This window comes from Aquarana catesbeiana, linkage group LG04, assembly GCF_042186555.1.
Source record: "Aquarana catesbeiana isolate 2022-GZ linkage group LG04, ASM4218655v1, whole genome shotgun sequence".
Classification (NCBI taxonomy): Eukaryota; Metazoa; Chordata; class Amphibia; order Anura; family Ranidae; genus Aquarana; species Aquarana catesbeiana.
In genome coordinates, this window is record NC_133327.1 from 378865526 (window position 1) to 379009704 (window position 144179).

Consider the following 144179-nt stretch of genomic DNA (forward strand, 5'->3'; position numbering starts at 1 on the left):
CACTACACAACAAAGGTATATCACTATATTATAACCTGCTTCAGAATAAAAGGATATTTAAAAAATCAGCCGCACATATGAAGTGGGACACAGATATGGGTACAACGACCACAGAGGAGCAGTGGAAGTTTGCGTTTCAAACCATTCAAAACACATCACATTGTATTAGCCATTGGCAATCAACAATCAAGATAATCAATCATTGGCAATATACCCCCTGTAGGATTGCGAAAATGTTTCCCAACACCTCACATTTTTGTTGGAGAGGGTGCGGACACAAAGGTCATCTCCTACACATGTTCTGGGAATGCCCCAGCTTAACTAGCTTCTCATGACCATGAGACATGTAGTATCACACATCCTATTAGTCGCTAGGTCCTTGATACTCCATAATTGGAAAGACAATCCTACAGTTAACGTTACTGATGTAACCAGAAAAGTTCAACAAAACTATACATCTGAATGACTCTTAGCAATTAACTCACTTAAATGCGACAAATTTGACAAACTGTGGGAAATCTGGACTAACAACTATAACACTGCATAAATGTCTGTAGGTACCAACCTAACAATTCTGGATGCATGAGTAAACTCACACTGGTTATGTACTTCTTAATACGTGTTTCTTATTGTTATTTTATATATTTCTTGGGGGTTTTTTTGTTCTTATTTTCTGGCTTCCTTATTTCTTTGTATACTGTTGAAAATATCAATTAATATCTTTTCAATGGAAAAAAAAAGAAATAGGGATGAGCCGAATACCCCCCGATTTGGTTCGTGGCAGAACATGCAAACAGGCAAACAATTTGTCCGAACACGCAAACATCGTTAAAGTCTATGGGACACGAACGTGAAAAATCAAAAGTGCTAGTTTTAAATGCAAGTTATTGTCATAAAAAGTGTTTGGGGACCCGGGTCCTGCCCCAGAGGACATGTATCAATGCAAAAAAAGTTTTAAAAACGGCCGTTTTTTCGGGAGCAGTGATTTTAATAATGCTTAAAGTGAAACAATAAAAGTGAAATATTCCTTTAAATATCGTGCCAGGGAGAGACTATAGTATGCCTGTAAAGTGGCGCATTTTTCCCGTGTTTAGAGCAGTCCCAGCACAAAATGACGTTTCTAAAGGATTAAAAGTCAATTAAAACTGATTGCGGCTGTAATATAATGTCGGGTCCCGCCAATATAGATGAAAATCATTCAGAAAAACGGCATGGCCCCCCCCCCAGCTCATTATCAGGCCCTTTGGGTCTGGTATGGATATTAAGGGGAACCCCGCACCCAAATTTTAAAAAAAGGCATGGGGACCCCAGTCCCTATATACTCTGAACAGCAGCAGTATACAGGCTCCCCAGGTTGCAAACAAGATGGGGACTGTAGGTTTGTTCTTAAGTTGAATCTGTTTGTAATTTGGAACAGGTACATTTTTTAAGTGTAGCTCCAGTTTTTGGATAACATAGGGAAGGGTTATCACCCCTATAACATTTGTTTTTCTGTCTGTTCCCCTGTTCAGAAGATTTCACCTCACATTCTGTCCCAATGACAATTGGATTTTGAAAATTTTGGGCTATTAGGCAAACAAGAATTGGTGATAAAGCATTAGTGGAGACACCTTTTCCCATATTAACTCTTACAGGAGAGAATTTCCCTTCCTAGGGGTAGATTTCCTCTCACTTTCTCCCTCCGTTTGTAAGTAGGAATCATTTACAAGACGGGTGTTTGAAAATAGGGGACCGCCTGTATATACTATACGACCGGCCCTATATACTCTATGGAAAATTGGGCCTTAGGTGTTGATGGTACCAGAACACTGTAAGCCCTCACAGTTACTCTTGGTGGGCGCTGGAATGGGCCCTGCTGTAAAATATTATATCAAGAATTGTAATTACATGCCCCTGTCAAACAGGGGCAGAAAAATTGGGCCTTAGGCGGTGGTGGTGGTGGCACAACACTGTAAAGCCTCACAGATACTCTTGTTGAGTGCAGGAACAGGCCCTGCTGTGAAATATTAGATCAAAAATTGTAATTACGCACCCCTGTTAAACAGGGGCAGAAAAATTGGGCCGTAGGCGGTGGTGATGGTGCCACAACACTACAGCCCCTCACAGATACTCTTGCTGAGGGCAGGAACAAGCCCTGCTGTTAAATATTTGATCAAAAATTGTAATTACGTGTCCCTGTTGAACAGGGGCAGAAAAATTGGGCCTTAGGCAGTGGTGGTGGTTCCACAACACTGCAACCCCTCACAGATACTTTTGTTAAGCGCAGGAATGAGCCCTGCTGGAAAATATTTAATCAAAAATTGTAATTACGTGCCCATGTTAAACGGGGCAGAAAAATTGGGCCTTAGGCAGTGGTGGTGGTGCCACAACACTGCAACCCCTCACAGATACTTTTGTTAAGCACAGGAATGAGCCCTGCTGGAAAATATTTAATCAAAAATTGTAATTACGTGCTCATGTTAAACGGGGCAGAAAAATTGGGCCTTAGGCGGTGATAGTGGTGCCCTGAACTAAAAATATTCTTAGAAGCTATCATCATGAAGATTGAGGAGGAATAGGATAGTGACTCAGCATATTAGGATAGTCACTCAGCATATGCAGTCTTCAAGGGATTCCACATCCATAAAAAAATCATTCGGCTACATCAGCATCAGGTGCTTGGTAGCTGGTGATCCAAGACTGATTCATTTTTATGAATGTGAGCCAATTAACAAAGTCTGTGGACAGGCGCACTCTGTGATCGGTTACAAAGCCTCCAGCAGCACTGAATGTGCGTTCAGAAAGAACGCTGGATGCAGGACAGGCCAGTAGCTCAATTACATATTGAGCAAGCTCTGGGCAGTGATCCATCCTCAAGGCCCAGTAACCCAGTGGATGTTCTGGTGGAAAGGTCTCCAAGTCTGATCTTGCCCCTAAATATTCCTGCACCTTGTAATTCAGTTACTGGAACCGATCAGACCTGGGCACTGAAGAATTGTCTAAAAGCATTGATCAGCTGGCTAGCTTCACCGCTCTTTCTATGACTGAACGAAGCCTCAGCAACACGTTGTCCAGCACCAGGAAGTTGTAACCTCCCAGGCTCTGTAAACGCATTGCACAAACCTTAATGCAAGGCCTCCAGAAGATGTTTCATCCTCTGCTCCCACTGCGAAAGCTGGATAAGTTCTGCAACCTTACCCTTGTAACGTGGATCAAGAAGGGTTGTCAGCCAGTAATGATCCCTCTCCTTGATACCACGAATCCTAGGGTCCTTTCGCAGGCTTTGCAGGATCAGGGAGGCCATGCAGCGTAAGTTTGCAGAGGCATTCGATCCTGAGTCATCTGGGTCACTAAGGATCACATGATCCTCAACCACCTCCTCCCAGCCACGTACAACTCCATGGGTTTCTGGGGACTGAAAACGATCCCTTGAAGACTGCTGCTGATGCTGAGTGTTATCCTCCACCTCTATGCTGACACAATCCTCCTCTTCTTCTTCCTCTGTGATCAGTGGGCCCACAGGAATACTATCTGGATAAAGGGGGCCTTGAGAGGTAAGGAAGTCCTCCTCTTCCTCCTGCTGTTCTGCCTCAAGTGCCCTGTCCATTATTCCACGAAGCATGTGCTCCAACAGGAAGACAAGAGGGACAATATCACTGATGCATGCATTGTCATTGCTCACCATCCTCGTGGCCTCCTCAAATGGTGACAGGACAGTGCATGCATCCTTGATCAGTAGCCACTGGCGTGGCGAAAAAAAGCCAAGCTCCCCTGATCCTGTCCTGGTGCTATACTCACATAGGTGCTCATTGATGGCCCTCTGCTGCATGTGCAGCCGCTGCAGTATTGCCAAGGTTGAGTTCCACCTGGTGGGCATGTCACAAATGAGGTGGTTATATAATGCCGAGCACCGGCAATATATGACCGGCATAAATTACCACAGACTTTCCTGGCCTGCCTCAGGAGATCCTGTAAGCCCGGGTACCGGCTCAAGAACCCCTGCACCCAAATTCAAGATGTGAGCCAAACAGGCACATGGGTCAAGTGTCCCTGTCGGAGGGCGGAGAGGAGGTTGGTGCCATTGTTGCATACAACCATTCTGAAGCTGGCGTGGCCTCAACCACCTCTGAGCTTGCCCCTGCAGAGCTGCCAGAATCTCTGCCCCAGAGTGTGGCTAATGTCCCCTAAGCAGGCCAATTCAAGCACCGCATGGCATCTTTTTGCCTGAGTGCTTGCGTAGCCCCTTGAACGCCTATGGAGCACCGCTGGTTCAGAGGAGAAATCTGGAGGGGAAGAGGCCATAGAGGAAGAAGAAGAGGAGGGGGTGGAGGAGAGAGCTGTAGCAGAATCACCACTAGCGTTTTGGAGGCATGGTGGTGGAACAAGCTCCAACAATACTGAACCCTGTCTTGCATCTTTCCCAGCTGCCAGCAGAGTTACCCAGTGCACCATGAAAGAAAGGTGATGTAATGTCCATGCCTGCTAGACCACGAGTCAGTGGTAATATGCACCTTACTGCTGACCGCCCTGTCCAACAAGGCCAAGACATTGCCTTCCACATGCTGGCAGAGAGCCAGAATGGCCTTCCGTGAAAAGAAATGGCGTTTGGGAACCTGCCACCGAGGTACCGCACATTCCACAAATTCACAAAAGGGGGCAGAGTCTACTAGCTGAAAAGGCAGCGGTTGCAGTGCCAGCAATTTGGCCAAGCTAGCATTCAGACGCAGAGCATGTGGATGGCTGGAATCAAATTTCTTTTGATGGTTTAGCAACTGGGTTAGGGAAATTTTCCTGCTAAAATCAGATGTTGGTGTACCACTAGCAGATTGGCCGCAAGTACTTGAGACACCTATTTCTTTACCTTCATTCCTCTCAGTGCAGGTTTCTGAGAGGACTGGAGTATAGTGGGGTTGGAGATCTCAGCTGATGAGGAGCAAGGAGAGGTCCGCCTTGTTCTTTGATGTGGGTCTTTTAAGAGCTGTTGCCAATGGACTGCATGGGAGGTTGTCATATGTCTGGTCAAGCATGTGGTGCCCAAGCAGCTGCTGTTTTGCCCACGCTTGACACGCTACAGACATATGTTGCAAACAGCAACAGTGCGATCTGATGCACATGTTTCAAAAAAGCCCACACCAAAGAACTTGTCAAAACATGCGGGGAGTCAGCAGCGCCCTGCACCTGCTTAGCTCTGCAGTGTGATGTAATAGGGTGGCTGCCCTTAAGCTGCCCCCTAGAGGGCATCCTGACTTGTTGGAGATGTGCTGCCTCCTCCTCCTATCTTCTATCAGGCACCCAAGTAGAGTCAGTGACCTCATCATCCCCTCCCTCCTCGTCACTGGAGCAAACTTGGCAGTATGCTGCAGCTGGCGGAACATGACTGCCATTTTCTTGTTCTTCTTGGGCACCCCCTCTCTCTAGGCTCACGGTACTCCCTTCCTCAACCTGGGTATCATCATCGGAGCCTTCAAATCGCTGCACATCCTCTTGCAGCATGTACCCAACACTGTGGTCGAATAGTTCGGGGGATTCCTCAGGACATGATGGTGGGGCTAGGGAATGAGTGACTGTTGACATGGAGCCGATGGAATAGGCCACTTTGGCAGCTGCATTGGCAGGCAAACTACTCTGAGCCTGGGTGACAGAGGATGAGGAGGCTGAGGATAGCTTTGTTATCCATTCCACAAACTCTTCTGCATGTTGTGGCTCAATAACACGGCCAGCTGCAGAAAAAAAGGACAAGTGTGCCCCATGGCCACGTGCTGAGGATGCACCGTGTCCACGACCAGCACTGTTGACTGTAGACATAGAGCCTGCTTGCCCTCTTTTAGTGGCCTGTGAGTGTCTGCCTCTCCTTGGTGGCCTTCAGGACTTGCTGTAAATTTTGTTTAGCAAAACCACACTACACTGTATTGTATACTGTGTACACCACCAGAAAAGTAGTAGCAACTGCACTAGGGGTGCTCGGTATTATGTACACCAACAGAAGTGTAATAACATCTATGTGTGCACTGTATTTATTGTGTACACCACCAGAAAAGTAGCAGCAACTGCACTAGGGGTTCATGGTATTTTGTACAACAACAGAAGTGTAATAACAACTATGGGTGCACTGTATGTATTGTGTACACTACCAGGAAAGTAGTAGCTACTGCACTATGGGTGCACGGTACTGTGTACACCAACAGAAGGGTAATAACAACTATGGGTGCACTGTATGTATTGTGTACACCACCAGAAAAGTAGTAGCAACTGCACTAGGGGTGCATGGTACTGTGTACACCAACAGAAGTCTAATAGCAAACTACCATATTATGCTTTATTTTTATTATTCTTCAAGTATCAAAAAGAGAACATACAATGGCATAAAATATGATATAACAATTTCAAAATACAGAAGACAAAACTGTTATTATTTTATCTACCCTATCCTTCCCAACCTATTCCCACCCACCCTCCCACACACACACCACTCACTTATTAGTTATGCATATATTTCTATTAGTCACATGGCCAAAAAAGGTAAAGGGGAAACCGTCTCCCTGGGCAGAAGAAATATAAAAGAGAAAAACAACCAAGACCACGTAGGGGTGGGAAGCAGGAACAGGGGAGTGGCGAGGAATTAGAGAAGTCCCCCACCATCCCCTTATAGGGGGCACCCCATCTCGTCCAGCCAAGGCCTCCACATTCTTTCAAACTTATTATAATTGCCCTGTCTAATACATCTCACCCTCTCACTTCAAACCATTGAGTTAAGGGTCTCAACCCAGCTCTCCATTAACGGGGGGAGTCTGTGCCTGCCATTTCTGTGCTATTAATTTTCTCGCCTGAAACAGGCATCTCAACACTACTTCAATGGCAAGGTGTACAAAAAAACACTGTGCTAACTGGAGAAAGGGGAGCGGCTACATACGGCGTGACAAAAACAATGTAAAGATAATAAGAAAATGTAGCGAATAGTGAACAAACCAAAATTACAAAATAGTGGTGCTGAAATGTATTCCAGTACAAACAAGAAAAAATATATTGTTAAGTCCTTCAACACAGTGTGATAAACTGAACGTATGATGAACCCAAAGTCGATGAACCAAAGAGCAGATGGGTAGGGGGTATAATGTCCCACTGTGTATAAACATGGATGCAATCCCCGAGGAGGATGGTGTTCAAAAAGTTGGCAAAAAGCTGTATTGATCCATAGTGGCAAACCACATCAACCGGAAAATGGCATCAAGGAAAAAGACGATAAGTATAAACTCTTACCAGATCGAATGGACTCCCCTGTCAGCGACAGGGAGTCTTGAAGGCAGTGTGCCACCCTGGGTGTATGGAAGGGTATCCGGACAGTCAGAACCTCAAGATGGGACTCTGCATAGACTCCAGGGATCACCAGGTAGGTCTTCGCGGTAGGTAAACACAATATGGATCCAGAAGATGGAATGTCCCTCATATGGCGGAAGCTAGGCATTCACTCCCATCCGGATAGTATGTGAAAAGAAAAAATGTGCTGTCAGCTGACCTTTAAACTTCTAGAAAATTCTTCAGTTGATCAGGTGATCCAACAAACCTGAGGCCATTCCTTATGGTGCCAGTCGGGACTCTACCTTCTTCCCAACTCCCTAATAGGCAGGTCTTGACCTCCAGTTATAGTGTGGTACTAAAAGTTTTATTTATCCTAGCTATTATTTCCGCCCAGTATCTGAATAGCCTAGGACACTTCCATACCATATGGATCCAATCTCCTGACGCCTTACATCTGGGGCACTCATCATTTTGTCTACCAAATTTAAACATTTTTTAATAGCAAACTATGGGTGCACTGTATGTATTGTGTACTGTGTGCACCACTAGAAAAGTAGCAGCAACTGCACTATGGGTGCACGGTACTGTGTACACCAACAGAAGTGTAATAGCAAACTATGGGTGCACTGCATGTATTATGTACTGTGTACACCACCAGAAAAGTAGTAGCAACTGCACCAGGGGTGCACGGTATTGTGTACACCACCAGAAGTCTAATAGCATCTATGGGTGCACTGTATGTATTGTGTACTGTGTACACCACCAGAAAAGTAGTAGCAACTGCACTATGGCTGCACAGTACTGTGTACTGTGTACACTGCATTAGGTATATTAGAAAAAGTACACCAGGAATGGCCTGCAGTCATATATATAGATAGATAGATAGATACAAGACTGACTGTATATATATATATATATATATATATATATAATAAATACCCTGCAGCTAACTGAATATCCTGCCTGCCTGAAGTATATTATAAAAAGTACACCAGGAATGGCCTGCAGTCAGATATAGCTAAACTGGATGCAGTATATATATATATATATCTATATATATATATATATATATATATATATATATATAGATATATATATATATAGATATACAGTAGATAGATATAGATATACATGAGACTGGCTGTATATCTATATATATATTAAATACACTGCAGCTAACTGAATAACCTGCCTGCCTGCTCAATCTAAATGACACTCTCTCTCCATCCACGCCGACAACACACTACACGGGGCTGACATGCAGGCAGCCTTATATAGTGTGGACTTAGTCCCCCTGAGCCATGATTGGCCAAAGCACCCTGCCTTTGGCCAATTATGGCTCCCTTAGCTGAGGGCACTGGGACTGGCCAAAGCATGCAGGTCATGGTTCATGCTTTGGCCAATCATCATACAGCAGTGCATTATGGGACATTACACAGCGCTCAAATTTGGCGCAAACGCACCATAATGTTCATTTTTCGACGAATGGGCGAACACCCAATGTTCGAGTCGAACTCATGTTCGACCAGAACATAAAGCTCATCCCTATTCAAAAATAACCCCCAGTGTGTCAACATGTGCTAGCTCCCATCATGAGGGATCAATGGACGTGTTTCGGGGGTGCAACCCCTTCCTCTCACCTACTTTAGTTTTGAGGAAGGGGTTGCACCCCCAAAACGTGTACATTGATATCCCATGATGGGAGATAGCACATATTGACACACTGTGTGTTTTGGGGCTTTAGGAAATAACCTGTTTGTACCTACACACATTTTAGGCAGGGGATCATAAGGGACATTTAATGGTTATGCCTCTACGTGTACGTGACTTAAAATTTTGGCTTTTAGAGGGGTGAGATCACCCCATCTGAGGAAGGCAACATCAACACAGTTTTGGGATACTAATGTCTCATATGGCCTTCACTTTAGCAAAGTCGAACTTTGTAAGTTCCCGAGTTGCGGATGTGTATCTTATGTTTTTAAACACGCCTGTTTAGCCCCAAAAAAGGCAAAATAATGGCAAACATACATATTATACACCAAGATGTTGGTTTGTTCAAAAACCTTTTAAATTGCACATGTGAATGTGCTTGTAGTAAAATGTTTTATACTAAACAATGTGTGGCTTCTTATTTCAATACTCAATACCAGTGTATTTGTTAAGTTGGTCTAGTTACAGTGACAATGTGCTCTAAAATGTTGGAAACTCAGGCAATTTTTGGGCCTCAAAAAATTAATCAAAGGAGATGAAAAGGATGAATATTTTTAACATTAATGCATTACATACATTAACAACAATAACATTGTGTGTGTGTACCAGACCCACAGCACAACATAATAGTTAGCTGAAGAAGAGATTGTCACCTCATGGAGCAAATAAGTTACGTTTGCACTATTGCAGAAAATGGACAAAATTAAGGCCATTTGAGAACCTAGGAGACAGACAAACACAAACAGTAATTCAAATGAAATAGGAGTTTAGTATCAAATCAAAAATGTATTCATGATCAGCAACATTTTGCTGCAAAGCCACTGCCCCTCTACCCACAAAGTAGTCCATATATTGTTACCGGACATCTCGGGCAGTTTGGGAGGGAAATCCAGCACGGCCACTTTCCAGAGCCATCATGACACCAGGATCAACTGGGCCTGACACTGAAAAGTCAACCTCACTTTTAAGTGAGGCAAGGTAGCTGCTTGCATTCCTACTTAAGTAATTGTTCAGTATGCAGCAGCACAATACAACATGGTTTAGCCTGTATTCGGCCAGGTTAATCGATGTTAGAAACAGCCTGAACTGATTGGATAGTATTCCAAATGCATTTTCCACAACCCTTTGGGCACGAGAGAGCCTGTATTTGTAGATCCTCTGCTCTGGGGTGAGGTTCCTCATAGGAAAAGGCATCATAAGATGTTCCCCCAGAGCAAAGGCCTCATCTGCAACAAATACAAAATTGAGGCCCTCGACATTCTCCTCAGGAGGTGGCAAATGTAAGCTGACAATTTTAAAAAATCATTGAATCCTCACCACTCAATGACCGATTCATCATACAGATGGGATACCTCCTCCGATACCAGTTAGCTATATAAACTTGAAGGGGTGGGACAAAGAGATGTCACCAGAGGGCAAATAAGAGGAGGGGCAACCACGGTATAATTGAGAAAAAATATATAAGGCTTTATTAATGAAACACATAATATCAAAAATAAGTTCAGCGAGAGTGGCACAATGACCACTCTGGTGAACCACGTTCCTCCAATGTACCATTTAATAGATAAAAAGTCACTGTAGTAAATTGACAATATTGTCGTTAAAAGACACTAAGACCCCCCGCAACTCCATTCCTATGGGTCTTGTCTCTAGGGAGGGATTGAAAATTGGTGCTACTATTTGAAATTGTCCTGCATGAAACCACAGTTTCCTCTTATGTTGCACCCAATAATTTGATGATATCTAATGTCCGTTAGGACGGATTATACATGTATATTAACAAAAGGTCTTGTTGTAAGAATGAAAATGTGAACAGTCATGTAATCATTTTATTCCGGTTTCCTGCTTCTGTTGATAGAGTGATTCTACCATTCAAACAAACTGTAAGAGAAGCCCGGCTAACAGACGCACATCTGCGCACAAGCACAGGCACACCAGTGTGTATAATAAGAGGGACTTGTATCGGCGCATGCGTGGACACACACAGGCACGCGCCAATGCACGCGCGCGTGCACGTGCACTTATGGGCACCAAGTAAGCCTATTTAAACTGAACACTGACAGTGCTTACCTGATCTGTTCCAGTTATCTGTGTCTTGACTAGGGATGAGCCGAACACCCCCCTGTTCGGTTCGCACCAGAACATGCGAACAGGAAAAAAGTTTGTTCGAACACGCGAACACCGTTAAAGTCTATGGGACACGAACATGAATAATCAAAAGTGCTCATTTTAAAGGCTTATATGCAAGTTATTGTCATAAAAAGTGTTTGGGGACCTGGGTCCTGCCCCAGGGGACATGGAGCAATGCAAAAAAAAGTTTTAAAAACGGCCGTTTTTTCAGGAGCAGTGATTTTAATAATGCTTAAAGTCAAACAATAAAAGTGTAATATCCCTTTAAATTTCGTAGCTGGGGGGTGTCTATAGTATGCCTGTAAAGGGGCGCATGTTTCCCGTGTTTAGAACAGTCTGACAGCAAAATGACATTTCGAAGGAAAAAACCCATTTAAAACTACTCGCGGCTATTGCATTGCCGACAATACACATAGAAGTTCATTGATAAAAACGGCATGGGAATTCCCCACAGGGGAACCCCGAACCAAAATTTAAAAAAAAAATGACGTGGGAGTCCCCCTAAATTCCATACCAGGCCCTTCAGGTCTGGTATGGATATTAAGGGGAACCCCGGCCAAAATTTAAAAAAAAAATGACGTGGGGTTCCCCCTAATTTCCATACCAGACCCTTCAGGTCTGGTATGGTTTTTAAGGGGAACCCCGTGCCAAAAAAAAAAAAAAACGACGTGGGGTCCCCCCAAAAATCCATACCAGACCCTTATCCGAGCACGCAACCTGGCAGGCTGCAGGAAAAGAGGGGGGACGAGAGTGCGGCCCCCCCTCCTGAACCGTACCAGGCCACATGCCCTCAACATTGGGAGGGTGCTTTGGGGTAGCCCCCAAAACACCTTGTCCCCATGTTGATGAGGACAAGGGCCTCATCCCCACAACCCTGGCCGGTGGTTGTGGGGGTCTGTGGGTGGGGGGCTTAACAAGGGGACCCCCAGATCCCGGCCCCCCCCTGTGTGAAATGGTAAGGGGGTACTTACCCCTACCATTTCACTAAAAAACTGTCAAAAATGTTAAAAATGACAAGAGACAGTTTTTGACAATTCCTTTATTTAAATGCTTCTTCTTTCTTCTATCTTCCTTCATCTTCTTCTTCTTCTGGTTCTTCTGGCTCTTCTGGTTCTTCCTCTGGCATTCTCATCCAGCATCTCCTCCGCGGCGTCTTCTATCTTCTTCTCCTCGGGCCGCTCCGCACCCATGGCATGGGGGGAGGCTCCCGCTCTTCTCTTCATCTTCTTCTTCATCTTCTTCTCTTCTTCCTTCTTCTCTTCTTCTCTTCTTCATTTTCTTCTCCGGGCCGCTCCGCATCCATACTGGCATGGAGGGAGGCTCCCGCTGTGTGACGGCATCTCCTCGTCTGACGGTTCTTAAATAACGGGGGCGGGGCCACCCGGTGACCCCACCCCCCTCTGACGCACGGGGAAATGACGGGACTTCCCTGTGACATCACGGGGAATGCCACAAGGAAGTCCCGTCATGTCCCGTGCATCAGAGGGGGGCGGGGTCACGGGGTGGCCCCGCCCCCCGTTATTTAAGAACCGTCAGACGAGAAGACGCCGTCACAAAGCGGGAGCCTCCCTCCATGCCAGCATGGATGCGGAGCGGCCCGGAGAAGAAAATGAAGAAGAGAAGAAGAGAAGAAGGAAGAAGAGAAGAAGATGAAGAAGAAGATGAAGAGAAGAGCGGGAGCCTCCCCCCATGCCATGGGTGCGGAGTGGCCCAAGGAGCAGAAGATAGAAGACGCCGCGGAGGAGATGCTGGATGAGAACGCCGGAGGGAGAACCAGAAGAACCAGAAGAAAAGGAAGATGAAGGAAGATAGAAGAAAGAAGAAGCATTTAAATAAAGGAATTGTCAAAAACTGTCTCTTGTCATTTTTAACATTTTTGACAGTTTTTTAGTGAAATGGTAGGGGTAAGTACCCCCTTACCATTTCACACAGGGGGGGCCGGGATCTGGGGGTCCCCTTGTTAAAGGGGGCTTCCAGATTCCGATAAGCCTCCCGCCCGCAGACCCCCACAACCACCAGCCAGGGTTGTGGGGATGAGGCCCTTGTCCTCATCAACATGGGGACAAGGTGTTTTGGGGGGCTACCCCAAAGCACCCTCCCAATGTTGAGGGCATGTGGCCTGGTACTGTTCAGGAGGGGGGGGCCGCACTCTCGTCCCCCCTCTTTTCCTGCGGCCTGCCAGGTTGCGTGCTCGGATAAGGGTCTGGTATGGATTTTTGGGGGGACCCCACGCCATTTTTTTTTTTTTTTGGCGCGGGGTTCCCCTTAAAATCCATACCTTCAGGTCTGGTATGGAATTTAGGGGGAACCCCACGTCATTTTTTTTTTAAATTTTGGCCGGTGTTCCCCTTAATATCCATACCAGACCTGAAGGGCCTGGTATGGAATTTAGGGGGACTCCCATGTCATTTTTTTTTTAATTTTGGTTCGGGGTTCCCCTGTGGGGAATTCCCATGCCGTTTTTATCAATGAACTTCTATGTGTATTGTCGGCAATGCAATAGCCGCGAGTAGTTTTAAATGGGTTTTTTCCTTCGAAATGTCATTTTGCTGTCAGACTGTTCTAAACACGGGAAATATGCGCCCCTTTACAGGCATACTATAGACACCCCCAGCTATGAAATTTAAAGGGATATTACACTTTTATTGTTTGACTTTAAGCATTATTAAAATCACTGCTCCTGAAAAAACATCCGTTTTTTAAACTTTTTTTTGCATTGATCCATGTCCCCTGGGGCAGGACCCAGTACCCCAAACACTTTTTATGACAATAACTTGCATATAAGCCTTTAAAATTAGCACTTTTGATTTCTCCCATAGACTTTTAAAGGGTGTTCCGCGGCAATCGAATTTGCCGCGAACACCCCAAATTGTTCGCTGTTCGGCGAACTTGCGAACAGCCAATGTTCGAGTCGAACATGAGTTCGACTCGAACTCGAAGCTCATCCCTAGTCTTGACCCGGCTATACCTGAACCTCCTCCTTGACCTCTGCCTGCCTAACTGATCCTGGCTTGGTTTTGACTCCGCTTCTGCCTGATGTTCCTGTACCTTGCTGCCCGTCTGTGTACCGAACCCAGCTTTTGTCCCGTCTCTGCCTTTGCCTCCTGTCTCGGTACCTGCTGTGCCCGGCTGTTGATGACCTCTTGGCTTTCATCCCGGGTACGTCTCCATCTGCTGACCCAGCGATTCGGAGCTCCAGTTCTCAGAACCTGCCCTGCGCTCCCCAGCCACCTGGTTCCTGCCAAGGCCCAGCCAGCGCCAACAGCTACATCGGCCCTCGTGCCACTCTATGTCCTTCACTCCCTGTCATCACTACCAGGGGTGTCAGACAGGAGGTGCAAGAGAAGCCTTCTCTCTAGCTCGATCTCCACCAGGTATGTGACACAAACAATCAAATAGCAACTATTTGTTGTATACGGTAGGAAGTAGGTGCAAATCTCTCAATCGGCAAACAGTATTCACCTTACACAGCTGTTTCCATTAGTGTAGTGGACTGAAAAAAACTCATATGGGTAGCGTGAAAGATAAGGCATTCAACACAGTTCTCAATATGTCCGTGAATTATCGCTGTAATATTTCATTATTAGGAATAAATATACGGATAGTGTTCACTCTAAACGGGCGCTTACATTTCCTTTTGCCATGTAATCCTGGCCGCGATGTTATTTCACTCTGTATGTCCTCGGACCGTGGAATCACGGGAGGTATCTGTGGTGCCGCTTGCTTAGGTCTATCCGTTTGCATTATGCTATTTCAAATGACTGTTTGTTTATCCGGAGGGATTTCACTCTAAATGGGCGCTTACATTTCCTTTTGCCATGTAATCCTGGGCGCGATGTTATTTCACTCTGTATGTCCTCGGACCGTGGAATCACGGGAGATATCTGTGGTGCCGCTTGCTTAGGTCTATCCGTTTGCATTATGCTATTTCAAATGACTGTTTGTTTATCCGGAGGGATTTCGGGATTTCTTCAAGGCTTCACTTTTCGGCGCCAGGAGTACAAAGTTATAGTGGCCTGGATGGCTCACAAGTGATTGCAAAGAGGTTTCCACAAGACTTCAGGATCAAAGACTGGAATGCAGAGCTATGGTGGCCAGTATGGCTCAGTGGTGATTGCGGAAGTATATCACCGCTGAATCCCTGGATGTCAAATAGTAAGGGTACACCTTACATTGCCGGGTTGGGGGCCATCGTGGAGTGCGGGGGTGGGCTAGCGTCACCTACGTCGACACGTTTTGCGCACCTAGCCGTGCAATTCATCTGGACGTTGTATGTAAGTAACCATCATCATTATATAGGGGACAATGTCCAATCACTTCTTACCTACATCATTTTTACCAATTACTGCCATCTTGTGGTGGCACAAAATACTACAGTTAATTAAAATAGACAGGTAAGTTAACAAAAGGGGGGGCAGTGTAAGTTATCCAATGTAAGAGGTTGCTAAAACAGCCAGTCAATCTCAATAATCATAACTACTCCCATGATTAAATCCTATAGAAATCTTAGCATGGGAATGGCTTCCTGCGGATGGAAAAAAGACGGGCTCAATGGTTCTGAAACAGTTTGGCAATGTTAAAAAGAGGCCAACATATTTAGAGATATAGGAAATAAGGAGTTAATTAATAATAATAGAAAAGCCTAGAGAAAACTAGAAAAAAATGAAAAAAACATAATAGAATAATAGATTAATGCAGTGTAAAAATTTCTCGGCAGTCCAAGAGACGCCTCTGTCTGGTACCTAATAAGAAGGTCTCACTATGTGCATGAGTATAGTCATAAACCTCCCAGGGTTAACAGGGGTGAATACGACTACTTAAGGCTCAAGGAAGATCTTCAAGCTCAATTCATTATTCAAGCCGGCCGGCCGAAGAGTATTGAGCCTGAAGATCCAGGATTTTTCCTTATGAAGGAGTACTGTGTCGAAGTCTCCCCTTTGATCACTGAGGTCAAGGGAGAAGAAGCCTTTTACCTTCAGCCCCAGCGTTTTCCCCTGATGGTATTGTAAGAAGTGTTGGGCCACAGGGGTATCTTCCTTCTGTATAATACTTTTCAGATGCTCACTAAATCTGACACGGAGCTGGCGTTTCATTTTTCTGATGTATAGTTTTTTGCATGGACATTCCAAGGCATATAGGACCCTGGTCGTAGCACAGTTGATAACTGTCTTTATTTCATATTCATGTTTTGATCCTGAATCTCTATATACCTTGGAACGATCTACATACTTGCAGTTGCCACAATGGCCACACGGGAACATGCCCTTGATTTTGGGCATGTCTGTGAGCCAATTCCTGTTCTGCGGGCATTTGAATTCAAATGACGAGTGTGTCATCCAAATTCCTAGCTCTTTTTGCTACCATCAAAGGTCTATTGCTAACAATCTCCTTCAGATCATCAGAACGGGTCAAAATATGCCAATGGTTTGAAAGGGTAGAGTTGACCTGATGCCAATATGTGCCGTATGGGGTGATCAGTCTCACCAGTGCGTCAGTTTGCTTTTGGGTACTATCACAGGGCTGAACTAGGTCGACTCTCGACCTCTGACCTGTGATTTTTTTTAGCCCTTTTGAGTGCCGGTGAGAGTATCCCCTCTCTCTAAATCTACGGTATAGTTGTTCGGACTCGCATCTATAATCGTCCTCGGTGGAATAGTTCCTCCAAATTCTGAGGAACTGTCCCACCGGGATTCCTCATATTAAAGATCTGGGGTGATGGCTATCTGCCTGAAGCAGAGTGTTAGCAGCTGTTTCCTTTCTGAAAGTCTTAGTAGTCAGGCATCCATTTACGAGCTTAATGGACAGGTCGTGGCATGATATTTCATGGGGGTCGGCCACAAAAGTCAAGCATATGTTACGAGTATTGTTACCTAGTCGGTGTACCTTAGCCAGGTCCTAGCATGGCCAAGGTACATCAACGAAGCATAGACAGCTTCCTCCTCCCACCAACCTAAATGAAGGCAGGCATAAGCGGGTGCCCATGGTGCTCCCATGGATGTACTGTGGAGTTGTTGGAAGTTACATCCTGAAAATTGAAAAAAGTTATGCTTTACCCCCATTTCTAGAAGCGCAATGGTGAACTTGTTCTGAGCATCCATTCTTGGGATTTCTTGTTCAAGAAAATGGTATACTGCAGAGATTCCCCATTCGTGTGGAATGGACGTGCATAACTCCTCCGCGTCAATTCCTACTAAAAGAGATTCATCAGGAAAGGTCAAATTGGCGATCTTGTTGAGTATATCACCCATGTCACGCACAAATGAGGGTGATGACTTTACTAGATCTTTAATAAGAGAGTCCATGTACTTGCCGACCCTTTCAAGAGGGCCCCTTATTGCTGACATTATTGGCCTTCCCGGAGGACTGTCCTTATTTTTATGAATTTTGGGGATTATATAAAATGTTGGTAAATTAAAATCAATGACCCTTAAATAATCCCATTCTTTCTTGGTTAGAAGGTCTACTTCAAATGCCCATCGCAATTTGTCATTGATGAGCTCAACCAGAGGCTTAAAGGGGTTGTAGTCAAGTTTACTATAGGTTAGTTCATCTGAAAGAAGACGATGTACCTCTCTTTCATACATGTCCACTGAAAGAAGTACTACATTACCCCCCTTATCACTCTGCTTGATGACAATTTCATCAGCATTCCAAAGTTCTCTTAGGGCCCTGTGTTCATCACATGACAAATTGTCCCCAGTATAGTTTTTCCAATCAAGTTTTTCGAGGTCTTCCTGGACTAAGTCCAGGAAGACCCCCAGCCACATGTTCTTTCTGAATTGTGGCATACTAGCTGAACGGATTTTCACAATTGTGGCATACTAGTTGAACGCATTTCTCCTCCAGTTTAATGTTTCATTTGTCTCCTCATCATCAGTGGAGAGGGAACCCTCCTCCAGTAATAATACCAACTGATCAAGAGCTTCAGTATCATTAAAATTGATTCCTGAAGCAAGTTCACTGTTTTGAGATGATTTGTCGGAATAGAGCAATTTTAAATAGACTCTCCTTAGAAATAAGCACGGAACCTTATATACTTCAAAGTGATCCATGCCCGTGGAGGGAGATAAAGACAAACCTCTGCTCAGCAAATAAATGTGTCTTTTTTCAAGTTTAAAATTGGAGAGGTTTATAACTTTCAAATCCTCGTTCATTGTACATTCAGACACAGTGTCCGCTAGTGAGGATGTCACTGACTCCTGGTGGTTGTGCGTTCTGACCTCTGAGTCTCCCCTGACACTTTCTGCTTTCCTTTTCCGTGATTCCTTCCTCTTCCTGTTGTTCCTGGTTTGCCTCCCTTTAGTATACTCCTGGGTCTTTGCAATCACTTGTCAGCCATCCAGGCCAGCATAGCTCTGTACTATGGACGCCGAAAAGTGAAGCCTTGAGGAAATCCCTCCAGATAAACAAACAGTCATTTGAAATAGCATAACGCAAACGGATGGACCTAAGCAAGTGGCACCACAGACACCTCCCATGATTCCACGATCCGAGGACATACTGAGTGAAATAACATCGTGACCAGGATTACATGGCAAAAGGAAGGGTAAGCGCCCGTTTAGGGCGAACACTATCCGTATATTTCTTCCTAATAATGAAATACTACAGTGATAATTCATGGACATATTGAAAACTGTGTTGAATGCCTTATCTCTCACGCTACCCATATGGATTTTTTTCAGTTCACTACACTAATGGAAACAGCTGTGTAAGGTGAATACTGTTTGCCGATTGAGAGACTTTGCACTTACTTCCTACCGTATACAGCAATAAATAGTTGCTATTTGATTGTTTGTTTGAATGGTAGAATCACTCTATCAGCAGAAGTAGGAAACCGGAATTAAATGATTAAATGACTGTTCACATTTTCACTCTTACAACATGACCTCTTGTTGATATACACGTATAAGCCATACTAATGGACATTAGATATCATCAAATTATTGGGTGCAACATAAAAGGAAACTGTGGTTTCATGCAGGACAATTTCAAAAAGTAGCACCATTTTTCAATTCCTCCTTGGAGACAGGACCCAAAGTAATGGAGTTGCAGGGGGTTCTTTGAGTTTAGTGTCTTTTAACGACAATATTGTCAATTTACTACAGTGACTTTTTATCTATTAAATGGTACATTGGAGGAAAGTGGTTCACCAGAGTGGTCATTGTGCCACTCTGACTGAACTTATTTTTGATATTATGTTTTTCATTAATAAAGCCTTATATATTTTTGCTCAATTATACCGTGGTTGACCTTCCTCTTATTTGCCCTCTGGTTTGTCCCACCCCTTCAAGTTTATATGGCAAATGTAAGTTGCCATTCTGTAGCTGACGGTAGAATTCAGTCTGTGCAATCACTCCTCTGTCCGAGTTGCGGCCATTCTTCCCAACATCCATGTACAGGAACTCGTAATTTGCAGACACTACCGCTAGCATCACTATGCTGCAAAAAGCCCTTATAATTATAATAATAAGAGCCCGAGTTGGGTGGTGGGACAATACGGACATGCTTCCCATCAATCGTCCGACCACAGTTGGGAAAATCCCACTGATGGTGGAATTGGGCTGCAACAGCCTGCCATTCCTGTGGGTTCGAAGGAAACTGTGGAGTCAAACAAGAAAAGAAAAATTACTACTTTTCTTTTGCACATACCATTGCAAACAGATTTGACACAAACATTCTTGGCCAACATAAGTATATAATTTATTTAAATGAGTATTTAAAGACAAAAGTATTAGGTCAACTTATTAGATTCCTCACCCCCTCTGGTGGGCCATTCTAAAAATGTTATCGTGGGGGGAGGGGGGAATGGGTAGATGTTTTGGACAGGTAACCCTCTCCACTTCCAAGCTGAGTGCCTAAATAATGTGTGATACTTTGGCCAGCTCCTCCTTATTTACACTATTGGTAGCCCACTGGACAGGTAAGAAGTGTCATAATCCAAAAATATTGATACACACGGTCCAAATTGAAGCACATTTTTACATTCATAAATTACCTAACAAGATAATAGGAGACAAAAACTTTCAACAGTACCATTTGAAGGGATTCAGGCAGGCCCTTGCACTACATGCTTTGGTGAATTCATTCAGAAATATGACCACAAAAGAGTTATAGTGTGTATGGGTTTTGCAAAGTCAGCAGATAGAGTATTGGTATTGGTTGACTTAGCATTGGGGGGGGGGAGGGTTCCAAATGAGTTTGTGCCCCAAAAAAATGGCTTCTTGCACTCTGCCTGAATTTGAGGACAACAATAACATTTGTACACATTTTAGGGGGTGTTTAGGGTAAGCCCCGTATGGACGGGCCGCCATTGAAAATAAGGTGTGATTAGTGCTAGGACCTTATATAGTACTATGTAAAGTAAGGTTAACGAAAGTAAGCTAATGTGAAGTGAACTAATATGAATGCTAAGCCCGATATACTAATGTTTAAAGTTGGATAAGTGAAGCGAAGTAACAATATATTGTAGTACATTTTACTCAAGCTGAAGCATTTATGCCAGATTTTTTTTAATTTTTATGTTAGGTCTGTGTTAAGGCCTTAAATATATTCCAATGGGACTCTGTAATATTTTATTGGGTATCACTAAATTACACTAATGACTATACCCATGCATGGGAACTTCTTGTGTAACCATTTAAGATTTTTGCAAACATAACTGAAAAATCAATTTCTCACAGCCAGCTGTTAAGTATCCATGTCATGTTCCATGATTAACACAAACCTTTCAGGCATTCATACAATATAGCTGCCACAATAAAACTTTATTGCTTTCAGTACCTGACGAGAACATTTGCCAATGCATTCTATTATTGCCATGAAATACACAGTGTACAAGACCATGCAGCACAATGCAGACTAGTGGAAAATGCAATTTCTCCCCTGCTGTAGCTCCATGCTAGTTTATAACTCATGTGTCCCTCTGAGCATTGGTAACTATATGATAAATGATCCCCTAACCCCATTTCACACCACATTGCAATTAAAAATGTCTATATTTCCTGGAATTCCTTCTCAGCCTCAGGCACAAAATCTGCTATCTCATAAAAGCAAATTGTGGTTCTCTAATAGCAAAACAGGTGACATCCATGATATACGTATGTGTGGCTCTATTAAAAACTGTTTTTTGACTTGCTTTCTTGCAAAGGCCCACCTCAAATGTCAATATAATTTCCATGTTTTTTTTCTTTTACTGACATATATCAGATATTATAAAGTCAAGGAAAAAAATCCTTAGTATAAACAACTGACTTATTTTCGGTATAGCTGTGTGAAAACCACAAAGGTGTGCTTTTATCCATTTAAAACAATACAGACTGAAATATATAGGCTAACATTGCAGGGTCTTGCTAAAAGTTCCAGATGCATGACTGAAAGCAGAGAGGATTCAGAAATCTATATTTTTTCTACTACTTTATTTACAAAATGCTTACTGCTCAACTCCTGCTCCTCTCCTTCCAGCCCTGCATCCCCTTTGGAGTACCCCACACCCCCTTTTTTAATTTGAATATAACTTTTTTTCTAGGTATCTTTGGTCTGGGCCAATAACAACATGAGTCTTTTTCCTTCCGTTTATCCTCAAAGCAATAGAGGGTCCGAAATACTTTACAGAGCGGCATAATGTAATGATACTGTATGATGCTCTCTGCATCATTCTCTAGTGAGCCAAAGGACAGCTCCAGAGGGGAAGTGTGTATTGCGGCACTTTTTTTTTTTGTAATTAAAGTAAGCTGCCATTAGGCTTAAAGTGATTGTAAAGTCTTGTTTTTTTTTCTATAAAAATAACAAACATGTTACACTTACCTGCTCTGTTGCAGTGGTTTTGCACAGAGCAGCCTGGATCCTCCTCTTCTCGGATCCCTCTTTTGTGCTCCTGGCACCTCCCTCCTGTTGAGTGTTCCCACAGCAAGCAGCTTGCTATGGGGGCACCCAAGCTGAGCTGCAGCTACCTGTGTCCATTCAGACACAGAGCTGCTGTTTGTCCCCATGCCCTCTCTCCTAATTGGCTAGCTGACTTTGATTGACAGCAGCTGGAGCCAATGGCGCTGCTGCTCTGTCTCTGCCAATCAAGAGGGAGAGTCCTGGAAGGCTGAGACACTCATGGAGATCACTGGACAGAGATGGGACTCTGGTAAGTATTCGGGGGGGGCAGAGGGGGGCTTATGCACACAGAAGGCTTTTTATCTTAATGTATAGAATGCATTAAGATAAAAAAAAAACCTTCTAACTTTACAACTCCTTTAAAGCCAAAGAATCAGAATAACAGCCAGACACCTAGCATATATCAAGAGGGATCAGCAGCATATGCATTTTTTATTAGTACATGATGTGTTTTAACCCCTTCCAACCAAGCCCCAGCATCCCTTTAACATGGTCTTTACACCTGGGGGGTGAGACAGACTAGCCAATCACATGACCATAGTGACTGCCACAGTAGTCGCATGATCAGGAGCTGATCCTACCAACTACCAATCATTAATAAAGATTGAAATCTACCTTTGACAGCTCGGTCAGTGCACTGGGAATGTCCAGTGAGTATTTTATCAACACAGAAAGCTCTGCTGCTCATGTACGCATACCTGCAACATTTGGGATTAAAGCTTACCCTGTATGCCATCACATATATACGTTAGCCAGTGTTTCCTAAGTCTATATATGTACAACTTAATATTCTCAGTCAAAGTGGCTTTAGAGACTTATAATTAGCTTCTAAATCATGTTGTCAGACAAGGGATGGCAATAAATGCATTATGGTTGATTTACTAAAGTAATGAGGACTGTTCACCTAGCAAAGTGAAGTGGAAAGTATATGCTAAATTAATGAATAGTAAATGTGTTTCACTTTGAATACCCAAACATGTGCAAGGAAAATTGGAAACCAGGATTTGTTATTATGTATTTGGGTATTCAGAGTCAACAGAGCTTCACTCTATTGAATTAACATACATACACTTCTGAGGAGCAAGGAAGAAATGTCCTTAACCACTTTAACCCCTGGAAAATTTGGCTGCTGAATGACTGGGCCATTTTTTGCGATTCGACACTGCAATTCGACACTGCGTCGCTTTAACTGACAATTGTGCGGCCGTTCGGCGCTGCACCCGAAACAAAATTGATGTCCTTTTTTTTCACAAATAGAGTTTTCTTTTGGTGGTATTTGATCATCTCTGCTGTTTTTATTTTTTGCGCTATAAACAAAAAAAAGAACATCAATTTTGAAAAAAAACACAATGTTTTGTACTTTTTGCTATAATAAATATCCCCATTTTTTTTAAAAAAAAGCTATTTTTTTCTCAATTTAGGCCGATATGTATTCTTCTACATATTTTTGGTAATGAAAATCACAATAAGCGTATATTGATTGGTTTGCGCAAAAGTTATAGCGTCTACAAAATAAGAGGTAGATTTATAGCATTTTTATTATTTAATTTTTTTTACTAGTAATGGCGGCGATCTGCGATTTTTATTGGGACTGCGACATTATGGCTGACACATCGGACACTTTTGACACATTTTTGGGATGATTGACAATTATACAGCGATCAGTGCTATAAAAATGCACTAGGGGTGATCAAGGGGTTAACTGTTAACTGTGTATTCTAATAGGGCGTACACACGGTCGGACTTTGTTCGGACATTCCGTCAACAAAATCGTAGGATTTTTTCCGACGGATGTTGGCTCAAACTTGTTTTGCCTACACACGGTCGCACAAAGTTGTCGGAATTTCCGATCGACAACCACGCGGTCACGTACACCACGTACGACGAGACTAGAAAAGGCCGGTTCAGAACCAAGCGTGGCACCCTTTGGGCTCCTTTTGCTAATCTCATGTTAGTAAAAGTTTGGTGAGAGACGATTCGCGCTTTTTCAGACTCGTGGCTTTCAGATCGTTTTCTGCCGTTCAGTTTGTGCTTGTGGGTTTGTATCTGCTCTTCAGTGCGTGCAGCAAGTTCCGCGTGACTTCAGGTAGTCATTGTATTCTTGTTCGTTCGTTACTGGTTTTCAGGTCGCTATTCACAGGCCTTGCTGTTCTTCAGTGCGTTCTGTTACCTCGTTCTGAGCAGCCGACCGTTTTCTAGCCATGTTTCGTATGCGTACTCCTCGTAGATTTCGTGCTGTGCGGGGGCTTGGTGTTGGGGTCCTGACCTTGACACAAGTCCAGTCCATGAACAGGGTGGGGAGGAGTTCATGGACCAAGAATTGGTTGCTTCAGCGTGACCAGTTCTGTCATATGCCTTTTCTCCGTGAGATCCGTGAGAATAATCCTGATGATTTCAGGAACTTTCTCAGGATGACGGACCCCGTGTTTCACCGTTTGTTGGCTTCGCTGACCCCCTATATCAGCAGGCAGGATACCTGCATGAGGCAAGCCATCACTGCGGAGCAGAGGTTGGTCGCTACCCTGTGGTATTTGGCCACAGGGAGAAGCCTGCAGGACCTCAAGTTCTCGACAGGCATCTCCCCCCAGGCTCTTCTTTGTGGACATTTACTGCTTGTGTTTGTTTTAGCTGACCCTGACAGAAATGTGTGGAGTCCAGAAAATGTCGTGATTGTGTAACCTTATACAAAGCACTGTTGGCTGTTATTTACTAAATGCAAAGACACTTTTCACTACAAGTGCACTTGCAACTGCACTGAAACTGCACTTGTAGTGCAAAGAGGATTTGCCCTTAGGAAATTACCCCCATTTTCTCCTAAAACAACAATTACATCACCCCAAAAGTGTTGTAGCGTTGAGACAATAATCCACACATTCTTGATGAACAATCTTTTTAATACCTGCACAATCACATGTGCATTTACCAAAGGTTTTTCTGACAAACCAACATGTTTGTTGTATAACAATTTTTGTGGTGTCATTATCCAAAATCAAAATGTGCATTTTATAGAAAACAGGCCTGTGTAAAACCCACAAGAAAGACACAAATCTTGATCTTCAAAGTTCACATTAGGTAGAACTTGAAGGCAATATCAGACATAAGTATTTAGGAACTGTGTTTGATATTGCGTTCAGATGGGGGGAAATCACCCCTGGAAAAGCCAAATTTGGAAGATGCACACAAATTTCACAATGTCAACATGTGCTATCTGCCATCACGGAGGATGAAGGGACATGTTTTGGGGGAGAAAGCCCTTCCTCACCGCTACTTTATTATTGAGGAAGGTGTTGTTCCCCCAAAACGCGTCCATTGATCTCCCGTGAAGGCAGATAGCACATGTTGACACACTGTGTGCATCCTCCAAATTTGGCTTTGGGAAAAATCACAAAAACATTTCGCACATTGTAGCACACAAAAGGAGAAAGTTATTTGGAGGGGTTTTAAACTCGCCTCAAAACATCAATGATGTTTTTATATTTTGGAATAACATCATTGATGTTTTGCTTGATGTTTTCCAGTTGTAAATTACACCCCATGATCTCCCCGATCAGGATCTGGGCACTTTCGGATGTGAAAGGATCTTCATCCACAACCTAACGATCACCTAAAAAGAGAGGAAACCCAAAATAAATTAGGTTTGCAAAAAAATGCCGCCATCCATCTCTTATCTGAGCCTGTGGTTGCAGACACTCACCTGTTGTGGTGACTAGTTCCACCACATCTTCATCCTCCTGCTCAGCTTGTGTTGGGTGGATTTCCCCTTCTTCCAGAGGGGGGGGGCTCTGGTCTCCTCGGATGAGGGGTGTCCTCCGAGTCTTTTCTCCCCTATGTAAAACAAAAATGGTATAATTAGCACACAGATATTTGATGGCAGAACTATAAAGATGAAACATTGCTTGGAAGTGGGGTACAATGATCTATTTTAGCAGAGTTCCAAGATGTAGCTTTTTAGTGTCCTTTGTCAAGCTGCAATACTTTACCTGTTTTGTACAAGCTTCACAGATGGAGACCCCCCTATAGTATACACTGGAGCACCTGTGTGGCCCCCCTAATAAAAATGGTGTTCTGGGGTCCCACACTAGTGCTCCAGTGTCCAGATGTGAAAACAGCTGCTGAGTGTCCTCTCCTTACACAGAATCTAGTTTGCATTTCATTCTAGTAACAAACCCATCTACACAACCCAATTCTTTGAAGACAAGTATAGGGCGTCAAAATGGTGGCCAAATGCATATGGCCTAAACAATGGTATTTTATCGTCCGAAATAAAAATGTGTGATCCGAATGAATAATGTGCCCATGAACATGAAAGTTGCCATTTTAAACTGTACAACAGTTCCTAAAAGCACATGGAGCGGCACGAACGTAATAAACACAAAAAGAATAGGAACACAGCACAAATACTAACTTTTTTGCAGCACTCTCCGGATCTTTCTGTACTGCTCATGTTCTCGTAACTTCAGGTCCGACCACCGCTTCCTGAGCTGATCTTTCGATCGACGTACCCCGAATTTCCGGTGCAGACTCCTGACCACTTTCGCCATGATCTTGGCCTTTCGGACATTGTGGTTGGGGTAAGGCCCATACTTTCCATCATAGTCGGCCTTCTTCAGGATGTCCACCATCTCCAACATCTCCCCAAAGGACATATTTGAGTCCTTTAATCTCCTTCTGGATCGGGACGTTTCAGGCTCCGGCCTTTCCTCCCCCTCCTCCTCCTCGTTGCTACAATTAGCACGATCCTGCTGTCTATCCGCCATGTGCTCTTCCCCCACTGCGCCAAAGGAAAAGGGGTGGGGAATAGACTAGAAAGAACGTCAGGGGCGGGCGGAGTTATACGCATGCGCAATGTGTATAAATCGTAACGCGCGCGTCTTACGTACGATCTGTGAGCGGAGGAAGGAGCATCGGAGACGCCGATCGTGCTAACGAAGGTAGGATCTAAACTTGCGCCTATACTGCTTCGAAATGGAAGCCTATATTGTAACAAGATTAGGGGAGTTTGGCCTGACATTAGGGTTTGTCTTGTGTTGTGTCTTGCAGAGAAAATGGATGGGTTCAACGACCACAATTTCCTGCCCCTGTTCATTGACAAGTACAGGGAGCTGCCCTGTCTGTGGCAAGTGAGACACCCCCACTATAATCACAAACAGAAGAGGCAGGCAGCGCTGGAGAAACTGCTGGAGTTGGTGAAGCCGGTGGTCCCCACAGCAACCATCCCTTATTTAAAAGCAAAAATTGGTGGCCTGAGGAGCACATATCTTAGGGAGCGCAAGAAGGTCACAGATTCCCAGAGATCTGCTGCAGCAGATGACGTTTATGTCCCCAGGCTGTGGTACTATGAGAGACTGCGATTTCTGTCAGACCACACTGAAGTCAGGGAATCCCTCTCCACTCTTCCTTCCACTCTTCCTTCCATCCCAGCTGAGGCTTCTGATGTCCAACCTGGGCCTTCCAGCCAGGAAGAAGTGGAGGAGCCCAGCTGGAGTCAGGTATAGCATTCTTCTACAGATTTCTGGGCAATAAAGAAATGATGTTTACTAGATGTGATCACTAATTGCTGATTAAAAAAAGTGTTTTACATATCAATAGACAGTAGTGGGCACCCAAAATTGGGACAAGAATGCAAAATGCTGGGCTCAGAATGATAGTCTGTTATATTTGTTAACATTCAATTTGCAGCAGTCAGGAGGTGAAAATTGTGTGTGATTGATGTAAAAAATACTAAAACTATGTCCCTTTTTCATACACAGGAAGACCTCAGCCAGGAGGAGGCTGTGGAATGTGGCAGCCAGGAGGAGGCAGGGATTAGTGTCAGCCAGGAGGAGGCGGGGATTAGTGGCAGCCAGGAGGAGGCGGGGCTAAGTGTCAGCCAAGAGAAGCCTGGGACCAGTCGCAGCCTGACTGAGTCTCAGGTTCCTCCCCTCCGCCTGCCACATAAACGAGCCAGGAAGATGACTCCCAGTCCTGTGCAGGATTCAGCATACAGGCTGATCCAGGAGGCTTCGGCGTCCCTCAGTGCCTTCCCCAGTCCTGAAGAGGCCTTTGCCTGCATGGCTGCCACCAAATTGCTGGGCATGCAGGAGGGCCAACGCAAGATCTCTGAGGACCTGATTTATAAAGTCCTACGTAAGGGGGAGAGTGGGGAACTGACACACAAGACGGATGTCATTGAGATCGACGATCCTCCTCCTCCTCCTCCTGCTGCCACAACTCCACCACCACAGCCAAAGCCTGGAAGGAAGCGTGGAAGGAAGACCAAAGAGTGATTGCCCTGGGTTCAGTCTGGTCTGACAAAAGCTGCAGTCTCTCGTATGACCACAGCCTGGGGACATAGATGTCATCTGCTGCTTTCCGGATCTCTGGGACTTCTGGACCAGACTGCCCTCCCTTAGATATGGACTCCTCAGGCCACCAATTTTGCTTTTAAATAATTGATGTCTGCCCTGGGGATCCAAGGCTTAACCCACTTCTGCAGTTTCTCCAGCGTTGCCTCCCTCTTTGTTTTTTTATAGTTGTGAGCCCTTAATAAAATTTTTTCTGTAAATTCTACTCTCCTGTGTGTGTTTTCATCCAAAAAGGACAGTTTGTTGGTGACGATTCAGGTACATTTCTAAAAACATAAAATGTGAAATTAACAAGGGACAACAACACCAAACAATCTCCTACAGATTAAATAGAACAACATATCAATGGTGTTGTGGGAACTTGTCACAAAAAACACACAAACATTTTTGGGAGTACAAATCAAAATCACCAAAAAAAAAATTAAAAAAGAGAAACACAAAAAAAGAATCTACATTAAAGTCAAAAAAAAAAAAAAATGTTGTCAGATGTGAGAAATCAAAATATATTGAGGGAATCCCGATAAATAGTAACGAAATAAGTTTGTGAGAAGTGTGTGTGAATATGAGCATCAAAACCACTTAATTCTTGTCACATTATAAAGAAGAAGAGAGTGCGCTGTATTAAACCATTTTGAACATTGCAGCATGACAAAAGTGCTGTATCCATTGCGAACGCTAAGTTTACCAGAACGAGCTGTCCCCTGTCGGAATTTCTTCTGAGCATGCGTGGCACTTTGTGCGTCGGAACAGGCCACACACGGTTGGAATTGACGCAATCGGATTTTGTTGTCGGAAAATTTTATCTCCTGCTGTCCAACTTTGTGTGTCGGAAAATCCGATGGAAAATGTCCGATGGCGCCCACACACGGTTGGAATTTCCGACAACACGCTCCGATCGGACATTGTCCATCGGAAAATCCGATCGTGTGTACGGGGCATAACTGTAGGGGGAGGAGACTGACTAGAGGGGATGACAGATCGTGGTTCCTAGCTATTAGGAACTCACGATCTGTCTCTCCTCAAGAAACAGAACAGGGATTTGTGTGTTTTTACACACACACGTCCCTGTTCTGCCTCTCATGCCCGCGATCGCAATGACCGCTGGCCACGAGCATCAGCCTGCTATCCCGTTTAAAGGAGCCAACGCATAGCTATGACGGCTAGCGGGATAATGCCGACCTGCCGCAGTATAATAAAGTGAGTACACCCCTCACATTTTTGTAAATATTTTATTATATCTTTTCATGTGACAACACTGAAGAAATTACACTTTGCTACAATATAAAGTATTGAGTGTACAGCATTTATAACAGTGTAAATTTGCTGTCCCCTCAAAATAACTCAACACACAACCATTAATGTCTAAACCGCTGGCAACAAAAGTGAGTACATTCGTAAATGAAAATGTCCAAATTGGGCCCAAAGTGTCAATATTTTGTGTGGTCACTATTATTTTCCAGCACTGCCTTAACCCTCTTGGGCATGGAATTCACCATAGCTTCACAGGTTGCCACTGGAGTCCCTTCAACTACTCCATGACGACATAACGGAGCTGGTGGATGTTAGAGACTTTGCGCTCCTCCACCTTCCGTTTGAGGATGCCCTACAGATGCTCAATAGGGTTTAGGTATGGAGACATGCTTGGTTAGTCCATCACCTTTACCCTCAGCTTCTTTAGCAAGGCAGTGGTCGTCTTGGAGGTGTGTTTGGGGTCGTTATCATGTTGGAATACTGCCCTGCAGCCCAGTCTATAAAAGGGAGGGGAACATGCTCTGCTTCCGTATGTCACAGTACATGTTGGCATTCATGGTTCCCTCAATGAACTGTAGCTCCCCAGTGACAGCAGCACTCATGCATCCCCAGACCATGACACTCCTACCACCTTGCTTGACTGTAGGCAAGACACACTTGTCTTTGTACTCCTCACCTGGTTGCCGCCAAACACACGCTTGACACCATCTGAACCAAATAAGTTTATCTTGGTCTCATCAGACCACAGGACATGGTTCCAGTAATCCATGTTCTTAGTCTGCTTGTCTTCAGCAAACTGTTTGTGGGCTTTCTTGTGCATCTTTAGAAGAGGCTTCCTTCTAGGACGACAGCCATGCAGACCAATGTGATGCAGTTTGCGGCGTATGATATGAGCACTGACAGGCTGACCCTCCACCCCTTCAACCTCTGCAGCAATGCTAGCAGCACTCATACGTCTGTTTCCCAAAGACAACCTCTGGATATGATGCTGAGCACGTGCACTCAACTTCTTTGGTCGACCATGGCGAGGCTTGTTCTGAGTGGAACCTGTTCTGGTAAACCGCTGTATGATCTTGGGCACCGTGCTGCAGCTCAGTTTCAGGGTTTTGGCAATCTTCTTATAGCCTAGGCCATCATTATGTAGGGCAACAATTCTTTTTTTCAGATCCTCAGAGAGTTCTTTGCCATGAGGTGCCATGTTGAACTTCCAGTGACCAGCATGAGAAAGTGTGAGTATGAGAGAGTGAGAGCGATAACACCAAATTTAACACACCTGCTCCCCATTAACACCTGAGGCCTTGTAACACTAATGAGTCACATGACATGGGAGAGGGAAAATGGCTAATTGTGCCCAATTTGAACATTTTCACTTAGGGATGTACTCACTTTTGTTGCCAGCAGTTTAGACATTAATGGTGTGTTGAGTTATTTTGAGGGGACAGCAAATTTACACTGTTATACAAGCTGTACACTCACTACTGTTGTCACATAAAAAGGTATAATTAAATATTTACAAACAAGTGAGAGGTGTACTCACTTTTGTGAGATACTGTATATATATATATATATATATATATATATATATATATATATATTTCATACCAGACTCTTATCCGAGCATGCAGCCTGGAAGGTCAAGAAAAGGGGGGGTGGGTGAGCGAGTACCCCCCCGAACCATACCAGGCCACATGCCCTCAACATGGGGGGGTGGGCGCTCTGGTACCCCCCCACCCCAAAGCACTTTGGCCCTATATATATTTCATACCAGACTCTTATCCGAGCATGCAGCCTGGCAGGTCAAGAAAAGGGGGGGTGGATGAGTGAGTACCCCACCGAACCATACCAGGCCACATGCCCTCAACATGGGGGGGTGGGCGCTCTGGGACCCCCCCACCCCAAAGCACTTTGGCCCTATGTTGATGGAGATAATGGCCTCTTCCCAACAACCCTGGCCTGTGGTTGTCGGGGTCTATGGGGTCTGTGGGTGAGTGGCTTATCAGAATCTGGAAGCCCCCTTTAACAAGGGGGAGCCCAGATCCCACCCCACATGTGAATGGGTAAGAGTACATCGTAACCCTGCCCATTCACCAAAAAAGTGTCAAAAAGTAAGAAAAACAGGAGACAGTTTTTGACAAAAAGTGTCCCTCAATACAAATCCACCATTAATCACGACGCCCGACAGAACCAAAAAATAGAAAAAAAATACTTCTAATCTGCCTTCTGGGAGGCCTCCCACCGACTGCTCGCCCTGCACTTTGACAGCTCTTATATAGGCAGGGGGTGGAGCCACCTGTGTATGTCACCTGGTGGCACCTCCCCGCCCCCTTCTGAAGTCATGTAGGGATGGGCCGAACCTTGTCAAAGCCTTGCAGAATGTACTGTTAAAGGCCTGGACCCTTTCTGTGGCAGAGAGAATCCACATGGAAGCCAGACACTGGAATGTTCATAAAATGTACACCTTGTTCAACAGACAATCATGGATGTGACTTTATTCTAGTTTATTGAACAAGTCAGTTGACACTCTTTGGTCTGTCCAGTGTAAAATGGTGCTGAGGCCTGAACCCCACCTCTGACAGGATGCACATCTACCATACTGGAAATAATGACCATCAGCATTCTTACACTCAACAAGCATTTCTGAGAGAGAAACAGAAAGCACCAACCTGAGTGTAGTAATTAGATGCACAGTTTATTGTATAGGATTAAAAATACTCACAAAAAAAGATTAAAATAAGGCTCATCTGGAGCTTAGTTAGGCTCCTCAGGTCATCTCACGGACATCACACTATAGCAGCAGGTGTTGTTAGTGCTGTGTGCAGGCTGTGGGGCGTCCTTGGATCCAGGAAGAACCAATGTGAACCACAGGAGCAGATATGGCATCACCGGAGATGGAGAGGCTGCCAGGAAGCACTGGAGAGGATGGGCTAACAGAATAAGCTAGGCTACGCACTCGGAGCAGCCGCTCCTTCTCATAGCCTCTTGATTTCTTTCTTCTTTTCCATATGGCTGTCCACAGATGCATTCACACCAGTGACCCTGTTTCAAAAATGTAGTTTCTTCAAGAATGGTGCCACTCTCCATGAATTAAGAAGCTGCATACTATCCTGCAACACCCACACTGCAATGGGAATGTGAGAAGTTCAATAGCAACCTGAAATAACTGCTGAGATGCTTAGTTTGTGAGAAACAAAAGAAGTGGGTCCATTAGAATCGTTCCTCAACAGGCTGTACGCCCTACAATGTTATGTTTGCCCATACTCTTGGGGGCCCACAGATCTATGGACCAAAATGCCCACAGAGGAACTTGAATGCATTCTCTGGATTTGGAGGTGGAAATGCTGTAAAGGCCAGTCATGGGTGCAGCAAGCAGAATCTAAAGTTTCAACATTATTAAATCTATAAAACGCTCCACAGCCCCCGCACCAGATGGTTTCACCATGGCCTATTATAAACTCTATGCCCCTATCCTGACTCCTAAATGAATTACTTTGTTTAACTTTGTTTTACAGGACCACCACTTCCCGATGCAATGTTCCCTGCTAACATGTCTTTACTTCCAAGGTCTAACAAAGACCACCTGACTCCACAAAATTAGAGACCCATATTTGTAAAAACAACAATCAGAAACATTTTTGTAGAGTCTTAGCAGACAGGCTAGCCTCTGGAATCTCCTCCCTTACCTCCTCCAACCAATTGGGGATAATCCACATTTATTTGATTACAGACAACATACGCTTACTTACCAATAGGGATGAGCCTGATGTTCAAGTCGAACGCAAGTTCGAGTCGAACATCAGGTGTTCGCTGAACAGCGATCAATATGCGGTGTTTGCGGCAAATTCGAAAGCTGCTGAAACACTGTTAAAGTCTATGAGACACTAACATGAAAAATCAAAAGTGCTAATTTTAAAGGCATATATGCAAGTTATTGTCATAAAAAGTGTTTGGGGACCTGGGTCCTGTCCCAGGGGACATGTAAATGCAATTTTTTTTAAAAAAACGGCAGCAGGAACAGTGATTTTTTTAATGCTTAAAGTGAAACTATAAAAATGAAATATTCCTTTAAATATTGTGCCTGGGGGGTGTCTATAGTATGTCTAAAGTGGCACATTTTCCCCGTGTTTAGAACACTACGGCAGCAAAATTACATTTCTAAAGGAAAAATTGTCATTCAAAACTGATCGCAGCTGTAATGAATTGTTGGGTCTCGGCAATATAGATACAGATAATTGAAAAAAAGAGCATGGGATCCCCCTCCGTCCATTACCAGGTCTGGTATGAATATTAAGGGGAACCCTGAATCAAAATTTCAAAAAAATGCGTGGGGTCCCCCTAAAATCCATACCAGGCCCTTCGGGTCTGATATGGAAATTAAGGGGAACCCTGCACCAAATAAAAAAAATGGCGTAGGAGCCCCCCAAAATCCATACCAGACCCTTATCCGAGCACGCAACCTGACAGGCCGCAAGAAAAGAGGGAGGACGAGAGAGCGCCCCCCCTCCTGAACACTACCAGGCCACATGCCCTCAACATGGGGAGGGTGCTTTGGGGTAGCCCCCCAAAGCACCTTGTCCCCATGTTGATGGGGACAATGGCCTCATCCCCACAACCCTTGCCAGGTGGTTGTGGGGTTCTGCGGGCGTGGGGCTTATCGAAATCTGGAAGCCCCCTTTAACAAGGGGACCCCCAGATCCCAGCCTCCCCGTGTGATTTGGTAACAGGGTACAAATGTACCCCTACCATTTCACAAAAAAGTGTCAAAATGGTAAAAAAGACAAGAGACAGCTTGGGGCAATTCCTTTATTAAAAACTAAAAAACTAAAAATGTCTCACAGTGTAAGTTCACGCCGCCCGATGGACCGAAAAAACAAAGCCGCAACCGTCCTGCCTTTATGAGAGGCTTCCCCATGGCTTCCCCGTGGTGTCAGAGGGGGCGGGGCCACCCGCTGACGTAAATGGGTGACCCCACCCCCCTCTTTTCCTGCGGCCTGCCAGGTTGCGTGCTCAGATAAGGGACTGGTATGGATTCTAGGGGGACCCCCACACAATTTTTTTTTAATTTTGATTCGGGTTTCCCCTTAATATTCATACCAGACCCAAAGGGCCTGGTAATGGACGGGGGGAATCCCATGCTCTTTTTATCAATTATCTGTTTCTATAATGCTGAGATCCGACAATTCATTACAGCCGCGATCAGTTTTAAATGACAAATTTTCCTTTAGAAATATCATTTTGCTGTGGTACTATTCTAAACACGGGAAAACTCCACCACTTTGCAGGCATTTTATAGACACCCCCCAGGCACAATATTTGAAGGAATATTTCATTTTTATTGTTTCACTTTAAGCATTAAAAAAATCACTGCTCCTGAAAAAACGGACGTTTAAAAAAAAAAAATTGCATTGATACATGTCCCCTGGGGCAGGACCCAGGTCCGCAAACACTTTTTATGACAACAACTTGCATATAAGCCTTTAAAATTAGCACTTTTAATTATTCATGTTCATGTCCTATAGACTTTAACGCCAAATTTTTTGCCTGTTCGTATGTTCTGCTGCGAACCGAACAGGAGGGTGTTCGGCTCATCCCTGCTTACCAACATTATACAGGATGCCCATCTCCATTTGAAAGAGGTCCTTTTGCTCAGATTGGATATCACAATGCTTTGAAAAGTGTAACATGACCATACATACAATACATATGCTTCTACAACATTATGGTTTCAATGTGTCAGGGCTGGGTTCAGCCCTTCCTTCTCTGAGCTGCCTGCTCAGCTGTCAGCTAATTGCCAACTCCCAGCTCTCCACAGTTACCCAGCTGTTGTTGATTCTGCTCGTCAGTCCTGCCTACTTAAAGTCGTCCAGCTCACTTGATCTCTGCCTTCGCCTTTGTCAACATCACAGAGACTTTCTTCTGCTTTCCTGTTGAAGACTTGCTCGGCTGACGTTCCTTCTGGCTCCTGATCCTGCTTGCTGTACTACTACGTTTATCTCTAGCTCCCTGACATTTGCTTGGCTGACTACCCAATCCAGTTACTGAACTCTGGCTTGTTTTGACTATGCTTACTCTGTTTACCTTATTATTATTATTATTATTATTATTATTATTATTATTATTATTATTATTATTATTAAACAAGTGTGATTTAACTATACTTCTGTCTCGGTCTGATTCATGGTTCCTGACAGTAGGCGAAGGCCATGAATTCAGAAGATACAGTTAATCCACTTGTTGGTAATATTTTTTCCGGATTGTATGAGCAAGATCACCGCATGGATCAGTTTGCCATAGCGTTACAAACGCTCCTGAGTTGCACGGCTCACCTGGAAACTCCCAATGTGGCTGCTCCGGTACAACCTGAGTTGCAGGCCATCCCTGCTGCTGCGCCAGTCTCTGTGCAGGCACCTGCCTCGAGTATTACCTCTATAAGATGTATGTCTGGTTCTGCTCCGCGTCCCCAGCGATTTGGGGTCAATCCAGTTCAATGCAGAGGGTTTCATAACCAGGTTGAGATTTACTTTGAGATGCTGCCCCAGGCATTTCCCATGGACAGAAGCAAAGTAGGTTTTGTGATATCTTTGCTTTCTGAGAGAGCCTTGGCCTGGGCAAACCCTCTGTGGGAGACGCAAAAACCTGTTGTCTTGAGTTACCCTGAGTTTCTGGCCTCCTTTAAAAGGGTATTTGACGTTCCCGCACGCTCTGCTTCTGCTGTCAAGTGCCTCATGTTCATCAAACAGAGTACGAGAACTGTTTGATCTCTCAGATTCCATCAAGGATGAGATAGCAGCCCAAGATATACCCACTGAGCTGGAGAGGTTGATCACATTTGCCATCCTCATTGACTCCAGATTCAGAGAAAGACTCTCTTTTAAGGAGTGCTTGTGGAAGCCTCCTGTACGTTTGCCTCCGAGCTTTGTAGTCCCACCCATGCCTCCCTCACCTCCCATGCCTCCTGGTACCGAGTCGGTACCAGGAGGCATGAACCCATGCACTTGGGCTTCACGCATCTCTCTGCGGATGAGAGAGCCTTTAGGAGGAGGGAGAGATTGTGCCTTTATTGTGGCCAGGCAGGTCACTTTTTGAAGTCTTGTCCTACCTGTCCAGCGAATGCCCGAACCTTGAGGTCCTGTCATGGACAAACCTTAGGTGGCATTGTTTTGTCCCCAGTTATGCAGAAGGATAAGCCCCTGGTTTCGGTCACCCTTTCTTGGGCTGAGTCGTCCAGGCTCTAATCGACTCTGGGGCTGCAGGCCTGTTCATTGATGCTGCCTTTGTATCGCAGCGTTCAATTCTGCTGCAGCTGCATGACACTCCACTTGCCATTGAGGCTCTTGACAGGAGACCTCTACAGCCTGCCCATGTGACTCATGAGACGGTTCCATTGTCCATGGCTGTAGGGGCTCTTCAACATAAGATAATTCAATTCCAAGTTATTTTCTCACCTAGGTTTCCACTGGTTATTGGTTATCCTTGGTTACAGAGGCACAACCCCTCTTTTGATTGGCTCCTTGCTGAGGTTCTCTCCTGGTCACCACAATGCAGTAAGACATGCTTCCAAAAGGTAGCCAAGGTCCCGTGCACGTCTTCACTCTCCTCCCTGCCGGAGGAGTACAGCGATTTTAGCGATGTCTTTTACAAAGGTCAAGCTCAGTATGTGTGAACTGAGACTTGTATTGATTATAGGGGTCTCAACCGTTTCACGATTAAGAATGCCTACCCGATTCCATTGATTACAGAGTTATTTGACCGCCTCAAGGGAGCAACGGTTTTCATGAAGCTTGATTTGAGAGGGGCATAAAATCTCGTGTGGATTAAGGAGGGCGACGAGTGGAAAACTGCAACAGGCCATTATGAGTACCTCGTAATGCCTTTTGGCCTTTGTAACACCCCAGCAGTTTTCCAGGAATTTATTAACAATGTCCTCCGAGATTTGTTGCCGTTATGTGTGGTGGTTTATCTCGATATCCTCATATTTTCCAAGTCCCTGGAGAGCCACCACACAGATGTTTGTTGTGTGCTTCAGAAACTAAGAGAAAACAATCTCTATTGTAAACTTGAAAAGTGCGAGTTCCATTGTGAACAGGTTAAATTCCTGGGCTATGTCATTTCCAGTGCTGGTTTTTTGATGGACCCAGAGAAACTTTCGTCAGTCCTACAGTGGCCCCGACCCGTGGGTTTACATCCTCTGCAGCATTTCCTGGGCTTTGCCAACTATTATCAGAAGTTTATTCGTAAACTTCTTGTCTCTGGTCAAGCCCCTGACTGATATGACCAGAAAGGACGGTAACCCACAGAGTTGGTCTCCGGAGTCCATTAAGGCCTTTGAGAGTCTCAAGGCTGCCTTTGTTTCTGCTCCTGTGTTGGCACATCCTGATCCTACATTGCCTTTTATCCTAGAAGTTGATGCTTCTGAGACTGGAGTTGGCTCCCTTCTGTCTCAACATCCAAACTCTGAGAGCGCTATGCATCCGTGTGGCTACATTTCCAAGAAATTGTCACCTGCAGAGTGCAATTATGAGATTGGTGACAGAGAGCTGTTGGTGATCATTTTAGCCCTGAAAGAATGGATACATCTCCTTGAAGGTACCACTGTGCCGGTTCTCATTCTTACTAACCATAAGAATCTCACATTCTTGTCTGAGGCTAAGCGCCTCTCTCCCAGAAGGGCACGATGGGCTCTTTTCTTGTCGAGTTTTAATTACATTGTCTCATTCTTACCCGGTACTAAGAATGTAAGGACTGATGCCTTGTCATGACAATTTTCCTCCATTTCCAAGTTGGAGTCGGTTCCAGTTCCTGTGATTCCTCCTGATCGCATTCTGGCTACGGTTCACACCAGTCTCCTTTGGGTGACAAAATTCTAGCTGCTCAGGTCCATGCTCCTCCTGAGAAACCTTGTGACCGCTGTTTTGTCCCAGAGAGTCTCCATACTGCCGTGCTCTCCCTAGGCAGCTGGCCACCCCGGAAAGAATCAACTCATTTGGGCCATTCCCCAACAATTCTGGTGGCCTAGTCTATGGGCTGATGTAACTGCCTTCATAGCTGCCTGTTCCGTGTGTGCTCAGAGTAAGGCTCCACGACACCTTCCAGTGGGCCTTCTACAACCCATACCCAATGGAGAGAGGCCCTGGACCCATCTGTCTATGGAATTCATTGTGGAGTTACCCAACTCCCAGGGCAACACTCTTATCCTTATGGTGGTTGACCGGTTCTCTAAGATGTGTCTTTGTATTCCACTTAAGAAGTTGCCCACTTCTAAGGAACTGGCTTCCATTTTTGCTCAGGAGATCTTTCTCTTACATGGGCTACCCAAGGTGATTGTCTCAAACAGGAGTAGTCAGTTTGTCTCCCAGTTCTGGCGAGCCTTTTGTGCATAGTTGGGAATTCAGCTTGCTTTCTCCTCTGCGTATCACCCGCAGTCTAATGGGGCCGCAGAACGAGCCAATCAGTCCTTGGAGCAATTCTTACGTTGCTATATTTCTTACCATCATAACAACTGGTCATACATATTACCGTGGGCAGAGTTTGCTCACAACAGTGCCTTGCATTCTGCTTCCCGATTGTCCCCATTTATAGCGAATTATGGTTTCCAACCTTCCATGTTGCCTGACTCGTTTGTTACACAGAGTATTCCTGCATTAGAGGAGCATCTCCGTGGTCGTCGTTCCACTTGGGCACAAGTTCAGGAGGCTTTGCAACATGCTAACGATAGGTACAGACTCCATGCTGACCTCAGAAGCCTGCCTGCACCTTCCTACCAGGTTGGGGACAGAGTCTGGCTGTTGTCTCGCAACCTCCGACTTCGTGTTCCTTCTTTGAAGTTCGCACCTCGGTTTATTGGGCCTTTCCGTTTCCTTTGCAGGATTAACCCAGTGGCTTATGCCTTGGACCTTCCTCCTAGTATGCCCATCTCAAATGTGTTTCATGTCTCCTTATTGAAACCTTTGGTTAGCAATCGCTTTACCACCTCGGTGCCACGTCCTCACCCTATACAGGTTGAGAACCATGAGGAGTATGAAGTACAATCCATTGTTGACTCCCGTAGGTTCCATGGGCGCATACAGTACATGGTGCATTGGAAGGGGTACGGTCCAGAGGAACGCTCTTGGGTCTCATCCTCTGACGTACATGCCCCTGTCCTCCTCCGTAATTTCCATAGACGTTTTCCCCTCAAGCCCAGTGGTCCTCTGAGGGGGAGTGGTCGTTGAGGAGGGAGTACTGTCAGGGCTGGGCTCAGCCCTTCCTTCTCTGAGCTGGCTGCTCAGCTGTCGGCTAATTGCCATCTCCCATCTCTCTCCACAGTTACCCAGCTGTTGTTGATTCTGCTCATCAGTCCTGCCTACTTAAAGTCGTCCAGCTCACTTGATCTCTGCCTTCGCCTTTGTCAACATCACAGAGACTTTCTCCTGCGTTCCTGTTGAAGACTTGCTCGGCTGATGTTCCTTCTGGCTCCTGATCCTGCTTGCTGTACTACTACGTTTATCTTTGGCTCTCTGACATTTGCTTGGCTGACTACCCGATCCGGTTACTGAACTCTGGCTTGTTTTGACTATGCTTACTCTGTTTACCTTATTATTATTATTATTATTATTAAACGAGTGTGATTTAACTATACTTCTGTCTCAGTCTGATTTATGGTTCCTGATACAATGAAGAATTCCTTTATGGCTTCCAGGCCCTCTACCACACCCCCAAAACCAGGACTAAAATCCTAAGTTGTAATTCCGGGTTCTTCCTGCTGGGCCAAGGCACTTGATAGGGATGTTCCCTCTTACCTCTACTTTTTGGCTTTGCCATGGAGCTATTGGCCACAACTATTAAGATGCACCTGGATATCGTGGGATATTTCACCTGTCTCTACAAATTAAAGTTATGTCTGTATGCAGATGGTGTCATGCTATTCCTTTCACAACTATTAATTTCACCTCCAAACCTCTTCTCAGTCCTGCATACTTTTGCCTCCCTTACTTGTCTAACCATAAATCTCTCCCTTTTTGTGGTCAGATAAATCCTTTCCATACTTAGGGATAAATATGATGCCTTCTATACATACCTTGTTTCAACATACTGTAACTTCACACCTATTTTATCTAAAGTCCAAAACATACTTAAACTATCCTACCCAATTTCACTTTTGGGCAGAATAATGGCTATAAAAATGACCATACTTCCAAAATGAATACTGTATATCTATTTAGAGCTCTACTAATTACAATTCCAAAATACTTTCTAGATATCCTCCAAAGATACATAAATAGATTCATTTGGTTAGATAAGCACCCTAGAATGTACTTTTTATAGTCCTGAAACATAAGGAGGCCTTAGCCTTCCCCAGTTTTGGTATACTATTTAGCAGGCAGATTTACGCAGTTAGCCCAATGGACTATTTTATAGTCCATTGGATTAAATTTTAATCTAAGTCCATTAACTCATACCATCTCCCAAGTTTGTTGTAGTCATCCTTAATCTCTCATACCTCCCTTGCCCATCTTAATACGTTGATAGCACAGTCTCTCCGTATCTGGAATCTTTACAAGTGCAAATACATCCGGTCTTCTCAGTTTCCCCCTGACTTAATTTCTGGGTGACCCTAGATTTACTTTGGCCTTTCCACCCTCTGGTTCCTGAGGGCAAACAATTTAACTACATTTCTGCCCTTCAAGAATGTTCTTCTTTTGTTAGTTATACTCGCCTTCAGGCACTTAGGAACTTCTGTCACCAGGAGAAATTCTGCTATCTCCAAATTGGACATTCTTTGCATCTCACTATTCTCTATACCTTCCTGGGAACCCTATATCTAATGAAAGAAGATGTAAGTCCTCTCTTAGAGGTAAAGGACTCATCTTGTCTGCTCTTTTAGCAAATAGTCCCACACCAACCAAAATACTGCATCTGTTAAAATAGGATTGTGAGAGACAATTCTCAATAGAGGAATAAGACACCTTTTGAAACCTTTGTAAATGTACTTGTTCCCTATCTGTCAGGAAAACAGCCCTTAATGTCTTAACCAGGTGGTATTACACACCAACCAAACTCTATTCAACATTTCCAGGAGCTTCAGGAATCTGTTGTCATCGCTGCCCTTCTCCTGGTTCCTTTTCCCATATATTGTGGGAATGTGAGAGATTGCAACCTTTATGATGTATGATTGTGGATATATCTTCTCAGCTGTTGAGACATCCTATAAACCTCACAATATCTATGTGTGCAATATTTGCCCCAATACCTAGCACACCCTACTACTTGGAAAAGCTGATCCACAGCATCTCTGTAGCTACACTCTGGGCAATTGCCTTAAACTGGAATTCCCCCACCAGTCTTTTTTCACAAATTTTGGAAAGAATAAATATTATAATGTTAATAGAAAAAAATTCCCACACCCTCTCTGATACAAAGCCATGCTTTTCTGACAAATGGGACATATGGTCTTCCATTAGTCCCAAATTCTTAGACTGACTTCATACACAATGTGTGGCATGCTCAGCTGCTTTATTATTCATTTGAATCTATTTTTGTATTCCATTTAATTTTTTTTTTTTTTTTTAACTTCTTTGATATCAGTATCTATGGTATATCAAATACAGTTGAATGCTGTCTATATTTTATATCTTCTGATGATGTCTAAGTTTGTAGACATGTTTTGCGATTGCTGGAAATTTTATATCTGAGATCTGATTTTATAACTCCCCTCTCAACGTGTTTTGGCTGTACATATTTTGTATGCTGTTACTGAAATAAATAGTTTGTAAATAAAAAAAGTTTCAGACTTTGTCCTTCAACCTACAGAAAGAGTGCTAGTCAGATGTAAAGGTTTACACAAGCAAGGACAATTTAAACAACATAGGAAGAAGTCCCTAGTGATGCCCTACAACAGCCTATTCCAATATATGCCAGTCTATGATGACCTCACTTATTGTTTTAAGACATATTTGGTACCTGTATTATTAATTATTTATGGGTGCTTACAGTGCCTTTCTCCTATTTTTGGTTGCTTATTGTTAGTCATGGAATGTAGCGGAGATGATCTGTCCTTTTTTTTGTTTTTTTCTTTTTTATGATTTAGTCACCTCATCCTTTATACCGTATAGTGCTGAGTGGCTGTACAGCTTATGACTTTTGTTTTGTTGTTTTGTACTACCTTGAGTCAGGAAATGCCCCTAGGCTATGTTTTGTACTTTAAACATTTCTTTAAATTAATAAAAATAATAATAAAAAAAAAAAAACACACATGCATCATAAAATATGCATCATCTCTTATTTTAACACAGTGGCCAATTACAAATGCTTGCATAATGTGCCTTGAGTCTGCAACTTTTATGGCTCCTGACTTTGAATTATCATATTCTAATTGTTATCTCTTGAAAAAAATAAAAGTTCATCTTATATTGCTACCCAGCTTCCCAATCAGACTGCTTACAGACTCCACAGCCACTGTACCATGGCATGTTGTTGGCTGTTGTGTCTCAAACATTGCACTGTAAGTTATTGTTATTTTGGGATAGCAACTGTCTAATTTCTGGAATGTGAGTTTGTGGTTTAACGTGTTTTGGTGCATTCTAGGTTGACATTTTGTAAAACTTTGCACACAATACATTTTGGTACTGAAAAGAAAGATCACAATCTGTGCTATGTGTTTTGTTTTGACACTGTTTGGCAATTTGTATGAAGTTGAACTTTTATCTTTAGAAACACTTTAATAAATCAGTTGTTTTTGCAAAAACTACTATTAACTAATATATATATATATATATATATATATATATATATATATATATATATATATATATATATATATATATATATATATATATGGATATATAGATATATATATTGTAAATTGTAAATTGTAACACATGCAATTTATGTGATGCAACAATACAGTGTCGCTGATCCTTGGGATCCCTGGGAATTGCAATTAATTGTATTGCTCTTGAAAACCCTTTTTTTTGCCCTTTAAGCTGCCCCTAGGGACCTGTCAAGATTCATGTGTCCTTTTTTTACAATCCCTTGCTTATTAGCCTAGAAAATTGAGTTTACTGATTTTTATTATTATTATTATTATACAGGATTTATATAGCGCTGACAGTTTACGCAGCGCTTTACAACATTAGGTCAGACAGTACAATTACAATGCAATTCAATACAGGGGAATCAACGGGCCCTGTTTGTTAGGGCTTACCATCTAGGAGGGAGGGTCAAGTTATACGAAAGGGTAATAGCTGTGGGGGATGAGGTAATGGAGAAAATAGTGCAGCTGTTAGATGGAGGCAGGATACGCTCTCTTGCCAGCGGAGGTCCGGACTTCTGGGCTTCTGGGCTTCTTGGCTTCTTGTCTTCTTCCCTCTTCTCTTCTCCAGATGTTGACACGACGCTCTCTCCAGCTGGACTGCTCTCTGAGGGCTCCGTTGTGACTTATATAGGCGGAGACCCCGCCCCCTTATGACGTCACAGTCCCTGGGCATGCTGGGACTGTACCGTTTTAGGGGGCGTGGTCAACATCATCCAGTGACCATGCCCCCTAAAGCGGCCTGAAGACAGCGGAGGAGCCGGCCTAAGAACTGGAACACCGGGAGAAGAGGAACCCGAGGGACCCCCGAAGCCGGAGGAAGACCCCCCGGAGCTGTTTAATAATTTATTTTAAAAACCTGTGTAGTGTGTTTTATTATTGACACTTTTTCCCTAGGTGAATGGGTAGGGGTACCATGTACCCCATACTCATTCACATAGGGTGGAGGCCAGGATCTGGGGGTCCTCTCTGAGGGCTCCGTTGTGACTTATATAGGCGGAGACCCCGCCCCCTTATGACGTCACAGTCCCTGGGCATGCTGGGACTGTACCGTTTTAGGGGGCGTGGTCAACATCACCCAGTGACCATGCCCCCTAAAGCGGCCTGAAGACAGCGGAGGAGCCGGCCTAAGAACTGGAACACCGGGAGAAGAGGAACCCGAGGGACCCCCGAAGCCGGAGGAAGACCCCCCGGAGCTGTTTAATAATTTATTTTAAAAACCTGTGTAGTGTGTTTTATTATTGACACTTTTTCCCTAGGTGAATGGGTAGGGGTACCATGTACCCCATACTCATTCACATAGGGTGGAGGCCAGGATCTGGGGGTCCTCTTATTATAGGGGGCTCCCGGATTCCGATAAGCCCCCCGCCCGAAGACCCTGACAACCAACGGCCAGGGTTGTCGGGAAGAGGCCCTTGTCCTCATCAACATGGGGACAAGGTGCTTTGGGGTGGGGGGGCCCCGCAGGGCCCCCCCTCCCCCAAAGCACCCACCCCCCCATGTTGAGGGCATGCGGCCTGGTGTGGTTCAGGAGGGGAGGCGCTCGCTCGTCCCCACCCCCTTTCCTGACCGGCCGGGCTGCGTGCTCGGATCGGGGTCTGGTATGGATTTTAGGGGGGACCCCACGCCGTTTTTTCGGCATAGGGGGGCTTCCCTTTAAAATCCATACTAGACCTAAGGGCCTGGTATGACCCGCGGCGGGGCTTGCAAGGTGTCAATCTCGCCGATAAAAGCGGCAAGATTGACTTCCTTTTCTAGTCCCGTCCCGTCGTAACTCCGGCGAAAGTCCGTCGGAAAGACGGGCGGACTTAGCCCGCCGGAAAGTCTGGTCGTGTGTGGGCGAGTCCGTCCGTTTTAAAGTCCGGCGCACCTGGCGGACAAAGTCACCAAGAAGGATTGTGGGATTTTCAGAAGAGAGAAAGTAGGGTAGCCAGGCAGAAAACTCATCAAGGAAAGTCGATAATGGTCCAGGGGGCCGGTAGATCACAGCAATTCTTAGGGAAGTTGGAGAGAATAGACGTATACAGTGAGCTTCAAATGATGAGAGGGAAAGAGAGGGAGGGGAGAGGATAACCTGGAAGGTGCATTGGAGGAATAGAAAGGGAATCCCACTCCACCACCCTTGCGTCCATTAGACCTAGGGGAGTGAGTGCAGTGAAGGCCACCCTGGGAGAGGGAAGCAGGAATAGGGGTGTCCGATTCGTGGAGCCAGGTTTTGGTGAGAGAAAGTAGATTAAAGGAATTAGTGACAAAGAGGTCATGAACAACGGTCAGTTTGTTGAGGACAGAACGAGCGTTCCAGAGGGCACGGGAGAGAGGGAGGCTGGCAATGGGAAGAAGAGGAATGGAGACTAAATTGCGTAGAATGGGACTACTGGGTGTAGTTTGATGGTAATGGGTGTGTTGGGTACAGTTAAATAAGGGAGGCCCAGGGTTTTGGGAAATATCACCAGCAGTTAGGAGAAGCAGAAAAGTAAGGGAGGTAATATGAGAATACGATTTGTATGAGGGGACATGCTTCAGTATCCTGGGGGGTTTGTTAGCAAGTGGGCTTAGAGTTAGATGAGTGCAGTAATAGGGAGAGGGGAGAAGTGAGGGTGATATGTACAGATTATGGGATGGAGAAGAGGGGTGAAGAAAAGAGAGTTTGAGGAGAGAGGCTGCAATTGTGAAAAGGAGAGGTAAAGAGTGCATCTTTCAGAGAGGAAGGTGAGATCATTTGGAAATGAGGTCACCTGCAGCCTGTTGTGGTTTGCTTGGTGCAAATCGCTGAAGTGCAAGAGCGGAAATGCCAATTATTTAAAGAACCCCACTTCTTTGGAAGAACCCCCTGTATGTGTAGCCCCCTGTATGTGTTCCCCCGTAAAGAAGGCCTTGTTTTTATACTGTGTTGGGTGTGGGTTGAATCTGGCAATTAATCAATCAGGAGGTAAAATTAGGCACACAGCGAGCAGAACAAAACTTTTCACATCACAATCAAACTGCAAGAGGACTAAAAGGCCAAAATTGTAAAGATAAGGGAACCCATAATTTAGGTAAGACTTAATAGCTAAATAAACATTGAAATAATGCAAGCATGGCTACAGATGGAGTTGAAACAGCGGTGACAAACAGATTTACCAAATATGCATTTGAGCAGTCAGTCAATGTTCATTTTAAAGGAGATGAGAGTATAAACGCAGATTTACCAAATATGCATTTGAGCAGTCAATCAATGTTCAGTTTAAAGGAGATGGGAGTATAAATTTTTTAAGCAGTATTGAACTCAAAAGCAAACATTTATTATATTGCAATTTGCCAATTCTTAGATATGATAGCAGCATTAGTTTTCTTTTTTAGGCTCTATTTCTTCTATTTTCATCTGGTCAATCTGTCTGCTATTTTTCAAAAGAACAAGCTCTCTTAGATATCCATCTGTTACAAGGAAGAGACAAACCATTTAACACTGACAGGGATGCTTACAATGATCAACTTTTATTTATTTATTTAAAACCTTTATCCCAAAGGACGGAAAATGTGCGATTGGAGCGTGTTGTCGGAAATTCCGACCGTGTGTGGGCTCCATCGGACATTTTCCATCAGGTTTTCTGACACACAAAGTTTGAGAGCAGGCTATAAAATTTTCCGACAACAAAATCCGATCGCGTCAATTCCGACCGTGTGTGGACAATTCCGACGCATAAAGTGCCACGCATGCGCAAAAGAAATTCCGAGTCAGAACAGCTCGGTCTGGTAAAATTAGCGTTCGGAATGGATATAGCACTTTCGTCATGCTGCAATGTTTAAAATTGTTTAATACAGCGCACTCTCTTCTTCTTTATAATGCTAGAAGAATAAAGTAGTTTTGCTGCTGATATTCACACAGACTTCTCACAAACTTCTTTCTTTATTATTTATTGTGATTTCATCAATATATTTTGATTGGTCACATCTGACAAAAAAGATATATGTTTTTTTTTTTTTGGTTTGTATTGTTTTCAAGCCTGATCGTGTTTTTAATTTTTTTAAATTTTTGATTTTACATCCTGAATATTTTTGGGTGTGTTTTGTGTGTCAAGTTACCACAACACCATTATTATCTTGTATCATATAATCTCAAGGAGGTTGCTTGGTGTTGGTGTCTCTTGTTAATTTCACTTTGTATTTTTGAAATGTACCTGCCTCCTCACAAACAAACTGTCCTTTTGATGGAAAACACACATAGGCAATTATAATTGAAACACAAAATCCTTTATTAAGGGATCAGTACCAAACAAAGAGGGAGGCAACGCTGGAGAAACAGCAGAAATTGGTGAAGCCTTTGACCCCCAGGGCAGACATCAATTATTTTACTGCAAAATTGGTGGCCTGAGGAGTCCATATATAAGGGAGTGCAGTCTGGTCCAGAAGTCCAAAAGATCCTGAACAGCAGCAGATGACATATATGTTCCCAGGCTGTGTTCATACAAGAGCCTGCATCTTTTGTCAGACCAGACTGAACCCAGGGCCATCACTCTCTGGTCTTCCTTCCACGCTTCCTTCCAAGCTGTGGCTGTGGTGGTGGAGTTGTGGCAGGAGGAGGAGGAGGATGGTCCAACTCACACAGGTGGGTTTTGTGTGTGATTTCGCCCCTCACCCCCTTAGTTAGTGTTTTGTAAAGAAGGCCCTAACACAGGAGGCGTTGACCCTCCTGTATGCCTTGCAGTTTTGTGGCAGCCATGCAGGCAAAGGCCTCTTCAGGAGTGGGGAAGGCTCTAAGGGATGCAGAAGCCTCCTGAATCAGCCTGAGTGCTGAATCCTGCACGTTACTCCCCTTCCTGGGTCTTTTGGTTGGAAGGCGGAGGGGAGGAACCTGCGATTCTGTCAGGCTCCTACTGGGCCTGGCCTTCTCCTGGCTGCCACTTAGCCCTGCCTCAACCTGGCTGCCACTAACGCCCGCCTCCTCCTGACTGCCACATTCCACAGCCTCCTCCTGTGTGCCACATTCCACATTCCATCAGCAATTAGTGATCAATAATAACATCTAGTAAACATCATTTATTTATTGACCAGAAATCTGTAGAACAATGCTATACCTGGCTCCAGCTGGGCTCCTCCACTTCTTCCTGGCTGGAAGTCCCAGGTTGGACATCGGAAGCCTCAGCTGGGGTGGAAGATAGGGTGGAAGGAAGAGTGGAAGGAAGAGTGGAGAGGGATTCCCTGACTCCAGTCTGGTCTGACAGAAATCGCAGTCTCTCATAGTACCACAGCCTGGGGACATAAACATCATCTGCTGCAGCTCCGGATCTCTGGGAATCCGTGACCTTCTTGCACTCCCTAAGATAAGTGCTCCTCAGGCCACCAATTTTGGCTTTTAAATAGGGGATGGTTGCCATGGGGACCACCGGCTTCACCAACTCCAGCAGTTTCTCCAGCGCTGCCTGCCTCTTTTGTTTATGATTATAATGCGGGTGTTTGACCTGCCACAGACAGGGCAGTTCCCTGTATTTGTCTATGAACAGGGGGAGGAAGTTGTGGTCATTGAAGCCATCCATTTTATCTGCAAGACACAACACAAGACAAACCCTAATGTCAGGCGAAACTCTCCTAATCTTGTTACAATATAGGCCTCAATCTAGAAGCAGTATAGGTCCAAGTTTAAATCTTGCCTTCGTTATCACGATCGGCGCCTCCGATACTCCTTCCTCCACTCACAGATCGTAAGTACTACGCACGCGTGTTATGCTTTATATACACTGCACATGCGTCAAACTCCACCCACCCCTGACGTTTTTTCTAGTCTATTCCCCGCCCCTTCTCGTTTGGCTTAGTGGGGGAAGAGCACATGGCGGAGACACAGCAGGTGCGTGCTAATTACAGCAACGAGGAGGAGGAGGAGGAAAGCCCGGAGCCAGAAACGTCCTGATCCCGGAAGAGACAATTTAAGGCCTCAAATATGTCCTTTGGGAAGATGTTGGAGATGGTCGACATCTTGAAGAGGGCTGAAGTATGGACCTTACCCCAAACTCAATGTCAGAAAGGCCAAGATCATGGCAAAAGTAGTCAAAAGTCTGCAGAGGTACGATGATCCAAGGATCAGCTCAGGAAGCGGTGGTCGGACCTCAAAATCAGGGAGCACGAGCAGTACAGAAGGATCAGGAGAGTGCTCCAAAAAAGTAAGTAGTTGTCCTGTGTTCCTATTCTTTATTTTTCTAACGTCCGTGCTGCTCCATGTGCTTTTCTTTACTGTTGTACAGTTTAAAATGGCAGCTTTCATGTTCATGGGCACATTGTTCGTTCGTATGAAACATTGTTCGTTCAACATAGAAAACACCATTGTTTTGGCTATATGCATTTGAATACATTTTTTCTAGCCTACTTCTCTTAAAATAATTTTGGAGTCTAGATGGGTTTGTAACTAGAATGTAATGCAAACTAGATTCTGTGTAAGGAGAGGACACTCAGCAGCTGTTTACACATCTGGACGCTGGAGCACTAGTAGGGGAAACCAGAACACCCTTTTTATTAGGGGGCCCATACAGGTGCTCCAGTGTATACTATAGGGGTGTCTCCATCTGTGAAGCTTGTACAAAACAGGTAAGTATTCAAGCTTGAAATAGGGACTTGGAAAAATACATTTCTTCATCTTGGTACTCTGCCAAAGCAGACAATTGTACCCCACTTCCAAGCAATGTTTCATATTCCTCTTTCTGTCATCAAATATCTGTGTGCTAAGTATACCTATTTTTTTTACATAGGGGAGAAAAGACTCAGAGGACACCACTCAGCAGAAGAGACAACAGACACCCCACTTCATGAAGAAGGTGAAATCCCCCGAAGCCAAGCAGAGGAGGAGGAGGAAGGAGACATGGTGGAAATAGTCACAACAACAGGTGAGTGTCTGCGACCACAGGCTCAGGTAAGAGATGGATGCCGGCATATTTATTATACGTGGTGTATTTTTGTTTCTCTATTTTTAGGTGATCGTGTTGTGGATCCAGGTCATTTCACCAGTGAAAGTGCACAGATCCTGATCCGGGAGATCATGGGGTGTAATAGGGACTTGGAAAACATCCAGAAAAACATCAATGATGTTAAAAACAAAATGAAGAACATCATTGATGTTTTAGGGAGAGTTTAAAACACCTCCAAATCCCTTCCTTTTTTGTGGTATTTGTAAAGTAAACATTTTTAAAATTTTTTGCCATTTTATAGAAAAGCCAAATTTTGAAGATGCACACAGTGTGTAAATATGTGCTATCTGCCATCACGGGAGATCAATGTAGGTGTTTTTGGGGGTGCAACCCCTTCCTCAATAATAAAGTAGCTGAGAGGAAGGGGTTGCACCCTCAAAACACGTCCCTTGATCCCCCGTGATGGCAGCTAGCACATGTTGACATTCGGCAATTTGTGTGCATCTTCAAAATTTGGCTTTTCCAGGGGTGACTTCACGCCATCTGAACGCAATATCAAACACAGTTTCTAAATAATCATGTCTGATATTGCCTTCAATTTCTACAAAAGTTGAACTTTGTAAGTTCCATATTTGTGTATTTCTTGTTTGTTTGAAACATGCCTGTTTTACCTTAAATGGACATTTCAATATTTATTAATGTTACCGAAAAAATTGTTTTACAACAAACATGGTGGTTTGTTTTAAAAACCTTTTAGAAATGCACATGTGATTGTGCTGGTATTAAAAAGATTGATAATAAAGAATGTGTGGATTATTGTTTCAATGCTCCTAAAATTTTGTTATGGTAAAATTGGTGCTTTCAGTGACAATGGGAGTTATTTCCTAAGGGCAAATCCACTTTGCACTACAAGTGCAGTTTCAGTGCAGGCTCATGTTCACTAGTAGTGCAAAGTGTGTTTTCCTTTAGTAAATGACACCCAACAGTGCTTTTTAAGGTTACACAGTCACAACATTTTCAGGACTCCCCACATTTCTGTCAGGGTCAGCTAAAAGAAACACAAGCAGTAAATGTCACCGAAGATTTTAGTAGTTAAAATTATTTTTTATTTTAAAAATGTATCAGACATTGTCTGGCATATTGATGGCCCCCCTACCAACAAAGTAATCAAGGTATCTAAGACGGACCTCACGGGCACTCGGGGGGGCAAGCCAGGACGGCCACTTTCAAGCACCGTGAGGGTTGGTTCATTTACTTGAATTCTGGCCTCAGGCCCAACTGAGGCAGCATAGTTGGCAGAATTTCGCCTTAAAAAGTTGTGGAGAACACAGCACGCCAGGATGATATGATTCAGTTTATACTCCGCCATGTGTATGGGTGTAAGAAATAGGCGGAACCGGCTGGCCATGATTCCAAATGTGTTCTCCACCACTCTTCTGGCTCTGGCCAGCCGGTAATTAAAAACCCTCTGGTCCGGGGTGAGGGTCCTCATCAGGAATGGCCTCATAAGATGGTCCCCCAGGGCAAACGCTTCATCAGCAACGAAGACGAATGGGAGTCCTTCCACATTGTCTTCTGGAGGTGGCAAGTCCAAGCTGCCATTCTGGAGACGCCTGTAGAACTCTGTCTGGGCGATGACTCCACCATCAGACATCCGGCCATTCTTCCCCACATACAGGAACTCATAAGTAGCCGACACCACTGCCAATATCACAATACTATTGAACTCCTTATAATTATAATAGTATGACCCCGAGTTGGGTGGTGGGACGATGTGGACGTGTTTCCCATCAATTGCCCCTCCACAGTTAGGAAAGTCCCACCGCTGGGCAAAGTGGGAGGCCACAGTCTGCCATTCCTGTGGGTTGGAAGGAAACTGTGGAGTCAAACAAGAAAAATAAATTTTGCACATAAACAGGGAAAACAGGCACAAACATTCTTGGCCAACATCAGTATAACATTTATTTTATGGAGTATTTAAAGACAAAGGTATAAGGTCCACCTATCAGATCCCCGCCCCATGGGCCATTTGTAAAATTTTATAGGGGGGAGATGTTTTGGATAGGTAACCATCTCCACTTCATTGAGAGATGAATGCCTAAATAATGTGTATTACTTTGGCCAGCCCTTCTTACTTTACACTATTGGCATCCCACTGGACAGGTAAGAAGTGTCATAATACAAAGAGATAAATACACACTGTACACATTTTAGCACATTTTTACATTCTGCTATTACCTATCAAGATAATAATAGGATACAAAAACTTTAAACAGTACCATTTAAAAGTATTCAGGCAGGCCCTTGCACTACATGCTTTGGGGAATTCATCCATAAATCTGACCACAAAAGAGGTGGGTATAGTGTGTAGGGGTTTGGCAAAGTCAGCAGATAGAGGATTGTTATCAGCTGAGTTAGCAGTTGGGGGGGAGGGAGGGTCCCTAATGATTTTGGGACACAAAAAAAAGCCTCTGCCACTCTGCCTGAATTTAAAGCACAAATCCAATTTTTGTACATTTTAGAGGGGTGTTTGGGGTAAAGCACTACTATGGAGCTGACAAAATACATTGTTAAGTGACTACACGAGGTGAATATAGGGCCAGGAGAGCATGCTTGGGAGGTAAGTGAAGGCAAATATGTATGAAGGACAAAAAAATTTTTTGAAAAAAAAAACAGCATGCATGAGGACAAAGGGGACATTCACAGCATATTACAATCATGGTAATTAGGGAATGAGGAAAGAAATACAATATATTAACAAACATTAAATACAATAAAATGTGATGTTAAAGGATAAATCTTACCTTAATATACTCCTTCTGCAGGACCTGGATGATCTCAGAACAGGTCTCTGGGATAATGATCCCCAGAGCCTGGGGGGAGATGCCTGTCGAGAACTTCAAGTCCTGCAGGCTTCTCCCCGTTGCCAGGTACCGTAGGGTGGTGACTAGCCTCTGCTCCAGAGTGATGGCTTGCCTCATGCAGGTATCCTGCCTACTAATATAAGGGGTCAGCAAAGCCAACAAACGGTGAAATACAGGGTCCATTATCCGGAGAAAGTTCCTGAAATCATCGGGATTATTCTCACGGATTTCACGGAGCAAAGGCATACGACAGAGCTGGTCACGCTGGAGCAACCAATTCTTTGTCCATGAACTCCTCCCCACCCTGTTCATGGACTGGACTTGTGTCAAGGTAAGGACCCCAACACCAAGCCCCCGCACAGCACGAACTCTACGAGGAGTACGTATATGCAACATGGCTAGGAAATGGTCGGCTGCTCAGAATGAAGTAACAGAACGCACTGAAGAACAGCAAGGCCTGTGAAGAGCGACCTGAAAATCAGTAACAAATGAACACAAACACAACGACAAGTCAATTGTACTCGCTGCACGCACTGAAGACCAGATACAAACCCACAAGCACAAACTGAACAGCAGAAAACGATCTGAAAACCACGAGTCTGAAATGCACAAATCGTTCTCACCAAACTTTTACCAACATGAGATTAGCAAAAGGAACCCAAAGGGTGCCGCGCTTAGTACTGAACTGCCCTTTTCTAGTCTCATTGTACGTGGTGTACGTCACCGCATTCTTGGCGATTGGAAATTCCAACAACTTTGTGAGACCATGTGTATGCAAAACCAGTTTGAGCCAACATCCGTCGGAAAAAATCCATTGATAATATCTCCGATCTATGTGGCTTCAATCATCACATGCATTCTTCAAGGTAATCTTCCGGGTGCTTTTTTCAATCACCTTGGTGATATCCGCAGCTTATATCATCTCGATTTTTGTTACTTGTATCATCATAGATACATTTTATATATTTCCTACATTATAGAAGTCCCCTCCACTGCGGGGTGTTGGTGTGTGTGGTCCGGTGTGCCTCGTTGAGGTCCCGCTCTCAGCTCCCGGGCCAGGCTCCATGGCTTACCTTTTTGGCATGGCCCATTATGCCCAAATTTCCCCCTTTTCTGCGGATTTTGTTAGACCCATGAAACTATATTGCTTTTCATACATTTTTTATAGAATTTAGATGCATCTGGCTCCTGAAGAGTGGACTGAAGTCCATGAAACGCAGCGTCGGGCCTACCTTTGATGCATCAAACACACATTGACCAATTTTAAGATGTTTTTTACTTCACATGACTTTTATCTTGCTTGGGGGATTAAGATGCATAATTGTACCTGCCCATGTTCCATGGTTGTATATTTATAGATTTATTGTCTATATGCGATTATTTTATGTCTAATGTATGTAATGCGTTTTTATGCCATGTTGATCATTGGTCCTTAATAAACATACATATGTTTGCACCACTGTGAGTGTGATTGGGCTGCATCATGCGCACCTCGTTTAAAGTCCCAACCCCCCTCCCCTCTTTTTCATGATATTAAGGATGGGGGCGCAAACCTTCCCTTGCGTCCCATTTAAAGTCCTAAGTTCGCTTTTCCCCCTATTGCTTGCATTGATTAGGGATGGAGGTGCTCATGATTGTAGCCCATCGATCTCTTATGGCGGATTCCTACCGGGTCCGGCCGTAATTCAGCATGCTTTATATGGAACATTTATTGCACTGACAGTTCACATACTTTGATCTTTTACTACTTTATACATTTTTTACTCCCTGTGGCCAGACTGGGTTTGTGTGACTCATTGTCGGTGGGTGGGCAGATGTCCTGTTTCCCGGGAGCTGCGATGCATGCTGGTGTCCGCCCTCCTACCTCCCCTCCACAGGGTTGGGGGTGGGTGGTTGGGCGGATCTTTCCACCATGCATCGGCGCCACGCCCCCGGCACTGTGCATGTGACTTTCTTGGTTGGGCGTCGCACACACAGACGTCCAGTATATCAGCTGGGCTGACATACGGTGAGCTTCTCTGGCGTTCGCCGAGATTTTGCTCCACTGTGTCGTGCCTGCGTGACGCTGAGGGGGAGCTGGCGTTCCATGCTGGGGCTGCATCTCACTCCCTGCTTCATGGTACTCAGAGATGGTGTTGATACAACCTATGCACACCCTGATCCTCTCCTATCTATGTGGCTTCAAACATCACATGCATTCTTCAAGGTAATCTTTCTATATGCGATTATTTTATGTCTAATGTATGCAATGCATTTTTATGCCATGTTGATCATTGGTCCTTAATAAACATACATATGTTTGCACCTCTGTGAGTGTGATTGGGCTGCATCATATACCTCATTTAAAGTCCCAACCTCCCCCCCCTCTTTTTCATGATATTAAGGATGGAGGCGCAAACCTTCTGTTGCGTCCCATTTAAAGTCCTAAGTTCGCTTTTCCCCCTATTGCTTGCACTCTAATACAGGAGGTGGGTTACTGGTTAGATCACCAGGTGAAAACAGATGGAGAAAAATCTAAAAAAAAGAAAACTAACGCAGCCACCACATTTAGCAATTGGTAAGTTGCAATATATTTTTTTTTTGTTATGGGTTTAACACTGCTCTAAAATTTGCATCCCATTGTTTTTACTGGTGTTCAGACTCAGCATCCAAACTTCCTGATCCAAATCTGGATATGTCTGGCTTACTTGTTCTAACCCATCCACGTTGTAGGAAACATTAAAAAAAAACACTTTGGATACTCTTTAGGACAGAATTGTAGCCAGAAGTTGTGCCAATGCCCTTTTGTTCTGAGGACATGGATATTTTTTTTTTATACTTGATGCAGGTGCCCACTAAGGGTTTTCAGACACCTTAAAGTGGTTGTAAAGCCAGAAGGTTTTTTATCTTAATGCATTCTATACATTAAGATAAAAAACCTTCTGTGTGCAGTAGCCCCCTCAGCCCCCGTTATACATAAATGAGCCCCAGCTTGACTCTCCCTCCTTATTGGTTGAGACAGCAGTGCTGTGCCATTGGCTCCTGCTGCTGTCAATTTAAGTCAGTTAACCAATGAGGAGAGAGAAGGGGCCAAGCCATGGCTCCATGTCTGAATGGACACACAGGGCAGTGTCTCAGCTTGGTTGCCCCCATAGCAAGCTACTTGCTATGGCGGGGGGCACTCGGCAGGAGGGAAAGGCCAGGAGCACCAGCAAGGGACCCGAGAAAAATAGGATCGGGGCTGCTCTGTGCAAAACCACTCCACAGAGTAGGTGAGTATAAAGTGTTTGTTATTTTTGAGCAAAAAAATCCCAAAACTTTAATATCACTTTAAGAGACTCAACTGTGTGTTCATGCATACTGATATCCGCTTATTGAGAAAGGAGCCTACTCCAAGTGCACTGTTGCCAATTTATTAATTGCTGTATATTTGTCTAAGTTTGAGTGTTAATATAGATTAAAGCAGACCACACTTTTTAGAAGTGTTTCAATGAGGCATCACATATCAGTTGGACAACTAACTAGGAATCAACCGTCAGATAGCTGAACCCACCAAACAATCCATGAATGTCTTTATTGCATGCAGAAAGCTGTGACAATACAATACAATGCATTATGCCGCGTACACACGACCGGACTTTACGGCATACTTGGTTCGGCTGACTTTTCAACGGACATTACAACAGACTTTCCGAATGAACGGATTTGCCTACACACGATCAACCAAAGTCCAATGGATTTGTATGTGATGACGTACGACCGGACTAAAGCAAGGAAGTTCATAGCCAGTAGTCAATAGTTGCCCTAGCATCGGTTTTTGTCCGTCGGACTAGCATACAGACAAGCGGACTTTTCAACCGGACTCGAGTCCGTCGAAAAGACTTGAAACATGTTCCATTTCTAGGTCCGTTGAACTTTTGGGGGAAAAAAGTCCGCTGGAGCCCACACACAATCGAATTGTCCGACGGACTCCGGTCCGCCGAACAAAGTATGCTGTAAAGTCCGCTCGTGTGTACGCGGCATTAGACTTGATAGAAGTGTTTAAGGCGGTCAAACAAGGGTATCAGTTTTTCCTAGATCCAGTGTGTCTTCTAAGAGGATGGATAAAACTCACACACCAGAGGAAGGGGAAAGGAAATACAGAAAATAACATGTAATACCCAGTGGTGGCTGGTGCTCAAAATTTTTGGGGGATGCAAACAAACTGAAAAATTTTGAAAAATACTGAAAAAAATCCATCAATTGCAGCCTCACTGTGCGATCAATTCCAGCCACTGTGCCCATAAAATTCAGCCACTGTGCCCATCATATGCAGCCACTGTGCCCGTAATATGCAGCCTCTGTGCCAATCATATGCAGCATGTGCCCATCATATGCAGCTTCTGTGCTCCATCATATGCAGCCTCTGTGCCCATCATATGCAGCCTGTACGCATCATATGCAGCTTCTGTGCCTATCATATGCAGCCTCTGTGCCCATCATATGCAGCCTGTGCGCATCATATGCAGCTTTTGTGCCCATCATATGTTGCCTCTGTGCCCATCTTATGCAGCTTATGTGTCCATCATATTCAGCTTCTGTGCCCATCATATTCAGTTTCTGTGCCCATCATATGCAGCTTATGTGCCCATCTTATGCAGCTTCTGTGCCCATCATATGTAGCCTGTGCCCATCATATTCAGCTTCTGTGCACATCTTATGCAGCTTCTATGCCCATCATATGCAGCTTCTGTGAACATCATACACAGCCTGTGCCCATAATATGCAACCTGTGCCCATAATATGCAGCTTCTGTGCCCATCTTATGCAGCTTCTGTGCCCATCATATGTAGCTTCTGTGAACATCATAAACAGCCTGTGCCCATAATATGCAGCCTGTGCCCATCATATGCAGCTTCTGTGCCCATCATATACAGCTTCTGTGCCCATCATATACAGCTTCTGTGCCCATCATATGCAGCTTCTGTGAACATCATATACAGCCTGTGCCCATAATATGCAGCCTGTGCCCATAATATGCAGCTTCTGTGAACATCATATACAGCTTCTGTGCCCATCATATGCAGCTTCTTGGACCTCTCCTTTTCTCAATCTACACCACCTCCTTGGGTCAGTTGATTGCCTCCCACGGCTTTAAATATCATCTCTACGCTGAAGACACCCAAATCTATCTCTCCACCCCCCAGCTCTCTCCATCTGTCTCCTCACGCATTACCAACTTACTAGCAGACATATCAGCCTGGATGTCACATCACTTTCTCAAACTCAACCTATCCAAAACTGAGCTCATGATATTTCCTCCCTCAGGTGCCACTTCCCCTGATTTCCCTGTCAAGATCAACAGCTCAACTATCAACCCATCTCCCCGCGCCAAGGTCCTAGGTGTAATCCTGGACTCTGAACTAACCTTTCGACCCCACATTCTATCACTATCCAAAGCTTGCCGCCTCAGTCTTCGCAACATCTCCAAGATACGCCCCTTCCTAACCAATGACACCACAAAGCTTCTAATCCACTCCCTGGTCATCTCCTGCCTCGATTACTGCAACTCCCTCCTCATTGGTTTACCTCTAAATAGGCTATCCCCACTTCAGTCCATAATGAACGCTGCTGCCAGGCTCATCCACCACACAAACCGCTCAGCGTCTGCCACACCCCTCTGCCAATCTCTCCATTGGCTGCCACTCAGTCACCGAATTAAATTCAAGATATTAACTATAACTTACAAAGCCATCCACAACCTGGCCCCCAGCTACATCTCTAACCTAGTCACAAAATACCAACCTAATCGTTCTCTTCGCTCCTCCCAAGACCTCCTGCTCTCAAACTCCCTTGTCACCTCATCCCATGCTCGCCTTCAGGACTTCTCCAGAGCCTCCCCCATCCTCTGGAATGCTCTACCCCAATCCGTCCGATTTTTTCCTACTTTATCCACTTTCAGACGATCCCTGAAAACTCATCTCTTCAGAGAAGCCTATCTGACCCCCACCTAACAACTGTACATTTATCTTCTCAATCAGCACATCACCCATAGTTATTACCTCTTGTATCTCTTGACCTTCCCTCTTAGATTGTAAGCTCTAAGGAGCAGGGCCCTCTGATTCCTACTGTATCAAATTGTATTGTATTTGTACTGTTTACTCTCAAGTTGTAAAGCGCTACGTAAACTGTTGGCGCTATATAAATACTGTATAATAATAATAATAATAATCATATACAGCCTGTGCCAATGATATGCAGCCTGTGCCCATGATATTCAGCTTCTGTGAACATCATATACAGCTTCTGTGCCCATCATATGCAGCTTCTGTGGACATCATATACAGCCTGTGCCCATAATATACAGCCTGTACCCATAATATGAAGCATGTGCCCATCATATGCAGCTTCTGCGAACATCATATGTAGCCCCTGTGACATCCACCCTGACCCCCCCGCTCACCGTCTGACCAGCACACATTTACCCCATCCTGGTGGCGGGTCAGGAGATGGTTCCTGCATCCTCCATCGTTCTCTGTCCTGCCATGTGTGCGTCTCTTCTTCCTTATGCTAGGCGTCCAATTGGAGCTCCTCTGCATTCAGCCAATCAGCTGATGGGTATTAGACTCACACCTTGATTGGCTGAGAGGTGCGAGTGTTAGAAAAGTGAATATTCATTTCTTTTGCTAACACACCTGAGTGGACTGCGAGCACAATGCTTTGCGCTCACAGTTCATCTTTTTTAAAGCCTATTAGAGCCTATGGCACTAATCGGGTGCTTCAAAAACACCCCCCCGCTGCTGTAATTCAGGCGCCCGGCGTCCGAAAAGGGGCTGAACGCCTGAATCGGAGGTGGCTACAGTGGCCATGGATAGATTCATGCAATGCATGAATCTATTCATAGTACACAGAGGGGGTGGCTGGAGAGAGGGGGTGGCACACGTGTGCCCTTAATGGATGCACCGCCACTGGTAATACCAACAACAGTCACAAAGTGGCAGCAAAAAAAACACAATTAAGCATAAAATAACACAGGCTGTATGCACAAATTCAACTTAATTTTTCATATACCGCGGAGGCAGCACAAAAACTCTGCTCTTTCAAGCTTACATACTTTACATACATACCTGTTTGTGGCCAATAATACAGTTCTTCACTGATGTGCTTTACATTTTTTTGTTTGTTTGTTTGTTTGTTTCATAAATTTACATTGCCCTTTTCAGGCACAATATTTAAATGAATCTAGAGTATATGAAATATATAATTTAATTTATTTATTCTATTTCTATCAGACATACAAGGTATTCAACTTGTGAGACTTAGCTGAATAGGTAAATGTATCTGCATTTTTGCTTCAGAGGATTCATTGTTGACAGATCCAAAAGTGATGAGTTGGCAAATAAACAACAGTTTTGATGCTAAGAACAATGCTTTGACTTTTAAATCTTTAATAGTGACGATGTAAGATTAAATGATAAACCAAATGGGGGCGTGGCCGCGGCATGGAACGGAGCAGACATGTGTGAGCTGAGCTCCGTCTAACCTGTTCCACACAGTGCTTTCTGCAGCAGCATCCAACACCCAGGCACCGGTCTAAAGAGATGCCAGCGCGGAGGAAGCAATCCCCGCTACCCCGGAGAACCCCACGACTCCATTCCAGCTCTCTGGAGGCTTTTTTTACCAGGGGAAGCAGGCGGCCCGAAACAGAATCCAAGATGGCGCCGGGTGAGTCCTCACGGGCCGCACACGAGGCATCCCAGATCCCGTCACCGCGCCATCCACTTGCATCCCCTCTTCTCCCCTCCTCTCCAGATTCCAGAGGGAGCCCCTTCAGCAGTCCGAGCCGGCAGGGTGCAGGGAGGAACCACAGTCATACCCCATGCGGATCGCCGCACGTTTATCTGGCGTACCCTGCTGTCTCCCCCTCCTCTAGCCCCCGGATCCCTCACCACATGGTCCCTGGACGCAGAGGCTCGCAGATGGATCTGGAAGACGGAGACCTATGGTCACACATTCTTGCCCCCCCCACATGGGCAGACCTGGAGGGTTTTATGGCCCGCATGGAGAAAGTCTTCAGAAAAGATATTGAAGATCTACAGGCAGACACAGACACAGCTCACATAGGGGGCAGAGTGGAGGCTCTAGAGGCGACAGTGGAGGACATTAACCCTTCCCTGCAGGCTCTACAGACACGCTGCAGAATGCAAGACCAACGGATTGACTCTTTACTTGATGTCGCGGAGAACAGGAGCTGAAGGGTCAATATCCGTATACGCGGCCTACCTGAGGCCACGGGCCCCAGGGACATCATTCCTTCCCTTCAAGAATTATTCACACAGATTCTGGGTAAGGAGGCTCCTGATCACATAGAGATTGATCATGCGCATCGGGCCCTCAGACCCCCCTCTGAGGATCCTGATAAACTCTGGGACATTATTTGCAAATTGCATAAATATGCCATGAAAGAACGTATCATGTACCATGTCAGAGGAATCTGCCACGTGGACTTTGATGGAGCCCAACTGTCCCTATTCCCTGACTTATCCAGACGCAAGTTGATGCAACGCAGGGCCCTTAAGCCACTGTTGACAGTCCTGCAGGACGCTCTCCTAGTATACCGCTGGGGATTCCCCTTCAGCCCGTCCAGAACCCTGGCGGCAGGCTCGTTACAGACACCGCAACAAACCCCGTGATGGTAATGCTGTTGCCATTGACCAAGTCCCCCTTCTTCCCCGGTCACACGTTGACGGCCGGACACAACACCGGCAGACTTATTTTTCTATTCGTAGGACTGGTGTTTTGTCCTTGTTTCTGTTTTGTTTTTTTTATTTTTCATACTTTTTGCTGCTGCAGATAATTTGCACGCACTTCTGTTTTTCAGGTGTGCTCATGGGGCTTCTGCCTATGTCTCCCCACTCACCCCCCATAGGCTCCTCTGGCCGCTCTACACATTCGTTCGCTTTTCTTAAATGCTTCCATAAAACCCTACATGCTAATCATCTGGTCGACTGCTGGAGAGTGACTCATCCCACTGTAAAAGACTTTAGCTTCTACTCTGCCACACATAAAGTATATACGCGGATAGACCTCCTATTGGTGGACCAATGCTTTTTGGAGTCGCTCTCCGACTCGTCGATCGGATCATTGACAATCTCTGACCATGCACCTATCTCCCTCTCCCTAGCTCTTCTATCCTCAGAGGTCCGTCATTGGACATGGCGGTTGAATGAAACCCTACTGGATGATGCTGTGGCTCCCAAGCAGATGTCAGATACTATCTCTCTGTATTTTAAAGAGAATATGACGGGAGAGACAGGGGTGGCATATGTATGGGAAGAACATAAGGCTGTGATACAGGGCGAATTTGTTTCTCAGGGATCTAGACTCAAAAAGGCACGCTGTGGGGAACTTCAATCCCTGCTGACCCAACTGTGTACGGCAGAGCTCAAACACAAACGCCAAATAACGCCACTCCTCTATGAGGAGCTGATAGTCCTCAGAGAAAAGCTTTCTGACATGTTAGAAATGCAAACTCGGGATAGACTGCGATATGTTTCTCATAAATTATACGAGTTTGGAAATAAATGTGGTAGATTGCTAGCTAGGGCCCTCAAATGACAACGCGCATCCGGCCATGTTCATAGGCTCCAAACAACCTCAGCTCCCAAACTGTACTATCCTCTAAAATCGTGGACACTTTTCGGTAATACTATGCCCAACTTTATCAACTCCCAGCCACACTCGCTGGTAATACGCCTTTGCGGAAGGTGGCGTGTATTACACAATATCTAGAAGAAGCGCTAACTCCACAGCTATCGAAACAAATTAGTAAGCAGCTTGACAGGCCTATAGCTGTAACAGAGATTTAAGCTATTATTAAGGACCTTCTGCAAGGAAAAAGTCCTGGTCCAGATGGGCTTACCAATGCCTACTATCGCAAATTTTCTCACCTTTTGTCAGCTTGCATGTGCACATATTTTAATGCCCTGGCGTTGGGCACCACCCTCCTAAGGGAGGCGTTGATGGCGCACATTACTGTCCTTCCAAACGAGGGTAAAGATCCCTCCACCCCTAGCAGCTATAGGCCGATCTCGCTGTTGAACATTGACATTAAGATTTTCGCGCAGGTGTTGGCCAATCGCCTTAAACCTGTCCTACCGATGGTAATTCACACCGACCAAACGGGCTTTATAATGGGAAGGGAGGCCAGGGATAATTCCAATCAAGCTATACAACTGATCCACTGGGCGAACCTGCAGCGGCCCAGTGTACCCTGTCTCCTTTTATCTACAGACGCTGAAAAAGCTTTCGACAGGGTGGACTGGGCCTACCTCCAGGCGGTGCTATCTAGATTGGGCCTGGGAAATAATATGCTCCGATGGATAGGCTCCTTATACAGCTCCCCGGAAGCACGGGTTAAAGTCAACGGGATGCTCTCTAATCCTTTCCCTATACAAAATGGTACAAGGCAAGGGTGCCCTTTGTCCCCCCTGATATTTTCCCTCACCCTGGAACCGCTACTCAACATAATACGGTCTAACCCTAACATTAAGGGGCTCATGGTAGGGACAGGACATAAATTATCGGCTTATGCCGATGACGTTTTATGACCCCTCCCTAACATTATGTCGGAGTTACGGAGATTTCACTCTCTCTCCAATTTCAAAATTAATTACAGTAAATTGGAGATTCTCCCTCTCAATATCCCTCCTGTGATGCATTCACAACTACAAGCCTCTTTTGCCTTCATGTGGTGTTGCTCCTCCTTAAAATATTTGGGCATTCACCTTCCAGCTACCATTGCACAATTATACACGTGTAACTTTGCCCCCTTACTCACAACTATTAAGGCTGATCTAACAAGATGGGACCTACTACCTTCTCGTGGATGGGATGAGTGAGTATCCTGAAAATGAATATACTGCCTAGAATTCTTTTCTACCTCCAGATGATACCTATTGCTTTACCCAGATCTCTCTTCTTGGCCTTCAACAGCCTGTTTGTAAAATTTATATGGCAGGGTCATGTACCCCGTTTGGCCCTCCATACGCTGCAACTTCCTAAGAGTCTAGGGGGGTTGGGAGTTCCTTCAATACGCAGGTATTATGAGGTGGTTGCCCTACAGAGGATTCTCGATTGGCAACACCATACCACCACTAAATCTTGGGTTCCTCTTGAGAAATTTTTGGCTGGGTGTAATTTGTCTCATGCTCCGTGGCTCCCTCGGGAAAGCCGAGGCCTTTCGAGCTTCGTGCTGCCGGTCTCTGTCCACGTGCTGAAATTATGGGATGCACTAAATATACGGGAGCGGTTATCACAGCCGATATCCCCGCTTGCACCTCTTCGGGGCTTTCCCTGGTTCACTCCAGGGGAACACCTCTCCTATCTTCGCACGTGGACGGGAGACGGGGAAGTTCGCTGTGGAAGGTTTGTCCATGAACAGGGCTTAGTTTCCCTGGATTGGCTTCGCTCCCAGTTTGGTAGCTTCCCGATGGATGGATGGCGCTATAGACAATTACAACACTTTATTAACAGTTTGCCTCATCCTGTCCGACCTCCCTCCCCCCTAACCCCATTTGAAAAACTATGCAAATCTGAGGGCCCCATCCCTCTCTCTATTTCTTTGCTCTATGGGATGTTGTCACCATCTTCTGCTACTCCTGGACAGGTACCTTGAAAATGTTGGTACATACTCAATTTCTGGAGGTTGAGACCAGGGCAGCCATCAGAAATTTTTGGGCTCCTTACACAGCTTTAGGCCTGGGCCCCCCTCCCCCCAAGCCTGACCACCAACTTTCCCCAGAGCTTGCCCACAGGACCTACTGAATCTGCACACTGGCCACCTCACCTGTACACACTCACCCCCCTCACACCTATATATATATATATATATATATATATATATATATATATATATATATATATATATATATATATATATGTCACCCCACACACACACACACACCTGTATATATGTCAGCCTCCCACACACACACAGTGCTGTGTTTTAGCCTAGGCCAAACAAGGGACCTCACACAACCACCAGGTACCCGGGACCCTGTACAACCACCAGGTACCCAGGACCCCGCACAGCCACCAGGGACGCAGGACCCCGCACAGCCACCAGGGACCCCGCACAGCCACCAAGGACCCCGCACAACCACCAGGGACCCCGCACAGCCACCAAGGACCCCGCACAGCCACCCGGGACCCCGCACAGGGACCCCACACAACCACCAGGGACCCCACACAGGGACCCCACACAACCACAAGGGACCCCGCACAGCCACCAGGGACCCCGCACAGCCACCAGGGACCCAGGACCCCGCTCAGCCACCAGGGACCCCGCACAGCCACCAAGGACCCCGCAACCACCAGGGACCCCACAAGCCACCAAGGACCCCGCACAACCACCAGGGACCCCACAAGCCACCAGGGACCCCGCACAGCCACCAGGGAGCCCGCACAGCCACCAGGGACCCAGGACCCCGCACAGCCACCAGGGGCCCAGGACCCCGCACAGCCATCAGGGACCCCGCACAGCCACCAGGGACCCTGCACAGCTACCAGGGGCCTGGACCCCGCACAGGGACACTGCACAGCCACCAGGGGCCCAGAATAGCCACTTGAGAAGGAAGGGGTGGGACAATTTTAGATGGAGGGGGCGCCTGATTTTAGTCTTTTCTGGGGCAGCACAACACCAAAATACACCACTGCATACACAAATCTGTACACACATAAGGCTCTGGCCCCTCTCTGTACACAAACAGCCCCCCTCCCTTTTCCTCACAGCCCCTACTTGTAAAGAAGATCCTCCTACTTAGTCCCAGGTCGTTTTCACATAGCTGACATGTTGCTGAGAAGCATAGTACAGACCACACGAACAGTGAACATGCACATAGTAGCCAGAGGTGGCAGTAAAGAGCTCGATGTCGGAGCTCAGTCAGTGTCAGTGACACAAGAACAGCAGAAGCTGGGAGAGTGTTTGTGTAATTCACAGCAGGGCTCCCCTCCACCCACCCGTCCTGCCTTCTTCTGGCCCGGGCGGGCCCCTCGGGCCCCAGGGCCCCTTACACTTGTGACGGCTGTACCCCCCTGATGGCGGCCCTGGTTGAGACCCACACACTACACATCCCCAGGTTTTCTATATCAGCATATGATTTACACCTAAAGCTGTCGTGCTGTATGACCGCCAAACTTGTTCTTGGTTTTTGAGTATACCCATTCCCCTTCATCCCTTTCCCTATTTTCTCACTTTGGGTTCAGTTAAGTACAGTCACTAGGGTGATACACTCTAGGCTTGAAAATGCAATCCTGTTTTGATGCAATGGTTATAAAACTCACAAAATCCCCACCCCCGTTGTTGTGGGACATCAGTTGATGAAGTCATATGAGGCCTGTGTATGTATGCCCCAATCCCCCTCCCTCTCCCCATTTGTGCCTTTTAAGCACTTATTGTCTTGACTTCCTTTTGCCTTATACAGTGTGTCCCTTTTGTTTTTTCTTTTTTGTATCCTTTTTTATTGTCTGTTATTTTTTAAAATACAAAATAAAATAAAGATTATATAAAAAATGATAAACCAAATGTAAATATTCCAGGAAGTGATAGTTCATGACATTTATCCGACAATAAGAATTTAAAAATGATTGGCTAGCAGTAATTTATGTGTATGTGAGATTACTCTGAACTTATGTCATCTATATGCTGACCTGTGCATGGCCTAGGGCTGATCAGTAGCCTACTGTTCATATTCACCATACTGTACAGTACATCTTGAAACCTGAATTCATTTTGTAGATTATGTTACTATATCTCAATCTGCTTTGGATAATACCATTTTTGTGCCTTCTGGCTTGCTGCTATATTGCAGTGGTTGGCTGCCCTTTGCAGCTAGGGAAGTTGATTATGGTCATACATCAACTTCCTACTAAAGGATGTCAACCAAATTTAGCTTTTAATATGTATCTGTCATCACACAAATGTACTTTTGCAGTAGGATTTGTTGAATGTGGATAACTCTTCCTGATTACAAATACTGTTTAAAAATACTCTACTCCCTGTAAATAATAACGAAAAAAAAAAAAACTATAATCTTACATTTCTGAATGCCATATTAAACTCCAAAGAAGGAAAAAATAAGTGTGCAGTTTTTAGAAGCTCAAGAAAAATTACTTCAATGCTTTTAGATGTTTAAGCTGTGTATTGGCATAGCAAAGTAATGCAGAAAACTTAAAGAAGTTGTAAAGGCAGAAGGTTTTGTATCTTAATGCATTCTATACATTAAGATAAAAAACCTTCTGTGAGTAGCAGCCTCCCCAGCACCCACCAATTACCTACCTGAGCTCCTTCTCTCTCCAGAAATGTCCACAATCCCCTCAGCCATCCAGTACACTCCTCCTGATTGGCTGAGACAGAGCAACAGCGCTACTGGCTCCCGCGGTTGTCAATCAAAGTTAGTCAGCCAATCACGGGAGAGAGGAGGCAGGGCAAGGTCGGGGTTCCGTGTCTGAATGGATACACGGAGCTATGACTCAGCTTGGGTGACAACCTGTAACTAGCTGCTGGCTGAGGGGCACTCAAATGAGGGAAGGTCTAGGACCAGCAAAGAGGGACCCTAGAAGAGAAGGTTCTGGGCTGCTCTGTGCAAAACCAACTGCACAGAGGAGGTAAGTGTAACATGTTTGTTATTTTTTTTTTTTTTTTTTTTAAAGCGAGCCTTTACAATCACTTTAAAGTGGTAATAATCCCAACAGCAGACATTTATTATATTTCAGACTACCAATTCTTGAATGAAACAGCTGCATTACTTTTATTCTATAATATATTACTTTTTTAGTTTTGTTTTTAATAAAGCTTTAACAGTTTTGAATTGTTAAATATTTGGTAGCTCCATGCATTTTTATAACAGAAGTATGCAGCACAGAAAATGCAGTGGTCAGGTGTAAGTAATGCATAGAGTGTGGTGGTCAAAACCTAAAAAACAAAGAAAGTGCAAGAGTCAGGGGTTTGTCACTCAAATAAAGGATTTAAATATGTAAGATTCAGGAGAGTACATAATTCTTCCTGCAATGCAATACTCTCCCACACTTTCCCCTCTCAGCTATTCCCAACCCTCCCATTCCCCAGCACTTCTACTGTGAACAGCAGAGCACTGACCATTGTTTATAACATCTCCTGCAGATTAATTTGTTTAGGAATATTTTTTAGCCCATTTCATATTCTACCTTCTCAATCAGTCCTGATGAAGGGGAATTTTGAGCCCCCCGAAATTCATTGGCTTTGCACTGCTTGGTGTAGCAAGTTGAACAATAAAGACTTTAGATGCGTAAGAATTTTTAATTTGGCACTCTCTTTGACCACTTCAGTGGTTGTCACTTACTTGGTTGATTTTTTTTTTGTTTGTTTGTTTGGACATACCTTGCTGTCATATTTTCCTTTACCTGCAGTCAACCATTGAGTATCCTAAGTTTCAGCCTTTACCCCAGTTTACATTTTTTGTTGACCACCTTAACTGTTGGTCTAAAATATTTTCTCCTATTCAGGTAATTGTGATTCCACCAGTTTTCTTATAGTGCATGACTGCCTGTGCTCCTTTGTTGACCTAAGCACCTTTCACACGGGTGGACCGTTCAGGTCTGCCTGTCAGTTTTTTAGACGGACCTGAACGGACGCTCCATACAGGTCTATGGAGCGACAGATGTCAGCGGTGATATGTCCGCTGACATCTGACCCGCTCCGATCTGCTAAAGTGTGATGGAGGAAAACCCTATTTTTCCATCTGTCTGCGGATCGGATGAAAACGGACTCTATGGTCCATCTTCATCCGATCCCCCACAGAGGAGAGCGGCGCTCTGACAGGTCGGTCCCTGCACAGTGTGACGGAGCGATACTCCACTGAGCAAAGCGGAGCCTGTACACGAACATGTCCGTGTGAAAGGGCCCTTATTCTTTAAGGTAGCAGTGATTGCCTGTGTTGGTCTGGAACAACAAGCTGAGGCCTGGATTCACACTAGTCCTGTGCGAATTGCAGCTCCAGTTTCCCTGCAAAGATAAAAATTATTCATTTTGTGGTACCTCTCCATTGTAGCTGTGGATCAGCTGACCAGGGAGAGGGGAGAGATGTAGGAGAAGGGGGAGAGAATTCCTGTTCAGAACGGAACACATCTGCAAATCAGATGCGCTCCCATTAAAGATTATGCGCCTGCAATTTGCACCAACTGGCTAGAATACGCACGCAAGAGTGTGGATGCAACGCACATATGTGAGCCATACCTATTGAAAACAACATGTTTTCAAATGTTCTGCGAATTGGATGTGGTGTAAGCCTTTACCTGCAAAAAAGATGTGCATACATTATTTTTTTAAAAAGGAGAACTTATCCTTTAAAAGGTATGTCAGGATAAAACAATTATTCAGTACATCTCTAAAATACATGCATGTTTCCCCATGCTGTATTCATCTAAACATGCTGCAAGTACAGCAAAATACTTGTTGATCTGACAGCCATTCACTGTGTTCCTAAATTCCTCTTTGAATTGACAACACAGTTCCCTCTGTTGCACTAAAATCTTAACCAGGGTTGTCAGCACTGCCTTAAAGACTACATAATAATTCCTATCCCCCCATCCATCTCTGTCTTTCTCCATGTGCCTTCATTGATTTCTTTCCCAACAAAAAAATGCTGCTGCCTCTATATCCAAGTATGTAGGCAAAAGGTTCTCACTCAATGTATGTAGGCAAAGGGTTCTTGAGAGATGTAGTTCTATGGTCAATAGGAAATGAACCCACAGTGGCCACTGCTGTGAGACATTTACAAACCTGGTGATGACATTAAAGTCATAAAAAAAGCAATAAAGATGTAATTAAAGCTGTTGCTTACTGTCAGGAAAAGGAAAATAAGAAAAAAATAATTCTGTGTATGTTTTAGTGGGAACAAGGTGAAACTTAGGGAATGTGTTTACATGCACTTTGAAGCTCACCTGCCATATAAAATATCCTCTGTCATGTAGAGGGCATCATCTTATTGCCACTTCTGTCCACTGTCCTGATTCCAACTGTAGCCCCTGCTAAGATCCTGTGAAAATATACACTTTCCCTGCCCTCATCCCATGGGACAGTGCTTGTGTTGGTTGATGTTACATTTAGGCACTCAGCATTGTATTATCAGGGGGCACAAAGATTTTTTTCTTAAACAATACATGTTAACATGTATACTCCTTTTAGTAAATTTTCAGCATGGCTATGAGATAATGGCTTAACCAAAAGTCAAATGTATTGTGTATTATCTGAAGGATAATATATTAGCTTATGTTTTCATGGCACTGCCTCTGAGCAGCACTCAGCAGATGTTTAATTTACAAACCAGGCAATTACTACAGCTCTCGTAAACAGATAAGATCAGATTAGTCACACATGCACATCAATTTTTATGATTATCATTAGTTTTATGATGTGTCATGAATATTCACATGAATATTTTGAAGAACCACACATTTGCTACCTTGGTGAGTGCTATTTCACAACCCAGTAATGTAACATGCACTTGTAATTGAATCTGCCATCTCCCAATAATCATAGTGCTGGTGCATCGTGTCAGAAAGGAGCTGAATGGTAAATAGGGCTGTAAGTAGTGCAAAGATAGGGTTTTCTTAACATAGTTACAATGTCCCGACTCTGCTGGCCTCAAATAGTTTTGAAGATGGAGCACTTTACTAAGTGCCTACAAAGTACCAGCATCCTGCTCTATGCAACCCACAGAAAAATATGCAATGCAATGCATATTAGACACCAGTCTTTTATCACTGAAGGTCCTTGTAACAGATAATAGCCCATTGTCTAAATTCACTTTGTATAACATGTCTTTATTGACAGATTTCAAATAAATAAAGTAAAACAACATGTACTGTGCATGCAAACATACATATAGGGATGGGCCGAACAGACCCCTGTTCGGTTTGCACCAGAACTTCCAAACACCACAAAGGTTCGGACCCGATTAACGAACCCCATCAAAAGTCAATGGGATGAACGTCAAAAATCAAAAGTGCCTATTTTGAAGACTTATATGCAAGTAATTGGGCATACAATGATTATGGGGTCTGGGTCCTGCCCTGGGGGACATGTAACAATAAAAAAATTTTTAAATGAGCAGTGATTTTTTGATTTTTAAAGTGAAAGCCTAAAAATGAAAAATTCCTTCCAATATAGTGCGTGGGGGTCCCCTTATGCCGCATACACACGATCGGACTTTACGGCATACTTGGTCCGGCGATCTTTTCGACGGACTTTGTAGCGTAGGTGCGCCGAACTTAAAAACGGACGGACTTGGACACACACGATAACTACAAAACCAAAACCAATGGTTTTGAACTCGATTATGTACAGCACGTACGATGGGATTAGAAAAAGGGAATTCAAGCCCCACTACGCCACCCTTTGGGCTCCTTCTGCTAATCTTGTTTTTATCTCGTGTTAGTAGAAGTTTGGTTAGAGACGATTTGCGCTTTTCACACTTCAGCTTATTTCGATCATTTTCTGCGGTTCAGTTTGTGCTTGTGAGGTTTGTATCTGCTTTTCAGTGTGTGTTGGTCAGTTTGTAACCTGCCTAGCAGGCCGTTCTGGTCCGCTCGTTCCTGATTTTCAGGTCGCTCTTCATAGGCCTTGCTGTTCTTCAGTGCGTTTGTTCTAAGTTTGTTTGTTTGACCAGCTGACCGTTTTGAAGCCATGTTGCGTGGACATACTTGTTCTCAAGTTCGTGCTGCGTGGGGACTTGGTGTTGGGGTTAATACTTTGACCAGAGTCCAGTCCATGAACAGGGCGAGGAGGAGTTCATGAATGAAGAATTGGTTGCGCCAGCGTGACCAATTCTCGCATATGCCTTTGCTCCGTGAGATCCGTGAGAATAATCCTGAGGATTTCAGGAATTATCTCAGGATGACGGACCCCGTTTTTGAAGGTCTGCTGGCTATGCTGACCCCCTATATCAGCAGGCAGGATACCTGCATGAGGCAAGCCATCACTGCGGAGCAGAGGCTAGTTGCCACTTTACGTTACTTGATGACTGGGAGAAGTCTTCAGGACTTGAAGTTCTCGACAGGCATCTCCCCCCAGGCTCTGGGGATCATAATCCCAGAGACCTGTTCTGCTATTATTCAGGTCCTGCAGAAGGACTATATGAAGGTAAGTTTTATCCTTTAACATTACATGATATGTATTTAATGTTTGCTAATGTATTTTCTAAATGTCCTCGTTACCTAATTACCATGTTTGGAATATGCTGTGAATGTCCCCTTTATCTTCATGCATGCCTGTTTTTTTACATTAATCATTTTTTGCCCTACATGCATATTTACCTTAAATAACCTCCCCACCATGCAATCCTGGGTCCATTTATACCTCTAGCCTATAGTCCCTTGAACAATGTATATTGTCAGCTCCATTGTACTGTTTTACCCTCCCCACCCCCTCAAATGTTAGCAACTGTCAGGTGTGTTCTTGGCCCCAATTAGAACCCCTCCCCCACCCCCTCAAATGTTAGAAACTGTCAGGTGTGTTCTTAGCCCCAATTAGAACCCCTCCCCCACCCTCTCAAATGTTAGCAACTGTCAGGTGTGTTCATGGCCCCAATTAGTACCCCTCCCCCACCCCATCAAATGTTTGCAACTGTCAGTTTTTTTTCCCCCAAATTAGAACCCCTCCCCCACCCCCTCAAATATTAGCAACTGTAAGGTGTGTTCTTGGCCCCAATTAGAACCCCTCCTCCACCCCCTCAAATGTTTGCAACTGTCAGGTCTTTTTTTTGCCCAAATTAGAACCCCTCACCCACATACAAATTGATCAATGGTCCATCAGAGGGGGTGAGTAATCTTATAAGTGGCCCTTATGTTTTTTTTTTTAAATAACACATATTAATAATGTTAGACTGCTGTTGTTCAGGAATGTTTTTGTGTAATCTGATATCAAAGTTATGTTTAAAAGTACTTATAATTTATTTTTTTCTTATTTGACTCCACAGTTTCCTTCGAACACACAGGAATGGCAGACTGTGGCCTCCCAGTTCACTGACCATTGGGACTTTCCCAACTGTGTCGGGGCAATCGATGGGAAGCATGTCCGCATTGTGCCACCACCCCATTCGGGGTCTTATTTCTACAACTATAAGGGGTTCCATACTGTAGTTTTGATGGCGGTGGTCTCAGCACAAATGGACTTTATGTTCGGGGGGGTGGAGAAGAATGGCCGGATGTCTGATGGAGGAGTCTTTGCACAGACCGAGCTGTGCCAGCGTCTCCAGACTGGTGGCCTGGGATTGCCACCTGATGACCAGAACGTGGATGGACTCCCCTCAGTTTTCATCGCTGATGAAGCGTTTGCTCTTGGCGAGCAGTTGATGAGGCCGTTCCCCCAAAGGACACTCACCCCTGAGAGGAGGGTATTTAATTACCGGCTGGCCAGAGCAAGAAGAGTTGTGGAGAATGCCTTTGGTATTCTGGCCAGCTGGTTCCGTTTGTTCCTCTCCGCAATAAATCTTGCAGAATACAAGATCAATTATGTCATCATGGCTTGCTGCATTCTGCATAATTTCTTGAGACATCATTCTTTGACATATATAACTTCTGTTGGGCCTGAGGCCGGACTTGGTGTTGAAGAACCACTCACAGGCCTGGAAAGTGGGCGTATTGGCTTGGCCCCCCAAACCGCCCGTCAAGTGCGTGACAGATATGTCAATTATTTTAATGGTCGGGGGGCCATTGCAATGCAACAAGAGCTTTAAGATCTTATTTAAAAAAATAAAATAAATTTGAGCAACAATCTCTTGTTTTGATTCTTGTTTGCATTTTGTTTTGTCTGTCTCCTAGTGCACTTGTAGTGGCAAGTGCATTTCCCTTTAGTTAATAAGGCCCTTTGTCACTGTAACCACACAAAAAATAACAAACTGTTATTGATAAATAATAAGCCACACACATTGTAGTAGTAAAAACATTTTACTGTGTGCCCACTGAAAGGTTCATTTTGTTTGAACGTGCTTATGTTTTTTTTTTTGTAACAATATTTTGTATAACATTTTTTAGTTTAGGCACATTTGTAAAAAATATACATTGTTTACAAAATTTGGCTTGACAACAGGGTTTTTAAAAACATAAGAACCAAAAATAACAGGAACTTACAAAGTTCAGCATCTTAATAACGGTGCTGGTGATGTCACCCATGTAAAACAAAAAAATTGCAGATGCTCACAATTTGTGATGAAAAAAGGTTCAAGTCAACATATGCTATCTCCCATCATGGGGGAGCAATGGATGTGTTTTGTGTGTGCAACCCCTTTGTACCTCTCACAAACTAACATCATTCTGATGAAGGGGTTGCAAACACAAAACAAGTACATTGATATCCCCTGATGGAAGATAGCACATGATGACACACCGTGTGCATCTTCAAAATTTTTACAATAGTATTTATCAAGTTCAAACATTTTTTAAAAATAAAACTTGACAATGAAATGAAGAACATGATTGATGTTTTTAGGCAAAAAGTTATTAGATTCTGCCCAAAACATCAATCATGTTCTTCATTTCCTGTTGCATGGTATCCAGCCAATTTCTCATGCTGTCAATTTGGTCACGCATTCTATCAATTTGGCCATTCCACACCATTATCTGGCAAATGAGTCTTTGTGCACTGTCTGTGCTAAATGGCTCCGCCGCTTGGCCTTCCACAACCAGAACATCACCTAAAATGTGTGGATAAAAAAATTTGGTAAAATATGCACACCTAAATAGATTAACTTAAGCTGGGGTGTCAGTCACTCACTTGGTGGGGTGGAAATATCACACACTTCCTCCACCTCTCCTTCCTCCAGCTCGTCGGATGGGTGTGGTCTTGGGCTGGGGCTTGGGGTAATTTCAGCTTCAGGCTGGTGACTTGGGGGGGTCCTGGGATCCTCGGACTGTTGTCTTTTCTCCCCTATGAGAATTAAACAAAAGGTGCAGTTAAAACACAGTGATATTTCAGTCTTGAAAAACAAATATGAAACGTTGGTTAGAAGTTAGGGACAATTGTCATTTTCTTGCCCCAAAAATTTGGAAGACAGGATGAAAATTCACTCTGAGCAAAAATGCAAAACAATACACATTTTCATGCAAGTTTCACAGATGCAGACACCTCAAGTATCCCCTGGAGCCCCTATATGTATTACTCCCAAAAATTTTCTCTGGTGTCACATAGTACACTAGTGCTCGTGAGTCCAGATGTGGAAACAGCTGCTGTGTCCTGTCCTTACATTACACTGAATCATTTTTGAACAAGCATTATAGTTTCAAACACATCTACACAACATTACCACATTTTTGGAATACGACAAATTATCAAGACCTAAATGTATGTCCAACCCTGTACCATCGTATTTGGTGAAAAACAAACGTCATTTTCTTAGTATCATATGTATTTTCAAAAGAACGGTCTTTACGAACGTTGCTGTATAAACGAAAAGCATATGGATCAGCATGCAAGTTAAGTATCCCAATAGGAACACACAACAAGTACTTACTTTTTTAAAGCAGATCTTTATTCGCAAATATTGTTCAAGCTCCCTAGTTTTGAGGTCAGACCACCGCTTCCTCAATTGTTCTTTAACCAGTTTAATGCCAAATTTTTTCTCCAGAGCGGTGACAACTGAGGCCATTATTTTGTCCTTTCGCATATTGGGTCGGGTGTACGGTCCTTTTTTGCCATCATAGTCCTCTCTTCTCAACGTGGACACCATCTCCACCATCTCTTCAAAGGCCATGTTGGTGGCCTTATATCTCCTCCTGGATCTGGATGGTTGTGGCTCCGGGCTTTCCTCCGCGCTACTTGCAGATAATCTCTCCGCCATCTTTCTCTATATACTCCCACTGCGCAACGAAGAGTGAAGGGGCGGGGACAAATCGTACTAAAGAACATCAGGGGTGAGCGACGCAGGCGTAGCATGACACATGCGCAGTGTATATAAAGCTATTACGCTGGCCTACATATGTCCGAGCGGAAGTAGTGAGCGTCAGAAACGAAGGTAAGATTATAAACATGGGTGTGTGTTTGGTGAATGTGTTTGTGTGTGTGAGTGTATATATGTGTACCCTAGATTCAGCCAAAAATAATACTGGGAGTTTGGACTGACATTATAGTTTTTATCTTGTGCCTTGTCTTTCAGCAAAAATGAATCCCTTTAAGGAGGAAGAATTTTTGGCACGTTTCATTGATTTGTATCAAGAAAAAAGAAACCTGAGGGAGGTCAAGCACCCATTATATTCGAATAGAGATGCAAGGAAGGCAACACTGGGCACACTTTTGGAATTTGTGAAGACTCGAGTCCCCCAGGCAGACCTTAAGTTTACGGACAGTAAAATTGGTATCTTGCGCAATATGTACAGGCGGGAACACAATATGATCCAGGAGTCGCACAGATCTGGAGCAGCAGCAGACCAGGTTTATGTCCCCAAGCTGTGGTAGTACCAAAAACTGCGATTTCTGAATGACAAGACAGAAGCAAGGCAATCACTTTCGACCCTTCCCTCCAGCGTTCCCTCCACCATTCCCTCCAGCCTTCCCCCCACCCTTCCCTCCAGCCTTCCCTCCACCTCCACCCTTCCCTCCACCCCAGCTGAGGAGTCCCAGGAAGAACTGGGCCCTTTCATCCTTGATGAAATGGATGTGCCCAGCTTCAGCCAGGTATACTTTTTTGGTGAATTTGGGATTGTGTAAATATTAATGATGTAAACCTAAAACATTTTGAAGTGCTTCACCAAAAATGACATCACAATTATTAATATGTAGACATATCACTAGACAGTAGTGGCCAAAAATATACTTCAAATATTGGTGAGCAGCTAGAATAATGGTGGGGTCAAAAAGTTAGCCTTTACTATTTGTTTAGAATTATATTTGCAAGTCATGAGCTGAAAATTGTGTGTGATTGCATAACCCAAAATTACAACTACCGGTATGTCCCTTTTTTTTACCCAGGATGAGCTCAGCCAGGAGGAGGCCGTGCCCAGACATATACAGGAGGAGACCTTGCCCAGTGGGAGAGATGAGGAGGCCGTGGCTGGGCCCAGTAGAAGCCTCACGGAATGTCAGGTGCCTCCCCTCCGCATTAGCACAAAAAGGCCCAGGAAGATGACCCGAACTAAGGAGGAATCACTAGCCCTCATTCGGGAAGCCAGCCAAATCCTGAGCACACCACCCAATGCTGAAGAGACCTATGGAACATATATGGCCACCAGATTGCTGGAACTAGAAAAGAGGCAACGCCTCCTCTGTGAGGGTCTTATTTTTCAAGCATATCAGAAGGGCTTGAGAGGGGAGCTTACTGAAAAAACATATATAGCAGATGAAGCCACTCCTCCTGCTACTCCTCCTCCTCATCTCCTCCTGCCCCAAGTACACCACCAGAGGCACAGCCTCCAAGGAAGGCTGCAGAGAAGCGTGGAGGGAAGGCTGCAGGGCAGTGTGCAAGGAAGGCTCCACGGAAGAGTCGAAGGTGATTGCCTGGCTTCTGTCTGGTCTGACTTCTGACTGTGCTCCCTAGTCGCAAGATACCAATTTTATTGTCCTAAAACTTGATGTGTGTCCTGGGGGACAAAAGGCTTCACACATTCCAAAAGTGTCTCCAGTGTTGCCTTCCTCATTTCTGTTTTGACCAAAATAAATGTATATTTTCGTTACCTTACATTATTGACTATGTGTTTTCATTCAAATAGGACATTTGGTTTGTGAGTAGGCAGGTACAGGTCAAAAAGACTATGTGGGTTATTTACAAAAGGCTAAATCATTTGGCAATTCAAGTGCAAAGTACTAGTGCAAAGTGCACTTTATAAATTGCACTGCAAGTGCACTTGTTGGAAGTGCAGTCGCTGTAAATCTGAGGGGAAGATCTGAAATGAGGGGAAGCTCTGCTGATTTTATCATACAATCATGTGCAAGAGAAATGTTGTTTTTTTTGGGAGTTCCTTGCATGTGCCCCTCGGATCCACAGCGAATGCACTTCCAAATGCTCGTTTAGTGCAAGTCCAAGTACAATTTGCACTTGTAGTGAAAAATGAATTTGCCTTTTGAAAATAATACCCCTATGTCTAATTAACAAGGGACACCAACCTCATTAAGGTTCATTAAAACAATAAAAATTATTAAGGTTATTGTGGTAACTTGAAACTCAATAAAAAAAAATAAATAAATACATTTTTGTATAATTTAGCACACATTTTAAAATAGATATTGTTTAAATCTCCAAAAAATAAAGATGAGTCCAAAAAATAATTTTCTACTTTAGTTCTGGAGAACTGGCTTTTAAAAAATATCATATTAGTCATGGCATGAGGATAAATCATGAAGAAAGTTGTTTGTGAGAACTCTGTGTGAATATAAGCAGCAAAACAACTTCATTCCTCTCACATTATAAAGAAAAAAAGAATGTGCTGTATTTAAAGATCACAGAAGAGGAATGTGCTAGCTTCAATACGAAGGTTAGTTTTACCAGACCGAGCGCTTCCATCTTGTACTTGCTTCAGAGCATGCGTCAGTTTGGGTCCGTCGGACTAGCACACAGACGACCGGTTTGTACGCTAGAGAGCAGAGTCCGTCGGACAGATTTGAAACATGTTTCAAATCTAAGTCCATCAAACTTTTGAGAAAACAAAGTTCGCTGGAGCCCACACATGATCAAATTGTCCGACGAAATCCGGTACGCCGGACCAAGTATGCCGTAAAGTCCGATCGTGTGTACGCGGCATTAGTCTACCTGTAAAGTGGCAGATCTGTACCATGTCAAGAGTCTGCTGCAGAAATAATTGCATTTATAAAGCCAAAAAAATGACATTTTCCCTGCAAGCTGCCTTTATTTTGCTCAGCAACAGCTGGGGAGCCAGTGTGTATGATGAGCCCACAATGTAGTGCACTGGGAACAAGATTAGAGATTTTTTGGATACATTCTGGTGTCACTTTGACTTTGTATAGAAGTAACGGGTGCGTAAAAATTGGTCTTTGGGTATCGGTGGCGCCTTCAAACCATAACCCTATAGAGGTACTATTGATGAAAGCAAGAATTGGTCTTGCTGTAAAAAATTGCAATGATATGCACTTGTCAAACAGGTGCAGAAAAATTACTCTTTGGTTGTCGGGGGCACCTTCCCACAGTAACCCTATAGAGGTGCTCTTGATGAAGGCAAAAAAATTGCAATGATATGCATAAATTGATCAGAATCCCAAAACTATACCTCTCACACGTGTACAGATAGAGATAGCGGCGCTAATATAAATTGTGTAAAATAATGGGTCAGAGCAGCATAATGCCTATGACCCTCTACTTATACATAAAAATAATAATGATAATAGTGTCATGAAAAAAAATTATTTTTATCATGAAAAAAAATTTCTTTAACACCCAGTGAAAAGTGTCACTATAAATAATAAATTACAAGAAATGAATGATCAAGCTCAACAGTTGTTTTTCAATCTTCTTGTGTGAAAAACTCTTCCACCACACCACCGTGATAGTGATACCACTCCCTCTGAAGAGCGCACTCACCAGATTGTATAGCCTCCCACTCTCGTGTTCGGCAAAACAGCAATTGAACCACACCTGGGTTGCATGTGATGAACCGTGAATCCAATCAAGCCAGCTCCATATGTGCCAATCCCATTTGAATAAGTCTTTTCGACGAAACATGTCTTGGGCATGGTTACACGGCGTTCCATCGCACTGACATTAGATGCCGCTGTCTGAGGAGGACTACACCGATCGGATGGCTGGGCCTTAGAAGGTTGGGTGAGAGATACACCAGTTTACACTTCAGGTCCGCTGTGACCGCGGTGCACCGTTGGATCACTGATCCTGTTGCTTGCTGTGCTTGCTGTGGATTTTTTTAAAGGCTTTTATGTTTCAGTTTAAAAGTGAGTGTAACCATTGAAGTGTGTTTGAAGTGATTTTAATAAATCTATCAAAATGGTATCACGCTATGTGGAGCACTTTATTCATTTTTTCACATATGGAGCTGGCTTGATTAGATTCACGGTTCATCACATGCAACCCAGGTGTGGTTCAATTGCTGTTTTGCCGAACACGAGAGTGGGAGGCTATACAATCTGGTGAGTGCGCTCTTCAGAGGGAGTGGTGTCACTATCACGGTGGTGTGGTGGAAGAGTAGAAGATTTTTCACACAAGCAGATTGAAAAACAACTGTTGAGCTTGATCATTCATTTCTTGTAATTTATTATTTATAGTGACACTTTTCACTGGGTGTTAAAGACATTTTTTTTCATAATAAAAATAATTTTTTTTCATGACACTATTATCATTATTATTTTTATGTATAAATAGAGGGTCATAGGCATTATGCTGCTCTGACCCATTATTTTACACAATTTATATTAGCGCCGCTATCTCTATCTGTACACGTGTGAGAGGTATAGTTTTGGGATTCTGATCAATTTACGTATTTATTTAAGTGGCAGCTTTTTTCACTGTACACTGTGTATGTACACACATTTTGTATTCATTTACACATCTTTTATACAGCTTTGTGCTTTTCTTTGGCGCAGTGGAGTAAGAGAGATTCAGGGGTGGTTTATTTGTATATCTTTTGCTACAAACCAATGATATGCATATGGTTGGTGTTTTTGCCATGTTTGATGTGCCTGAGACACAGTTTGCAGATAGCAACAGTGCGATGTGCTGCAGATGTGCTGAAAAAGGCCCAGACAGCTGAGCTTTGGGGAGTGGACCAGGAGATAACAGCTGCAGAATGTGATGGAATAGGGTGGCTGCTCTCTACTCTTTCTTGATGTCGGCCTCCTTGGGGTTGTGCCGCCTCCAGCTTCAGTTTCCTCCTCTGCTCTATATCGCACCCAAGTCACATCAGTGACCTCATCATCATCATCTCTATCTCCTCCATCTTCATCATTACCACTGGAGACAACTTGGCAATATGCTGCAGCTTGGGGAACATGAATGCCAATTTGTCTACCAGTGTTCCTCCCTCTCTCTAGGCTCATGTTCCTGTCATCCTCAACCTCAGAACCACCATCTGGCTGGTCATCATTAAGGAGCAAGTGGCTGACGCTGTGGTCAAATAACTCAGCTGACTCCTTAATTGCTGATGTTGGGGCAATGGCAGGAATAGATGTGGACAAGGAGGCAGGTTGATCCACTCTGGCAACTGCAGGGGACTGCACACTTGTCTCTGCTTGCGTGACAGAGGATGAGGAGATTGAGGAAAGTTTAGTAAGCCAGTCCACCACCTCCTCTGCATACTGTGACTGGATAGCATGGGCAAACTCACTAAACAGAGGAAATGATGCCCTGGCTGTGGACTGACCAGCACGTCCACCTTTGCCTGTGGACACATTTGTTGTTGGCCCCCTTACAGTGCCATGGGAGCATCTGCCTCTCCTTGTTGTCCTCCCAGACATTATTGGGAGGGAGGGGGCGCTGCTTATAACAAATGTAAAGAAGACGTTGAAATCTGTCCATAGATGCACTTTAATCAATGTAAAGAGGTGTTTGGTGCACTTTAATTTGAGTACTCACACTGCACAGACACACTCCACAGATACACTATAATATAATGCAATATAATGCGCCAAACATACAGTGACGCACAGAACTATATGGAGTTAAACTGGCAGTAACGCACACAGAACTATATGGCATTAAATTGGCAGTAACGCACACAGAAGTAAATGACGTTAAACTGGCAGTAACGCACAAAACTATATGGCATTAAACTGGCAGTAACGCACACAGAACTATATGGCGTTAAAATGGCAGTAACGCACACAGAAGTAAATGGCGTTAAACTGGCAGTAACACACAAAACTATATTGCGTTAAAATGTTAGTAACGCACACAGAACTATATGGCGTTAAACTGGCAGTAACGCACACACAGAACTATTGGGCGTTAAACTGGCAGTAATGCACACAGAAGTAAATGGCGTTAAACTGGCAGTAACGCACAAAATTATATGGCGTTAAACTGGCAGTAACGCACACAGAACTATATGGTGTTAAACTGGCAGTAATGCACACAGAACTATATGGCTTTAAACTGGCAGTAATGCACACAAAACTATATGGCGTTAAATTGGCAGTAACACACACAGAACTATATGGCGGTAAACTGGCAGTAACACACAAAAAACTATATGGCGTTAAACTGACAGTAACGCACACAGAAGTACATGGCGTTAAACTTGCAGTAACGCAATCAAGAAGATGGTGTTCAACCATCACTACACTGACGCTATCTCAACTGTCCCTACTCTAGCTATACACTAATGTAAATATTACTGACACGGTCTCAATACACTACACTGAAACTATCTGAGCTGTCCCTACTCTACACTACATGCCAAAATCACACTGAAAATGGCTGCTATTGAAAGAAAACTTTTATACTGTGGGCCGGGAATGAGCCATGATTGGATAAAGTCATGATGATAGTGTCCAGTCCCATTTCTGACAGTGCTCTGTGCCCTGATTGGCTGAGGCTTTCACTGTTTCAGCCAATCAGGGCTTGCAATGCACTGTTCAGTGCCGCAATGCATTGTGGTCAGTTCGGGGGCCGAACAAACAGTGGAATGACCCATTTGTTCGGCTGTTCAGTGAATGCCTGAACAGCGAAAGTTTGGCCCGAACCTATGCTTGGGCCGAACCGTTCGCCCATCCCTACATACATACTGTATTTCTGAGAACAAAGATTTGTCCTTGATAAGACTACTAGAGCATGCCTACCAACTAAGGCATATAATTGTAACATTGCAGCCATTCATATTAATAAAATATAAAACCAACATCAACTTTGTTATTTTTTTCCAGGATGCCAAAATTATGCAAAAAGTCAGCTGGCATTGGAGAAGACATTCTGCAATGTACAAATACCTGACTGTTCTCTGTTATTTATTCTTTGCAGTGACATAATCTTGCTGATATCATCATACAAAATGTAAGGCAGACCTCGGATAGACTACCGCAAAAGAGCAAAGTGCTGCTTCACCACATTAAAACAATCATGCCTCTAGTGATAAAGAAACTTATTTGATAGATAACACGTTTGCAGTGGACCAAGCTGATTCCTCTGAGTTGGGTTCTCCCACATGAGCTATTAAGTGCTAAGTTAGCGTGAAACTCATTAGCCTATGATGTTGTTCCCCCACATTTGTGTTTTGGGGTTGCTTCTATAAATATGTTACAATAAAGGTGAGTTTAACTGGACGTGTGGCCAACCAGAACTTTCTTTGCATCTTGGAACCTGTGACGGACAAGGCCAGCACCTGGTAGTGTGTTAGAAGAAGTGGAGTCAGGAGACTGACCTTGAGTAGTGTTTGCTACCATGGGTTCTCCCACACGTATTTGCATCAGCCAGTTAGCAGGTAAAATTAATGTGCACCTTATATAAAGGTGGTAGAGTGCAGGATTGGCTACTATTTGATCTATGAATAGGGTAAAAGGTAAGATGTTCTTCTGCCTCTTCAGGTATAGTAGATTTTATAAAAACCAAACAAAATCTTCACATAACCTTGGTGTTAAAGGCACAGTCTGCATTGCATACCATATTTTGTGTTACCATATCCCACAACCACCCATGATTTCAAGGGCTGTCCTGGGATAATAGCGCAATCCTAAAGTCCAGCTGATCCCGGCAGTGTCCCACAGCCAAGCACCAGCACTTGGCTCCAACCCCTTTAACAAACTGTATGGCGGTGTGATCTCCTGCCTAACACATAGGTGCACATTTATGGCAGCAGGTGGAGGTTAAGTGAGAGCAGCAGCACATGATCCCCACTGACCATCAATGTCTTCCTTCCCACCAACAACTCTACTTCCTGAAATTGGTAGACCAACTCAAATGCATTACTAGTAAGCAGCTATAAACTTTCACCCAGCTACCTTCGTGAAACACCGTGAACATTTTACAGATATGCTACTTCAAATTCTGAAGTGTTTACCAAGCCTTGCTATATGGCAGCTTGTTTAGGAAATCAGTAGAGGGCCAACCACATTACACTAGGTGTCCCCATGACTTTCCATTTCATTCTAGCTTTAATGTTTTTTATATGTTCTAAACTGAATGTGTGCTTTGGTATTGTTATTGCAATGATTGATGCTGCCACTGACAAACCATTGAATGTTTTAAAACAATCCCTTTGCAGCATATATTATTAATATGTGCTCAGCCTAACTTTTCTCTTCTTAGGTAGAGCCTGGCTCTTTTTGTTGGAAACCATCACCACATTTTAAATATTTGCTAAGAATTGAGCACACACAAATAGGAAGACTCTGAGTTTCTAGCCAACACAAATGAGAGCCAATGAAACCAATGTAGTTCCCCTACTCTCCTCACATAGTGTCATTATCCCCTCTCCCTCCACAGTGGCCACCCCCTTCCCCCACAGAGCACCAATGTACACATTCCCCCACCAGTGAGCACCAATGCCCCACCCCCACCCCCACTCTCAGTGCCTTTGCCCTCTTTGTGTTCCCGCTGGAGAATTTTTTCTCCCACTAACCACCTATTCTGGGCCAGGCATTTTTCTCTCATTGACAGCAGATATTTTTGCTCCCTGGACCATCAATGCTTGCCATTTTTTCTCCTGCAGGCCACCAATTTCAGCTATTTTTGCCTCTTATTGACCACAGACATTGGCCATGTTCCTTTAGGTGCATACAGGGGCGGATCCAGGGGGGGGGCAACGGGGCAATTGCCCCCTCCGAGAATTCGGGTAAGTGAGTGGGAGAGTGAGAGAGCCGGCGGGTGGCTCCGCGGCTGAGATCACGGGCGGCTCCGTTGGTGAGAGGCAGCGACAGACAGGTGAACAGCTGTGCGGCTCGGTGACAGTGTGTGACTGTGAGCGGGCTGCTGGCCAATCAGGGAGCCAGCGGGCGGGGGAGCAGAGAGATGACCTCATCTCTCACCGCCCGGCGCCCGCCCTGCATCCCTGCAGTTCCACTCTCGCTGTGCAGTGTGCAGGCAGTCGTGGCAGCAGAGAGATTACATCACCTCTCTGCTGCTTGACTGGTAATCTGCTGCCTGACCCTGGGACACAGCAAGAGACAATTATAGCAGGCAAGTGACAATCCGCAACATGTGGCATGGGACGTGGCAAGTGACAATCCACAACGTGTGGCATGGGATGTGGCAAGTGACAATCCACAACGTGTGGCATGGGATGTGGCAAGTGACAATCTGCAACGTGTGGCATGGGACGTGGCAAGTGACAATTTGCAACATGTGGCATGGGACGTGGCAAGGGATGTGGCAAGTGACAATCTGTATCTGGTGACAGGTGACGTGGCAAGTGACAATCTGCAACGTGTGGCAGGTGACAGTGGCAAGTGACACGCTCGGGGCTCCCACTGATTCTGCATTATGGTGAGTTGAACCATTTCATTTTTTATACCAATGTAATTATAGTAATAATGCGCTTCAATCATCCTTACACCATAACAACCATGGTGCCGTGATGATTGAAGCGCCAACACCAGCCATTTCCCCGATAAATTTACCCCAAAAAAACGTATTTTCTGGCAGTGCCCCTCCCGAGACTAGGCTCTGGATCCGCCCCTGGGTGCATATCCAGTGCAATTTAGCTACATCCACATTTTCTCCTTTACAGGTTGTACCTCTCTTTGTACCTCAACTTTTGATGTAAGGAAGTATATGTTTCACCCATATTTAAGATGTAACATGAAACATGGTTGCATTCCCAAACCCCCATTTTATAACTGTCCCTGACTTCTGTTCACAGAGATCTATGACTGGGAAGGTTACAAGTCCTATCTGCCACCATAGCAGAGAGACTAACAGATCAGGCTAGCAACAGGGTAATGATGTCACTGCACTCATAGTCCATTGTTTACTTTCTACAGCCCCATAACAGAAAGTCTGTACCTCCTTGTGAACCTGGCACTGAGGGAAAACAATGCAGGAGCAAATACATTGCACCTGCAATGTGCTGATCATGGTTGCAATGCTTGCAGTAAATTAGTAAAAATGTAATTAATGCACATTTTTATTAACGTGGGTGCATATATTATGTTGTTGCAACTATGCCTTTAAAATCACAGATAACAATTATGCATATCTAAGAGGCTCTACAATCAGTGACATGCATCGCTATAGATTGGATTTTAACAGTTATGTTATCCATGATGGAGTGTTCTCTGCAATGTCATGTAGAAAAGGACACTGCAGCCTGCCTTTTATAAATGAGATGTAAAATGCAGATTCACTGTGGCTTAAACACTGTGGTGTCTAGTGGACACCAGATAATGACATCAGCTCTCTATTATAAATTGACTCCTTTAGTCTTCTTCCCAAAAGTAACTGCAGGTGAACTACCAGTAGGCCACTTAGCCCTGTATTGGTTTCTGACTCTGTGGACTGATTGGTTCATTCACCTCTGCAGTTACAGCTTTTATCTGAGGACATTAAAACACTGACATAGGGCCAGGTACTCCAATGCCATCAGTGTTTATATGCTGTATATTTACTGTAGATTGGTACTCTGACCTCTATATCTATCTTCTACACCTGAACAAGGTGTATGTATCCTAGTACCAGAGGAAGGAGAATAGTGAGGATGATGACACAATAGACAAGGGTAAAGGATGATTCTACACCTTCCTACTTTTTCTCTTGGATCTCATTACTACTGTAATCAGGCATAACTATTTTGCTTCCTTTGGTTATTCTGTTAGTCTGGTGCAAACTATGATTACCATCAGAATTCTAGCCACCACCACACCAGAGGCGTATGTATGGCTTGCCATGGAAGTAACAGCAGTGAAATAATTATTCTACCTTCTTTGGCTTATCAGCATGATATGTGAAGCACGTTTTGCACAGAAATGCTTTCTGTGCAAAACGACGATTTACAACACATTTACATACACTTTTTTCTCTCTGCTCACATTTTATATGTAAGAACAGAATGCCTTTGACTAGAATAAAAAAAATTAAAAAAAAATGTTTTTTTATCAATCATAGATTTTAATAATGAATCATTTACCACTGAAACGTATCTGAAACAACATTTGCAATAACTGTGTTCCAATAAGGCTATGGCCATATAGTTACATCACCCTCCTACTCTGCAGAAAGTTTTGTAACAACCCTCTCGCAAGTTTTATATGTGCAGTATTTTTAGTGCATATCAGTAACCCACATGGTATTCTTTTATTCTCAATATTAGTCATGATAGATAGATATTTAGGCATTTCTCTATCCCTATGTCTTCAGGCACTACATCAACCCACGCAGTGGCAGGAAAATGATAAGCTGTTAACAGAACAGGAAATCACAATTGTAAGGGGAAGTTTGGCATAACAGCACAGCTTTTCTGTGTGTTCTAAATGCTTATCCCATGAGGAGCTGCTAAAGGTGCAATCTTATCATGTTTTCTGACAAAGCTCAATAAAGTTCTTGAAGTTTAGAAAGAACCATTAATCTTCTATAGCTTTTCTTCCAACAATTTATCTTCAAAGGCTTCAAGCAGAGTTAAGTTTGCAGAAAGATTAACAAGCTCTAAGTATTAAATTAACAAACAGACCAGAACATTTGATTTACATAAATATTAATCTATATTTATCCTTTCAAATGCAAGAGAGTTGCAGGGGAAGAAAAATATGTTCTAAATGTGAACAGTTTAAGTCAGCAACTGTGGAAAAATATGTTAATTCAAGGGCAAAAAACATAAGCCTAGTTCAAGTCCAGTATTATAGTAATGCAGGAAATTCATCTATGAGAAAGCCTCATGTCACTCAGTTAAGTGCTAGACCTCTACCTTTAATACAGAAAAGTGAAATCATGCAATCTCTTTTTTTTCTATACTCAATTTTAATTTCCTTATGTTTCCAGAATGGTTTGGAGTTTTTCAAATGCGATTTCACCACCTAATCAATTTTTAAATGGGGAATGTTATTAAAGATGAGCCTTTCTATACAATATTAAATAAATTACATTTGCAAAGAATATGTTCACAGCATTCCGCCAGGCATTTTAGTGTTGTGTATTATGGGAGAAATGAAAATGGACTTAGATATAAAAATGAAGAAGTAACATTTCCATTTTCTACAATCTTTGTAGTCTATAGCTTCCTAAAATAAAATTTATAGAAAATGTGGTTAGTTATTGAAATGTTACTTATACATCTTCAACCTTTTGTAAATGTAATTAATTAAATAATCTCAGTGCTGGGGGAGCTATAATGTAATATTGTTTGCTTTAAGCCTGGAGAATATGTGATAAACAGAAACACATAAAGCTAAATTGAAAATTGCCAAGAAACAGCCAGGAATAAAAATTAGATCATTACACGTAGTCAATGTTCAAGAATTTAGTTGGTTGGGGTAGAGCAGTAAAATTAATTTATTAAAAATGGTGAGTGAAGGTGAAAAAGGAATCATAGATCAAGCTATCAATATTTTTTTAGCATGCATTTTTGTTCTTAGCTAAAGTATTAAACAAAAGAGGAATCTCAGTGGCTGCAATGATGAACTGCACCTATAAAAAATTATCTGATAAATAATATGATTTTTATTAAATGTAAGCAGTGTCTACCTGCTAAGAAACAATAGGTCCAAAGCCAAAATCAACTGCTAACCTGTATCATTACTCTTTCTATTTACAATAAAAGATGAATAATAATAGATTTTCACAAAGATCAAAGATTGAACATATTGTAAGTTACTCAGCAATTTAGGTAATATTGGATAGTCAGTCCAAGATACAAATCTCAAACAATGCATTCTAGGTAGGATAAGTAAGGTTATTTTAAGTGGTCAATCCAACATTAATGTCATTTTGTGACATAATTCTTTTGCATGGTATTAGAAATTTTAAGACAGGAAAGAAATCCGGTAAAAGATGTGATAGTGCAGAGGAATTGTCAGGTCCCACACTTACCAGACAGATGAGTCCACTTGGGCAGAGGGTAGGCTCCCTTACGTATCCGATTCGGGGCCCCTGGTAGAGTAGACAGGAGGCCCGCGAGTGTGGAATGGTATGAGGGCCTGAAGTTAGAGTCCTGGAGCACAGTGGTCTGGCAAGCAACCGGTAGAGCTTCAGACTTGGTAGAGCAGATGCTGAGCAGGAGTTAATCAGGCTTGGTCACACACAGGCAGAGGTCGGCAACGGGCTGGCGGCAACGGTACAAGGGAGAAGGCAGAAACGAGGTCAAACAAGCCGGGGTCGGGTTCAGGCAGCAATCAAGGAAGGTCCAAAGGTAAGCCGGGTCACAACGGGTAAACACTACGAAGATACAGGAACACAGGATGATCACGGAACAAGACACAGAGCTGTTTGATCAGGCAGCACCGAGTCAGTGTAGAGGCAGGCTTCAAATAGGCTGATTGGCGCCAAACGCCGCGCACGTGCGCGCGCCGATTTGCGAAAGCGCGCCGCGCCCCCGCACGCGCCCGAGCGCGCCCCCGACACCAGCACGCATGCACACACCACCGGGCATGTCAAAGGCAGCGCCCACAGGCGGACGCGCGCTAACGCGGACGCGCGCTAGCGCGAACGCGCGTACGCACGAACGCCCAGACGCCACCCCGCACGCCACGGCCGGTCAGCCCAGACGCGCCGGTGCCCCCAGGGACACGCGCCCCAGCACGCACAGGGACACGAGCACCAACGCGCCCCGGCACGCACCGGCGCCCAACCAGGTAACCTCTCTGACAGTGCCCCCTCCTCAAGGGCAGACTCCGGATGCCCAGCTGGGCCATCTTTGAGGCATGAGAGGTTTTAAAGGATTGCAGGAGTTCCCTGGCATGTAAATTGCTTTCCGGCTCCCACGAATTATCTTCGGGTCCATAGCCCTTCCATTTTACCAGATATTGCACCTGATTGTGCCTTCTTCTGCAATCTAGAATTGCTTCTACTTCGAACTCCTCTTCGCCATCAACCATAATAGGTTTGGGTGGACCAATGCTGCGACCAGGAAAGAAGTTGGGGGTGACCGGCTTCAGAAGGGACACGTGGAATACTGGATGTATCCTCAGGGAGTTAGGAAGGTCAAGTTCGTATGCCACGTTGTTGATTTTCCTTTTGATCACGAAAGGACCCAGGTATTTGGGGCCAAATTTCCTGGATGAGCAGGCCAACTTGAGATTAGCAGTAGACAGCCAGACAGAATTGCCAGGTTCAAGAACAAGTTCCCCCCGTCTCTTCCTGTCAAAGATCTTCTTGTAATCTTCCTGAGCCTTGGTCATGGTCTCCTGCAGCAATTTATTGTTGTTAGAGAAGAAATCCAAAGTTTTGGATACTGCAGGAACAGGACACTCGGGGAATGATCCAGGCAAGGATGGATGGAAACCGTAATTGGCATAGAACGGAGACTGGTTAGTAGCTGAATGTAGAGAGTTATTGTAGGAGAATTCTGCGATGGGAAGCAGGGAGGCCCAATCATCCTGGGAGAATGCAGAAAAACAGCGGATGTATTGCTCCAAGGTCTGGTTCGTCCTCTCGGTTTGTCCATTTGACTGAGGGTGGTAAGCTGAAGAAAATGACAACTCGATTTCAAGCGCACCACAAAGGGCCCTCCAGAATCTGGAGGTGAACTGGACGCCCCTGTCTGAAACTATATTGGTCGGGACTCCATGCAGTCTGACGATCTCCTTAATGAAGATGGAAGCGGTCTCCATGGCTGAAGGGGTGCCCTTCATGGGGAGAAAATGGGCCATTTTAGACAGCCTGTCTACCACAACGAAAATGGACGAAAAACCTTCTGATGGTGGAAGCTCAACAATAAAGTCCATTGAAATCATGGCCCATGGTCTCTCTGGGACTGGCAATGGTCTCAACAGGCCCCATGCTCTTGTCCGGCTAGTCTTGTTTCTGGCACACGTGTTACAGGACTCCACATATTCCTTGCAATCCTTAGTAAGACGAGGCCACCAAAAGGTGCGTTGAACAAGGTCAGTTGTTTTCCAAGTGCCGAAGTGGCCAGCAAGTTTGTGATCATGACACAAGCTTAACACCCGTACCTTTAACTCCTCAGGGACCACAATCTTATTCTTGAACCAGAACAGTCCATCTTTGGTACAGGCTTCAACAGGTGGAGACATTCCCATAGAGGCACGTCTGATTTGGGAAATTAGATCCTCCTGAAGGATTAGGAAATTTCCAGAGGTGAGGATGGTGTCTGGGGACACGGTTCTTTCAGAATCGAGAAACATCCGGGAAAGGGCATCAGATTTAACATTCTTGGATCCGGGTCTGTAAGTAATGTGGAAAAGAAATCGGGAAAAAAAAAGTGCCCATCTGGCCTGCCGGGGTCTCAATCTCTTGGCTGTTCTTAGATATTCCAAGTTCTTATGGTCTGTGTAGACCAAAATGGGGTGTGCTGCGCCTTCCAGGAGGTAACGCCATTCCTCCAGAGCCGCTTTAATGGCCAAAAGTTCCCGATCACCCACGTCATAGTTTTTCTCGGAGGGAGAGAGTTTGCGTGAGAAGAATCCCACAGGGTACAGGAGTGCTTTGGCACCCTGTCTCTGAGAAAGTACAGCTCCGACTGCAACCTCAGAAGCATCCACCTCTAGGACGAAAGGCAAGGCAGGGTTGGGATGCTTAAGAATGGTGGCTGACGTGAACAACGCCTTGAGTCTTTCAAAGGCCTTTTGTGCCTCAGGGGTCCAGCAGAACCGGCATTCTTGTTTTGTAAGCTCTGTAATGGGAGTTATGATTGAAGAAAATCCTTTAATAAATTTCCTATAAAAATTGGCAAAGCCAATAAAGCGTTGTACTCCTTTTTTGTCAGTCGGTGCAGGCCAATCCAGAATAGCGGATACTTTCTGTGGATCCATTTTAATGCCGTCAGGGGAAATGATCAGGCCCAGGAACTGGATAGATTGGAGCTCAAATTCACATTTTTCAAGTTTGGCGTACAGCCCATGTTGTCTGAGCCGGGAAAGTACATTTCGTACATGTTTGCGGTGCTCCATCAAGGAGGCAGAGAAAACCAGGATATTGTCCAGGTAAACGATGACATATAAGTCCAGTAAGTCATGAAAGACATCGTTGACGAAATGCTGGAATGTCGCCGGTGCGTTGCACAGACCAAAAGGCATGACGAGATACTCGTAATGTCCAAATCGAGTACGAAAGGCCGTCTTCCACTCGTCTCCTTCTCTTATGCGGATCAAATTATAGGCTCCACGGAGGTCTAGCTTAGTAAAAACGGTAGCAGATCCCAATCTCTGAAATAGTTCAGGAATCAGGGGTAGCGGGTATCTGTTTTTAATAGTGATTTTATTGAGCTCCCGATAGTCAATGCAAGGACGTAAGGAGTGATCTTTCTTTTCCACGAAAAAGATACCTGCCCCAGCTGGAGACGTGGAAGGACGGATGAACCCTTTCTTCAGGTTTTCATCTATATAGGTTTTCAAGGTGCCCAGCTCCTGCTCAGTTAGAGGGAAGATCCTCCCAAAAGGGACTTCGGTACCTGGTAAAAGTTCTATTGGGCAATCATAGGGTCTATGTACTGGAAGGGTTTCTGCCCCTTTTTTACTGAACACATCCAGGAAATGTCGGTAAGGTTCGGTAAGGTTCGGGAAGATCTTGGTAGGACTTAGTTTCTGAGTCTATGCACAGGCATTGGGAGAAGGTTAATGGGGTCCCCCGTAAGCAATGTTGTCTGCAATATTCAGAAGAAAACTGGATCTTGCCTGTTGACCAGTTGATACTTGGATTGTGAGCCTGTAGCCAAGGTATTCCTAGGATGACTGGGAAGAGAGGAGAGGAAATGACATCTAGGCATAAAAGTTCCTGGTGTTCCAGGCCAATGGTGGCCAAAAGAGGAACCGTTTCTTGGGTGACGGGTCCGGAGCGGAGGGTGGAGCCGTCCGCTAGGAAAACTGCCAGTCCTTGGGCTTTAGTTTGAGTGGGAATATGATGGGTTTCGACGAAGGTCCGGTCAATGAATCCACTGCATGCTCCCGAATCAATGATGACCGGTACTGGGATGCTCCTTCCAGGTAACTGTAATACAATGGAAAAAGTTAAATGGTTACCGGCACTAGGTAGGACAGGTGCACACAACGAGGAAGACGGCAGACACTTACGTCTTTTATTGGGGCATGCTCTTGCAAAGTGACCAGACTCCCCACAGTACAAGCACAGGTTGAGCGTGCGTCTGCGTGTCTTCTCCTCAGGAGTCAGAGAGGGACGGAGCAGTCCCAACTGCATGGGCTCAGAGACCTCCGGGCCTGGGGTAGATGAGACAAGCGGAGCTTGGTTTGGGGCACTAGGGGCCCTAGGCAACATCCAGGTGAGGCGTGGGTGACCAACAGATCTCTCAGAGCGTCTCTCCCTGAGGCGGCGGTCAATTTGGATAGACAGATTGATTAGCTCTTCTAGAGTCTGGGGTACCCCTACTCGTGCTAGTTCATCCTTTAGGGGATCCGACAACCCCAGCCGATATTGGTGACGCAAGGCTGCGTCATTCCAATCCGTATCCGAGCTCCAACGCCTAAACTCCACGGCGTAATCTTCAGCAGCTCTGCGGCCTTGTTGGAGGGAATGTAAAGCGGCTTCTGCCGTGGCTGTTAGCTGGGGGTCCTCATACAGCTGAGACATAGCTAGGAAAAAGTCACTTAGGGAGTCAAGAGATTGAGCCTTTTGCTCCAATAGATGGTGGGCCCAGGTTTGAGGCTCGCCGGTCAACAAGGATATGACGAACCCCACTTTAGTAGCTTCCAGGGAGAATGTACGAGGTTGCAAAGCGAAGTAGAGCTCGCATGCGTTACGAAACGCCCGGAACTTACTGCGTTCTCCGGAAAATTTTTCGGGTGTAGATACCCTGGGCTCTGGTGGAAGCATCAGAAGGCGCTGAGGCAGGGTTGGCAGAAACTGCTCCTGGAGGAGAGGCTGAAAGGGCCTGGACCTGCCCTTCCAGTCTGGTATAGCCTTCCTGTAGGCTTTTAACGGCTTGAGTAAGGCCCGCTAGGTGCCTGCACAGTTCATCCATGGGGGAGGCCCCCTGCCCGGACTCAGTCATGGCTGCCTGATACTGTCAGGTCCCACACTTACCAGACAGATGAGTCCACTTGGGCAGAGGGTAGGCTCCCTTACGTATCCGATTCGGGGCCCCTGGTAGAGTAGACAGGAGGCCCGCGAGTGCGGAATGGTATGAGGGCCTGAAGTTAGAGTCCTGGAGCACAGTGGTCTGGCAAGCAACCGGTAGAGCTTCAGACTTGGTAGAGCAGATGCTGAGCAGGAGTTAATCAGGCTTGGTCACACACAGGCAGAGGTCGGCAATGGGCTGGCGGCAACGGTACAAGGGAGAAGGCAGAAACGAGGTCAAACAAGCCGGGGTCGGGTTCAGGCAGCAATCAAGGAAGGTCCAAAGGTAAGCCGGGTCACAACGGGTAAACACTACGAAGATACAGGAACACAGGATGAACACGGAACAAGACACAGAGCTGTTTTGATCAGGCAGCACCGAGTCAGTGTAGAGGCAGGCTTCAAATAGGCTGATTGGCGCCAAACGCCGCGCACGTGCGCGCGCCGATTCGCCAAAGCGCGCCGCGCCCCCGCACGCGCCCGAGCGCGCCCCCGACACCAGCACGCACGCCCACACCACCGGGCATGTCAAAGGCAGCGCCCACAGGCGGACGCGCGCTAACGCAGACGCGCGCTAGCGCGAACGCGCGTACGCACGAACGCCCGGATGCCACCCCGCACGCCACGGCCGGTCAGCCCAGACGCGCCGGCGCCCCCAGGGACACGCGCCCCAGTACGCACAGAGACACGAGCACCAACGCGCCCCGGCACGCACCGGCGCCCAACCAGGTAACCTCTCTGACAGGAATTAACTCCATGTTCATGAAAATTAGCATGAAGAAAATAAGCTACAATTGTTCTGCATACATTATAGTATATCCCAATTCCTAATTTTAAAAAAGCTAATCAAGGAGCGGAAGGTGTGAAATGCCAGTAATGTCTGCTTTTAGCCTAAATGCTGAGGCCCAGAGGCTCTGAATGCTTTTGCAGGTCCAGTATATGTGAAGTATGTTAACTATTTGTCCATATACACTCCAGCAATATGATGAATGAGTTGGGGAAAAAGAGGCTAAATGAGCAGGGGTAAGATACCATCGGGTCAGAATTTTATAAGAAAATTTCCAGGGGTTACCACATCTGGAAAAATTGAAGTTAATTTTGATAGCTTGTGACCATTGTTAATTACATAAGACAGTACCTAGATACTTTAATTATTATACAATATTAAAATAAATAAAAACATAGACATCCTACCCCAAACATTTAGGGGAAATGATACCCAAGTATTTACTATTTTCTAAATTGGATTTGGATGAGGCCATAAAGTCTATTTGTTGTGTTAGTGCAAATACATAGTGCTCATTATTCAATTTTCTTCTACAATTTTCCTTTAGATTTACAAAACCATACAATATGAGGTCAAGTCTAAACAATTTCAATTTACACTGCAAAGTTGAAGGTAAATCTAAAGGAAATTGAATAAGAAAATTGTATAATGTATGTCCAGCTTTAACCACTTCAATACCAGGCACTTAGACACCTTCCCGCCCAGACCAACTTTCAGCTTTCAGCGCTGTCGCAATTTGAATGACAATTGCACGGTCATGCAAGACTGTACCCAAACAAATTTTTTATCATTTTGTTCCCACAAATAGAGCTTTCTTTTTTGCGCAACAAATAAAAAAAGACCGAAAATTTAAAAAAAAAACACGTTTTTCTTTGTTTCTGTGAAATTTTTTTGTAAATAAGTATGTTTTCTTCTTCAATGATGGGCACTGATATGGCTACACTGACGGGCACTGATGGGCACCGATGAGGTGGCACCAATGAGGTGGCACTGATGAGGTGGCACTGATGGGCACTGATGATGGGCACTGATAGGTGGAACTGATGGGCACTGATAGGTGGCACTGGTGTGCGGCACTGATGGGCACTCATAGGTGGCACCGATGGGCACTCATAGGCGGCACTGATGGGCACTTGTAGGTGGCATTGATTGGTACATATGGGTGGCACTGATGGGTACTTATGGGTGGCACTGATAGGTGCCACTGATGGGCACTGATAGGTGGGCACTGATGGGCACAGATGGGCACAGATGGGCACTGACAGGTGGCACGGATGGGCAATGACAGGTGGCACTGATGACACTGATTGGTGGCACTGATACAATTTATTGGTGGCATTGCTGGGCATAACTAAAACATAATGGTGCCAATCAGTGCCCATTTGTGGGCACTGATTGGCACAGATTGGGCACATTGGGCACATGTGGACGGCCATGGGGTACATACCTGGCCATCCACATGTTGCCCCTTCCCTGGTGGTCCTAGTGGCGATCCCTGGTGGTCCAGTGTGGTGATCTGAGGGGGGGGCTGCCCTGATAAACAATCAGCGCAGACCCCTCCCCTGTCAGGAGAACCGCCGATCGGCTCTCCTCTACTCGCGTCTGTCAGACATGAGTGAGGAAAAGCCGATCAACGGCTCTTCCTATTGACAGCGTGATCAGCCGTGATTGGACACGGCTGATCACGTGGTAAAGAGCCTCCGCCAGAGGCTCTTTACCAAGATCGGTGGAGCGGTGTGTCAGGCTGACACACCACTCCATCGATCGCCGCGATGCGCGCCCCCGTGGGCGCGCGGTGGCATGTTATCCTGCTGGACGCCATATGACGTCCAGTCAAGATAACGGAACCACTTACCCAGATGTCAATCCGCTATAGGGCGGGCGGGAAGTGGTTAATCTCTAAGTTTAGGAACATACCATGCAACCTACTTTTAGAGGTTTGGTAAGGGTTGTGTGGGAAATTCTGCTGTGACTCCCTTTTTAAGTAAAGCATTTAAATGTTTGTTGGAAATTGAAAAAACTAAAACTATGATGAAATAAATAAATAGGCCGTGTGCAAAAATAATATAAAAGTTTAGGAAGTATCAGCATTTAGAGGTGACAAATCAAGACAGTTCAAATTTATTAATACCTGCCAGTTCTTGCTTGCCATTTTCCAATAGACTTACATACATTAACATATTTACAGACATTTACTGGCAACAAATTAGCAGATTCTGGTGCCACAATCAGTGCTGTGATATATTGGTGCTGGAGTGTTAGTTTTAATTGCAAATAATTTCCTTGAGTTAGGTGTATCATTTTTTGGCTTAAAAAAGGACTCCAGCCTCACCTCTTTTGATCCCATTTACTTCTGCCTTGGGATATTTAGTGAATACCCATGCTATCCTGTAACCCCCCCCCCCCCTCATTGTGTTCCTCCAAATTTCTTTTAAAGGCCATTACAGGCACATGTCTGTAGATGTCCTGTCTCCCACAAGACCCACCAATTGTCTTAAACCATCTTTGTGAGGCGTTTTGAGAGAGTGAAGAGGGATTAGAACCCCCCTAAGGTAGAGTAACCCACTCCATTTGTCCTATTTACCATTATCATTAAAAGTGAAAGTAAAAGAAAATCCCACATTTTGGGTTGACATCAGAACAGGAATAGAGGGGAAATGTTCAAATATGGTTACTAGTAACTCTGGTGACAACCTCTCTTACTCTATCTGATGACATGGTGTTACTACAGAGATGTGAGGACTCCATCTGACTCCCCCAACTGGCTTGTAAAGAGCAAGATAAAAGATCAAACGATGGTCAGGGGCAGTAAGGCAGTAAGCGAACAGTATGCAGCCCCTGAGGTTGTTTATTTGGATGAAACACATTGGAAAGAGCTTTTTGCACTGAAGTCCCACGCCCTGTCTCTGGATCTGAGCAGCAGCACACGAGTGAGTGATTTGAGCCAGCTTCTTTTGGATTTTAATCTGTTACATATTCATTTTAAACAGAACCTTACTGCACTGTGATCATTTCTCCATTGTTGTGTATTTGAGCAGTGGAGTACACTACCCTAACAAGCATGGGGTTGCATCTGCTGGAGATATCAAGTGATTTCTTCCCTGAACGAGCAGGACTGTCTTCTGTGGATCCTTAGATATTTGATTCCAACCATTTATCAGTAGAGAGACATATAGTGATACAACAAAGCAGTTATATTTCTAGTTTTAGAGGTTGTTATTCACTTAAATGGTGACAGGACACAGATTGGAAGAGTCTTTACCCACCTCAATATGGACACTTTCACCTCATTCATGCCCAGATCACTTTAACGTTTTCAGCGCTGTCACAATTTGATTGACAATCATTCAGTCATGCAATACCGTACCCAAATAAAATCATTTCAAAAAATATATTTTTTTAACAGATGAAGTTTAGTGGTATTTAATCACCACTAGGTTCTTTATCTTTTGCTATATAAACAAAGAATACAGAAAAATGAACTGAAAAAAACAAAACAAAACATGTTTTTCTTCTGTTATAAAGGTTTGCAAATAAATAATTGTTCTTCATAAATATAGACCAAAATGTATTCTGCTATATTTCTTTGATAACAAATAACCCAAGTCAGTGTATGTATATTATTTAGTCCATGTGAAAGTTATAGAGTCTACAAACTATGGTATATACCAGGGATATGCAATTAGCGGACCTCCAGCTGTTTCAGAACTACAAGCCCCATCATGCCTCTGCCTCTGAGTTTCATGCTTGTGGCTGTCAGAGTCTCGCTATGCCCGCTATGTAGTTCTGCAACAGCTGGAGGTCCGCTAATTGCATATGCCTGGTATATACTGTATAATTGAAAATTGTTTAATCCTGATATACTGACTGCCTAGCTAATTTCTTGAGACCCTACCATACCAGAACAGTACAAATAGTGTCCCCTTTTAATGGAAAGTAGACAGTCCAAGATATTTAGTAAGAGGTGTGGTGAGTTCATTTTTAATTTTATGTCACAGTTTTTTGGAAAATGAGAAAACTATTTTTTTTTTGCCCACAAAGTTGTAATTTTAACAAGTTACTGTATGTCTCTCACACATTATAATCTAAAAAACATTTTACTGCTCCTTCTGAATATGGCAATACTACACATGTGAGACTTTCTCATAGAACAGGCATTTTATCTTGTGTATCACATGAATCAACCAATTGTATTTAGTATATGAGTTGTCAGAGAATATAGCATAGCATCACCTATAGCCATCCCAGTTCCTAAAAATACAGTCTAACCTACTGGTACGTGGCTGCCCCCAGGAATGCAATGTTCAAAGGCCAGGAAGTACATGAGGCTAAAGAAAGGAAGAACAAAATAATTCATGTGTTTCTAGGACTGCAGTTGTCCACAGAGGATGGCTGAGACTGGTGTCTTGCAGGAACATAGTCAGTTGGATGTACAGATGGGTAAGTTCAGGCACAGGCAGAGGCATGGTCAGCATACAGGCAAAGGATCAGTCCAGGCAACAGGCAGAAATGTGGTTAATAAACAGGTGAACCAGCTACACTGGTCTAGGGACATTGCGGCTGGTGTGGTGGTGATTGGAGAACTGTGACTAGCTGCACTATTAGGCCTCATTCATATGAGATTAGGGGTGGTAAAACCTTGCAGATGAGGGGTGGTTTTACCCCCCTCATCCGCTACCCCCTTTGGCTGCAGAGGCAGTGGCTGAGGGTGTACATCTGCTGTGGTTGTGATGTTTTGCTTCGCAGTTGTAGAAGTAATTATACCCCCTTTTCACCTGCTGATCACAACCAATTCAAGTGAATGAAGTTGCTTGTGCGAGGCCCAAGGAGTTAAAGCAGGTGGTGAGCAGGCGATACAATGACTCCTCACTGCCTGTCAAATGTTCTCTGAAGAGAGATCTAAACATGGATGGTTCTTCTGAGAGCATCACACATGTCAACAAGTCCGTATGGTGACACAATGACTGCTGTGCAAGTGATCAGGGACACTGTGCCTGCTGTCGTGGTAATCAGGGACACTGTAACTGGTGTGGCGGTCATCAGAGACACAGGCCAGGTTTTATGTATTACCTTGGGGAGATGCAGACTAGAATACTAAATCACTGAGCAGCAAATGATATCACCTGAGATGTATCTCAGTTATCTTGCAAACCTGGTCTGTTAGTGGGCCCTGAGGACAGGGTTGATGACCACTGCTGTAACTGCTGCAGCAGTGATCAGGTACAATGTAACTGGTGTGGTGGTGATTAGGGACAATATGACTGGTTGACTGGTTTGGCAGTGATCAGGGAAACTGTTGATTATGGACAATATGACTGTTATGTCGGTAATCAGGGACACTGTGACTGGTGCGACAGTGATTCACTATATATACCGTAGTGAATATATATGTATATATATATATATATATATATATATATATATATATATATATATTTATACAGTATCTCACAAAAGATAGTACACCCCTCACATTTTTATAAATATTTTATTATATCTTTTCATGTGACAACACTGAAAAAATGACACTTTGCTACAATGTAAAGTAGTGAGTGTACATCTTGTATAACAGGGTAAATTCAAAAGTAAGTACACCCCTAAGTGAAAATGTCCAAATTGGGCTCAAAGTGTCAATATTTTGTGGGGCCACCATTATTTTCCAGTACTGTCTTAATTCTCTTGGGCATGAAGTTCACCAGAGCTTGACAGGTTGCCACTGGAGTCCACTTCCACTGTTCCATGACAACATCACAGAGCTGGTAGATGTTAGAGACCTTGCGCTCCTCCACCTTCCTTTTGAGGATGCCCCACATCCACTAATTATAGTGGTATTCGGGGAAGACAATTTGAATGTATGTAGATCATGCTTCACTGCAAACATCAAACCTAGGGTTTTAGCTTTCCCCACATCGTTTCCCCCCAAGTGGAAGATTAAGATATCTGGGACTGGCCACAATTCCAAGAGAGATAAAAAGACAAACTTAACCATTTTAGACCACAAATTCCTCTCCATAACACTTGAAATTTCTCAGGATCCATTGACAGATTAGGTGTATAGCAACGCATCCTGGATCTTTTGTTAGCCCAAAAAATAAAGGAGTGGCCCAGGATCCAAACCATTCTTCTATTACCTATAAAAAGAAAATTAAAGAGAGAGATTAGGTCTGACATAAATCTTAAATCGCTGTGATTCCCATCTGCCTATTTTTTTTTTTTTATCATTGCATCTTCAAGGCCCATTTTTGCAGCTTCCATTGCTGCACCAATCCTCAATGAGTGGGATGTGAAATTAAGTGCTTGTAACCCTAACTTCAACAAGCATTTTTTGAGAGCCATGTTGAATTGTTTTCTTGTAAGGGGTGATCCATCAAAAGGAACCAAAAATTTTTCTTCTCCAGATGGTCTAATTGCTCGTTTTACAGTTCTTAATGGACAAATTTAATCTCCTTCGCAACTATAAAGAGTAACCCATACACCTTTACCTGTTTTGTCTGTTTTGGAATTTGCAATAAATATATTAAGTCCTGCCCTGTGAACCATCACATGATGAAACAACAGGCCAGACACAGGCTTTTTGTTTTTGGGTAACAGTTCAGATATTCTTATCGCACCAAAGCTTGACAAAGGAGTGCAGCCGTCATGCCATTCACGGCTTGCTGACTCAGGAAACGCGTCGCGTGTGTGACATCATCGCCCCTCGCCTGGATTGCTGTTTGTCTTCCAAGCCTCATTCTGGTACTCCTCCATCGTTGCCGGCCGGTGGACACAGTGCATCTGAAAGACCAGTCTGATTACACATCCATGACAGGGATGATCAATCTCATGGACCCCTCCAGTTACATCTGGGACTCTCATATGCCTTTTTAAGTCAACACAAATGTGAGTGCAATCTCTGTTGCTGCTCTTTTTATTAAAATTGTTTTTAAGTCTGCACCCAGAGGCGCCTCCTTTCTTTGTTTCTTACAGTACTTTTTGGGAATATGGTTTCCATTCCCACTGGAAGGCTGCCGTGAATGTGGGCTTTATACCTCATCATCGACATTATGCAAACACCATCAAGGACTATTATTATCTTTTCTCACCCCTTGTTCCAGTTTATCATTTATATGCATAATATTGTCATTTATGTGGATTATTGCTTTTAACCTTTGCGCCAAACACTTGTTATATAAAAATACCATATACCTAAGTAATTTTACTACCAGAAGCGATTTTGTTGAAAGACAATTTATTGCATAGATAACTCCTTTATTGTCGGAATTAATTAATATTCTTTTGTTGGCAATTTTTTCACCTCATATTTCTAATGCTACAACTAATGGGAATAATTTGAGTAGAACTATACTCCTAGTGGCTTTCATTTGTATCCATCTTTCTGGTAATGCACTATAGCACCAGTGACTGCCCCATATTGCAGCAAATCCTAACAATCCAGCTGCATCAGTGTATAGTTCTATATCTGATGAGAATACAAAGTCTGTTTGAAAAAATGAATGCCCATTATACAAGTCAAAAAATGTCATCCATACCACGAGGTCCTCTTTAAGATCCATTGTTAACCTAATGTGTGAAAGCCCTGACATAGCTATATATTTAGCCTTTGCGAGAATATCCTGCCCACGGCATAACTCTGGTTGCATATGATAGTCTCCCTAATAAGGACTGAAGCTCTTTTGATAAAACATTTTTACACCTTAACATCCAAGAAATTATAGTTAAAAATCTTGTTAATTTTATTCAATGGTAGCTGAAATTCTAATAATTCTGTGTCTATTCTTATGCCTAGAAATTCAGTGGATGTGGATGGCAACACTACCTTGATGACACAGGAAGTCATCAAGGTAGTGTAAATTACCATTATGACCGGATTCACATGAAACCACCCATTAAAGGAATGATGCAAATTTCTCAAAATACGCACATGAGAGGCACATGTTGTAATAAAATGTATCTTCGAATACCAGGCCCAGTGAATTATAAGAAGCTGGACTAATCGTAAGCAATCTAAATGCTGCTTTAATATCTGCTTTAGCGAGTAGCGCAGCTTTCCCAAATGAACCTATCGGGAAGGATAAATGATGTATTAAAGTGGGAGTCCGGCGGTCTCCCACTTTAATACATTGAGACACTTTGCTAACCCCAAAATAATACTCACAGTTTGGGTGTAATATTTCTGCCTCTGTCTGTTTTCGTACTGAAGAATAACTTAAAAAATGTGATGCTGGCTGTTTCCATCTTGCTTGTGGGCATGTGAAGCCCACAAGCATTGATTTCCTGGATGCGGTGAATGCTGTTCATTCACAGCTTGTTCACACGCATGATCATTATTTCCGCACTCAATCTTGGGAAGCCTGACACTAAGCTCCCAGGAGACAGTGAGGCGCCGGGGAAAGGCAATAAACACGCCTACTCCCGTGGGAGGAGAGACAGGAAGTGCCACAATAAAGTACAATATAAAGGTAATTACAGCAATAAAAAAAATTTTTTGTGCGCCATTTGAACATCTATGCAATTAACTGAAGGGGGTAAGATTAAGTTAAAAATTTGAGTGGAACCCCACTTTAAGTGAAATGAGTTGGGATCCTTTTTAGGGATAATTCCTAAGGGAGATATTCTACAATTTTTAAATGGGAGGGAACTAAATGGCCCTGCTATTCTACCCTCCCCAATTTCCTTATCTAGTTTCTCCTTAACAATATTGGAAAATTGTAATACCGACTTTAAATTATTAACCAATTTGCATCCTATACCTTTAAAAGCTGGCAAAGGAAAACCTCTGGAGAAACCTTCAATTAAAAACGTGGCTGTCTCCTGGTCTGGATACATTTCCAACCATTGCTGCATGTTTGGTAGGTTCACCGGTGTGTGAGCCTTTTGAATGGTTATCTCTTTGACCGTGCATATTGGTATTTCTTTTAAAACATTTGAGTAAGGGGTGGGGGCCAGAGTAGTGTGAGCGCTCATGCTTGCATTTGCATGACCCCCCCCCCCATTTGCACTGGTTCTCGGTAAACGAGAAACAGTAACCCCTTTTATAAGGGGACACTGTGACCGATGGCTATTGTTTAGGGTATACCAGTTTTTGAGGTGCTATAAGGTTTAACCATAAACCTAATACCTTATTATCCCATTTTAATGATGGATACATGGATCATTTTCGTCTAAATGACTTGTCATACTGGTACCAGCCAAATCCACCAAAGCTTTCATATGCTTCAAGCATGTGCTCAAGGTGTTGGAAAAGACTGCTACAGTATTCTGGGTGTTTTTCTCCTAGCACACTGACATAAATACTAAATGTCTGCAACCAATTATGAAACAACCTTGCCACAGGTCTACGCCTGTCTTCCTCAGGTTTATCCTGTTAATAAACTCTTTTGCGCAGGGTAGTAAAAACAAAATGTCGATAAACTGCCCTTTCCATATTTTATCTTTAACCTGAGCAGACAGGTGATACCCGAGCGGTGACATTTCACATGGTAAAATCTCTTTTAGACATGATTCTGGAACTGAACAATTAGCAATATTCAGTTCCGCTGCAGAAGTATTACAGGTATTAGTATTAACCGATGAAATTAAAGAAGTACTGTTGACATTAGACACATTTTCAATCCTATTCCTGGATTCACTAACCCATACATTAGAGTAACTAGAGTTATCATTACTAGGAGCATTAATGCTGTCAGCTAACTTATTTATATTAACCATTATATTTTTAAGACCTGCGCCAACTTTTCCTGACCACTAGATGTCGATATTGCATTAGCTTGCCTAGGAGAATTCAGCAGCTGCTGCTCTCTAAAGCCTCCAGTGGTCACTGTAGGTATTACTTGCTCTTGTGCATGAGTGATTCTTGATTGACTGTCCCTCTGTGTTGAGACTGCCACCTCCTCAGCCATCACCATGGATTCTGATACAGGAGCCCACCTCCCTCTTTCTGGGCAGCGATGGCTCTCCCACTCCTCTTCTCTCTTAGGCTGGCACTTCTGGTCCCTGCACTAGAAGCCGCCTCTTCCGGCGGTGCCATACTTGGTTCTACTAACTCTGAGGGGGGAGAGGTTGTGGTGGCGGCCACTGGTTTTGCTGTCAGAGTTACGGTCTGCGACTCACAGATCTACCTCTCTTAATGGCGCCAGGTACCTCTGCATTTCAGGTCCGTCATCTTCATACACCTGCTCCCGCCGCACGGCATCTTCTTCACCTAGCTCCAGGCACCTTCTCAGCCATTCCTTTCCTCCACTATCCCCTGCCCACTCCAAGACCCGGCGCGTGAGGGTCCTCATGGTCAGTACAGCAGTAGCTCTAGTATTATAGCTTTTTTGAGCTGAGCTTGTTGCTGTACTCTGACCAGCTGTGAGGAAATTCCTGTGGGGGACCCCTTTATATCGATGAGCCCCACTTCCAGAATGTTCCCACTGGTCATGTTACCTTCTGGAACATTCCAATGTGGTCATGTGACATTCCCAAATCCACTCCAATGTCACATGACCCTTATTTTCCCACCTGACATACTACCCATTTTCTTAAAGTGACCAAGACTTTTTTTTTTAAACTAAATTAGACAGCTGTCCGGGGCGGTCACATGTCCATGCTTTTCGAGCCAAATTCTTTAGCCCTCTCAGGCCATTACATTCGCACTTTCGTTAGAATATATTTTCCTTTTATTTGAAAATCGTAATTTTGCAATTCGTACTTTTGTGAGATTGACTTTGCCCCATTTATTTGTACTTTCGTAACATTGTTTTTGTAGATTCGTAATTGAAGGACAGTTCGTAATTTTACGTAATGTATGTCACTCAGAACGGCGCTACGCTACTAACATGCTTTGAATGGATTCGTACTTTCGTAAATACATTGCGGTTATTCGTAATTATTCAAAATCTCATATTTTACTTTAGTTTTCGACATGCGGCTATAGCCTCCACCCCTGGAATGCCATTTTGAGAGGGTGTACAGTGTTGTGGTGGGGGAGGAACAGAGAGCAGAGCAGAGTGGGATTGTTGGATTGGTGGTTGTTTTTGTGTGGTGGTTTGGTAGTTTTGTTGCAATTAGAAAGTCTGGGTGTGAGAATGGATCTGTGAGTCTTGTGAGTGAGAATGTTGGTGTTAGTCAGTGTGTTTATGTGAGAGTTGTTGGTGTGACTGAGAGTGGAGGGGAGGGGGGGCACAGAGTGGAGGGGAGGAGTGGAGTGGAGTGGAGGGGAGGAGTGGAATGGAGGCATGGAGTGGAGGAGAGGAGTGGAGGGAAGAGCAGGCATGGAGGGGAGGGGAGGCGTCGATCAGAGGGGAGGCGTGGTTCAGAGGGGAGGCATGGAAGGGAGGAGAGGCGTGGATCAGAGGGGAGGCATGGAGGGGCATGGAGGGGGGAGAGGAGTGGAGGGGAAAGGAGGCATGGAGGTGAACGGAGGCATGGAGTAGAGCCCAGGCATGGAAGGGAGAGTGGAGGTGTAGTGGAGTGGGAGCATGGCCAAGAAAGGAGACATGTGGCCCCCCCTATGTCAGAGAATGCTGCATTGGTTGCTGCAGTTCTAACTGAAAGATTTACACTCTTCTGCCAATCCGTGTCAACATCCGAGTAGGCAGCAGCCTGGGAACCAGTCCAGGACTCCGTGAATGCAGTATACAAGTTTTGCAGACCCACCACTTGCGTCAGACACAGGTAATTATTATTCAAATATTTTTTCACTCTTAGAACACACATGCATATGTAACGTGTATATATATTTATATACAGTGGGGATGGAAAGTATTCAGACCCCCTTAAATTTTTCACTCTTTGTTATATTGCAGCCATTTGCTAAAATCATTTAAGTTAATTTTTTTTCCTCATTAATGTACACACAGAACCCCATATTGACAGAAAAACACAGAAATGTTGACATTTTTGCAGATTTATTAAAAAAGAAAAACTGAAATATCACATGGTCTGAAGTATTCAGACCCTTTGCTGTGACACTCATATATTTTACTCAGGTGCTGTCCATTTCTTCTGATCATCCTTGAGATGGTTCTACACCTTCATTTGAGTCCAGCTGTGTTTGATTATACTGATTGGACTTGATTAGGAAAGCCACACACCTGTCTATATAAGACCTTACAGCTCACAGTGCATGTTAGAGCAAATGAAAATCATGAGGTCAAAGGAACTGCCTGAAGAGCTCAGAGACAGAATTGTGGCAAGGCACAGATCTGGCCAAGGTTACAAAAAATTTCTGCTGCACTTAAGGTTCCTAAGAGCATAGTGGCCTCCATAATCCTTAAATGGAAGATTTTTGGGACGACCAGAACCCTTCCTAGAGCTGGCCGTCCAGCCAAACTGAGCTATCGGGGGAGAAGAGCCTTGGTGAGAGAGGTAAAGAAGAGCCCAAAGATCACTGTGGCTGAGCTCCAGAGATGCAGTCGGGAGATGGGAGAAAGTTGTAGAAAGTCAATCATCACTGCAGCCCTCCACCAGTCGGGGCTTTATGGCAGAGTGACCCGACGGAAGCCTCTCCTCAGTGCTAGACACATGAAAGCCCGCATGGAGTTTGCTAAAAAACACCCGAAGGACTCCAAGATGGTGAGAAATAAGATTCTCTGGTCTGATGAGACCAAGATAGAACTTTTTAGCCTTAATACTAAGTGGTATGTGTGGAGAAAACCAGGCACTGCTCATCACCTGTCCAATACAGTCCCAACAGTGAAGCATGGTGGTGGCAGCATCATGCTGTGGGGGTGTTTTTCAGCTGCAGGGACAGGACGACTGGTTGCAATCGAGGGAAAGATGAATGCGGCCAAGTACAGGGATATCCTGAACGAAAACCTTCTCCAGAGTGCTCAGGACTTCAGACTGGGCCGAAGGTTTACCTTCCAACAAGACAATGACCCTAAGCACACAGCTAAAATAATGAAGGAGTGACTTCACAACAACTCCGTGACTGTTCTTGAATGGCCCAGCCAGAGCCCTAACTTAAACCCAATTGAGCATCTCTGGAGAGACCTAAAAATGGCTGTCCACCAACGTGTACCATCCAACCTGACAGAAATGGAGAGGATCTGCAAGGAGGAATGGCAGAGGATCCCCAAATTCAGGTGTGAAAAACTTGTTGCATCTTTCCCAAAAAGACTCATGGCTGTATTAGATCAAAAGGGGGCTTCTACTAAATACTGAGCAAAGGGTCTGAATACTTAGGACCATGTGATATTTCAGTTTTTCTATTTTAATAAATCTGCAAAAATGTCAACAATTCTGTGTTGTTCTGTCAATATGGGTGCTGTATATATAAAAAGGCGCAGCGCTGGATATAAATAAACAGTGAAAATTATTTTGTTATCTGCAAATGAAGACTGTGCACATTAATCACTAAAATAATGTCCGTGAATATTTCTAATCAAATTATAAATAAACGTCCATGAAGACATGTGAAAAAAGCCGCTACAGATGTCTGGCTTCCACCACTGAAAAACCCGTCACCAGAAAGATAGAAGGCTTACCGGACAGCCTTTAAAAAAAGGCATGAATCAATCTCCACCTCGGATGCTGTCCCTTCTATGGATGGATCCTGTTGTGAAGTGCTGGATGGTTGATCTCAGATCCGTCAGCCATGGAGGAGAGCCGTTTACAGCGGTGATGGATATCCAGAAAGGAAGAAAAAGATGCTCCGATAGTGTAGTAAAACTATTGGTTCCTTTATTAAAATGCCATACAGGCGTTCAACAGTACAAAAAATCCTTGCAAGGAATAGTAAAACAACTCCGATAGAAAACGAAAGTTCGCGCATGCGCAGTCCGTGCGTGCGTGTCTTTATACTTTGATTAGAAATATTCACGGACATTATTTTAGTGATTAATGTGCACAGTCTTCATTTGCACATAACAAAATAATTTTCACTGTTTATTTATATCCAGCGCTGCGCCTTTTTATATATACGTTTAGTGGTGCCCCCTATCAGGGTTATAGCGTACAGCTGCAGGATACCTCTTCACAGGTTTATATTATATATTTGTACACCTTAGCACAATAATATATCTTTTCACAGGTTCATATAATTTTTATTCACATCAATTTACACTTAGCGCAAATTTTTTCCTTTTAGAATAATATGGGGTGCTGTGTGTACATTAATGAGGAAAAAAATGAACTTAAATGATTTTAGCAAATGGCTGGAATATAACAAAGAGTGAAAAATTTAGGGGGGTCTGAATACTTTCCGTCCCCACTGTAGTTCATAACTCATTTTACAGCTGCAGCTTCGCTACATCTATCTGAAGTGTTTTCTTATCTATCTTCAAAGCACAAAGTCATGTGGCTTTCTCCTGCTCCGTTCTTCTGTTTTCAGCATGATAACTTCAGACAAGTTCTCCCAAAACTTTTAAAAAACAGCCTGAAATTTGTGTCAGGGTGTGTGCTATAAATAGATTAGCATAGAGCTGGTCTATTCACAGAATAGCTCTGCAAGTCTCTGCCTATGTGGAGGGGGTGTGTGCCTTTCCTCCAATCAGCTGTCACACAGTGTATGGCAAGAATCAGGAAGAGAAACTTCTAACAGGATGTACACTTTCTAAACAGTATATAAAGCTGAAGACAGCATATATACATGTAGTACTTGTGTAGGGAGATTTGTTTCATCTCTAAAATCTGAGGCTGTTCACTTCACTGGGTATGTGAGGGTGTACATCTGCTTTACCGTACATGTAAACAAATAATAATACATACGTGTTGTTTGGTACTTTTACAAATTCTTTTCTTACTGTAAATAAAAATATTATTTGTGTAATACTTTGATAGTTTGATTATTATGTGTTTTACATCACATACCTGCTAAATTATTAATTCATTCACACACATACACATGGTAATAATCATTCAGAATTTCACACTCTAAGTCCACAATACTTAAAAGAACCCAGTTCCTACTTCTTTTAACTATTCATTTAGATGTTATGGTGCCCCACTGCTCTTATGCTGTGTACACACGGGCAGACTTTTCGCCCCGACTAGTCCGACTGGACGAATCCGTCGGACAATCTGACCGTGTGTGGGCTTCATCGGACCTGCTTCATCGGACCTGCAGCAGACTTTTTCAAAAATCAGACGGACTTTTGATTTGGAACATGTTCCAAATCTTTCCGCCGGAACTCCGCCAGACCCAGTTCCTATCGAGAAATCCGCTCCTCTGTATGCCGGTTCGACGGACGAAAAACGACGCATGCTCTGAAGCAAATACGAGATGGAAGCGCTTGGTCTGGTAAAACTAGTGTTCATATTGGAGCTAGCACATTCCTCACGCTGCAAATTCTGTGATCGTTTAATGAAGTGCATTATTGTCTTCTTTATAATGCTAGAAGAACGAAGTTGTTTTGCTGCTCATATTCACACAGAGTTCTCACAAACAGATTTCTGGATTATTTCTCATGATCTCATGAATGATATTGTATTTTTTAAAAGCCTGATCTCCATAATAATGTTTACAAATTTATTTTTTGAGTCATCTTTTATTATTTTTTATTTCATCAAGATCTTTTTTTATTATTATTTATAACTTATTTTCTAGTGATCGACATTTTTTGTGTCAAGTTAACAAAATAACATGAATAATGTTTGTTTTTTTTGTGTGTCAAGTTAACACAATAACATTATCAATGTTTTATTTTTTTGTGTGTCAAGTTAACACAATAACATTATATTTTTTGTTTTTTTTGGAACCTCAAGGAGGTTGTTGTTAATTTGACAAGGTCTTTTAGAAATGTATTTGAATAAAAACACATAGGCAAGTATTTTTAGAAAATAAAATATTCATTTATTCTGGTTAACAAAGTAAAGATAAAGGCAACACTGGAGAAACTTTTGGAATTTGTGAAGCCTTTTGGCCCCAGGGCACACATCAAGTCTTTGGAAAAGAAAAGTGGGATCTTGAGGAGTCCATATAATAGGAAGCGCAATCCGGTCCAGGAATCCCAGAGATCAAGACCAGCAGCAGATTACATATATGTCCCCAGGCTGTGGTACTACACCAGCCTACATCTTCTGTCATCATGTTCTTCTCTTCAATGCAGCCTTCCCTCCACGCAGCCCTGCAGCCTTCCCTGCAACCTTCCCTGCAGCCTTCCCTGCACCCTTCCCTGCAGCCTTCCTTGGAGGCTGTGGCTTTGGTGGTGGACTTATGGCAGGAGGAGGAGGAGGAGAAGGAGGAGGATGGGTGAGAAATTATATATTTTTCTGTTGGCAGTTAACTTCTCTAATGAGGTGCAGTGATGCCTCCTGTGTCACCTTCCCCTTCCTGGGCCTTTTTGTTTGCATGTGGAGGGGAGGCACCTGCGATTGGGTGAGGCTCCTACTGGGCCCGGCCACCTCCTGGCTGACACTGGGCCCGCCCACCTCCTGGCTGTCACTGGGCCCAGCCTCCTCCTGCCTGCCACTTTCCAGAGCTTCCTCCTAGCTGAGCTCATCCTGTTTATAGAAAAGGGACATAGTTTTAGTTTTTGGTTCATCAATCACACACAATTTTCAGCTCATGACTTCCAAATTCAATGTTAATACATATAAAAGAGTATCATTCTGACCCCTGCATTTTTTCAAGCTGGTGACAAACATTTTTGGCCACTACTGTCAATTGATATGTATACATCATTTTTTGGATAAAATTCTTAATAGTTAATAAATTATAACATCTAGTTAACGTCATTAATAATAGGACACTAAATATGTCTAAAAATAATATACCTGGCTCCAGGCTCTTTAACGGTTCTTTCACGATGGAAGGCCCAGGTTGTTCCTCATCAGCCTCTGCTGGGCTGGAGGGAAGGGTTGAAAGCGATTCCCTGGTTTCAGTCTGGTCATCAAGAAAACTCAGTTTTTCAAAGTACCACAGCTTGGGTACATACACATCATCTGCTGATGCTCCTGATCTCTGGGAAGCCTGGATCTTGTTATGCTCCCTCCTGTACATATTCCTCAAGATCTCAATTTTACGTTCCAAAATCTTGAAGGTTGCTACTGGGATCAAAGTCTGCACAAATGCCAGAAGTTTCTCCAGCGTTGCCTTCCTTACTGGTTTGTTGTAATAAGCACTGTGCTTGACCTCCCACAGATTCCTCATCTCCCTGTACTTGTCAATAAATTGTGACATGAATTCAGGGTCCTTAAACTTATTATTCATTTTTTATGAAAGACAATACACAAGACAAAAACACTAATGTTAGCCTAAACTCTCATAATCTTATCCCAATATAGGCCTCAATGTATAAGCAGTATAGGTCACTGATGTTCGAAAATTTGTATAAAAATTACCTTCATTTCGGTCGCTCGCAACTTCCGTTCCTATTTCCTCCGCTCACAAATGGCACTTGCGTGTCAGCTTTATATACAGTATGCATGCGTGAAACTCCGCCTGCGTCGCCTGCCCCTGGCGTTTTTTCCACTAATATTCACCGCCCCTTCTCTACACACAGAACGTACGTACGTATGGCAATTGTGTGTCAGCTTTATATACAGTACGCATGCGTGAACCTCTGCCTGCATCATCTGCCCCTGACGTTCTTTTCCACGAATATTCACCGCCCCTTCTCTACGCAAAGAACGTAGTACGTATGGCAATTGCCCAACAGCTTTATATACAGTGCGCATGCGTGAAACTCCGCCTGCGTCACCCGCCCCTGATGTTATTTTCCACGAATATTCACCGCCCCTTCTCTCTACGGTGCGCAGTAGGAGCAACATGTCGGAGACACAGCAGGTGTGTGCTAATTCTTCAAGAAATGAGGAAAGCCCGGAGCCCGAAACGTTCCGATCCGGGAAGAGGAGATTTAAGGCCTCCAATATGGCCTTTGAAGAGATGGTGGATATGGTGTACATCTTGCGGAGGAACGACTGATAGGAAGCATGGACCGTACACCCAGCCAAATTTGCGCAAGGCTACAATCATGTCCAAAGTGGTGAAGACCCTGCATCAGAATTTTGGGGTACGACGCTCTAAAGACCAATTGAGGAAACACTGGTACGACTTAAATTGAGGGAGCTGCTCTTGCATGCTGCTCCATGTGCTTTTCTTTACTGTTGTACAGTTTTAAATGGCTACTTTCATGTTCGTGTACACACAAAGGAAACATCATTCATAGGAAACATCGTTTGAAAATATATACGATGTATTTAGTTGATACAGGGTTTAAACAACATTTTGGTCTTGGTAGTTTGTCTTATTAAAAGAAGTTTAGGAGATTGTTGTCTAGATGTCTTTGAAACTAGAATGAATAGCAAACTTCATTCAGTGGAATGTAAGGAGAGGACACTCAGTCACTTTTAGGCATGGCAGCCTTTAGTTGTTAAAACCATGGAATCAACCAGCAGTGGGGGCGGTAGTAATGCAATCCTATCCTGGCTTGTCTCCTTTAAGGGCATACGTCTCTTCAAGTAGTGTCCCAGGGTCATCAAGATAAATCACAAAGGAAGATCCCACAATGGTGTAATATTGTTTGGTAAACGTTCAAATTTTATTAAAACACACATATACTCACATTAAAAACAACAATACTGGGCGGAGATCCGACGAGCAGCGAGCTTGTGATGCAAATCAAACATAGAGTGCCTGTCCCGTCCCTACGCGTGATGTCACGGCCCACGTGACTTCTTCAGGGCTGTGATGTCACTACCGCCCCCACTGCTGGTTGATTCCATGGTTTTAACAACTAAAGGCTGCTATGCCTAGTGGCTAGATGCGAGTACCCCATTACCCTCGGGTAAGGGGCCACTGCCCACCAGTGTGTGCCGTGTTGCATGAAGAGAGAACAATCACTACTGTCATGTTTATTTGGCACCAAGTGAATCACTTGCATATTTAATTTTCTGGACTTTGAATAGACTATTTTTTAAGTGGAGCACTGTATTTTGCATGTTTATTAGTGTACTTCATATCACCCGGTTCTATTGAGACCGTCACTTTTTGTTATGAGCACCATTCACGTTGCATATACCTGGCTGCGTGCTGAGTTATACCAGGTGTATACTAGTCCAGTTAGAGACTGGTATACTTTTAGAATTGGCTGTTATTTTATATGTTTGTGCATAAGGGTGTGAGCATTACTTTATTTTTATTTACTTTTATGAGCACCAGTCACGTTTTATATATATTTGCTTAGTATATGTCTGGCTATCACTTCCAGCCAATTTTTTATGAATTATTTCTTATGATTTATATACAGCTATAGTCACTCTCTGATAGAGGTTTAATTATCACGTAATCTGTATTTCAGAGCCACATATAGGAATATACCTGCACCTTAGAGACACTCACCATCACTGTATTATCACATACAGAGCCATCCAATTTGTTTTACATATATTGAAAGGATTAGCACAGCACCACACTCTTACCTATTTAGACATTGCAATGGCCCCCCTACCTGTAAAAAAAATAACATATTTATCCTCAATTTTATGGGTGCTTTGGGGGGCCAAGCCAATACGGCCAGCATCCAGGCCCGTCAGAGAATTCTCTGTAAGTCTGGCCTCAGTCCCAAGTGATGCAAGATAATTTCTTGAATTTTTGCGTAAAAAAATTGTGCAGGATGCAGCATGCTAGGACAATGTGATTAAGTTTGTAGTCCGCCATGTGGATTGCTGTCTGAAACAGGTGAAACCAGCTGGCCATTATCCCAAAGGCATTCTCCACAACTCTTCTCGCTCTGGCCAGCCGGTAGTTAAAAACCCTCCTCTCTGGGGTGAGGGTCCTTTGGGGGAATGGCCTCATCAGGTGCTCACCCAGACCAAAGGCTTCATCTGCAATGAAGACAAAGGGGAGTCCTTCCACATTATCTGCATCAGGTGGCAATCCCAGGTCACCACTTTAGAGACGCTGGTAGAACTCCATCTGGGTGAAGACTCCTCTATCCAACATCCAGCCATTCTTCCCGATGTCCACATACAGAAATTCATATTGTGCCGACACCACTGCCATTAACACAATACTATGAAACCCCTTATAATTAAAATAGTAAGACCCTGAATGGGGTGGTGGCACGATGTGGACTTGCTTCCCATCTATAGCCCCTCCACAGTTGGGAAAGTCCCAACGGGTGGCAAAATGGGATGCCACAGTCTGCCATTCTTGTGGCGTTGAAGGAAACTTGGGAGCCAAACAAGAAAAAAAAAAGTACTTTTGCACATAACATTGCAAGCACATTACACAAAAAACATTCTTGCCCAACATCAGTATAACATTTATTTTAATTATTACTTAAAGACTAAAATATAAGGCCCATTTATTAGATTCCTCACCCCCTCTGATTGCGCATTGATAAAATTTAAGGGGGGCTTAGAAATTAATTTAACGACACACAGGCCATTTGAACACATTTTAGGGGGAGGGGGGCTTATAAATTAATTTAGTGACACACAGACCATTTGAACACATTTTAGGGGGAAGGGGCTTATAAATTAATTTAACGACACACAGATCATTTGAACACATTTTGGGGGGCTTATAAATTAATTTAATGACACACAGACCATTTGAGCACATTTTAGGGGTCTTATAAATTAATTTAACGACACACAGACCATTTGAACACATTTTAGGGGGAGGGGGGCTTATAAATTAATTTAACGACACACAGACCATTTGAACACATTTTAGGGGGAGGGGGCTTATAAATTAATTTAACGACACACAGACCATTTGAAAACATTTTAGGGGAAGGGGGGGCCTATAAATTAATTTAACGACACGTAGACCATTTGAACACATTTTAGGGGGAGGGGGGCTTAGAAATTCATTTAACGACACAAAGACCATTTGGACACATTTTTAGGGGGGCTTAGAAATTCATTTAACACGCGGACCATTTGGACACATCTAGGGGGAGGGAGGGGCTTATACATTGATTTAACGACACACAGACCATTTGGACACATTTTAGGGGGAGGTGGGCTTATAAATTAATTTAACGACGCACAGACCATTTGAACACATTTTAGGGGGAGGGGGGCTTTTAAATTAATTTAATGACGCACAGACCATTTGAACACATTTTAGGGGGAGGGGGGGGCTTAGAAATTAATTTAACGAGACACAGACCATTTGGACACATTTTAGGGGGGTATTTAGGCTAATGCACTACAATGGAGCTGACAAAATACATTGTTAAGTGACTAGACTAGGTGGATATGAGCCCAGCATAGCATGCTGGGGAGGTTAGTGAAGGCAAATATGCATGAAGGACAAAAAAGGAGCATTAAAAGCTTCCAGCATGTATGAGGATAAAGGGGACTGTCAGGGAACCGCCGGCGCCAAACCTGGGCATTTGCATGCGCCTATGCGCCGGCGCGCCCCTGTACGAGCATTGCAGCAAAGTCCTGCTGTTTCCAGGCGTCAGCGCGGCGCTCGGGCGCATGCGGGTGCGCGGCGCTTGTGCGCACGTGCGCGTTCGCGTTAGCGCCGTTTTGGCGCCAAAGAGCGCTTAAAGGTTCCCCTGTGCCACTGGCACATTGCTGCTTCGTCTCAGCTCTGTGATTCCTGTAACCTGCACCTGATTGTTTGTTCCTGATTTGTCTGACCATCCGTCCTGCTCCTACCCGACCCGGCCTGCCTGACTATTCTACTGCTCCAGCCTGATACTGTTGCCGACTGCTGCTCGTCTACCGACTCTGCCTCTGCCTGCTGTTATTGCCTGTCTCACCTACCTGCTGACCCGGACTGTCTGACCTTGCTTGTTCCTGCTGTTGTCTTTGCTGTTGCACCATCAGCTTCAGCTCCAGTGATCTCTGCATCTCCAGTGTTTCAGCCTGCTGCTTCCAGTCTCCATCTGTTCTGCAGTCCAGCCATCCCTGAAGGATCTCTACCCTTCTTCAGCATCAGAGACTCTACTCCAACAGGCACTCCTACCCCTCTGTGCTCAGGAGACCACTGTTCCCATTCCAGTGGCTCCTGAACCAGCGTTGTATGAGAGGTCTTCTCCTACAAGTCAGGCTCTACTACCAGGTACCTAACAGTACGAAGCAGCCATGACTGAGCTTGGAGGAGACACCTCTCCAATGAAAGAAATATGTACGCACCTGGCGGCCCTCACTCAAGCAGTGCAATCTCTTCAGGATAACTATAACAGACTGGAGGGACAAGTTCAGAATCTTGCATGGTCTAACCCTACGGCCTCCTCTTCAGCTGCAGCTCCAACACAGACTGTTCCTGCCCCTTCAGTTGTGATGCTTCCACCTGAACCGAGGGTTCCTATTCCTGAAAGATTCTCCGGAGCCCGGGCTAAGTTTCGGGCCTTTCGCAATGCCTGCCAGCTCTATTTTGCCCTCCAGCCCCGAACTTTCTCTCTGGAAGTCACCAAGGTAGGATTTGTAATTTCCCTCCTGCAAGGAGAACCTCAGACCTGGGCCCACCGTTTACTTGAAGGGGACTCTGCTCTGACCCAATCTTTATCGTCTTTCTTTGAGGCCATGGCGCAACTATATGATGACCCCCAACTAACTGCCACAGCCGAATCAGCTCTGTTCGCGCTCCAACAAGGCCGCAGACCCGCTGAGGACTATGTTACTGACTTCAGGCGTTGGAGCGTGGACACACAGTGGAATGATGCGGCCCTGCGCCACCAGTTCCGCATGGGTCTATCCGAAGGTCTAAAAGATGAGCTTGCTCGAGTGGGTGTCCCAGATACTCTCGAGGCCTTGATCTCCTTAACCATCCAGATCGATCGCCGCCTCCGAGAACGTCGATCTGAACGCTCTGCTCAACAGACCCGTCCAACCTGGATGACAGCACGAGCTCCGGTTCCTGCAGCACGTTACTTACCCTCACCCAGTGTGAATCCTGCTCATGTCACGCCTGACACCTCTGAACCAATGCAGCTAGGACTGATGCGACCTGCTCTGTCTTCCGAAGAATGTGCCCGATGTCGGCAACTCAATCTGTGTCTCTATTGCGGAGGAACCAGGCACTATGTTCAGAATTGTCCAGTTAAAATAAGTAAGTGTCCATCTCCTGTGCATACCAGTCTCTCTGCCTTGTCTGCGAATTCTACCCACCTTGCCATTCTTCTCTCGTTACAGCTCCAAGAAGAGATAATCCCAGTCAACGCCATCATTGACTCCGGAGCATGCAGTTGCTTTATTGATTTAACTTTTGCCAACCAACACAACATCCCTTTACGGACTAAAGCCCATGGACTCTCTGTATTTCTTGCTGATGGCTCCCGCATCAGGTCCGGACAAGTAACGCAAGAGACTCTGCCTTTACCTGCTACCACCCTTTCCCAACATAAGGAACTGCTGATCCTTGATGCCATCACCTCTCCTATGTTTCCCATCATCCTGGGCATTCCCTGGCTGCGGGCCCACAACCCACACATCCATTGGGCGTCCGGAGAAGTAAGATTCCTGTCGTCCTACTGTCAAGAGCATTGTTTGCTAAAAAATCCGGACTCTTCAGCCACTCTGCTTTGTCTGGACACCGACCAGAAAAATTACCAGGTCATACCTGATCATTATCATGAATACATCGATGTTTTCAGTAAAAAGGGGGCAGACTCTCTTCCACCTCATCGTCCCTACAACTGCCCCATCGAGCTGCTACCAGGATCCGAAATTCCTTTCGGACGCATTTTTCCTTTATCTGAAAAGGAACAAGAAGTACTAAAGACATATATAGATGAAAACCTGGCCAAGGGATTCATCCACCACTCCACCTCTCCAGCTGGTGCCGGAATATTCTTTGTCGCTAAGAAGGACAAGTCCCTCCGGCCTTGTATAGACTATCGAAAACTGAACAAGATCACGGTCAAGAATCGGTATCCCCTACCTTTGATACCTGAACTATTTCAGAAATTAAGGACTGCCGTTATTTTTACGAAACTTGATCTAAGAGGGGCCTATAATCTGATCCGCATCCGGGCCGGGCACGAGTGGAAAACAGCCTTCCGGACCCGATTTGGGCATTATGAATATCTTGTCATTCCCTTCGGTCTCTGCAACGCCCCTGCGACCTTCCAACACCTAATTTATGATGTTCTCAGAGACTTCCTAGATGTGTTTGTGATCGCCTATCTGGACGATATCTTGATCTTTTCAGAATCTCTGGACCTACATCGAGAACATGTTCGCTGGGTACTGGGTCGTCTCCGCTTACACAGATATATGTAAAAGCAGAGAAATGCGAGTTTGAACAACAGAGCATTCAATTCCTGGGGTTAATAATCTCTTCAACTGGCATCAAAATGGACCCACAGAAGGTTTCCGCTGTTCTGGACTGGCCGGTACCCCTGGATAAGAAGGGGGTTCAACGGTTTATCGGGTTCGCAAACTTTTACAGGAAGTTTATCAAGGGGTTCTCAGCCATAATTGCACCCATCACGCAGTTGACCAAACAGAATACCCGTTTTTCCTGGAATCAACTAGCCCAAGATGCCTTCGAGAAACTCAAGAGGCTATTCACCTCAGCACCTATCCTCAGCCATCCTGAACCATCTTTACCATTCATTTTAGAAGTAGATGCTTCTGAGATTGCGGTTGGTGCGATACTGTCACAACGCAGAGGCAGTAAAGACGTAATGCATCCTGTGGGGTTCTTCTCCCGAAAACCTTCTCCTGCGGAGAAGAACTATGATGTTGGTGATCGGGAGCTTCTCGCTATTAAGACAGCACTAGAGGAGTGGAGGTACCTGTTGGAGCGGGCTATTCATCCAGTATTAATCTACACGGACCATAAAAATCTGGAGTACTTGCGGTCTGCTAAATGACTAAAGCCTCGACAAGCCTGCTGGGCCCTGTTCTTCTCACGGTTTTCCTTCCACATTACTTATCGGCCAGGCTCAAGAAATATTAAGCCAGATGCGTTGTCACGAATGCATGACAACCCAAAGGACTTATCTACTCCTGACACCATCTTGCCTGCAAACAATTTCCTGCTCCTACAAACAGACCTTCTCTCCCAGATTAAGGAAGCATCCTCTGAATCAGCCAGACCTACAGGAATTACCTTGACTAACAGAGATGGTTTGTTCTGGAAAGGAAGCCAAATTTTTGTCCCTGAGGAGGTTCGGGTCAAGGTCTTGACACTTCTTCACGATCACCCACTGGCAGGTCACTTTGGGGTTCGCAAAACCCTGGAATTGGTGCAGCATACATTCTGGTGGCCCAATCTGAAAGACTTTTGCGAGAAATATGTCAGTTCCTGCCCTATCTGCAACCAGAATAAGACATCCAGGAATCGAGCTTGGGGCTTGTTTAAACCTCTACCTGTACCCGACAGACCCTGGAAGATGATTTCTTTGGACTTTATTGTAGAGCTTCCTTGTTCTGAGGGCTGTTCTGCCATCTTTGTGGTAGTGGACCGTTTAACCAAGATGGCTCATTTTCTTCCATTAAAAGGAACTCCATCAGCCATTGAAACGGCTCATATATTCATCAAGGAAATCATTAGACTTCATGGAGTTCCTGTGAACATAATCTCTGATAGAGGGGTACAATTCACCTCACGCTTTTGGAGAGCCCTGTGTGAAGCTTTAAAAATCGAACTGGCCTTGTCCTTGGCTTATCACCCCCAGACTAATGGACAGACGGAGAGGACCAATCAGACCCTTGAGCAGTACATCAGATGCTTTACATCCTTCTCACAGAATGATTGGGTATCCCTGCTGCCTTTGGCAGAATTTGCCTACAACAATGCTAAACATTCTGCCACCGGGCAATCCCCCTTTTTCGCCAATTATGGCTTCCATCTAACCTTTTTACCCGATTTCCTTCCAGAGTCTGCAGTTCCGGCAGTACAGAGCACAGTGGATTTCCTCAATCAAAACAACCAGATGTTACAGGAGGCGATGTCCAAGGCTCAGGCAGACGGCAAGAGAATCTTCGACCGAAAAAGAAGAGGGGAGTTGAAGTTACAGCTTGGTGACCAGGTATGGCTTTCTACAAATAATATCAAATTAGCATGTCCTTCTAAGAAGTTGGCACCTAGGTTTATGGGACCCTTTCTGGTTAAGAGGAAAATCAATGAAGTTTCTTATGAATTGACCTTACCTGACTCTCTCAGAATTCATCCGGTGTTCCATGTGTCCTTACTTAAACCTGCTGTACCTGATCCCTTCCCTGGTATAGGAACTAGACTTCCTGAACCTGTTTTGATTGATGGTAATGAGGAATTTGAGGTTGAGGCTATCCTCGATTGCAGAAGAAGACAGGGGCAAACCCAGTTCCTAATTAAGTGGAAAGGCTATGGCCCAGAAAGCAACTCTTGGGAACCAGATAGTAATGTGCATGCTAGGCGTTTAGTTCGTGCCTATTTTTCTACCCATCCTGAGAAGAGAAAGCTTGTGGGCATCCAGAGGCTGCCCCTTGGGGGGGCAATGTCAGGGAACCGCCGGCGCCAGACCTGGGCGTTTGCATGCGCCTATGCGCCGGCGCGCCCCTGTACGAGCATTACAGCAAAGTCCTGCTGTTTCCAGGCGTCAGCGCGACGCTCGGGCGCGCGCGGGTGCGCGGCACTTGTGCGTACGCGCATTCGCGTTAGCGCCGTTTTGGCGCCAAAGAGCACTTAAAGGTTCCACTGTGCCACTGGCACATTGCTGCTTCGCTCAGCTCTGTGATTCCTGTAACCTGCACCTGATTGTTTGTTCCTGATTTGACCCGGCTTGTCTGACCATCCGTCCTGCTCCTACCCGACCCGGCCTGCCTGACTATTCTACTGCTCCAGCCTGATACTGTTGCCGACTGCTGCTTGTCTACCGACTCTGCCTCTGCCTGCCGTTATTGCCTGTCTCACCTACCTGCTGACCCGGACTGTCTGACCTTGCTTGTGCCTGCTGTTGTCTTTGCTGTTGCACCATCAGCTTCAGCTCCAGTGATCTCTGCATCTCCAGTGTTTCAGCCTGCTGCTTCCAGTCTCCATCTGTTCTGCAGTCCAGCCATCCCTGAAGGATCTCTACCCTTCTTCAGCATCAGAGACTCTACTCCAACAGGCACTCCTACCCCTCTGTGCTCAGGAGACCACTGTTCCCATTCCAGTGGCTCCTGAACCAGCGTTGTATGAGAGGTCTTCTCCTAAAAGTCAGGCTCTACTACCAGGTACCTAACAGGGACATTCACAGCATATTGCAATCATGGTAATTAGGGATTGAGGAAAGAAATACAATACATTAGCAAACATTAAATACAATAAAATGTGATGTTAAAGGATAAATCTTACCTTAATATAGTCCTTCTGCAGGACCTGAATGATGGCAGAACTGGTCTCTGGGATAATGATCCCCAGAACCTGGGGGAAGATGCCTGTCGAGAACTTGAGGTCCTGCAGGCTTCTCCCAGTCGCCAAGTACCACAACGTGGTGACTAGCCTCTGCTCCGGAATGATGGCTTGCCTCATGCAGGTATCCTGCCTGCTGATATAAGGGGTCAGCAAAGCCAACAAACGGTAAAAAACGGGGTCCGTCATCCTTGGAAAGTTCCTGAAATCATCAGGATTATTCTCATGGATCTCACGAAGCAAAAGCATGTGAGACAATTGGTCACGCTGGAGCAACCAATTCTTCATCTATGAACCCCTCCCCACCCTGTTCATGGACTGGTCTTGGTCTGAAGAATGAACCCCAACACCAAGCCCAAGCAAAGCACAAACTCTACGACGAGTACGTACATGCAACATGGCTGCAAAATATCAGCTGGTCAGAACGAACTTAACAGAACGCAATGAAGAACAGCAAGGCCTGTGAAGAGCGAGCTGAAAATCAGCAATGAGCGGACAATAACACACTAAATAACTCACTACACACACTGAAAAGCAGATACAAACCTCACAAGCACAAACTGAACAACAGTTAAACGATCTGAAAAACACGAGTCTGAAAAGCGCGAATTGTCTCTCACCAAACTTCTACTAACACGAGGTAAATACGAAATTAGCAGAAGGAGCCCAAAGGGTGGCGCACGAGCTATTACACTTCCTTTTTATAGTCTCGTCGGACCTGGTGTACGTCACCACGTACTAGACGATCGGACTTTGGTGTGATCGTGTGTAGGCAAGTCCGTTCACTCGAAAGTCCATTGGAAGTCTGTCAAAAGTCGGTCGGTAAGACCGTCGGACCTTTGGTGCCGAAAAGTCCGCACATGTGTACACGGAATAAGTGTTCTTTTAAAATACGTTAATTCATTTTCCAAAATTGTGTTGTATTGTAGTCCAAAGTTGCTGAAATGGATTTGGAATAATAATATTCACCTATTTGAGTATTTAGCTTCTATAATTAGTACAACTGTCTTAATTTTATGTTTGAAGGAACATGCATCTCTTTTTTTTTATAACCAGCAAACAAAGATGCTTTAGAGTAGACAATCATAATTAAATGACTCTCAAGATACTGCCTCATACACATTGCAAAAATTCAATATGTGCTTTTTTTAAAGTAGAAAGAAGTGGAAGGAGATGGGATGGGAGCTATCAGTAGAATACACACATAGTACACCAACCCAAAGAAAAAACTGATTATGCTTAACCATCCCAATATAAAAACTATCGGTCAGTTCACTGTATATGTTATAATATTTCATATGTTTATTAGTATCAAAACAGAAAAAAAATCAAACAATAAAAATTGCTACCATTCATGCAACAGTATTCATACTAGTAAAAAGCCATGTCCGTTTCTCTCTAATGTACATGTAATTATGACCAGGAGTACAAAAATAGATATATTGGTTTCAGTTCCACCCCCTGGCTCATGTTGCCAGTGTGGGGGAGTAGATATATTTATAAGCGTGGTCCAATATACTGGACCAGTACTGCTGCAAGGGGCTGTTTATAGGGAGCTATCCAATAAACAGGTTGATATATAAACAGCCCCTTGCAGGAGTATTGGTCTAATATATTGGACCCCATCACACTTATATATATATCTACACCCCCACACTGACAACATGAGCTAGGTGAAACCAATATACTGTATATATATTTGTACTCCTGGTCATAATTACATGCACATTATAGGTGGAATGGTATAAATTTTTAATGTTTCTTTTTTTGTTTTGATACTAATAATAAACATATGAAATTAAAATACATTAAAGGCATACGCATGTAGTGTGCTATTGCTCACCCTTATTCCCCTTGCACGCAGCCAACGTTACAGTTTCTTAGACTGAACTCAGCTTCTAGTCAAGTGGCAGAAAGTGCGTAATGAAAGTTACCTGCACTTTTTGATACTGAGTCCATGGATGAAACATAATTGTCTATTCACTAAAGGGAGAAGTGCTCGAGAATTTGCCGGATGTGAGCGGCAGCTGCTCTTTTGCTGCCCTACAAACTGGTGCTGGGGGAGGAATACTGGAGAGTGAACACACAGAGGAAGCGATGGGATACTAGGCACAGGGGCTGGGGGGATACTGGAAAAAGATAGGCAAGTGGAAAAATAGACACTGAGGGGCTGGGGAGGGGGGATAATATATATGTAGGCATTCTGGAAACACTTGGATCCCACCCAAGCACTACCTCATTTTTTAAAAACATGTGGAGGCCATTTGCAATTGTGTATCTTTGAATGATATTGGTATGTTGCACGGCCGAGTGGCAACCCAAGCAGAGGAGATTCTTCTCATCCTGTACCCGATCGGACAGGCAGCTGGTACATGTTGGGATCTCTATGAATGATAGGCGTCAGATAACACACTTCTATCTATCCTACAAGAATGAGTGTCACCATTAGCGGAGGTCTTACCTGTGAGGCCCATTAATACTGTACTCGGTGATCCACAAGCTTTAAGTGAGTAGAATTCTTTGAAAGGTCCAAAGGGCAGACTGGAGAACTGATGTGGCACCCAGCGGTGACGACTCTAGGAACAAAATATAGGGGAGACACATCAGATACCTCCGTCAAATCTGATGATATAAATCATTTAAGTTCATTTTTTTTCCTCATTAATGTACACACAGCACCCCATATTGACAGAAAAACAGAATTGTTGACATTTTTGCAGATTTATTAAAAAAGAAAAACTGAAATATCACATGGTCCTAAGTATTCAGACCTTTTGCTGTGACACTCATATATTTAACTCAGGTGCTGTCCATTTCTTCTGACAATCCTTGAGATGGTTCTACCCCTTCATTTGAGTCCAGCTATGTTTGATTATACTGATTGGACTTGATTAGGAAAGCCACATACCTGTCTATATAAGACCTTACAGCTCACAGTGCATGTCAGAGCAAATGAGAATCACGAGGTCAAAGGAACTGCCTGAAGAATTGTGGCAAGGCACAGATCTGGCCAAGGTTACAAAAAAATTTCTGCTGCACTTAAGGTTTCCTAAGAGCACAGTGGCCTCCATAATCCTTAAATGGAAGACGTTTGGGATGACCAGAACCACATGGAGTTCGCTAAAGACACCTGCAGGACTCCAAGATGGTGAGAAATAAGGTTCTTTGGTCTGATGAGACCAAGATAGAACTTCTTGGCCTTAATTCTAAGTGATATGTGTAAAGAAAACCAGGCACTGCTCATCACCTGTCCAATACAGTCCCAACAGTGAAGCATGGTGGTGGCAGCATCATGCTGTGGGGGTGTTTTTTGAGCTGCAGGGACAGGACGACTGGTTGCAATCGATGGAAAGATGAATGCGGCGAGGTACAAGGATATCCTCGACGAAAACCTTTTCCAAATTGCTCAGGACCTCAGACTGGGCCGAAGGTTTAACTTCCAACAAGTCAATGACCCTAAGCACACAGCTAAAATAACAAAGGAGTGGCTATACAACAACTCTGTGACTGTTCTTGAATGGCCCAGCCAGAGTCCTGACTTAAACCCAATTGAGCATCTCTGGAGAGACCTAAAAGTGGCTGTCCACCAATGTTTACCATCCAACCTGACAGAACTGGAGAGGATCTGCAAGGAGGAATGGCAGAGGATCCCCAAATCCAGGTGTGAAAAACTTGTTGCATCTTTCCCAAAAAGACTCATGGCTGTATTAGATCAAAGGGTGCTTCTACTAAATACTGAGCAAAGGGTCTGAATACTTAGCACCATGTGTTATTTCAGTTTTTCTTTTTTAATAAATCTGCAAAAATGTCAACAATTCTGTGTTTTTCTGTCAATATGGGGTGCTGTGTGTACATTAATGAGGAAAAAAATGAACTTAAATGATTTTAGCAAATGGCTGCAATATAACAAAGAGTGAAAAATTTAAGGGGGTCTGAATACTTTCCGTCCCCACTGTGTATATATATATATATATATATATATATATATATATATATATATATATATATATATATATATATATATATATATATATATATATATATATATATATATATATATATATATATACACACACATATACACACACATACATACAGTATATATATATATATATATATATATATATATAATATATATATATATATATATATATATATATAATTTATTTAGTAATATAATTAATATATAAATAAATGCACACACAAACTGTTAGGAGTATCGAGCACTCAAGCTCCTTATTCGAGCATCCAGGGTTTGGCTATGGCACTCTCCTTGTCTGTATGTCAACCTGCAAGGTGATTAATGTGGCCAGTCTCTGCGTGGAAACCAAACCTGTTATAAGCCAGCCAAACCCTCACTCGCATGCTTGTGATAGGGAATGATACGTGTATAATTCCTGACCAAGTCCCCTGCCTGTCTGCCTTGCTCTGATACTTTGTATTTCCTTGTGTATGACCTTGGACTGGATTTTGGACTATTACCTGAACTCAGCCTGCCTTTTACCTGGACTGTCATAGAAAGCCATCTGCCTATCTGCCAGCCGCAAGTACCTGTTTGCTTTGCTCAGTTAGCACCTGCCCCAGTGTGGTAGTCAGGCACTATAGCATTGTGTATAAGACCTGGGGGCAACCGAGTACCGGTAGGCCTGCTTGGCCTATGTGAAAGGGGGCTACTATAGGCAAAGAACACAGAAGCCAGCTATAGTGTCTGACCACCTATGTTGGGGTAGACATGACAAAAAAAATTTTTTATAGGTGGCAAATATAATTTCTATAGTTTATAAATTAGAGTAAAAGTAAAAATGGCACTATGTGAATTATTCGATAAGCAAACCATGTTTTCTTTTTGTTGTAAACAAAAGAGAATATATCTGCTTTTGTAACAAGGTAAAGCTTCTTCATTAGTATTTTTTTAATAGTTTTAGTAATTTTATCTTAATAATTATTCCAAAAGATAACAAATGTCCCCGTCTCCCTGTTCTTACCTTGCACGGGGGTGAGCATTCAGATCCCTGGTGGTCAAGAGGGCCGCTAAATACCAGGGACAAGGTAGGCCATGTGTTCAAATGTATCTCTCTCTTGGAGCTCTGGTAAGTGGAGGTGCTGTGCTGGCAATGGCATAGATAATAAGGAATAATTTTCCATGGAAAAAACATAAAATAAGTAACACTAGTTTATTTTATATATACATCAAAAGAAAAGTTTTTCAATGTATGCACTCCTTGAGTGCATACATAAATACATACATACAGTCCTTTACTGATACATACTGATATACTCACATCCACTTAAAATATACATATACACACAGACTCACTTACACACACTGACAATTCAATATTATTTATTTTTAAAAAAAGTCATACAAGTTTATCATTATAACATCCTAAAAGTGGGGTGTACTTTTAATACTTACTGGAAAGTGCTCAAAAACTCATGTGTGGATCTATTTGATTCTTTCTCATCCATGTCCAGGTCTAGCGTTCCGCATGCATGTGTGATGTCACTAAATTGCAAAAGAAAATAGAGAGAGAGAGATATAAATTAGCAGAAATGATTAATGGAATGATGGAAAGTGAGTAAGGAAAAATTGATAAGCCACTCACGTGTTTGAGGGTGCCACAGGGAACATACTTTTCCATGATGAAATCTATAGTGTGGTGAGATGTCTTCCAACGTGACCTACAAGATTTCTTCTCTGAGGGCAGGTGGCAGCAGTCTGCAGTAGCAGCACAGTAGGAGGAGAGACACAGTGTTTGTTGGAGTATTGTGAGCCATGGAATTAAAGAGTAGGTTTATTTCAATTTTTTTTGGAATAAACATATTTTTTGGTGGGAGTATTGAGAGCTATGGAGTGAAAACACTATTCCAAAAAACTTGGAACGAAAACGAAACAAACAACCAAACCCCAGCTTGGGTTGATCACATTCTTTCAAATGGTGGTAGTGGATAAAACAAACCCCAGCTTGTGTTGATCACATTCTTTCAAATGGTGGTAGTGGATATTGGATTTGTGATTGTGAGCAAAAACTATTATTATTATTACCCAAGTGGATGGATCTACTTCAATTGAACCTGTTGCAACTTGCAAGATTAGATGGCAAATAATCAATACAAAACCAAAAATAGCGCATGTCAGGGATAGATATGTATAAAAAATTAATATGTTTAATAAATATTTGTATTTGAAAAGTTTAATTTTCAACTTTAGAGACTGAGAGCCTAAAAAGCCTGGATCAGCCTCACAGTAGGATCTCTTTTTCGGGTTTACACCTTCGGCCTTATTTTTGGTGGGGCGGGGGGTAGAGAGTCAGCCAATTATCCCAAAAAGATTTAGGTAAATCAGGCAATCAATCTTGTACCACTTGAGATGGGCCTGCCCCCGCCCCCCACCCAAAAAAAACTTTCAAAGATGTAAACCCCAAAAAGAGATCATTGAATAATATACACTGAGGCTGGTCCCAGCTTCTCATGCTCTCTCAGTCTCTACATTGTGAATGATACTTTATCATATATTCATTAACCATCTCGTGTCCTTGCCATAGCCGAAAGACGGCTGCGGCGTGGACCTAATTTGCCTTGAGGGCGTCCATGATGTCCTCCTGTGCTCGAGTGGCCTGCGCTCCCCCTGCAGGGTGAGCACGGCGCACTCGGTGATCAGTGAGTCTATGACACTCAGCTGATCTCAGATCAGATCATTTTTCTTAATCTAGAATATTAGTAAATAAATAAAAAACATGTGTTTAACAAAAAATAGTCCCAATAATCCTCTTCAACTTCAAAACTGGTTAACCGAATCCCACGCGCACAAATCCACATCCGTGATTGGAAAACTTTCACCAATTCAATTCATGAGACACCACCACCTTCTAAAATGGACACTCACCAGAAACAAGGTAAAAAGACGCCTTTGGTTTATGCTGGGTTAACCACTCCACTCATAAGTATGTCTGAAGGTTTCCAAATTGAATGCTAGTAATCACTCCTTGCATCTCCACATTAACCACTTCCCGCCCGCCCTATAGCGGATTGACGTCCGGGAAGTGGTTCTGTTATCCTGACTGGACGTCATATGACGTCCAGCAGGATAACATGCCGCAGCGCGCCCCCGGGGGCGCGCATCGCGGCGATCGGTGGAGCGGTGTGTCAGTCTGACACACCGCTACACTGATCTTGGTAAAAAGCCTCCGGCGGAGGCTCTTTACCACGTGATCAGCCGTGTCCAATCACGGCTGATCACGCTGTCAATAGGAAGAGCCATTGATCGGCTCTTCCTCACTCGCGTCTGACAGACGCAAGTAGAGGAGAGCCGATCGGCGGCTCTCCTGGCAGGGGGGGTCTGTGCTGATTGTTTATCAGCGCAGCCCCCCCGCAGATCACCACACTGGACCACCAGGGATCACCACTAGGACCACCAGGGAAGGGGCAACATGTGGATGGCCAGGTATGTACCCCATGGCCATCCACATGTGCCCAGTGTGCCAAATCTGTGCCAATCAGTGCCCACAAATGGGCACTGATTGGCACAATTATGTTGCAGTGATGCCCAGCAATGCCACCCTTAGGGGCATCACTGCAAACAAGTAATGCCATCAGTGCCACCCATCAGTGTCCATTCATGCCACCTGTCAGTGCCCATCCGTGCCCATCAGTGCCCATCTATCAGTGCCCATCTGTGCCAACTATCAGTGCCACCCATAAGTAACCATCAATGCCACCTATGAGTGCCCATCAATGCCACCTATGAGTGCCCATCAGTGCCGCCTATAAGTGCCCATCCGTGCCACCTATGAGTGCCCATCAGTGCCGCATACCAGTGCCACCTATCAGTGCCCATCAGTGCCACCTATCAGTGCCCATCAGTGCCGCCTATCAGTGCCCATCATCAGTGCCCATCAGTGCCACCTCATCAGTGCCACCTCATCGGTGCCACCTCATCGGTGCCCATCAGTGCCGCCGTATCAGTGCCCGTCAGTGCAGCCATATCAGTGCCCGTCATTGAAGAAGAAAACGTACTTATTTACAAAAAGTTTTAACAGAAACAAAGAAAAACTTGTTTTTTTTCAAAATTTTCAGTCTTTTTTTATTTGTTGCGCAAAAAATAAAAACCGCAAAGGTGATCAAATACCGCCAAAAGAAAGCTCTATTTGTGGGAACAAAATGATAAAAAATTTGTTTGGGTACAGCGTAGCATGACCGCGCAATTGTCATTCAAATTGCGACAGCGCTGAAAGCTGAAAATTGGGCTGGGCGGGAAGGTGTCTAAGTGCCTGGTATTGAAGTGGTTAATCTCAGGATCTCATAAAAAGCAAACAGACATCATTGCACAACATATTATGCTTTATTCAATCAAATAAAATAAGTATAGGAATTTTTCACTCACAAATGTAGTGCCTGAAGACCGGCACTAAGTCGTTCCAGCAATGCTTTTAGGGCTAGCAAGCGCCGTTCCATTTCCCGGGATCGGCGTGTGGTCCAAGCCTCGATGTGGTGCAGGTTGGGGCAGGAAGTGACAACGGAGTTACCCAAAAGTCTCTACGCATTTCACATCCAATCACGCGTCTTCAGGAAGGGATTCGGTTAACCAGTTTTTGAAAAGGATTATTGGGACTATTTTTTTTTAAACACATGATTTTTATTTATTTATTAATATTCTAGATTAAGAAAAATTATTTTCTTTATAATATTGCAGTTCAGCAAATATGCACTTTATTTGAGTTCATGACCATTTTTTGATGAATTAATCACTGATAAAGAGTGTTCACTGTTTTTTGATATGTGGTAAGATATATATATCATTTAGGGTCAGCGCAGTTACACTTTTCACTGTAATATTGCTTACCTCACACTACTGGTGGGTGATTTATGACTGCAGCAGATCTGCTATTTAGATTTAAAGATAAAGTTACACACTATTATAGATTTATATTTTTGTGCTGGTGACACATTTTTCACATGGAAATTACCCGCTTACTTTGGACAGAGGTCGGGGGGCAGGAAAGTAGCTCTTGGGCCACCACGGACAGAGCAGGCCAAATACCCATCTTCTCATCCCAATACTGTAATGGCTCTGTAGTAGAGGCCAAATGTGGTTCTGACAGATAAAGTTTAACATGATCTGAAACTTGGCTTTGTTTCTTGGTGGGCAGTCTTAGTTACATAGTTACATAGTAGGTGAGGTTGAAAAAAGACACAAGTCAATCAAGTCCAACCTATGTGTGTGATTATATGTCAGTATTGCATTGTATATCCCTATATGTTGTGGTCATTCAGGTGCTTATCTAATAGTTTCTTGAAACTATCGATGCCCCCCGCTGAGACCACAGCCTGTGGAAGGGAATTCCACATCCTTGCCGCTCATACAATAAAGAACCCTCTTGTGGGTCCAACTAAAGAATGTGATGCCTCACTCCAAATGACAGGTGCTTTGGTGGAGTGCGCAGAAGTGGTGGTGCTGATACTAGTAGGTGATGGTGGCACAATGTCACTATAAGGCTGCTCCCGCTCTTCTTCCTCTTCTCCCTCTAACGGCCTAAACAATTTTCTGTGAATGTCACATACCCTATGAATTAATAGATCCCTAAAGGTGGTAAGGGAACTCCTGAAGAGTGCCAAGTTTCCCTTGATTTGTGGATCGCACATAGAGGCAAGCATTAGCTCAGGGCATGCCTCTATTAGCTCGTTCATCCTTCAATTTAATTGTGCCTTCAGTCTCCTTACAAGTGCATAAAATTCTGCAACTATGCTGCCAGGGAAGGTCTCTCAGTTCATAAAGCCATCCATGTTATTGGACCAGATAGGTGAAGAGATGTATGACTTGAGCCAGACTTGCATTCCCTTGGCTCAATTTTTCAGTGACAGCTCAAAAAGAGCTAAGCACCACCACTTGACTAATTATTTTCCACTCCTCCCTGCTTAGTGGTCTAGCTACACTGATGACATGTTCATGTGACATGGCGTGTATTGGCTTTTGTTGTTCCATAATTCATTCAGGCATCTCTAAAGTGGAGTTCCAACGGATGATTACGTCTACCTTCAAGCGGTGCTGCGGAACGCCAGCCTTACTCTACTCAAGTCTGAATATGTTACTATCTTTTACACTTTGGTGAACATGGCCTGATATCTTTTGACAGGAGTCTAAGATAGCAGACAATTTTCTAGTGCCACTTTCATCATCCACAGCAGCCTTCACAACGAGATGAACGGCGTGTGCAGGGCAACTAATGCCAACAAATTTGCCATCTCGCACGACCTTAAGCATGTTTGCTGCAGTGTCAGTGACTATAAAGCCCATCTTTGGCCATGTGTCTGCCTCCTCCCCAACCACTCCGCCACCATTTTCTGAAGTGCATGTAAAATATTTTGAGCACTGTGCTGCTCGCCCATGACTTCTGCATGCAGCAAGAATGTGTGGTGCCCCTGGTTGAGAGTTCCTCCTGCCCCAGCCCCTGTGCTTCTTGTCCCTGCTTTTTGTTTTATTGGTTGTGACTCCTTGGGCTTCCACCAGTGCCTCGATACATGATAAAAAGGCATGTTGTCCACTGGGAGCGCTCCACAAGTCTGTAGTGAAATGGACAGACTGGCCAGCTGCTCTGCCTAGGTCCTCTTTCAATAAATCAACACAGGAATTATACAAAGAGGGTGCATTTTTGCGACTAAAGGTAGTACAGCAAGGTAGAATATAGTGAGGTGCAACCGCCTTCATAAGTTGTTTAAACGGCTCCCCTCTATATAAACTATAATAAAGGGTGCTCCCCCAACTGCTATAAGTTGCCCTATAAAATGGGTAATTTTACGTGACTGTTCCTTGATTGAAAGCCGCTAAATTGTTGAAGCATGGGCTGTTGTAAAGGAATGGGATGCCTCATGTGAGCTACACAAGAAGTCCCTTGATCTCCCTTCCCCTTGTCCAGCCTTTTGGTGGTAATGGTAGCAGTAGTGCTGCTGCTTGCTCTCTTTTTACTAGGTGGAGCTGCAACTCCACTTTCCTCTCTCAGCAGCACTGGTATATGATGTGTGCGGAAATGGTTATTCATTCCTGCATTGGTTAAATGCACAAAGTCTCTCCCACGGCTCACTTCCCTGCCACATAATGTACATTTCCCCAAGCGTCCATCACAAACTGAAAAAAAATGTTCCCAGAATTTGGATCGGCGGTTGCCAGTGGCCGGTGAAGAATATTGTACAATTTCTCCAGGCTAATGGCTATGTGCAGCTTCTGTGGCTTCAGAAGAACTTGGTGGCCTAACAATGGTGGCAGTGGCACTACTTGAATGGGAAGCAGAGTTATGCAAAACAACAAAGTCGGAAGAGGATTGTAATGGTGATGACACTCTTTTTGAGGGTGAGGAGGACTTGGTAAATAACAGAGGGGAGTAAGGAGGACTCATAGAACTAATATCATCCCAATATTGGTGTACTTGTAGTCCCTCATATAGTCCCTATATTAAAATCAATTCCTCCTAAGTCAAGACCTTCAAGGGTCGGACTCATAGCTAATTCTACAGCAGCCTATTCTGCTTGGTGCCTACTTGGATATACTGAAGTCCTACTAGTATCAAAACATCTGCTGCTATCTGTTGTGATTTTGCCTGATATTTTTACATCTGGAGGCTGATCAATTCCCTCCTCCTCAAGCTGTACAATTTCCATTTTTGGCCACCTAAAACTATGGGCACTAGCAACAGCCTTTGCAGGAACTGCCTGGCCTCTCTTGTAAAAAAGAGCAGGTGTTAAAGTTGGCCTCTTTGTGGAAGTTGTTGCTGTGTCACACTGAACATTTTCTTCTGTTGCTTCCCTCATGGGGAGAATGGGACGAGTGGGAGAAGTAGCATACATTATACAATATTTCTATTTTTAAATAGTATTATTATTTATCTTTTTTTTTACAAAATGAATAAAAAAAATAAAAAATTGGATCAGGAAAAGAAAGGGATTGAGAAGGAGTATTATTAATTTACTGGTCCTTACAACTGGTCAAGATTAACATGCAACAGAGATCTACTAATCTATTACTACCACCATAAATATCTAGTAGATGCTGCCTGAGCTGGCCTAGTAGTGTCACTGGCTAACACAACAACAAAAACAAAAATTGTGTAGGGCAGACAGACAGCAAGATAATAAAACCACACAGTCCCACACTGTCTCACAAAAGGGGAAAAAAAGAACTGCAGGAAATCCTAGGAATAATAAATAATAGTAAGCTTAATTAGAAAGTTATAATTTCTCTATCACTCTCTGGGGTTGATTTACTAAAGGCAAATTGACTGTGCACTTTGCAAAGTGCAGTTGCACTCTACAAGAGCAGTTGCTCCAGAGCTTAGTAAATGAGCAGAAGCTCTGCTGACTTCCAACATCCAATCACGTGCAAGCAAACATGCTGTTTTTTTATTTTCCTATGCATGTGATTCGGTGTTCTTTGCAAAGTAAAGCAAAGTGAAGCTTTACCTCATTTACAAAGATCTGGAGCTCTGGAGCAATTGCACCTGCAGAGATTACAGTAGAATAGAAAGAAACAAAGAATTTGTCTCTCAGTCTCTGTCACAACTTAACTCACAAATCCATCAAAACAGTGCCACCGGCCCCACTACACCCTGCCTGGAATCTGGATGGAATGCACTGCAGTCTAACACAGAAAAATACACAAGGGAATAAAAAACAAACTCATTGGGGGAAGGGAAAACCTTTTCAGGGGAAGGGACAAGCTTATTGGCCAATGTCCAGAAATACTCCAGAACTAACAAATTTGTTCTTTTGAATTCTCGATCAGCAGAAGTTTAGTTGTTTGGTATTTTCGTTGTTTTGATTTCCGTTTTCCAGACATTCATAATTTCAAAGTTTCGTTCATTTTGACTTTCGCTATTTTGAATCTTTGTTTGGTATTTTCGTTTTGTTTCTAGGTTTTCGTTTTTTTCGGATTTTTATTGCTTCAAATCTATGTTTGGCATTTTCATTGTTTCTAATTGTCGTTCTTTCGTATTTTCGTTGTTTCTAGTTTTCATTCTTTCGTATTTTCGTTGTTTCTAATTTTATTATTTCATATTTTCGTTGTTTCGCATTATTGTTCTTTTCGATAATTCGTTGTTCGTTGGAATTTGTAGTAAAACTTTTGTTCATTTGTATGTTTATGAATTAACGAATATAACGAATTTTGATGAATAACTAATTTGGAACAAAACTAATTGCACATGTCTACCTGCTATTGACAACACACATTTGTATCAGTGGCAGCACTGGAAAGTTAGGGTGGTCTGCCCTTCTCCATGTCTCCCTTTGATCTGTGAATAACACATGAGCAGAGGTGGTAAGGAGGAGAAGCTGCCTTTTTTCTTGGTGGGTGCTGTGCTGGGAAGGTGTGAACTGTGAGTACATGGAGGCAAAGGGGGGTGGGCAACTCCTCTCTCCTCAGAACCTCCCAGGAACCCTTTAGCCTCCTCCCTTCCTTGGAACCCTTCTGCCTCTCTTCCTCCATCAGAGCCCACCCAGATCTCTTTGGATCAGTGCATCCCATAGATCTCATCTTTCAGTCTCTCCTTCATCCCACTGTCATAGATGCAAAAGCAGTCTTCCCCAGGCAAACGCCACCAATGCGGGGACATTTTTTTTCCCCACTGGCACTGATCCAGCACCATTTTTTCTCTTTGCCAAACCGCTGATGCTGGGACATTTTTTCCTTTTAGTGACTCCACTGATGCAGAACATTTTTTCCTTTGCTACTGTTACCTCCATATTTGTTCAGCATTTTTTAACACTTCAGTTTGCTGTAGTGTAAATCAACTATTGGTACTTTTTCAGCACATGCCACAAACATTACATACATCATTGCACATCATGGCCAATCCCCTCCTCCACTCAGGGGACTGGAAGGGGCAGTTTCTCATCTGGGCACTGGATGACCTTGTCCCTTTAGACAGACTTAGCCAGCTAGCAAAGGCTGCATCACCCCTTTCCACTTAGCCATATTGTCCAAAATACACATATATTATATACACTGTGCACAATTATTAGGCAAGTTGTATTTTGGAGGATTAATTTAACCGCTTCAGCCCTGGAAGATTTTACCCCCTTCCTGACCATATCACTTTTTGCAATTCAGCACTGCATTGCTTTAACTGACAATTGCGCGGTCATGCGATGTTCACCGCCTTCAGGTTTTCTAAGGGCGTAAATTTTTGATTTCACTCTTCACTGCCTGTCACAGTTTCGGAGGCCATGGAATGCCCAGGTGGCACAAAACCCCCCCAAATGACCCCATTTTGGAAATACATTCAGCTGCTTCTCCTGAGTTCGGTGATACCACATGTGTGGGACTTTTTGGGAGCCTAGCGGCGTACGGGGCCCCAAAAACCAACCACCGCCTTCAGGATTTCTAAGGGAGTAAATTTTTGATTTCACTCCTCACTACCTATCACAGTTTTGAAGGCCAATAAAATGCCCAGATGGCACAAACCCCCCCCAAATGACCCCATTTTGGAAAGTAGACACCCCAAGCTATTTGCTGAGAGGCATGTTGAGTCCATGGAATATTTTATATTTTGACACAAGTTGCGGGAATGTGACAATTTTTTTTTTTTTTTTTGCACAAAGTTGTCACTAAATGATATATTGCTCACACAGGCCATGGGCATATGTGGAATTTCACCCCAAAATACATTTAGCTGCTTCTCCTGAGTATGGGGATACCACATGTGTGGGACTTTTTGGGAGCCTAGCCGCGTACGGGGCCCCGAAAACCAATCACCGCCTTCAGGATTTCTAAGGGTGTAAATTTTTGATTTCACTCTTCACTGCCTATCACAGTTTCGAAGGCCATGGAATGCCCAGGTGGCACAAAACCCCCCCAAATGACCCCATTTTGGAAAGTAGACACCCCAAGCTATTTGCTGAGAGGCATGGTGAGTATTTTGCAGCTCTCATTTGTTTTTGAAAATGAAGAAAGACAAGAAAAAAAATTTTTTTTTTCTTTTTTCAATTTTTAAAACTTTATGACAAAAAGTGAGGTCTGCAAAATACTCGCTATACCTCTCAGCAAATAGCTTGGGGTGTCTACTTTCCAAAATGGGGTCATTTGGGGGGGTTTGTGCCACCTGGACATTCCATGGCCTCCGAAACTGTGACAGGCAGTGAAGAGTGAAATCAAAAATTTACGCCCTTAGAAAACCTGAAGGCGGTGCTTGGTTTTCTGGGTCCTGTACGCGGCTAGGCTCCCAAAAAGTCTCACACATGTGGTATGCCCGTACTCGGGAGAAGCAACAGAATGTATTTTGGGGTGTAATTTCACATATTCCCATGGCATGTTTGAGCAATATATCATTTAGTGACAACTTTGTGCAAAAAAAAAAAAAAAAATGTGTCTCTTTCCCGCAACTTGTGTCACAATATAAAATATTCCATGGACTCGACATGACTCTCAGCAAATAGCTTGGGGTGTCTACTTTCCAAAATGGGGTCATTTGGGGGGGTTTTGAACTGTCCTGGCATTTTATGCACAACATTTAGAAGCTTATGACACACATCACCCATCTTCTAACCACTTGAAGACAAAGCCCTTTCTGACACATTTTGTTTACATGAAAAGATTATTATTTTTTTTGCAAGAGAATTACTTTGAACCCCCAAACATTATATTTTTTTTAAAGAAAATGCCCTACAGATTAAAATGGTGGGTGTTTCATTTTTTTTTTTTCACACAGTATTTGCGCAGCGATTTTTCAAATGCATTTTTTGGGGAAAAAACACACTTTTTTAAATTTTAATGCACTAAAACACACTATATTGCCCAAATGTTTGATGAAATAAAAAAGATGATCTTAGGCCGAGTACATGGATACCAAACATGACATGCTTTAAAATTGCGCACAAACGTGCAGTAGCGACAAACTAAATACATTTTTAAAAGCCTTTAAAAGCCTTTACAGGTTACCACTTTAGATTTACAGAGGAGGTCTACTGCTAAAATTACTGCCCTCAATCTGACGTTCGCGGTGACACCTCACATGCATGGTGCAATTGCTGTTTACATTTGACGCCAGACCGACGCTTGCGGTTGCCTTCGCGCGAGAGCAGGGGGGGGGCAGGGGTGCTTTTTTTTTTTTTTTTTTCTTTATTTTTTTTTGCTTTTCTATCTTATTTTTAAACTGTTCCTTTCATTTTTTTTTTTTTTTTAATCATTTTTATTGTTATCTCAGGGAATGTAAATATCCCCTATGATAGCAATAGGTAGTGACAGGTACTCTTTTTTGAAAAAATTGGGGTCTATTAGACCCTAGATCTCTCCTCTGTCCTCAAAGCATCTGACCACACCAAGATCGGTGTGATAAAATGCTTTCCAATTTCCCAATGGAGCTGTTTACATCCGGCGAAATCTAAGTCATGAAATGCTTGTAGCTTCCGGTTTTTTAGGCCATAGAGATGTTTGGAGCCACTCTGGTCTCTGATCAGCTCTATGGTCAGCTGGCTGAATCACCGGCTGCATGCTCAGGTTCCCTGTTGAGACAGAAGAGCCAGAGAAAAACACAGAAGACGGTGGGGGGGGGCATTCCCTCCCACTGCAGTCTAGAGGCTAATTAGCCGCTAGGATTGCTTTTACATGAAAGCCGACCGCTGGCCGAAAAGAATGATACCAAGATGATACCTAAACCTGCAGGCATCATTCTGGTATAACCACTCAAAGTCGTGAATGGCATACCTGAAGACAAAAAAATGGTTAACAATAAAACACAGTAAACGGTAAAGTATAAAAAAATTACATACCTGAAAAGCAAACATGATAAAACATAATAACAATAAAACATTGCAGAATAGAATACAGTAAAAAAGAGCAGAACAATAGAGAGAGAATAGAGAGAGAGAGAACAATAAAACAACTATTTTTTTTTTATTTTATATATATATATTTTTTTTACACTTTTTTTTGTAACTAACTTTTATAACTGTAACCGGTTCCAGGTTCGGGTCTCTCAAAATGCGATGGCATCTTGGGAGACCCTGTGAAAGTGTGTCCTAGTCTGTGCAATGCTGTACCCTACGCTAATACGCAACTAGTGAATGGTAGCGTTCAAAACATTCACCAATGCAAAGACTAGGATTGTCAGGACAGGAGGGACAATAATAGCGGGTGTCACGCCTATATCCGCGCTTGCTGCAGACACGACATCTTTTTTGGGGGGGGTCGCTGGGTAGGGGTACTCGGAGGACATAAAAATGCCTCTTATGCAGCCGACTGCATTTGGTTGGGGATGTGAATGGGGGAAGTACGGGCGCTGCAGAAGTGGTGGGTTCCCAATTAGGATTGGTGAATACAGCAGGAAGGGCACTATGGGCACGACAGATCTGTTTGTCTTCTTCTTGGTGGCAGCGGGACACTACTTGTGCTTGCCACCTCACCAGGTTGAACTGCACTTATGGGACTCGCCACGTCACCAAGTGTTACTGCAGTGCTGGTTTGACTACGACCGGGGTGTACTAGGCCACTGGTGCTTGCCAGTTCCCCAAACGCTACCAAAAAAACTGTTAGCGATCGCAGGGATCAGGTCTGACTCTGCGAACGCTGCAGTTATGCGTTTAGTGTTTTGTAAGTGACAGTGATCGATCGATACTGCACTTGGGTGGGCTGGGCTGGGCCGGGCAGAGGGGCAAAACGCAGGTGCTAGCAGGTATCTGGGCTGATCCCACTAACACTGCGTTTTTGGGAACCCTAAACTGCTGGGGACGCTAGTATAGATCTGATCGGATCAGATATTGATCCGATCAGATACTATACCACTAAGGTAGGTGTACGGTGCGTGCGTGGGTGTTAGCGGTACTGGCGCTAACCTGACGCTGCCTGGGGCTGATGCTTGCCAGTTCACCAAAATGCTACCAGGAAAACTGTTAGCGATCGCAGGGATCAGGCCTGACTCTGCGAACGCTGCAGTTATGCGTTTAGTGTTTTGTAAGTGACAGTGATCGATCGATACTGCACTTGGGTGGGCTGGGCTGGGTTGGGCGGAGGGGCAAAACGCAGGTGCTAGCAGGTATCTGGGCTGATCCTGCTAACACTGCGTTTTTGGGAACCCTAAACTGCTGGGGATGCTATTATAGATCTGATCGGATCAGATATTGATTCGTTTAGATACTATACTACTAAGGGAGGCGTATGCTGCATGCGTGGGTGTTAGCGGTACTGGCACTAATCTGACGCTGCCTGGGGCGACACATATCACCGCCGGGCGATCAGGGGGCTAAACCTTTATTCGGTAATAAACGGCGGGTGCCCTGACACTATAAAAAATAAACAAACTAACCAGCGTCACCCATAACAGTTATATGGTGATCAGTGGTGAAAGGGTTAACTAGGGGGCAATCAAGGGGTTAAAACATTTATTAGGTAGTATATGGGGGTCCCTGTCGCTATAAAACGCTGACGGCGAACCTAAATATTTACGTCCCTAACTAGCGTCACCAGTGACACTAATACAGCGATCAGAAAAATGATCGCTTAGTGACACTGGTGACGGGGGGGTGATCAAGGGGTTAAAACTTTATTAGGGTGGGTTAGGGGGGTATCCTAGACCTAAAGGGGGCTAACAGTAACTGCCCTAATACAGTAATGGCCCGTGCACACGGTCGGATTTTCCAATGGAAAATGTCCGATCGGAGCGTGTTGTCGGAAATTCCGACCGTGTGTGGGCTCCATCGGACATTTTCCATCGGATTTTCCGACACACAAAGTTGGAGAGCAGGAGATAAAATTTTCCGACAACAAAATCCATTGTCGGAAATTCTGATCGTGTGTACACAAATCCGACGGACAAAGTGCCACGCATGCTCAGAATAAATAAAGAGATGAAAGCTATTGGCCACTGCCCCGTTTATAGTCCCGACGTACGTGTTTTACGTCACCGCGTTCAGAATGATCAGATTTTCCGACAACTTTGTGTGACCGTGTGTATGCAAGACAAGTTTGAGCCAACATCCGTCAGAAAAAATCCATGGATTTTGTTGTCGGAATGTCCGAACAAAGTCCGACCGTGTGTACGCCCTATAACTGTCACAAACTGACACCATGCAGTAATCAGAAAAAAAAAAATAAATAAATAAATAAACTGCTTGGTGTCAGTGTGACGGGGGGGAGGGGGGATTAGGGGGTGATCGGGGGGGGTCGGGGGTAAAGGGGGGTGTTTTGTGTGCCTGGCATGTTCTACTGTATGTGTGTGTGTTGTGCACTCACATTGAAGTCTTCTCTCCTCGGCGCCGGAACGGAAAATACCGAGCTGAGGAGAGATGACATCATTTCCTTTGCTGCTGTTTAGCATACAGCAGCAAAGGAATGATTTAATTGGCCGGCGGTGATCGCGAGGGAGGGGCCATGAACGGATGGTCTCCCCCTCATCTTTGATCGCCGCTGGTCAGAAGCGGACCACCTCGGGCACCGGGGGGGGTCCGATCAGACCCCCCGCCCGCGGGAGGCAGATCACGTATATGTACGTGATTCTGCCTGCCCGTGCCATTCTGCCAACGTACATCGGCGTGAGGCGGTCCTTAAGTGGTTAAGGAAACTGATTAAAACGGATATATACTGTTTAGTAGTTGCCACCATCCGCAATGGAAGAGAGCAATACCCAAGGGACAATTCATTAGGATTAAGCACAACTGCGATTTGATGGCAGACTATCAGGAACAAACAGGGACCTTAATACAGGCATACCCCACTTTTAAGTACACAATGGGGTTTATTTACTAAAGATGAAAAGTGCAAAATCAAGCTCACTTCTGCATGAGCAATGAGCTTCCAGGTTTTATTACCAAAGCTTAATTGAACAAGCTGAGGTTAGAAGCTCATTGGTTTCTATGCAGAAGTGAGCCTGATTTTGCACTTTTCAGCTTTAGTAAATAAACCCAATTGTGTACTTAAAAGTGGGGTATGCCTGTAGAAAGGTTCGTGGATAAAGGTTATGATAGGAGAGAGTTGGAACGAATAAGAGAGCAAATTGGGCAGCTTGATAGAGATGGTTTATTACAAGGAAAAAATAGGTAAAAAAACTCAGAGGATAAGGTACCATTCATTACAGGATTTAATAGTCAATTTAGAATATTAGAAGGGATTGTGAAAAAAAATTGGCCGATAATATGTAATGATCCACACTTAAGCAGAATCCTTCCATCAAAACCCATATTCATTTACAGGAGAGTGAAGAAAATAAGGGATATGATCGTGAAAAATGTACCTGACCCCCCAAAAGAATGACAACTTTTTTCAACCACAAAGGTTTTTTTTAGATGTGGTAAATGCAAACCATGTAGACTTACTAACAAGACAAATAAAAAAAATCACGAGATTCCAATCTTATGCAACGAAACAGGAATTTCTAATTGACAAGCTTATAACATGTGGTAGCACACACGTTACCTACATACTGGAGTGCAGTTGTGGGCTCCAGTATGTAGGTAGAACAACAAGAACCTTGTCTGTCCGAGTAGGCGAACATATAAGGAGTATTAAAAAGGGGTACAAACACCACAGTGTCTCAAAGCACTTTACGGATGCACATAACAGGGACCCATGACAACTCAAATTTTATGCTATAGATAGAATTGAACAAAACTGGAGAAACTTGAATTTAAGTAGAGAGGTATCATGTAATGAAACCTACTGGATATTTAAACTCAATACGATGAGACCTCAAGTGATGAACGTGGAACTAGATATAAATTGTTTCATAGAAGATTACTGACTCATTTATTTTATTTATTTTTCATATTTCATATTATTATTCATATTTTTTCAATTTTATTTATTTATTTTTTTTTTCATGCATCCGTAGCCTTCAGAAACTAGTTAGATCTAGAATAAATCTATTGGTTATTTTATTACATTTTACCTATATTATAATATATTTTTTTGTTTGGAAAAGGTATAAATGTTTTTTGAAAAAGGTATTTTAAACAAATAATTGGAGACATGTTAAAAGATAGATGAATTGATAATTGTTTTGATTTGTAAGATTGTGAAAGCAATCCAGCTGTTTGCATGGTGGAACCTGGTAACAGTTGTGATGGGTGCATATAGCACTTCCGGTTTCGTATCACAGCCGTTTTTGACTGACTGATACACAGATAGTGATGGGTGTATATAGTATATTAAATGTGGGGATACGAACGGCAATTAACAGCATTAAAACACACACTAAGGGAAAGTGGGCATAGGTTCCAGTAATTAATATGGCGATTTGACCACTTCCAGTTTCGCACTAGGAAACCAAGATGGCGGTCAAACCACTTCCGGTTTCGTGTCACGGCCGTTTTTGACTGATTGACACACAAAATCATAGGGGGTATAAATGGGGACATGGGAATAGACACAGCAGCTTCCTGATGACGCAAATTACATTGCGAAATACGTATAGGCTGCTGGGAACTTTGTGAGTTTAACCATGTTTTTTTACTTTTTTAATAAAATGAAATGACATACTATACCATGATGGCTATCCATATGTCTTTATGAGCACTGAACAGAGCAAGAGATACTAATACATTACTAATACATTGCTTGGAAAGGCTGCTATTGGACCCATCACAAATGAATTGGTTATCCTTAATGAAACAAAGGCGTTTATTCTTATTATATCTGGTGAGTGGCCATTGCATGAGGTGGTGGTGAAGTCACGATAAGTGGTGAATTAGGAGCACAATATACTGAAAAGGAACGTCATTACACAGAAGTGATCACTCACTTAAGACATCCAGTGTACTGTGGTGTTTCTGCAAATGTCATGGACATATATTTATATTTTTTTGCATGTAGTACATATGCATGTTGATATGTGATATTTTGTTAGTAATTTTGGCACATTGTTTAGTATTAATTATTTTTTAAATAGCTTTTGATAGCACCTAATGTCATTTCATAGAAGTAATCACCCACTGAGGACATCTAGTGGGCTATAGTGTTTTTGCACATGCTGAGGACATTTTTTGCAGCATGTAGTATATTTGCATGGTGATATGTGATATTTGATGGTCATTAAG